Here is a 144,179-nt window from a genome sequence, read left to right as displayed (position 1 = left end):
TCTATTCTATTTAAATATATTAATATATATATATATATATATATATATATTAATTAAATTAAATAAAATCAATATAAATTTAATTAATATATATTATATCTCATATAACATAAAATTAATATAAATTTAATTACAAATATATTATATCTCATATAATATAAACTTTATATTATATCATATATAATATAACCAATGATTTAGATCTCTCATATAATCTATAGTTCTAATATGAATCGAATTCAATTTTAACCTATAGTTTATTTATGAATTTCATTCATATTATTATTATTATTTGAATCATATTCAAATATTAACTTCTCTCATAAAAAACTTTACATTATAATGTATCAAATAAATTATATTAATTGTATCATATACAATTTATTCCCTTTAATCAATTTGAACAATTCAAATTAAACCAAAATAAATTTGATTCTCATTTATCCTTATTGAGCTAACAAGGGGACCTTATGGACCTACAGATTGAAGCTCTAATGAAATGAGATTAATTAATTAAACTCTTTAATTAAATTTAATCTCTATTCATTAACTATTAGTCATTCCACTAAAGACTAATAGTTGCACTCTTCTAACTGTAGATATATTTTTGTGTCCATTAGATATAACCAATCAACAGTGCAATGACCCTTCACAAATTGCTCGTAAGTACAGCTAGGCCAAAAATTACCGTTTTGCCCCTGTAGTTACATCTAACTCCTTAAGTACCATTGATTCCTCTAATGAACAATAATTATAGTCCTACTATAACTGAACTCCTCTCAGGCCAAGAGAGGGTGTGGCGCCACATTGTTCAAGCCCTGAAATCAACCCTTAAGAGAGCAAATTCTCTACTTACTCCATCTATAGAGAAGGAGTGAATTCCTTCTTGTGTAGCTGCGTTCCCAGCTCCCCATTCAGACGAATCCCCAAAATGGTAGGCATATTGAGTCGGCTACATAGGCCACTCTCACCCATACAAATCAAAGGATCGCCTACATAGGCAGGAGTTCACAACTCACTCAAGATTCAGGTCAAGTCACCTATAGTCATCCTGGTGAAATGTAGTCTCAACTAGTAACGGTGTTAATAAGAGAGACTATTCATTTCATGGTCCGGTCTTATACAAACTCTTTGTATAGAATACCCCCGCTCTAATGTCTCGACATAAATGATTAGGATCAAATCATTTGTAGCACTTTAGAACAATTGTAACAACTACAAAGCAGACCGTATTCGTAGTGTCACCAGGATAAGGTATCCAGCCTTATCCATTTACTACAGACCATTTAGGTTATCACTTAAACATGATCCACTTGTATGTCTCTACATACATGTTTAGGTTACAGAAGATAACCTTGGATGTTAGTTTATTGGTTTTGTGAGTTAATGCAACTAAATATCAAATAAAATAAAACACTTTATTTTATTAGATAAATAAAAAGTTTGTATTATATATACAATTACAAACTACAAGACCACGAGATTTAGGGCATCAACCCCAACAGGGAAAACCTTTCCCGACGCCGAGTTGGTACGGCGTCGGGAAATCCTCTCGCGACGCATTTCTCCCGACGTTCTTCTCGACACCGTTTTGTACGTCGGGATATCCTTTCCCGACGTACTTTGCATTTTCGCCGACGTATTTGTGCGTCGGGAGTACACCCGTCTCTTGTAGTGTACTAAATTCGTTAAAGTTTCTCCTGTGATAATCCAATCGATCCTTATTGTGCAGATCTTTCTCAAGATCGAAAGAAGATTGAAAACGATTCTTCAAGGTTAAGTTACTCGGTAACCTCTCTTCATGAAAAGAATGCCTTTTTTATTTCTTTTTCTTTGTATTATGTGTTAAAAATTGAATATTAAAGACAGAGCGATTAAACAATCATGTTGGAATTCAATCACTATAAGGTTGAGGTTATGCGTAATATCAACAATGTTAGGGTGGGCGGCCCCAGGTTAAGCAAAGTATTAGTACTGAATTAGTTATTTCTTCTTTGGTTAAACTCTATAAACTCAGATGATCAACTCGAAACTCAAAGATATGAATTCACTACAAGAAATCGGAATTTTTCCGACGCTGAAAAATATCGGGGGAAGTGAAAAATATGTCGGGAAAGGATCTTCCAACACAGTCCTTGGCGTCAGGACAAACGTCGGGGGAAGTGAGTCGGGATAGGCTTTCTCGACCCTGTGTTGGTCACGCATCGGGAAAGCCTCCCCTGATAGGCTTTACCGTGCAGCTTTGTTAAGGAACCATTTTGCCGACACTATACTGAAAGCTCGAGAAAAGCACTTGAAAAGGTTCGTTAAACTTGAGATTTTTCTTGTTTGTCTAATGTTAGGCCAACCCTATGATGCACAGACGCACACATATTCATTCAATGAAAGTTGTTTCAATAAAAAAAAATCATTTAAGATATATTTGTTTTGAAAGTCATTGACTGACTTAGCTACAGGGTGACAAACGGGATCCTGAAAAAGTGAGAAAGGAGAGAGAAGAACTTGAAAAGATAGAAAAGAGAAGGTTGGCAGCGAGCTACGGACGGAGGAAGGTTGAAGCTGAAGTTACAGTCACGGCGACGGACGACAGCGACAGACGGCAACGAAGATGGAAGGGATGGCGGCGAGCTACGGACAGCGATGGTTTCTCTCTTCTCCGAACCCTTTCCCTTTCGTTTTCAGTTCTGTGTAAAACAGAAACGAAATAAATAAGCAGGGGATCTCCCGACGCCGTAAGTAGTGCATCGGGAAAACCTAGACCTTTTCCCGACGCACTGCTTACGACGTCGGAAAAACCTAAGCCTTTCCCGACGCACACTTACGGCGTTGGGAAAACCTAGGCCTTGGCAATACCCCTTATTTTCCACGTGAGGCTTTTCCCGACGCACTCCTTATGGTGTCGGGAAAACCTAGGCCTTTCCTGACGCCCTACTTGCCTTTCCCGACGCACACTTACGGCGTCGGAAAAACCTATGCCTTGGGAATACCCCTTATTTTCCACGTGAGGCTTGTCCCGACGCACTCCTTACGACGTCGAGAATACCCCTTATTTTTCGACGATCTTGTGCCCGACGCATGAATTGTGCGTCGGGAAAACCTCTTATTCCCGACGTCTTACTTTATGCGTCGAGAATAGCTTTTTCTCCCGACGTCTTACTTTATACGTCAGGAGAACCTCTTATTCCCAACGTCTTTTATGCCGACGTCTTTTTTTACGTCGGGAAAAGTCCGATTTCTTGTAGTGATTTTTTTTTTCGAAACAAGACGACCCCAAGCAATCCTCAACAATATTGTCAATGATATTTTTGAAGTTTTTATAATCTACTAAAATAAAACTGAAGATATAAAGACTTACCAACGATAAATGCCTTTTAAAATTTTTCTGCATTTTAGATTCTAACTTAAAATTTTAAGTATCAACGTAACCCTAAAATAGATTCTTCTTTCCACAGGTTTTTAGAAAGCCAAACAATTGAGCATCGAGTAAAACCTAACTACTATAGTAACATGATTTTTCTTTGCATAGTTTTATTTAGGATAATAAGAAATGAGTGTTGAGTATAGTACATTTAGTCTATTAAAACAAAGAAAAAGACATAATTGAGCATAGTTGAGAATCAATAATTGTGAGAAAACATTTGATGAGTGAAGAGATTTTATGGAATCTTTAAAATTAATTAGGTGAATCTTATGAGATAGAGAGATCAAATATTTGGTTTTTGGAGGCTTTACATTATTAGAGATCAAAACTTTTAAACTTTAGCCACTTTTAACTACTCATTTCCTATGCTCCCATGTGACTCTTTTTTCCCTTTATCCATATGCCTAAGGTTTTCACCTATATATATATATAAAGGCATTGTTAGTTAAACAAGTTTAATTAAGTCTAATAGAACAGTTTCAAAAGTGTCTTACTGCAATTTTAATTTTGTATTTTATAGGTTTATGAAAATTTTGATTTCACAACCTTGAAAAAGTGATTAAGAAACTTCAAAAATTACGAAAATTATCAAAAATAAAACATTTAACAAAATATTTATATGGAGGGTAAATAATTTGTACTTTTTCTATTTTTGAAAAAATCACTTAAAATAATTTATTTTATAATTTTCCAAAATCGATTTGTGATTTTAACTAATATATTAAAAACTAATAAATTCAGCTTTTAAACTAATACATATTTGATGATCATTTAGTTTTTTTTCTTATTACACATGTTTTTTTCTTCGATATCTTAATTACAATTTACATATTTTTTTAGGCAAACAATTGAATTGTTAGTTAAATTCTAAAAACTAAAACAAATTCTTAAAACTAATTTCTCGATCGATAATCGTTTGGTTTTTTGTGTTTTTGTTTTTGAAAATTAAGTCTATAATTAACCGTCCATTATACTCTCTAAAAATCTTGGTTTGTTATCTAATTTTTACCAAAGCTTGGAAAAGATTTTGATAACCAAAAGAAATTAGTTTCTGAAACCCTTATTTTTGTGTTTTCGAAATGGATTTCTTACCGATTTGGCAAAATAAGTTTTGAAAATTAAACCTACAACTTAGATTTATTGCTTTTGTAAAAATGGCAAAAAAAAAAAAATCTCAACCAATAAAATACTGAAAAAGTACAGATAACTCAATACAAAAAACACATTTTGTAAACTAATAATATACATTCGATATAATATTGATATACACTTAATATCAATACATTTTATATACTAAAAAGTATTATATTTCCAAAATAAAAAAAATGTATCACATATTTTAAATATCTTATTTTTAATTCGTAACCAATCAATTTTTTCTTTTTGAAATTTAGTTAAGAATTCAACCATCATACTTAAAAAAATAAATAAATTATCGTATGAAACTAGAGATAACATACTTAATTTTTAAAACTTAAGTTAAAATTTTAAAAACAACCCTAAAACGAGGACAAAAAGTAGTAAATAAATACGAGTTACATTTATAAGTTTAAATTTTAAAAATTAAATAGAAATTTAGTTAAAAATTAAATTTTGTATTTTCATTTTTTTATTTTTGATAAAATTTTAAAGGCTAAATTTATAATTTAAAATGTAACAAATATGTAATATTGTTTTAACATGAAAAGGACATTCCTATCCACCTAAAAATAAAATTAAAATTAAAAAGGGGTATTGTTGTGTAAAATAATATGGTTTAAAATCTAAAGATAAAAACAAAAAGTATGAAAATAAAGCAATATATAATAATAATAATAATAATAAATTAAAAAGTGTGGAGATCCCCTTTTTGAAAATTAGTTTTATATAATAACTTTTATTTTCTCTCTCTCTCTCTCTCTCTCTCTCTCTCCCTTCATATTAACCCACATGCATTTCAGATCTCTAAAACTAAAACTACAATCCCCACTCTAACCCTCTTTTTCTTTCTTTCTTTTTTTTTTTTTTTTTTTTATATTACAATCAAAATTAATTAATATATTTTTTTTAATTTTACCATTCAACTTTAAATTTTGTTTTATTTTAGTTTATATACTTGAAAGTTTATAATAACATAGTTCTCTAATTTTAAGGTTCGTTTGATAACGTTTTTATTCTTTTCATTTTCGATTCTTCATTTTTAATTTCTTGCTTTTTTTTCTTAAATTTTAAGAACTATGGAAATAAAGAAATATAAACTTGTTTGATAATTACTTTTCGTTTCTTTGTTTCTCTTGTATTATTTTTTTTAATATTATCTCTTTATTTTTTAGTTTAAATGTAATTTAATTACACAAATATAAAAAATATATGGCATTTATAAATAATAATTATAAAATATTGACATAATCAAATACATATAAGTTTTGATGTCAAATTAATCATTATAATACAGTTATTTTTATTATTTATATGTTGTTGAATTTTGATTTAAAATATTATTTCTGGTTGAATTCATTTGCTTTAATTGATGTTGATTTATTATTCAATTATATCTATTTCTTAAGAAATTAGAAAAATAAAATAAGGAAATAAGAAACATGAAAATTATGGAACGAACTCTTAATTAATAACAATTTATTCTTTTTTTAAGTACGACAATTAAGTTTTCGTACTCTACAATTTCTTATCGTGGAAAGTATTATTAAGATCCAATTACATATATTTCTTAACCATATAGATTAATAAATTGACTTAACATTATTCTTTTCTATGAACTATAATAACGACCAAGTCGTTGCACAATAAAACTTGACACACATAATTTTAAAGAGATTTAAAATATATAATGAGGACTAGATTCATACAAATTTCAAAATACATCGTCATATAGATAGACTAAATTATTACCGACTAAAGTTGAATGAATAAATTGTTGCTTACATTAAAATTTAGAAACTAAAAAGTATTTTTCTTGGACGAACCCAACCATACTACAACTAAAAAACATAAATTTTGCCACTTCATTATGGACACTTCTCTATCCAAATTGAGTATAGTTCAATTGACATATAAGTATTTCGATAACTATGATGTTGATTATTCAAATTGGTTAGATGGTTCGGTAGTCGAAGGGTATGGAGAGAAAAAAAAGAAAGAGAGTGAAAGGAGATGGAAAAAGGGAAGTGGGGCAGAGAGAAGAGTGGTGAAATTCCAATGTAATAATGGTTTAGGGTTTAGATGAAGGTGTGGAGCTTTGAAACCAGAAGCTCCCATGTTCTCTTAACTCACCCCTTCTCTTCTCTTCTCTCCTCTCCTCATCCCACACACTCCCTCCATTCATTTATATATTTATATATATGCTTTTGGTTGGTAACTTTTTATCACCAAATTTTTTTTATCTCCATTTTTTTATTAGAATTTGATTAAAAATTCAATCATTATAGGTAAGAAATATAGAGAAAATAGACTTAATTTTAAAAAAACAAGAAATAATTACTAAACACGATTGGTTATTCTTTTAAAATTACATTTTAACTTGGACATTTAACTTTGTAGGCCAAATATGGCCTTCCCCAGTGATAGCAATGCCTAAAGATTATAAAATCATCATTTCACCCAATCAATAAAAACCTAAAATGGAAAACTAATTAACAATTATGTCAGTGGAACATATATATATATAATAAATTTTTTAATTTACACATCCTCCCCATATGCTTGGCATAATATTTAATTCATGCCAAATATTTGATTGGATGAAGTAGATTTTTGGAATTCTAAATCAATGATGAAAGAGTGAATATTATATTGAATTTTCTATATAGATAAATAAATAAAATGATTCTGATTCCATTTTATAGGGTTTAGTAGTGAGTGTAGCTTTGGGGAGTGTCAGTTGTAATCTCCAACTTCTTAATCACATGCTATTGCTCACTTCCCTTTATTAAGTTATGTATCATTTCTCTCATCATCCCCCATTTTGCCCCTACACACTATAGACACAGAAGTTTATATATATATATATAGTTTTATTATCATCAGATGTTTAGCCTCTAAGTATTATTCCTATGTTTAGGGGTGTAACTAAAAATTGGTAATTTGTTGTTGATTGGAGAAAGAAAAAAAAAAAAAGAAAAGAAAAGAAAAAGAAAGGAAATATTCTTCCATTAGTTTGATAAGGTAGGAATTTTAGAATATATATATTGGCATCCTGTGGGGTTATGTCAGCTATGGAAACTATTTAAGGAATAAAATCTCATCAAAACTCAAAAACAACACCAACATAAGTCAAAGTATTACTAATTTTCAAAATATTTGTTTCTTTTTTATATTATTTTATTTTATGATAAATCACATGATATCTTATCCCTTTTTTTAATTTTTGTTTTTTTAATAAGAAAGAAATAAAGAAATGAAATTGTTTGAATAAAGAGAAAAAGAATGATTAGAAAAGAGAGGGAAAGAAGGAATGCACATGTTTTCCCCAACCTCTGCTTTCCTTACATCATCATCATCATCTCCTTCCTTTCCCCCCCCATCACTTCTCCATTCTTTCAATGCATCAATTTTAATCATTATCCTTTTTTATTTGACTATTGTAAAAAGTTGGAAGCATTCCATCCAATATTTACCATTTACCATAATAAATTTCGTCTTTTTTTTTTTTTTTAATTTTGTTCTAAAAAAATAATTATTATTTTATATTTTATTGCGATTTTTCAAATATAATAATAGTTATAATTGTAACAGTTTAATTAGTTTGTTAATTTAAAATTTATCATTTGGCAGTCTAATTTTTACGATTAGTGTAATTTGAGTGTCTAATTTTAACGCTCAGTCCAATTTTTACAAATGAAAAATTTTAAGGTGTATTTACGATTACCACCATAGTTTATGAGTGATTCTTGTAATTTCTCATTTTCTTTTTTCCATTAATTCATACGTATGATTTAATTCGGAAAACTACTGGTTTAATCTTTTACTTTTTACATTTTTTTTAATTTCTTATCATGATTTGCATTTTTATCGTGTTTTGCATATATCTTAAGTACAAAGGTTGAATTTGAAAATTACTTTTGATAAAAAAAAATAGTTATAAAGAAAGTTGGAGGTGAAAGTAGTGTTTATAGGCTTAATTTTAAAAAACAAAAACTCAAAAACCAAATCATTGTGAATCGAAGCCTATATAATTCTTTTTCTATAAATTATTCTTTTTCTATACATTATTCTTTTCTAACTTAAGAAAACTTTTAAAAAACAAAGAAGGTGTAGTTAACTGTGTACTTACAACTATGTCACCCACGATATCATATACTAATTAAGATAGTTGTTTTCAAACCTTTTTAAATCTAAAGGTATTTTTTGAAACTTTTCAATAGTTCAGAGGTCTTTTTTAAAGAAAAGAAAAACTTTATTAATCTCCATCTACAACTAAATGACAGGGTGCTTTGGAATTTCTTTAAAAGTTTGAGAGTATTTTTGAAACTTTTGAAAGTTTATGATGTTTTTGACACCAAATGCAAAATTAAGGGGTTTTTTTATAATTCATCCATAATAATATTATATTATTGTTGGGTTTTATGTCATAAAACTCGTGATTTGTAAATGTTCAACATTTTCTGTTATTCAATAAAGTTGTAATTGAAATATTATTTAGTAAAGAGTTGTTAAATATATGATTTACTCATTGTAACCATGAATCCAATAAAACCAAGGTTCCTTGGCTATAGTTTGAAAGCTTGAACTTTATATAGTGATCACATAAAAGTGGATCAAGTTCGAGTTAATAATCTAGATGGTCTATAGTATAGGAATAGTGTTGGGATCCTTATTTTGCTAAAGACTCTATGGATACGGCCCGTTTTGTATATAGTATAGACTATGTAATCCTAAATCATTCATGTAAAGACGTATGAGTGGGGGTGTCCTATGTAATGAGATTGTTTAAGATTTGACCATGAAATAGACACTTTTACTTTATAACATTATTATTATTTAGAACTAACTATTTCGAATTTAATGACCTAAATAACTCCATTTTAATCATAAGCTAACTGTGTACTCTTGTTTATTCAAGATTATCCTTAGATTTATCTAAGTGAAAGCAGCTCAACGGCGTTGGCTCAACAAGACTTCTATTTGAAGGATAATATCGAACAGATAATTGAAAATATAGGGTGTGAGACGAAATTCACTCATACCTGCTTCTAGAGATAATAAAGAGGTTGTTCCTTTAAGTGTTTATACTCTAGACTTGAACAAGGGACCTCACCCTTTTATTGGTCCGAAAGAGATTTAGTTTAGTGGTTGAAACATAAATCAATTATTAATTAGGGAATCAGCAAGACTTAAAGAATAAGATGTAACAGACGCAAAATGGAAGTTTAATATTAGATATTAAAACAATTAATTAAATTGATTATTTGATTATTGAATTTAAAATTAATTGTTAGAATTAATTTTAAATTCAAATAATCAAAGGAAAAGTATGTATTTTGGAAAAAGGTCAAAATTGTTGACCAAAGTCAAGATGCTGAGTTTGACCTATTTGAGTGGATTATATGAAGACACAATGGGATTACCACATTTATAATGCTTTGGTGATGTGTAATCTCCAAAATTTTAAACATAAATTCTACAAAATTTAACTGGATTTTGAGTGTGAATTAGCTATAAACATGTTTAAATTAATTTGATTAAACACTAAGGCAAGCAAGTAGAATTGATTGAATTCTATTGCTGTCTCCTCCATTTGCTCTCAAAATACATTATTTTCTCAAATTTACTGTTCAATCTATTTGGTATAATCTCGTTATAAGATCGAAAGACAGTCAGAAAGATTCTGGTTTTTATCTTGTTCAGGATTATAATCGACAATAAGCAGAAGAAAATTTTGAGCATTAAGAAATTCGTTTATAATCCTCTATTTTTCCTTTTTAAAGTGCATGTTTTAATCCATGGAATTAAGTGCACTTAGAGTTTTTTTAGTTCGATCTCCTTTTGCTACTTCTTTTTATACTTTTTCAATTCTTTCTTTTCAATATCCGTGTTCTTTTCGTTGTTGAAGTTTCGAAATATTTATTTTTATAATTATTTAAATTTGGATACATTTTAATTATACAAAATTTTCTTTTAGTACAACAATTAAGGATGAAAAGGTTTCTATTAATAACTAAGATTACCTTTAAAAGAAATTTCATTACATAAAGTTTACCGATAATTAACATATATTCGTAGCCTTAAAATTCATAATTTAAAAAGTCAAAATTACTAACTTATTTAATTAATTGTATCTATATAGGATAGAGATTTTAGAGTAAGGATTAAAAAACATCAACTCCAAAGCATTTATGTAAATGCCCTAACTTTCTATCATTAATCATATTCTTAATAAGTAAGCAAAACTATATTATTTTCTATACATAACTCTCCTTTAATGTTTTAAGTTTTATTGATCCAATCATAGAGTCTTTAGCTACTCCATAAATACCATACATTTTTAATTTAATATCACTTCAATTCCTTTAAATAATAGCAAGAAAGAGAAAAAGTTTGGAGAAATAAATAATTTAACACATGCAACACCATCTCTAAACCGTTTTCAGAGTCAATTTTGTACCGTTCATATTTCTCGTTCCTTGCTTTCAGTTGTTAAAAAATAGAAAACCAGAAACATGTAGTTATACACATTTCTTATTTTTCATTTTTTAAGAAACATTTTCAAAATTGCAACAAACTCAAGTTTGCTGTTACATATTTTTTGTAGTCACGATTTTCTAAAGATTTATATACAAACTATTGTTTTAACACCAATGAGTTATAAAACAAAATTTAAATAAATGTCAGTTGAGTCAAACGCTTTGTTACCATAATATGAAAAGGAACACTTTTGTCATTTATTGATCGTCATGAAAAGGTATTTCAGAACACTGTATAGTACTTAAAAATTAAAATAATATTTTTTTAGTGCAGATGAGATGGAAAAATTTGAACTACAAACCTTTTTGTTCTCAAGATACATCAGGGGTAGTTAATATAAGTTTTTATTGACAAATAGTATATAATCTATCGACGTGACAAAATATAAACAAAAGAAATACATATTGCAACGTTATAAACTTTCAAATAACCTTTTAATTAAATTATGTATTGAAAACTTTTGATTCGTTAATTTTTTTTTTTGTACCACTTGAGTCATAACCATTTTGTTTTTAAAAATTATGTCTATAAACCACACCGTTTGCCTCCAAATTTCTTCCTTTATATTCTTTATTATGGTTTTAAAACACAAGTCAAGTTTTGAAAACTAAGACCTCGATTGATAACCATTTCGTTGTTTGTTTTTTGTTTTTGAAGAGTCAGCTTATTTCCTACCTATGTCATACAATAATTTGCATCTTTTTTAAGTACAATGATTAAAAAATCTTAATCAAATTCCAAAAAAACAAAAACAAATTTTTAAAATCCACTTTTTTTAGTTAATAAAATTTAGCTTGATTCTTTAAACAATTGATAAAAAAGTAGTAAATGAAGAAAGTTGGTGGAAGTAGTATCTATAAACTTAATTTTCGAAAACAAAATAACTACCATACCCAACAAGGTCTAAAAAGTAGTTTTTACAAATTTATTTTTGTTCTTGAAAGTTGACTAAAAATTCAACTATTGTAGTCAAGAAAGACGCAAAACATTATTAAAAAAAAAGAAACAGACTCAATTAAAAAAAATAAATAAATAAACGAAATAGTTACCAAACATGCTTAAGTTACAAGTTGTGGGTGTTGTTAAAGTAATAGTGAAAAAGAAATTAGGATCGAAGAATAGAAGAGGTAGAAATGGATGAAAGAAGAGGAAAGATGAAAATAAGGTGTAGCCTAAGACACCAATACACACATTTTGGGATCATTTAGGTATGCAAAAAAAAAAAAAAAGAAAGAAAAAGGGTTGAAAGATTGCTTAAAAGATAGGGGAAAGTAGAAAAAAGAGAAAGTAGGAGAGGGAGTTGCCAATGCCAAGTTGGTAAATAGAAAAAGGAAAGGTTGCAATCTCCAAAGAAACAAAAACAATAAATACATAAATAAATAAAGAAATAATTGAATTGAGAAATGAAAGAGATTTTGGTATTTACAAAGAGATGCTTAACGGTCACTTTTTCTGCATCCCTTCAGGTACGGTTTTTGCATTCCCCATTCTTTCTCACTAGTTATTGCTATTCTTTATTATTATTTTTCTTTAACGAGTTAGATGGATCTCAAAATCTTAAGTCGAAGTACGAAGAATACGTCGTTATAGACAAAAATCCAACTAAAAAGAAAGGAAGACAAGCGCATTGGATGGACTCAAGTGAAAAGGTTACTATGTAAAGATATTGTTTGGATCGACACTAGAGAAATCTCAAACCACTTAAAACAATAAACAAGAACCTCGTATATATCGAATAACGAGATTAGTTGTTTAGGAATGACTTAAAGTAGCATTGTGGATGCTCTTATATTATTGTTTTATACGTCATTAAATTAAATTAATATCATATAAGACAATATTCTCTCTTTCTAGTTTGATCTTCAATCTCAAATTTGCCTTCGCTTTTTTCGTCGCTCTGGCCTCACTCGCTACGTGGGAGTCTTGTTGTCGGGACCAACTAATAAGGAAGAAGAGAAGACCCTATGGTCCCCTGGTCAATCTCGCTCTCTCCTTTTGAGTAGTCTTGTTTTGTCCAAGCTTTTTCAATGAAAGGTTTGAAGTGAAAGGAAGAAATTTCAGGATTACTAGTAAGCCTACAGGAAAGAAGTGAAGTGGGAGAGGTAGGATTCGAACCTACGTAGAAAATCTTCAACAGATTTACGGTTTGTCGCTTTTGACTCACTTATAAAACTTAGTTCCTAAGTATTAAAAATCAAGATTACACTAACTAATGCAATTTTTCAGAAGAAATATTATTTTAAACCAAATTTATTAAAAAAAATGAAATAATTTCCAAAATTACACTAAGTAAAAAAAAAGTATCAATATTACCGCACTAATTAATTTAAACTATAAAAACACTTACCTAGTAAATGTTCTGAAGTGATTTTGAAAGAATTAAAAACACTTCTATCATATTAAAAAGAATTAAAAATTTAAATTTAATTTTATACATCATCTTAATAGTGTAAAGGATTGAAATTGAAAAGAATATTTATATGAAAAATATAAAAAATAGCAAAATGAACAAAATACTTGCTCTTTATAAAAAAAATCAAATAATAATGAATTTTTCTTTTTAATAATTTTTTTTGAATGAATTGTAAATAGTTTATATTATCATTGTTTTTTTATATATATAAAAAAAAAACCCTTTCTATGTCTATATAATAATAATAATAATAATAACATAATAAATTTAGGGGGGGGGGGGGGGGGGGGGGAATGAGGGAGACAAAATATATAGAGCAATAAATAATTAATTGAGAAAAAAAGAAAAAGTTTGAGTGAGTGAGTGTTGTTGAAACTTGAAATGAAGGAAGAGAAGTGGAAGATGATAAGATTTGTAGTTCCAAAAATGGTGAAAACATTTGAGTGTGTTGTGGGCAATAATCACTATGAGCTGAGCTGAGCATGGAAAGCCCACACAAAAAACTACTTTTACAATCCCATCTCTCAATCTCTATATTTAAATAATTTCCATTTCCATTCTGCCTGCCTCACTATAAAAAGCAACTATTTAAGGCCACCCCTAAATCTATAATCCAAACTCTCTCTCTCTCTCTCTATATATATATATATTTTCTTTAAATATTAACTTATAAATATCACAAATCAATTTTCATATTTAACTTAAAAGTATTTTTATATATAATAAAATAAACTAAAATAATAAATTAACCCTAAAAGAGAAATAAAAAAGAAAAAGAAATGAATAGTGAATATTTGGGGTGTGAAGTAGTAGAGAAGAGATGAGCAGCCACTGATATTCCATACTTATTGTTTGTATTATTTATAATAAATACCCTAAAACGGTAAACAATGTTTCCTCTCTACCGCTACCCCATAGCCCACACCATTTATATTTTATACAATTACCTTCTTTTCAATAATCCCTTCATTATATATCTCTATAACTATATATATATATATATATATATACTTTTCTTTTCTATTTTGGAATATTGAATCATCTTATTAGGTTTATTAGGTTTTTGGTCTACTTTTTCCCTTCCCAATTTTCAAATCATTGTAATTTTAGTCTTTTGAAATTTGAGTTCAATTCGGAATCCAAAACTTTTGTTTCAATTAGACTTGATTTAGCAGAAATACTTTTTTTTTTTAGTTAAAAAGTGTAGATTGTAAAACATGGTACCAAATTGAAACAAAAACTCTAACCTCAAAAGTAAAGTTATAGTGTTTTGAATATTTAGAGATTAAATTGAAACTAAACTTAAAATTTAAGGACAATTTGTAATATTTTGAAATGCAGAGATCAAATAGAAATTAAATATTTGAATGTGAACTGATTTAATACAAGTTTAATTGAGGTACTAATTTTAGGCAGTTGATCATATTACAAGTAAATTGAAAGTTTGTATTTAATTGATTATAGGAAAAATATTTGTTTGCATAGAGTAATTTTCTTTTGTTTCTGGATTTCAAGATGTTATTATTTTTTACGTAAATTTTGAATTTAATTTTCATTTGGTGTCAGAATATTATATCTTTACTTTTGATTTCTTTTAGTACATTTTTATTTGTCTTTTGATTTTAATATTTTTCACTTTCACCTCAATAATGTTCACTTTGATATTTAATGATAACTTTGACAATTTTATTTATTAATTCTAGAAGTGATCGAAACTAATTTAATTATATTTAATTCAATTATTATGATGACAATTTTGTTTATTAATTCTAGTAGCCATTAAACAAATTTAATTATATCTATTTAAATTATTTTAAATCAATTAGTGATAGATATTAAAACCAAATTAAAATAAAATTCAAAATTGGATGAGAAAAATATATCATTTTAAAACAAACATAGGGAACAAAAATGTTCCCCTGTATTATTACAAATGTCCAATAAGTTTTTAGAGCCTCATTCAAGAGTTTTTTTTTTTTTTTTTTCTTGTTTCTTCCTAATATCTTTTCTAAGGGTTATTGACTTTTCTACGTAGACATCTAAATTCTTAGTCAAATTACACAAATAAAATTTTCTTTTTATTTGTTTAGTTTTCAAATTTTGATTATTTGAAAAGCGGTCGAATGTGAATAATGAAATAAAACAAAAAGTTAACAACAGAAATCTATTAGAGTATTAGGCACAAACATAAAAGTCCAAAAACTAAACTTTGTAATTTAACCAATATAATAGAAAATCATAAATAAATAAATAAAAATGATTTTCACTTCTATTCTAACATCATCTAAAGGAGGGACATTAATGTCCTAATTCCAATATGAATCTTAAAAAACGTACCTTTTCTCAAAGCAATAAGACACCCACATGGATCCTTGAATGTGATGCCTATGTGTCCATATCATCTGAGATAATAAAGAAACATTATGTTTGTTTCAGGGGAAAAAAACAAAAACAAAAACAAACAAGATAAGAACAACCAAGATGTTTTATGCAAGCTACTAGAAGTTAATTGTCAAATCTAGTTATGGGCCAAATCAGAGTTAACAAAATCAAGGCCCAAATAAGACAAGCCTAAACCATATATATGGGCCTGGGCTAGGATTGTCTTTGGCCCATTGGGTTACTTCCAGAATCCAACCTCAATGGAGCAAGAACAATTTCTGTCCCAAGCAGAGTGAAAAGATATTACACAAGTCATACTATCAAGAAAGGGTAATGATCAATTATCATGAAGCTAACTATTCTTCGTTATGTGGCATTGAGAAATCCAAGCCTTGGCATTTGAAGAGGTCGATTAGTTTGTTATAGATTGGGATCCTTCCAAAATTTAAAGGGAACAATTGTCAGTTGTTTAGAGAATCCAGCAGCTACATTCTGGTGAGCTTGGGGATCCTTCAAACCAACGATTCCATGATGGATTTACAACACCATTCAGCCTGTAGACAAATTAAGCTGATGAAAATTTGAGAATTTAGGTGGATGAGGGAGGATTGTGTAAAAAAAACTTACACGGGTAAAAGTGGGTCTGTTTTGGTTTCGATGCAGGGAAGCAAGCTGAGAGCATGAGAAAAAAATCATTTAAAAACTCGTATTCATTTTTTTTTTTAAATGTAGTGATGAAAAGTTGCCTTCTTCTTTCTTTTTCCTCATGGAAATCCAATTGTACAACACCAGATACGAAAGGGGAAAGTAATAAGAAGGATTACTCAACTTACTCTTTGCATATCGATGAGATGTTTCCCATTTTCTCAACTTCATCCAACTCTTCCTGGACAGAATTTACAGAAAGAAGAGGACATTTGTTAATCAGTAATCATCATAATACTGAAAGGTTATTTATCAAAGCAAAGGAAAGGAATCATAACTTGTTCACATCGTCCATTTCTTTTTAATATCTATAAGTCTGAGCCAGCTTACTTACATATCTGACGTTGCAACATTTGGATTAAACTCATTTTCTCTTGGCCTTCTTTCTAACACGTTTTTTATTTACCACTAACTCAGGATGGTTTCCAGCCTTTTGTTTTGTTATTCAATTTTTCTATACATAGGGATTGAAGTCTAATATATGGCACGGAGGAAGACTTTAAACTGTGAAAAACAAAAAACCTCAGCTAATTCTAGAGCTTCACCAAATATAATAAATTGCCTTAGCTCCAAGAGTTGCAGATACGCAAAACCTATGCAGCTACCTCAAATAGGCAGCTGTTTTCAGTATTCACAATCAACGACTATACAGGCACATAGAGAAGATTTCAAACGGTCTCTGTCTGACCCAGTAAATATATGAGAATCAAACTTAAGAGTACCATTCTGATGAAGCTATTAGCTCATCTTAGATCCATAGACAATAGATCCTACTTTTATAGGAATAATATCATCGAAGAAGTTAGAAATTATAAAACTTGGCATACCGAATAGAATCCGAGCTCAACAAATTCACCTTGTCGCCTTAAGACAATTTTACTCATTCTAGTACTTGAGTTTCATGAGTAAGTCTTCCAAGATAGAACATATTAACTTTCTCATTGAAGCAGCACCTTGTCTACAAGATCCAACAACCTATACTTTGTGGAAATTAACCGAACTTGAACAAATGGAGAAATGTTTTATCAAAGAAAATGCTTATGAAAAAGGTTCTACTAAGCAATTTGAGGAAGATGCATGTGTATTTATGACCATTCGAATAGTCGTGTCACTTCTTTAAGTTAGTTATTTTCTAAAGGGCATGTTCATTTATGAAACAATACAATCCTACTGAATGGTCGTATGCTATTTAGTCCAACAAGTATTACTAGAAAGAAAACGGGAAATTATGAGAAGCAAGAGTAACTTTGTCTAAGGAACTCACATGTTTTGTCACGACACTTGATAACAAACTCAACCATTACTTTAACAAGAAAAAGTTCGTATAATAGACTCCCATATTTTGTAACTTAAAATTTGATAACAAATTCAAACATTACTATTAAAAGAAAATTAGTTGCCTACAACACAATGTGACATGAATAGCTTTATATTTCATCCCCATGTTCCAAATGATATTGATAATTCCAACGACTCCTTTGATTTGTCCTAGAAGTTTCTCTATAGTAGACAACAAAAGGTCATAGTTGAGTTGATTCACTCCAATTGGAGAGCTCAAGTCTGCTTATATATTCTCTCGTGACTCATGAGACACAGTCAATTATAATTTCCAACGGACACAGTCAATTATAATTTCCAACGGTTTTTCTCTTAACTTAGAATCAAATGATCCAGAAAAGAATTACGGTCCTGCGATACTTGGTAGTCGAGAGTGTTGAGTCTTTTGGCTAAATATTAGAAGTACACGGGAGAGAGTGCTGTTGTCATTGAGATTAAATTCCCGTTTGTATTCTAGTTTGAGAGTGAAATTAAAGAGTTGTGAGTAGTATAAAAGTTTTAAGAGAGCACTTTTGTAATTGGAATAGAGATCGTAATAATTTTTCATACAGTGAAATGTTTTCTGGTCCATGGGGTTTTCTCCAATTTGGAGTTTGATTCTTATGTTTGTAATCGAAGGGGAACCACAGTAGCTTACCATTTATAAGTTATTCAATTATTGAACAATTTATGCTAAAAATTTCGAAACCTACAAACAGAATATCCATAGCTTTCCGTTAGTGAGCATCAAAGAGATAGCAAAGTAGACAATCCTAATTTCTCTTCGCGCCTTACTGTTTTTGTTGCAGAATTTCATAAAAAGATTAATAAAAGGCAAATGATTGAACTATCGGAGCAATGCTGGAAACAAACAGCAAATAAGCGGAAATTCAAAGGAATGAGATGAACAAAAACCTGCAAATATCTGAGTTCTTGTTCAAGACGCTTGAGTTCGGCGAGAATGCGGTGCTTTCCTCTGGAATCAACAACGGTTCCGACTCCAATTGAAGCGTTGGTGAGGAGGTGTTCATCCAGAGACGACGCCATTACAGTAAACCAAAATGGAGCTCCTCAACGGCGCAACCCACAGTGTAGACTACACACAGTCACTGTTTCACAAGTTCCATTAAAGGAAGCAAAATTGAATTGAAGAGCTCAAGGGATTTGAAGATGCGGAACCATTGTTGAACCTACAAATCTCATTCACGGAGGAGAAAGGAAGGAAGGAAGGAAGGAAGATCCAAGAAGAAATTGATGAGGAAATCAGCAAAGAAATGGAAATTTTGGTCCTTTTGTTTCCGTTTTAAGTTTCCAACACTTCGCATGCTTCAACTTCAAACAATATTTGTGTCATTATAATAATATGAAAAACTAAAAGTACTTTTTCTTTTTTCTTTTAGAAAAATGCTTTTCTAGTCGGTTTCAAAAGCGCTAAGTAAGAATCTATTTATTGATTGAGATCATATCTATTGGATCCAATTAAAATTGTTTTTGAATTATGTGATCTTAAATAGAAAATAATATTTTTATATATTATATCAAGAATTTGAATATTAGGTTTTAAATACGTAATTATATAGATAACATATAAAAACATTTAAAAATGAAATAAAATTTTATTTTGTTCTCTAAATTTTTTATTTCTAAACTTTCAAACGTATCTGTTTTGATCCGAACTTTTGAAAAATAGATTACTTTAGTTCATGTTTTAAAATTTCGTCACCTCTTTGACATGACTTTTATATTTGAATGATTAGACCTATTCATCTTATTAATTAAATTGATAAATAATCAAGAAATCTTACTAATTTATTCTCTAAATTTTTTATGTCAACACCGCACTTGAATCAAATAAAACTAAATTAAATATATTTTTTTCTCCAAAAATCCTTAAATCTCTCACATTCCGTTTCGTGCTCCCATCCTATATTACTTTTTTAAAGTTCAAATCTTAAAGCAAATCAGAAAAATGACATTAAGTAGAATAAAAAAATATATCTAGAATTGATATATTGGTGTTAATATCAATGATAAGATAAAATAAACTAGAAAAATAAAATATTTACAAAAAATATATAAAATAGATAAATATTCCTACAATGAATCACAAAATCAAAAAAGAAAGGAAGAAGAAAGAATTGAGAAGAATAGGAAAAAAAGAAAGCACCTGGACGAATCACAAAATATGTCAAACTTGAAGTATTATAAAACTTGTATGTGAAAGAATTGCATTTAGCACATGAGTTAAGAAAGTAAAGTAGAATGACAATGTATCAAAATGGTGATGATCAAAAATGACTTTTTGAGTTCTCAAGTAAAACAAAGGGAAAGTTGGGTTAAAAGAAACCCGAGCACCACAATCCATCTCCATCACCTCCATGTTAGTCCAATAACCGTAGAACATGAACACTTGCTCAATAAGGGCTTAATATGAAGGACCGCCACAAATTTCTTTTATTTACTCCAAGTCATATACCAAGAGAATCGATGGCCTAAGAATGCCTCTTGCGTACCAACCTCCAAAGTTTACAACAGTTCGATGGAAGGGGCAATTCAAAACAACACATTGCTCATTTGATTGAAATATGTAAAAATGCAGGAAGCAAAGGAGACTAATTGGTCAGGTAGTTTGTTCGAAGCTTGAAAGGAAATGCTTTCAAGTGATATATCAATTTGGAGTCAAAAGTGCTTTATACTTGTTCCCAGCTAGAAAGAGAGTTCCTTAACCACTTTTGTAACACTAGGCATGTCGCCAGCATGGCGGGACCTGACAAACACTAAATAATCGTAGGGAGAGCCAGTCATCAACTACATAAACTGATGAAGAGCTCTGAGTCTAGATTACAAAGACAAACTCACAGGACTGTGCAGTGGAGATGCTTAACCAAGACATTCACTAGGAGCTTCCTTACTATTCTGCAAGTAATAAAATCTCACATGTTTGAAGAGCTAGCGACTCGCGCCTATGATATGGAATTGAGCATTACCAACAAAGGAATAAAGGATTTTCTCGATTCATGATGTAAACAAAGATAAAAATGTTGAAAATATTTATCAAAGTCTCACAAAATAATCAATGGTTGTTAGTGCGACTCCGCTGAAATTTTCCTTAGAGGAAATGAGACCAAAGTTAAGAAGAAAGCTGATGGAGGCGACAAACGTCGCTTGACTTTGAAAGAAAAGTAGAAAAAGATTTATCTATATCCTTGCTATGATGTTGTAGACATGTTGAGCAATTGATAGAGAAACAACTTATTCAACAATTAGGATGTAAATGGTCAAAACAATCAAGAAAAGTGGATGATCCTAATTACTGCAAGTATCATCAAGTAGTTAATCATCCAGTTGAAAAGTGCTTTGTGTTGATGATTCTAAATTAAGCTCGTGAAAAGAAGATCGAGTTAAATATTGATGAAGTAGCTTAGATGAATCATGTTGCAGTCACGATGACTTCAAGTGTTCCACCATCAACACTATTTTATGATCAAAAGGAAAGTTGATCCTTCCTAAATTGAAATTTGTTTAAAATGTTGTTTTTAATTAGAATTATGCTCCAACTGTTTCTTTGTGTAAATAAAGTTTTTATTAAATATATTTGAAATTGTTTCTCATTTGCTTATGAATTAGAATATGTGTGTTTGCTTGCATTTTCAAACATTTTGTGTTAATGATTTCTACTTGAAAGTTTGTAAATAAAACGATGTTTATGAAATGATTTTCAACCCATTGGATTTGTACCCGCCATGACAAATTGAGGGTGTTGAGCTGTTGTCCACCTTAGTGACTAAGTGTGTTGAGTTGTTGTCTATATTCAATGCTTGGGTGCGTTGAGTTATATCCGCCAGGCCAAAAAAAGGGTTTGGGTATAGGTTTGATGAAAGTTTAATTTGTGAATGGAAAGCTAATTATTTGTTCATTATGTTAAGCTTAAAATGTTATTTATGAACTTGCGTAAAAGTGATTTGTAAAATGTCACTAATTGAGCTTTTGAATTGACGTTTTCGAAAAATTGTTTTGTTTTACCACCTCAGGTAACTAAGAGTTTCAGGTGCCCAATAGAAGCTATTGTTGCCATTGCCACGTAGAAGAATTGCATTCTCAATGCATAGCCTTTAAGATATTATGGAATTTCATAGCCAATTTGTAAATCGATATTTTGTACATTGAAGAAAATAGCGTGACACCCGTCGCTGTGAAAGTTGGTGCTAAGGATAAGGTGGAACGCATAGGAAGCTAGGCGTTTAAGTAGAGAGCAATGACACATGAAAAGATAAAGCATCCAAAAAGTTGTTAATAGTTTTGTTAAATAAGTAGAATATTGATATAAAGTATTTTGGGAGGCAGACAGTGAAGATGTGGGACGCAATGAAGACATAATGTGGCAAGAAGTTGAGGTTAGGCATCTAATTTGTAAGTAATTATGTTGAGAAAGGAAGTAGGCATTGGCGTTCGCGTTCTGGACGCATGCGACAAAAGTGTAAGTATGCAATGACAAGATGATGTACCGTGAAGTTAAAATCTAGTGACCAATTCATTAGGCATTCATCATGAAGTTGGTGAAATGCGATGATAGGACAATGTTAAGTTTGTTTCTTCATTTAGGTTTGAATATGTTGAATACGTGTTTATCCCAAAGATTTGAATGGGTCCAAGCTAATGGAAGTTTTGGTGTGAAATGCTTAGTGAGGACTCATTAACACATGAGACTTAAAGAATGAAAATGATTTCAAAACTAAGTTTCTGTGTATTATAAAATGTTTTCTAAAAACTTGTCATTCATTAAGCATTAGGCCTATACTTTTAAATGTTTTTCTCGATAAAAGAGTTCCAGGCATCCTAAAAAGTTGTTGCTCTTGTCGTATAGTGTCCTAGAGCTTGTTGCATTGCATTGCATTTCTTGTGTTTAAACTTTGTTAGTTTGTAAGAGATTTAAAGTTTAACGTGTTGTAAACTAAAACATGTGTTGTAAATATTTGTTAATAAATAAAGCTAAGTTTGCCTGCTAAGTTGTGTTATATCACATAGTATAATCTGAGATGCATGTTGAACATTTAATTTTGGATGCATAACAAAGTATCATGAAGTTAAGATTCATCTAGGCATTAGATGTCACCCCAACTTGGGATGTTAGCATTTTTCTCACCTAGTTGCATCTTCTCTTGGGTTTGTGAGTGCAAATTTGGGAGGGAGTTGACAAATAAGATGTAAAAGCTTTACTTCTTGTTACCTGCATGTTATTCATAACATATTTTGTTTGAGTTGCGATCAATTAAAGTTATAACATCCAAGAGTGAGTTAGGCGTTGAGAGGGAAGAGAGAACCTTGAATTGAGATGGATTGTCTTAGGCGTCGAGTGTCATCCCTCCTTGAGTTGTTGGCACTTCTCTTGCTCGTCACATCTCCTCTCAGTTTAAGTACATACATAGGGAGAGGGTGTGACACTTTTGACCCATCTGATTCTCTTTTTAACTTTGTTATTTCTAAATGTCAATTATATCATTTGATATAAAATCACTCATACATATGCATTTACCTTTATTCAAAATTTGACATCAACATTGATAAAAACAACAAAAAATAAACAATGAAATATTTCATAAGTATATGAATAAGAAAATTCTATTTGATATATCAATGATGTAGTTTAAAATTTTGTCTTCTCATTTTTTTTTCTTATAGTTTGATTCTGTTGTTTCTTCTAACATGATTGTTTAGTTCTTGTTGGTTTGTTTGTGTCCTAAAAAAATCTTTCTCAATTAGATCCTAAAATTCGTTAAACATATAGAAGGGATTAAAAGGTTAAAAATATAAAATAGTGAATTAAAAGATGGCAAACTTCGAGTATAATCGAAATAAAGAAATTTAAACAACAAAAATCGTAGATATTAATATATTGATTAGACATGTCAGGATCCGTTTGGTAACGTTTTATGTTTCTTGTTCCCTGTTTCCGGTTCCCTGTTTCTTCTTTTCTTAGAACAAAAAACATAAATGTGTTTGATAACTGTTTCTTGTTTCCTGATTTTCTTCGAGATTTATTTTTTATTTTTATTCACATCTAATTCAATTAAACATTAAACAAAAATATATGTCATCCATTAAACATAAAAAAATAAAATTATCAAAAGTTTATTCATTTAATACAAAGAAGTTCCGGAAATAAAAATAATAACATAGACATAAAATTGTACCTATCCTTCAAATGATGCCAAATTTGATTGGAAATATCATTTCTCACTCGAGTCATTTCTATTAGATAACTGTCTATTCACTTCTTAATCCATCAATTTCAGCAACCTCGATATTTTATGACATCTAAAATGTAATATTAATTTTAAAGTAAGTTATTATGTCCTCGATATTCTGAATTGAAAGAAACAAAATAAAATTTAACTTTTAACTCTAGTACCTACGATGATTTAGAGAAAAACTCACAACGAAAACCCAGATTCCTGCAAAGAGGAAGATGAAAACTATGGATCAGACGAAAAGGAAGAGTCAAGCGAAAACTATGGATTCGGTGAAGAGGAAGACGACGTGTAGAGGAAGACGATGAGAGAAAGAGGAAGATGATGGTTATTTGGGAAGATGATAGAGCTGAAAGGTCAAAGGAAACCAAATAAAAATAATTGAAAAAAAAGAAAAGGAAACAAATAAAAATAATTGAGAAAAAGAAAAATAAACCAATAAAAATAATTGAGAAAAAGGAAAAGAAAACCAATAAAAACAATTGTGAGAAGTAAAATGAAACAAATAAAAATAATTGAGAAAAAGAAAAAGGAAACAAATAAAAATAATTGAGAAAAAGGAAAAGAAAACCAATAAAAATAATTGATAAAAAGAAAAAGGAAACTAATAAAAACAATTGAGAAAATAGAAAAGGTAAGAAATTGGAAATGAAACCAATAAAAATAATTGAGAAAAAGAAAAATGAAACCAATAAAAATAATTGAGAAAAAAGAAAAAAGAAACAAATAGAAATAAATTTAGAAAAAAACAATAAAAATAATTGAAAAACGGAAGAAATTACTTTTTTTTTTATTTCCAATAATTCTTATAAAATAAGAAACATTTCTAAGTTCTTTTAGAAAAAAAAATAAAGAACGTAAACACTTCTGTTTCTTAAAAAAAATGAAAACAGGTAACGAGAATGTTATTAAACGGACCCTCAACTAACCTATGCTCGATATTGGTATTGGTTTGAAAATATTAGTTAGGGGTAGGGTTGCTAAATTTTCCAAAACTAAGTGTTATTGATAGGCTAATCTTCAAGAAGAAAGAAGAGATGTAAAGCAAGGAGAAAACAAAGAACCGATGGTTCTGTAATTGGAAATTTGTGCAAAGAGGGAATTAGCTCAGCGCCACACAATTTCCTCGGCTCACGAGTGGCATTAGCGTTAAAACTCTTTCTATTCCACTCATTTCATCCTCTCAACTGTCCTCTTCACTCTCCCTTCAGTTGTTGCCGTAGCGGTAAGCCCCTCCACTTTCCCCCTCCTTTCTCCATTGATATTATCAATTCCTTCACGCCTCTGCATGCATCTACACTCCCACTTCACTTCCTTAACCGATAAAAGAGTCGATTTTGGCAACTGGGTTTCTTGATAAGCTTTGAAATTGTCCACCCTTTTCTCAAATTTCGCTATCTTTGCTTACTGGGTTCTTTTTCCCCACCTTTAAATTATGGCTTCCGCAATGCTTAATGGAGCTGAATGCCTCAAGCTCACCAGAGGGTTGGGTTTCTCTGGTTCCAATCTCCATGGGAGGAATTTCCCTAAATTGGGTTTAGTTCCCAGTTTTGGGTGTTCTAAGGCTGGGACTGTGTCCATGGCGCCTAGGTGTAGTCTTTCTGCTTCTCGACCGGCTTCTCAACCTAGGTTTATTCAGCACAAGAAAGAAGCCTTTTGGTTTTATAGGTTTCTTTCCATTGTGTATGACCATATCATAAACCCTGGGCATTGGACTGAGGATATGAGGGATGAAGCTCTTGAGCCTGCGGATCTCAACAATAGAAATATGATTGTGGTGGATGTTGGTGGTGGCACGGGGTTTACTACTTTAGGAATAGTGAAGCATGTGGATGCTAAAAATGTGACCATTTTGGACCAATCGCCTCATCAGCTTGCTAAGGTTAAGAAGAAAGAGGCATTGAAAGACTGCAAAATTATTGAAGGGGATGCTGAGGATCTTCCATTTCGTACTGATTATGCGGATAGATATGTTTCTGCTGGAAGGTTTATTGTTGAAACCCTTCTCCTGTTTTCATTTGTGCATGCTCTTTTGTAATGTGTATTTTCCTTATGTTAATTTACTAGTTTGAATTGAAGTATGAGGGATCTTGTTTTAATTGAAAATTGTGAATCACCCTGAAAGAAGACCAAATTTAGAATATGTTTTTCTAGAAGCATTGCAATATCAAGACTTAAGAAGTGAGTCATTCCCATTTGATCAATAACTTAGAATATGTGGCTGCATGTGGTTTGGGGATCTTTAGGAATCTGTAATTAGCCTTTTGATATAAAGAGATTATAGCTGAAGGATGGAGGAGTGATTTTGCGGACAAAGGCACTGTGTGTTATACGTTTACTCTTTTCTTTAGTATGTAAAAGAACAAGAGAGGGAGAGAGGTTTAATGGTAGCACTGATCTTGTTTTATGATTTCTCTGCTCAGTATTGAATACTGGCCAGATCCACAGCGTGGCATCAAGGAAGCATATAGAGTCCTGAAACTTGGGGGAAAAGCATGCATAATTGGTCCAGTGTACCCAACATTTTGGTTGTCTCGCTTCTTTGCAGATGTGTGGATGCTTTTCCCAAAGGAAGAGGAGTATATTCAGTGGTTCAAAAATGCTGGATTTAAGGACGTCCAATTGAAAAGGATTGGTCCAAAATGGTACCGAGGAGTTCGTCGCCATGGTCTAATCATGGGATGTTCTGTGACTGGTGTGAAACCATATTCTGGTGACTCTCCTTTGCAGGTAATTCTTTTCATTTTCAAATTTCAACCTATAGTGTAGTTTGTTGTAATGCTCTTGATGCATCATATCTGATTGCTATTGTGATATTACTTGTTACCATTTGCCAGAAGGGGGAGGCCATTGGATAAATTGTGTTTTTTTTTTTTTCCACCTCTTTTTTTAGTTTTCAGTCGATAAACAACCCCCAATCCACACATACACACACAAAACATCAGCAGCCACAGAAAGGGTGAACTTCTTTTCCTGACTAGCCTTGGTTGGAAACCATGTGCTTGCACGTTTTGTTAATTTTTCGCATAGTAGTGTCAGGGTCCATTTAATATATAACTTTTTTCTTTGGTAACTGGAAGAATAGGTAGTAATAGAGCATGAACTTGTCTACTCTTCTGTTAAGACGTGCTCGTCTAATTAATGGTTTGCTCTGATGGAAAAACAACCAGTAGAAATGGTGGTTAATGGGTTCAGCTTCAGTTGTTGGAAATCAAGACTTTGAATATGAACACAAAGTCGAGCCACAAACAACTATGAACACAATCTACTGCATCAAGACTTTGAAATCATAAAACTTGAGTGATGATCTGTGAAATGAAATCTTTAACTATGTCGTAATATCAAATTATCATGGGCTGACATGCTGGTTGAACTAATCCATTCGTGAAACCTGTCAAATACGAATATACCTAAGATAAAATACCCCATGATTTTTCTTGAAACCCAAATGCCATAGGGTCGTGCAAGTTATTGAAATTATTCTAGGTGCGTGTAAATTAGCATGAATACTCACAGATAAGAGAAAAAAAAACTATCGTAATATCAAATCCAACATAACCAATACATGTTTTGTCTATGTAAGTTTGGTTTTATTTCAAGTGTTCAACTTCCTGAATGTTAAATGTATTTCTTTGCAGCTTGGTCCCAAGGAAGAGGACGTATCAAAACCTGTAAATCCGTTGGTATTTCTGTATCGCTTCATTCTGGGAGCCATGGCAGCTACATACTATGTGCTGGTTCCCATATACATGTGGATCAAAGATCAGATTGTTCCAAAAGGTCAACCAATCTGAGCTGGGAAAAAGGGATGAAGCTGATATTTTACTCTTGGAGATACAATTTTAGTTTGCTAGTTGTAGCACTGTTTGTTTCTTACTACTTGTCCTTTCTACTTTGAGAATGAATTATTGAATTACCCATCAGAAATGTCTATTATTTGGATTCAAACTCTTTTCAGGAATCAGAAACCTTCCAAATTAGAGCCCTTTACCTCATCTTGAGGTCAGAATGACTTCAGGAATTATTCAGATTCAAAGCAAGTCCACTATGATTTAAAATAATTGCAAAGAGAGAGGACCATTATATAATGAGGCATTTATAATAAAGGAGGTTGGATGTAGATTGAAAAAAAAAAAAACAAAAAACAAATCCTCACCTTTTTGTTTGATGATGTTCTTATTTGTTTTTCATTTTCATAAAGAAATAAACTAGCAAAAGTACACATGTATTTGACAACTCTTTCTCTAGCCATCGAAGCCACTTGAATGATAATCAAATGGTTTTTCAATAGCAAGAAAGGTTACTTAAACATGTTTATATCACATAACTACGAGATATACGTTTTTGAGGTATCTCTCTTTTATACATTGAATAGTGAAAAAGTATAAACTATATTTTTGAATAATGAAGTAGGATAGTGAAGAAGCAATTATAATTTAGAATGGTGAGGCTGCCAAAGGACTACGGCACTTGTGGTTATATGCATTGATGGCCACTCTTCCACCATACTCTATTTTCTTTCCAAATTTCTTAATTATTATTTTATTAACTTTTTGTTAAAGTCAATGGTCAGCATCTTGAATTCAGCTCTGAATCTTCCTCATCTTAACCACTAAGAACAAGTCATCAAACATGTTATTAGAGAAAAATACGTATGTGGTTCTCCGGTTTGAAACCTTCGCTTTTAGTTCTTAAGTGCCTTAAATTTGATTTTAGTTTAGTTCATAATGTCGTGATTTTATTTTGTAACTTAAACGTGGTTTAAATTTGTTCATTAGGTTTCAAAATTTAAGCTCTCGATCTTGTTTGATTTATTAAATAGGAAAATTATTATTAATATTTACAAATATAGCAAAATTTTAGAATTTATCGATTATAAAACTTAGATTATGAAAATTTGAAAACAAAAACTCTATTAAATACTAACTTTTCAATATTTAATGTTAAAGTCAGTTAATTAATTTCAAAAATTAAAAGCATTATAATGAATTGAATTTCACTATGTTTCATACTTATTGAAATTTCACTACTTTTTGAGATTTAAATTTCGTGGTTGAGTTTCAAAGTTTGTCTTTAATCTCCTATATCTCTTTTATTAAATACTCAAACTTTAGTGCTAACCTATCTTAATTAATTTAAAATATTAAAAGCATTATAATCTTATTTTCATCACTATCCAAATTAATTTTATAATTTCACTTTCGTTATAATATTAAATTGATTAAAAGACATTAACATCAAAAATTAAGAGTGAGTGTTAACGAAAAATTGAGGTCAAAAAAAATTAGTTTAAAACAAAACTTAAAATTTAATGGATTAAAAGTGTAACGTTTTGAAATTTAGGAACTAAACTAAAATCTAATTTAAAACTTAAAATTTAAAACTAAAGAAATAAAATGTATTTTTTTTTTTACCTAAGATATATTAAAAATATGTTTTTCAATCGCTTACATCTATTGTCTTCTCATTTAGTCTTCACCTCCACAGTTGAACAAAAGAGAACTTACTAAATACTAATACGAATATGATTTTGAGCATCCATATTCATTAACTTTCAAATTTTGCATCTAATAAGTTATTATATTTTAAAAAGTAATTAATAAATCTTTTAAAGTCTAATGAGCCTTCGAATTCCCGAGTTTTGTTTTTTGATAGGTCATTCTAAACAACATTATTAAAATCATGAACCAATTAGACATAAAATTGAAATCTTAGAGGCTATTTGGGACGAGAGTTATGCAATACTCTAATAACCATCTCTAACTACCGTAATACTATCTCAAATTTTTTTAATTAGATACAGTAAAATACTGTTTCAAAATCTCAATTTGTTATCATATTTATTATTTGCTATGGTTTTTACTATTGCTACAATACTTATTATTTTCTTCTCAAACTAAAATAATTCACACTATAAACACATAATATTATAATTCAAACTAAAATAATATCTACACCCTAAATACAAACTATTATAATCTAAGATTATAATAACTCACTCCTTATTACAAACGTCCCCACGATATCTTATCTGACACATAATTCAAATCTATATCTAATGCATTCAATTAAAAAATGTTGAATAAGTAGGGATCTATTAGAGGTAAAGTTGAAGATTTTAAAGACAAAATTGGAAATCCATTTACCAATTAAACACAGACAGGGATTTGTTTTGGTCTAAATCTTTTTAATCATTAAATTTAATCTTCCACACAATTTCAAGAAGTTTATTTTTGTCAATGTTAATTATTAATATACCAGAAATACCCTTCATTATTTTTCCATCAAAATCTTTTGCTAACCTGACCATCCAAGGTGTCAATATTAACCATAATTCATGTAGAGTTCCTGACTTTCACTTCTATTATCTTTGAATAATTAGTTCGTGGTCAGTTGCAAATATAGCTAAATATAGCAAAATCTATCAAAGTTCATCATTTATAAAACACGTTGTAAATATTGGTTTATCATCTATAGATCATAGCGATAGAAATCTATCGTCAATAGATTTTACTATATTTACAATTTTTTAAAAATGCTGCTATATAATTAATTATTAGGGATTTTTTAAAAAATATAACAAACCGGTAAAATATTTACACTCAATTGAATAATTTCGAAAATGAAAAAAGCCCACAGACCCACAATAAAAAATATAAAAATATCCCAGTCAATACGCGATTAATTAGGTACACGCACATGTGAGTAATCTTCTTCTAGACGATTGTGTACTACAATCCAAACAAATGATCTATGATTGTTTAGATCATGATACACAATCATGTAGTTCTTTTTAACGATGAAAAACAGGCTTTAATTTTAAATGATCGTGATAGTGTTGACCATGTTAAACGATTCTGTTGACTATGGTAAGTGATCGTTTAGATCATATCCACACGATCATGTAGCTCTTTTGAAATGATGGAAAAATGGATTTAAATCTAAACGATTGTGTTGACCATGCTAAACAATCGTGTTGACTATAGTAAGTAATTGTCTAGATCATGCGATTGTGTAGTTCTTTTTAAATTATAGAAAAAGTTATTCAAATTTAAACGATCATGTTGACCATGCTAAACGATCGTGTTGACAATGGCAAACGATCGTTTAAATCATGTAAAAATGATATTTAAACGATCTTGATATTCTTGAATATGAAAAAGATGAAGTAACTTCAAGGAATCTTACCGAAAACAATAAAAATAAAATATGATATTTAAACAGAAGAATAAATCATTTAAAAATAGAAGAAAGAAAATCTGGAATAGAAGATGAAAAAATCTGGGAAGAGAAGATGAATAAATTGCAAAGAAGAGAAGAAAAAAAAATGACGAATCATCCACAATATTCAAGGGCGAATCTGAAAATTATGAAAATATTATACCGGTTCCGATTTTGTGAGATTATGCTTTTTGTTACACAGGTCACAAATACTTTTTTGTTTTGTTACATTTATGAAAATTAACTTAATTATTATTCTTAAAATTACTATCCATTATAATTATCCAATTAATTTTTCTGTTTTTCTTCATCATGAAAATAATAATAATAAAGCCAAAATGGATTTAGGGGATTGAAATTTATGATTGATATTGAAATTATTTACTATTTATAGTAAAAAGAACTTAAATACTCTATAAAAAGTTGGATGAATTTTAGTATATTTTGTAAATAGTTTTAACATTTTGCTATTTTAGAAAAATTTTCATATATTATATTTACAATCAAACAATAAAATATGAAAACTCTCATTTCAATCATTGTCCAAAAGAGAGCTTTCATGGATTGACATTTTACAAGATCTTTTTACATATAAAAAATTTTATGAATTACTATCCATATTAAATGTTTGACGTAAATTTAATAATGATCCCATCAATTTTTGTGATCGATAAATTTATAAATCATATATATATATATATATATATATATATATATATATATATATATTCAACCAAGTTTGGTTGAAAATAAAGTCACAATATATTTTTTTCTTTTAGCAATGTTTGTCCAAACTTATGGATGGAAATTCATGGTAAGATGTTAAAGTCAACTCAAAGTTTTATTACAATTTTAGAAAAGTTAGATTATTTTGTTTATAACTATTTTGACTTTATATTACTTATTTAATTTATTGTGACTCTTACATGTATTAATTAGTCATGACAATTATATATATATTGATTCATTTTTTACATAAATTTATAGTTGAAAAGGAAGACTTTTCCTATCTTATTTTTAAAATATTTTTATATATAGAATTAAATGACAAAAAGGAAAATCTAATTTCTACATTAGTTCTCTTCAAGAAAAACGACATTTATTATTCGTCTTTATACATTCGAAGATGTGATGGTGTGAAATATATAAATTTTATACTTATTGAGTGTATAAGAAGACAAATGACAATGTTCTATCTAGAAGAGATTATCTTTTTTCGTAGATGGTATGTTCAATTCTTCAAGAGATGAACTTTTGTATCCGATAATATGATTTTGATTTTGAAGAAGTTGGTTTTACAATATTTTGCTAATTAAGTTTGTGATCATTCTAATTATATTTGTTGTTGTTGGAAACTCACATGCTTTTGACGTTGTAGACTTTTTGGCTTGGCTGCCTACTTGACGGCTGATTCTCTCTTGGTGTAGTCTTAATTTTCAAGTTGACCATGCGACAAAGTTTCTTGCATTGGTGTGTTGTCAAATCTACTACATATGTGTAAGTTAGTATATAAAGAGTGTATAATTAAGTTAAGCATACAAAAGTAAGGTTAATGCTATTCTCGAGAGATTACTTACTTTTATCTTGAACTGTCAAACGAGATACATTGTTTATAATTCCCTTCTTTGAACCTATACCCGTGGTTATTAGGTGCAACGACTCTAGCAACATCATCGTAGCTATGTGCTTAAGGTTGAGTAGCACCATACCAAGCACAATTTGATATTTTTTTAGTTACAAAGCTCTAGTTTAATTATTAGTGGATCCAAAACCTAAATCGATCTCTAACATTTCTTGTTTGAGATGCTCGTTTCTCGTGTTCTTTTTTTTCAATTTTCATAACCTTAGAGCATTGCATGGGACAACCTTATAAAATATATTTAATAAGTTATAAAACTTACCAACATTTAATATATATAATAATCCATCCTTTTCCTTTCAATTAAACTATATTATTATTGTTAATTATTGTTAATTCATGTGAATTATCTGTCTAATCCAAATTGGATATGAAGACTTGATTGCTAATATTATATTGATTGGTAAACTTTTTCAAAGGTTCAACGCAAATAAATATTTTTTTTTTTTTAAAAAAACCCTAAATAAATATGAAAATTAAAATATATCATTTACAAGTTTAATCTTCAAATTGACAGCTCTCCATTTACACTTTAAAACTTTTTGAAGATGTCAAATAAATTCTTTACAAATTAAAAAGTTTAAAAGACTAATTGCTTTATTACATTGCTTTGAATTTTATTTCTAATGCAACTCTAAATTTTGAATATTGAATGTTCAATACTATAATGGACACATTAAACCATAAAAGATTTAAAAGCTATACATTTATAATTTATCCAAATTAAATTGTCTACTGTTGAATTTAAATTTAAATTTGAGACACTTTATAATTTAGAGAGTATATGAATAAAATTGAGCATTTTAGTCTAAGGACACTATGGGTACAGTATTTCTTTATATTTAATATAAACGATGTGATCCCAAATCACTCATGTAGAGATATATAAGTGATCAGGGTATCCTATGTAAAAGAGTTGTGAAATAATCACTTTTGCATTATAACATTATTTAGTATTTAAAATTGACTATTTTGACATTGATAACTTAGGTTACCTTATGAAATTGATCACTAAATTGGTCTAACAGCCATGTTCCAAGTCTAGAGACTGGTAAAAAAGATCTTAATGTAATTTAAGATCTTCATGATTGTTCTTGAAGATTTCGTGATTATAATAATCAACCAAATTCAGTGATGAATTTGAGCTTCAAAGATTAGTATCTTCAAATTCTGCTTTGGGTGTTATGTTCAAGTATGTTTAACAACTTTTAAATTGGTGTAATTAAGATGTCATTTGATTCAATTGCTTATGTTGCATGATCATACCCTCTTTTATCATGGAAATTTAAGTTAAATTTATAAACACTACGCTTTCATCCACAAGTTTTACGTACGTTTATTCACTTTCTACCAATAATTTTAAAAACTAAGTCAAGTTTTGAAAACTAATACCTCACTTGGTAACTATTTGGTTTTTTGGTTTTTGAATATTAAGTCCATTTGTTTCTTAATTTATTACCATTATTTAAAATTTCTTCGGTAAAAGAGTTAAAATCTTAGCCAAATTCTAAAAACAAAAACAATTTTTAAAAACTACTCTTTTTTTTTTTTTTTTTTTTTCACTTTTCAAAACTTGAATTGGTTTTTCAAAACATTAGTATAAAGTAGTTATTAAACGGAGTCTGAAATTCGAGTATCTTTTTGAATTTAGAATCTGACTCAAAATCCAAGTGTTCGACAAGTGTGAAAAAATTGAAAATGTGAGGAGAGACAAACATAAATTTGAAAAATATAAAACAAAAAGTAGATCGTTATCGAAAGTGTGTTTATAAACTATTTGATAACGACTTAGTTTTTACTTATTTATAGTTCTTCGAATAAAAGAGTTGAATTTTTTTGTCAAATTTGCTCTTTAGAAATGTTTCTTTAGATTTCAAAACCTGACTTAATTTTTTAAAATAAAAAGATAAATAACAAAACAAAAAATATAGACAGAAAAAGACATTTATAATCTTATTCCTATAAATCAAAAAAAAAAAAAAGTTACAATTTACCGCAAGCCTTCAAGTTCTTTTCCTACTAGAAGTTCGGTTTCTTATATGGAAATTTGTATGGATGACTCATTTTTAGGGGTTCAAATGATATTAGGCTCAAGGTAAAAAAATGCTTGAAAAATGACCTACCTATATTAATCGCATGTGAAAGTACCAATTTGACCTTTAAACACGTTCATAAACAACTTTCTTGCTTTTATCTCTCACTTCTCACTCCTTCCTTTTGCATGCTCTTCATCGACACAATTGCAACATTTTTTCTGATTTTTTTCCATATTCAGACTTTTCCTCTCACTTCTCGCTTCTTGTTCTTATTTTTCGTTATTTTTTCTTGTTTTCTCATTAGGCACGATTGTATTTTTTAACTACAATTTTCTCTTTGCTCAAATTCTTCCTCTAGCTTCTCGCTTCTTGCTCCTTCTTGTTCCTATTCAGACACATCTAGAAAAAAAATGCATAACGAAGAAGATAAGAAAAGAAAATTATTGGAACACAAAGAAGAAGAAGAGTGCAGAAAAAGAAAAAAAGAACAACAACAATAATGTAGAAAAAAAAATGAAAGAATAAGACAACCAGGACAACAAAAGAAAAAACACGAAAAGGAGAAACAAAAACATGAAAAGAAAAAGAAACAAAACAAAACTGCAATAAGGATGAACAAATAAGAAACAAAGATTAAAGTGATAATTTCACATGATATGACGATGACATCAGCAAAAGAACCAAATACCCTTTGTTTTCAAATTTGAGGCTACTTAAAAACAAGTACTCTAAAATTGTAAATATAACAGAGTATATCGCCCACGGATTCTTACAAAATAAAAAATATTAGTACACATAAAAAAAAGATTGTTATGTTTGGAACATAAGAACCCAATTTGGTAGTCGTACTTTCAAGAAGTACAACACAACTGACGTCCAACGTGAGTAAGAAACAACTCCGTAGTCGCATATAATTCCAATCCAAATTTGTTTAAATAAAACTTGAGATTGTTTAATTATCTTAATTAGTCCCATTTGGTTGACCCCAAGAAATGGGGTGTGAAAATCGCCGATATCTCAATGACATCAACTTCATTCATTTCTTTTTATTGATTTCTCGTTTTGGGTCCAAATAAAAATTTCCAATCTAGAAATTTTCTCATTCAAACTGTAGAAAACACAAAAGAAGATTTCTGGGAAAATTATTATTTTTCTTTTAACGCGTTTGACTATTTCCAATTTTTCATTGAACAATCAACAATATCATTCTCTTTTTTTTCGCTCACCTACTGATTGCAACATGAATGTATCTATTATATATGTATGTATATATATATGTATATAAGAATATAAACTTTAGAGTTCCATTGCACCACAAACTCCTTTGTTTTCATTTTTCTTCTTTTCAATTTTTCTTTTTTCAATTATTATGGCTGCTGAAGCTCTTACAGAAGATCAAATCGCTGATTTTCGTGAAGCCTTTTGTTTAATCGACAAGGATGCGGATGGTGCGTTCATGTTTCTCTTCTTTTTTCGTTCTTGCCCACCAAGTGTTTGTAATTTTTCCCGAATGAAACATCAGGGTCAGATTTATAGTTTGTTCATACTTTTTGTTAGTGGGTATTGAGATTTGAACCTCGAGGCGAGGGAAGAAGTGTGGATGCTAATAATTGGTATTGGGTTATACTCGCTTTGGTATAATTTATAGTTTGCTCATGTTCAAGTTCACCTGATCAAACTGAACATAATCTGGAAATTCAGAGATCCTAACAGATTATATGAAAAAGTATGATTTGTTTTCTTCATTGGTGAGAAACTTGAGCGTGGATGTTCTGTTTTTAGTCATTAAGTTGTTCTTTCTCTTAGTTATGATAACCTTAACTTTTACAATTCAAAATTGGTCTAAGCCATGGATTTTTAATTCTTTGTGAGAACTGTTTTCTTTGCTAAGTGAAACTTGTGGGAATATTTGTAGGATTCATCACTGTGGAAGAGCTAGGGGCAGTAATTCAGTCGTTGGATGTACATCCCACCAAGAATGAAATTAGAGATATGATAAGTGAAGTTGATGTTGATAATAACGGGACGATAGATTTTGACGAGTTTCTAAATGTCATGGCTAGGAAAATGAAGGTAAGAGACCAAAACAATGAGTAGAGATGAATTGTCATGGCTATTTTATTTGTCCATGGTGGCTTAGAAAGGGTTGGGTTTTGCAGGACAATGTTACTGAGGAGCTAAAAGAAGCCTTCAAAGTGTTTGATAGAGACCAAGATGGTTATATCTCAGCTTTTGAGGTAAAATTTCAATCTCTCTCTTTAAATTTCTCTCTGTTTTGGGTACCAGAACACATAAATCTTTTTTTGCAAAAGGGTCTCCTAAAAAACTCTCTGTCTAGTTATGATTGTTGTTATTTTGCTTGCCCCTTGAACTCATTTGAAGGCCATTGCCATTGGTCAATGAAAACCAAAAAGCAGGCTACTTTGAAACATGAAAGTCAACAAACAATCCACAAAACCTACAGCATATTATTGTTCAATTGCTTAATTCATAAGCCAAATGTCTTACCGACAAAGTTATTTCCACCATTTGAATCTGCAGTTGAGAAATGTAATGATAAATTTGGGAGAGAGATTGACAGACGACGAGGCAGAACAAATGATTCGAGAAGCCGATTTGGATGGCGATGGGCGAGTGAGTTACGAAGAGTTTGCCAGGATAATGACAATCAGTTGAGATCTCATTTTAACATGTGATGTATATTAGATGAAACTTCAAAATTCTAAGAAGAATCTTTCATATATGTTTGGTGGTATCATTTGCCCTCACTGTATATTAGGATACTAAAGATAGATTAATAATAAAGAGCAAATAAATGTGATTTTTTAAACCCTTTTTACTCTTTATCTTCACTTGCATTTGGTAACGTTTGTTTTGTTGTATTCTTAGATGAAGATGTCCATCCTGTGATAGTCTAGATTCTCATATTTGACCGAGAAAGGCACAACAACGATAGCTGTAAATTTGTAATTTGAGAAAAAAAAAACCTAAAGAAAAGTAAGCGGGAAAATTAAAAAATTAAAATTCAACAAATGGGAGGAAAATAATAACTTTATTATAAATATTAATAATAGATATTAGACGTACATGCATATTGTAATTAAAAAAAAAATGATTTTTTAAGGTAACCCTTTTGGCCTAAAATATAAGAATATGACAACTTTTTAAACAATTCGCCAATATATAAAAAAGTAGAGGTTTTAACCTTTTGGCTTAAAATATTAAGAATATAGCAACTTCTTAAAACAATGTATGTAAATTTTTTTTCTTCTCTACGATCTTATCCTCCATCATCTTCTTCATTCTCTCAAAATTAAATAATTTTCTTTGTCTTTTCTGATTGTCCTCTATCTTTTCCTTTTGTGATTTTGTGTCTGCCTCCAAATAGTTGACTTTCTATTTCGTTCTTTCTCCGCCTTCAATTAGTTGTCATCGTCCTTCATAATAATTTTCAGCCTCCAACAATTTTTCAACGATTTTTCGTTTGCTTCTGCTTTGTTAGGTCAGTGTTATGGTTTTGGTATCAACTTTGTTGGTATGTAATCAAATTTTCTTTAAAAGTTTTAGATTTGTTTCTTAGTTTTTTTTATCCAATTTATGTGTTCATCATCTCAATTTGATTTTTATTTTTAGTTGTGATTTTTCCTTAAATTTTTCATTCAACTCCATCTAATTTTTACAATTTAATTTAATTTCATCTATGTGTTGATTTTCTTCAATTCAATTCGATGATTTTACTTGTACTTTTGTTTTAAATTGTGTTTTATTTTACATCCATTGAAGTTCATGGATTCGAGGCTTTGTAGCAATTGAGCACATGATCACCTTTCTATCAATTTTACGTCAACGGAAATTGAGTTTTTTTACCATTATAAATACTAGTCGTGATATTAGTAGGGATGTTAAAAAAGAATGGTAATCTAACCAACCTGGATTATCCAACCTAAATAGCAAGAGTTAGGTTGGGTTGACCCGACCCAACACAATTATCTATATATATATAATATAAACCTAAAACCAACCCGGATTTGTCTAAATTATGGAGAGATGAAAAAAAAAACCCAACCCGCTAACCCGAATTTTTTGGGTTGAGTTGACCCTTGCATAGTGAAGCGAAAGGGTTCATTTTTTACCAATATGTATACTTTGAGTTGGTCCATAATTTTTCTCCAATCCGATCCAATCGAGCTTATGTACATCCTAGATATTAGTCTATCAGTGATAGACTTTATCTTTTTGATATGTTATGAGTGTAACTCTAGGATGGTAATTGTATTTTTTTTCTATAGTAATTTGGAATTATGATTAATCAATGTTATGAGTGTAACACTACCTCTAGTTTTCAAGCGTCGAGCAAGAGGATCATGAAAACAAAAAATATTATCGACTGGTGAGAAGAAAAGTTACTCAAAATGCCGTCGTTCTTATCACGTTGGTCACAACGGTAGAAAGTACGAACTTCTAACACATCTTTACAATGATGTAACATTATATTGTTGATAAGAATCATCCTACTTGAAGATAAGAAACATTCGTTTTTCCGTTTTTGTTTATAGTAAATACTTCCTATTTGTTTGACTCAAACATTCAATAATAATAAGTCACATTTTTCTCAAAATATTTTCAAATCTATAAAAGTAACTTTATTATAAAGTATAATATGGAGTAATGTTATTATGGAATCTATAGTTGATAATTTATATCAGAAAGTCTTTCGTTGATAGAATGTAAAATCTATCTCTCGTACCTTCTATCACCGATAAATTTCAATCATGTATATTAGCCGAATTTTTTATCAATAATACGGTGGCATTGATACTAATTTGGAATGATTCAACCATTTGAAGATCAGTGGAGCAGTCGGGAGAATTTGAAAATTTGCATATTTATATATATTTTGTTATTTTATTTTATATATATATATATATATATATATATATATATATATTATGTTTATTTTAATAATATTATTATAATATTTCTCTTTTCGTTTTCACAACGTCGACGGTGACGATGAGCTTCGTGAACTCTCCGACGATGGAGCCCTCGCAACCTCATAATCCCCACGAATACTCAGCCTCTTCCACAATTATCACCTTCCAACGCCCAATTCCTCTTCTTCGCGGCCCCGTTCGAGCTAGTCAATCTGAAAATCCCTCTGCAGGTCCATACTTGCTTGCATTTAAGGATCGCCAAGCTTGGGAATCTGCTTTCAAAGCATGCGAGTCGAAGATTATCGAACAATGCGAGGCCGGGGCCAGAATCGGTTGCTCAATAACTGCTTCCAACAAGTGCAAGCCGCCCTGGTGGGGATTTTTGTTTCGGTCGAAGAAAGGGTTGGATTTGAAGGAGAGGGAGCAGTGCGAAGAGCTAGAAATGGAGGCTTGTTTGGCTGCCGCTAAGGAGAAGTGTGTTGGTTTTGCGAAGGAGAAGTGTTATAAACCATTTATGGAAGCTAGAATTGTGAGGGGGGGGGGGGGGGGGGGGGGGACGTTAACAGAGAAGTAAGCGGAGATGTGGGTTTGTTGGGCTTCAAATGCTAATAAAGATTTTGTTATCCCTTTAATTGACATTAGAAGAAATCTTTCTGGAGTTGGTCTTGGGGAGACGAATTACCTATCTACTGAATTATTCTAGACAACTAAGTTTTTTTTTCCTGGAATTGGTCTTGGTGATGGTGATTCGGAATTTTTCGAAGGGCCTGATCAGTGAACGAGTAAGTATTGGTTCAAAGTTACAAACGAAGATGGAGAATTTAGAGGTATATTGTCCAATTCTTTAGTTGATTAGTTCAAATAGAATAGCATTTAATGCAAACAAAGTTTCTTGATAAATCACATTGTGGTTTGACTCTAATTTCATGATAGTAGAACCACGTATTGAAGATTTTGATGCATCTGTCAACTGGTATAGTATTGATTATTGAAAACAATATAATTGAATGTTCTATGTGTTCATGTACAGGCAAGTTCCTTGCTTGTACTTTATAATTGGAAATATCTGTTCGGACGGCCATACTTGTTCCGGTACCACAAATCCGGGTCAGTTTCTTGGTAATTCCATGGTTCACAAACATTTACTTCTAGTTGGTTAAGTGTATATTTTGTAGGGAAAAATATTATAGTTCTGTTTAAATTGCAAATTTGCTTAGTTGATATACTATCTTATGTTTAGTCAAATTTATTTTGTATACTACTTTAATTAATTTGTTAAGTAAGTTTCCTTGGAATTCTACAGTTTTTTCTTCCCATTTATTTATAAGGCTATATAAAAAGCCAGTCTGTACTTGGAAAGAACATCTATTGAATACGATGGATTAGAAGTCTTCTTCTATTGGAATATTTTGTTTTCCTTAGTATGGGTTTCCCATTTCTTCGTGGCTTTTGATGTCCTCAACCTAATGTAGTTCATTGAGTAGGATCAAGATTAACTGATCAAAGCAGCCTATGCCCATCATGATTACATGTTAATTTGTTAAAATAAAAATATGAAAGATTGAGTTTACCTGGCCTAATAACTTGAATGTTTTCAGTAGTATTTATCACAGTAGGAATCATGAGTTTTCAGTTTCTGCCATACTATTTTCTTTCGAATTTATATTAAAATAACCGAGGTGTTGGATTGGATCGCGTGAATCAAAATTAATGTTCAAGCCTAACACCTTGAACTAGGCTTTTTTATCTTGTGCTGGCTCCGCGCTACTTGAAAACCAATCCTTCGAGCTGAAATCTTTATAAATAAGGTCCGATTTGGTAATGTGTGTGCACTTTTCCCCCTGAAAATTAAGCCCTGTTTCTCTCAATTTCTTTTCACGATTTTCATCTTTCTTAGGTGAGTTAAATTTTTAGGCAAATTTCAATAACAAAAACAAGTACTTAAGACCTTGTTTGGTAATCATTTTTTTCTTTTAATATTAAGCCTAAAAACACTGCTTTCACCTCTAACTTTCTTCCTTTTGTTATCTACTATCCAATAATTTAAAAACCAAGTTAAATTTTTAAAACTAAAAAATAGCTTTCAAAAACTTGTTTTTATTTTTGGAATTTGGCTAAGAATTCAATCATTGTATTTAAGAAAGATGCAAATCATCTTAAGACATGAAAACAAAATGGTTTTCGAACGGAATCTAAGTATTATGTTTTTTAGTTTTCAGAATTTGACTTGGTTTTTTAAAACATCGGTAAAAGTAGATATCAAAGCAAAAAACTGAGGGGGAAACGAGTGTTTAAGAAAAAAAAAAGAAAAAAACTAATGGTTACCAAATGGGCTTGGCTAAGCTGAGGTACACTGAACCCCTGTTTTTCGTCAATCGTCATTTCAAGAATGATGAACCAAGCAGCCCAATTAGAGCAGCTTCTCAATGCATAATTTGGTTCTGATCCTTTGTGGCAGCTGTGATTAAATCAGTGTGACTATAGTGCGAGTGATGAAAATGGTTTGCTTGAATAACCCAGTAAGTACCATAGTCGATTTAGGTAATTGTAGATTTTATTGCAGATTGGTTGAAATTCTGGGAAATAGAAATTCATTTCCATGATATATCTGAAGTTACCAGATATATGTATGAAGATGCTAAGTAAACGAGATATATTTGTAAAAAGACAATAGTCTAGGCACAATTTTGTGGGAAAAGAATGTGCTTGTTATCTAAATATGAAGTGGATTTTTTCCCTTCTTTTTCTCCTTTTAATGAAAGACCAAACTTTTGAGTTTAGAACGGAAATGTGCTGTATGAAAAGAAATGCCCAAAATCAAAGGCTCCTCGTGAACAATCATTGAGAAAGAAACATTACACTTAAGATTCAGAGAGACAAATCCTCCTATGAACACTCAAATACCATGAAACATTCTCCTAAGACTTGAGTCAATTCAGACCTCCCCATCTGGATTCTGTCGATTTTGATAGTTTCAAGGACTTTAGTCCCTATTAAACAAACCATTTGAACGCCACTATGAAAACCAACTCTGTCGTTGTTTGTGAGGTTTTTTTCTTCGACAAATGTGAGGATGAGAGGATTCAGATGTTTGTCTTGATTGAAGGTATATATTCTGATTTGTCAAGCTGTATTCAACCTGGTTAGTTAGTTGATTTGTTTGCTGAAAATTAATGGAAAAATTATAATAAAGTTTAAGAATTTGAATGGAATTTGTTGCATTAATTTGGAAGGTTGTCTCGTTACCACTTTGGATTTGGAACGATCTTCAAGGAAACTGAGACTGGGTTCAACCACTCCCACTAGGCATAGAAGCTTTGTTATTTTGAGTTTTACACTCAACTGAAGGACCATTCCTTTTACAGACGGAGTGCACATCACGACGAGTGGTGAAGGGAATTAGTTGACAATTAATTAGAATAATAGTTTGTCATTAGTTAGTTGATTTGGGTAGGTTTGTATCAGTAGTTTATTGATGTTTTTTTAATTAATTAGCACCGGTTTAATGAGCTTAAGACTATGAATTTTGAGATCAAGAAGAAACCTAGATTGGCACAATACATGTTTGGATTGTACCATAGATGAATTATTTGTCTTTCTTTTGGTTGTTACTCGATCTCTCTTTTGTTGTTGAGTTGGTCTTTGATGTTTTATGGAGGATGAGATTCCAAAAAAAGTTTTTTTTTTCTGGCAAGTTTTGCTTGGGCGTGTGAACACAACGGATGGGCTTTTGAGAAAGATGTCTCTGTTATTAGGCCCTTGGTGCTGTATTCTTTTAGGGAAAAAGCAGGGAAAATCTGGACCACCTTCTCTAGAAGTGTCAGTACGTAAGATATGTGTGGAATGACTTCTGTCAAGTTTCGTGATGTGGAGAGAGACCCTAGTGTGGTTTGGTCCTTGAGGTTTCATCTTTCTCTTTAACTTTGATTTCAAAGATTTTTTGTAATTATTCTCTAGACAATATTTTACTTAGTCGGAATCCTTTTCTCTAGGGTCTTAGGGGCCTTGTGGGCTTGATTTGTTTTGTACGTCCTTGTATTCTTTTGTGTTTTTTCTCGACAAAAGTAGTTGTTTGTATATATACAAAAAAAGAATTATAGAAAACTGGATTTATGCTGCATTATAGGTTCACACTTTGTAAAATTTAAATCCCAATACAATAAATAGGTTTCATTGGCCTAAGTTTACCGACCTGTGGAAGTAATAAATTCATACGCTGTTATCAAACATAAATTCAACTTTGAACTGCAAAGTTAACATGTAATTTTGGATTACTTTCCTTGTCTCTTAGGGGGATAGATTTCATCCCCTTTGAATTTATTTTTCTTTTTTGCAGATAATCAAACATGATTAAGACTAAAACTGAGAAGAAAAAAAAAATGGAGGAAATGGGATGAAAAGGTGAGTTGCCCTTATTAAAGCAAGACTGAAAATGCTATGGTAGGAGGCCAACCCAACAATTATAGCTGTATACTGTTCAAAAGTGGAACATAGGTTTTCTCGAGTCCTTCATTCAGACAAAGCCTAAAATTGCAAACATTCACAACTGTTCATGTTTGGGAATAATGGAATATAAAATCCCCCCAACAACATGGAAACAGTATTCATTTATATTTATCTAGTGCTTCCACCGAATAAAACAAAAATAACCCATTAGTATAAAGTATTCGAATCACCATCCCTCAGGGGCTTTCAACTTTTTAGATGATAGATAAAATGTGGAATAATAATGCCTCCAATTTCTTGAAAATAAATTAATGAACCGAATTCTTGATTCCAATTCGATTTAAAAATTTCGTATGTATGTATCATATTTTAGAAAAAAATAATAAATAAAAGGTGTGTAGAACTTCAAAGCAATAAGCATAGAGAACAAGATCTCAAAAGCACCAAAACCTCTTTGGATAAGAGAAATTCTGTCACTCAAAACCCTAACAGTAACATCAGTCGAGAGATTCCCATAGCAGAGAGCCAAGCATTTATTCCACTTGGATTTGCAAGTGCAGATTGCTTCCTACCCCCATTGCTAGTCAAACCTCAAGAATCTCCGTTGATCTCTCCCACAAACCCTTTCTAGATATATGTATATTACTGTCCATGACCCGATCAAATTAAGCTAACCTGCAAGACAAGAGGGAGAGAAAAAGTGTCTTTTTTCCTATATAGGAAGTAGTTAAGGTGATTTGGATGAAACACAACTAGAAGTAATTAAAAGAGAGCTTCAGTTTACTGAAGATTTAACATCATATCATGGTATCCAAATGTTGTATGGATCCTGTGAGATAAGTTGATAAAAAAATGAAAAAAAGAAGTGAAAAGTGTTTGCCCATAAATGGTTAATTAATGTAGAAGAATTTGCTAAAATAAATTGAACTCTGCAAGGAAGAAGTAATGAGGTAGTGGTTAAAACTAGTAAAATTGAAGCTTTGCAGCCAAGGAGTCATTTGGTAGGGTTGGAATGAGAAAATAAAATGTGGGTTAGGCTTCAATGATAGAAAGAAGAAGAGGAATATTGGAATGAGGGGTTTAGTTAAATTTTCTCGTGATACCATCAAAAGGTGAAGCTACCATATGATCTGATCTTTCCTTGGCTTGAGTGAAGAGCAAGAAGAAGTTTAGATCATGCTGGCAGCTTCAACTGCTGGTGATTCACGGCAAAATGAGAGGGAGAGAAAAAGAGAGAGAGAGTTTGTATTATAATTTGAAGGAAGATGAAGGGATATAAATAGAGGAAGAAAGTAAAGCATTGTCTCAATTTTTGTTGTTGAATTATGTTATTGTAAGGGTTTGGAAAAAAAGGTGATGAATATGATAAACTAAATAATGAACAAAAGAGAAGAACCAGATGGCAGATCGAGAGTGGTCCAAAGGCAAGACAAAATTGAATATTGTGAAGCCCCACGAGATTCACCAGCAGACAAGGTAGTGAGTAGCTCTAAAATTTTACTCGATGACTTTTTTTTTCTTTTTTTGTTTTTCACTTTATGCAGCTCTCTCTCTCTCTCTTTCTATGTCTATTATTGTAAAAGTCTTGCATATGAAACAGAAAAAGATCAAGAAAACAGAACACGAAGTGAGCAGTGTCTCTTGGGGACCATGTGCATGGCTTCTAACAAACTTTCGGAGAAAGAAAGACTCGGAGCATCTTAAACCAGCCAAATCATGCATGTGACTCCCTCTCTCTCTCTCTCTCTCTCTCTCTTACTTTGTTGGTTTCTGTTTTATATATTTCTTGTTGGGTATTTTCTTAGTAGTGAGTGAGATCTATACCCTTTTTTCTCATTTATGTCCGTGAGTGTTCGCCCTTAGTTGAAGGTGGGATGGACTATGTTTGAGGTTCCTAATCTAATGGTGGTGTTTACCACTATATATAACATACAATTAATTATAATAATACCATTTGAAATTTCTTTTTGTTAATAGTGTTTGCTATTTTCTATCTAGATTAAAATAATATGTACCCGAATACAAAATATTATAACCACTAACTATAATAAACTCAATGTCCTAAATACCCTCTTAAATATTAAATTGATTAATCTTATCAAACAACTTGGCTGACACTAAATATACAACCTTTGAGTGCTAAGTAACTTGTAGGCAAGAACATGTGAACTAAGGCCAGGAGATGATTGTGGATCAAAGGTATGGAATTGAGAACACAAGGCGAAGGCATATTAGGCTTAATGATGACTAAAGACCATTGAACAATTGGGAAATAATGCTTAAAGGTTCTTTTACTCAAAGTATAACGATATGTTGTGTTATGACAAGTAGATTAATGAGGAATGTTGGAAAGAAAAAAAAAAAACCACTCGGTTTTAGACTTGGTGCAGTCCAAGAGCATCAATCTCTTTGGTTTGCACACTCCAACAAATATACTTTGAAGGTTTACAAAAAGATCCTGAAAATTTGCTCTTCGATTTCTTTTAATAGAGATTGAAAAAAAAATTATCTGCATGATTCTTTTAACAATTTCATCTTAAAATGTACACTTTCCGTTCTGACCAACATTTGAAGTGGCCCAACTAATAAAAATCATAGGTGTCTTTAAACCATCATGTGGTTTGGCTTAGTAGCTATAGATTATGGATTCAATTCACGATGATCACCTGTCTAAGAATTAATTTTTTACAAGTTTTTTTGGTACCTAAATGTTGTGTCGTAGGGTCGGGAGGGTGCAATGTTCTTTCACTAATGCGAGTGACTATTTTCCCTCCATAAATAAATATATAAATAAATAAGAAAAACCTACTGTTTTGATTTTTGATTGTCTCTCCTATGCACAATTATAGGGCTTCGTGCCTATTGATGTTACATTATAATGTAGAAAAAAACTTTAAAATCCTATTGTTTCTTCTTCCTTCTCTCCTTCCTATTCTTTCTTCTTCCTCCTCCCTATCTTTTTCTCCTTGGCCGGAGGTTGCAAATGAATGGTGTAGCGTAAGATGAAGCTTCCAACGTGGGGCATGAGATGCAGATTCTTACGTCGTGCTTTTATTGGTCGTTCATGCAACCAAAATCATGAATTCTGTATAAGAGGAAGATGGGGAGATGGAGAGACGAAGTTGGAAAGTGTTCTGGGACACAAACAAATGAATAAATGTACATATATATACTTATTCGGTTGTTTATCTTATATAAATGATGTTTTTTGTGCTTATACTCCTTATTTTATGATATATGTACTTATATATAACATCGTTTGTGATTTATATACAATGGTAGATATTTTTCTTACATCTTTTACTACGTTGATGAAATTTATGATATTTATTGTGATTTTATATTTCATTGTCAAATGGATACAATTCTATTGAACTTCCGAATGATACATGAGTACATTTATATTTCATATATTGGTTAGAATATTTGCAAGAATATAATATAATAAAAACCAAGAAGCAATTGTATATGAGTGCATATACTTATCTTTATACTTTATATATTTGTTTGAACGTTTACAAATAAACAATGGAATAAACATGAAAAACAAAATGAGAAATAAAATCATATTAAGTGTCATTTTTTCTATCTAAATGAAAATGAATTTTTTTTTATATTAAAAAGGGGTATTTTTAAATATAGCATAATGAATTAAAATATTGACAAAATATAATAAAATTTTAGATTTTATCATCAATGAAACTGATATTTTGTTCTATTTTGTAAATTTTTTTAGTAGTTTTGTCATTTTCAATCATTTTCCTATTAATAAGTTTATTTTGATCTCCTCATCAAAGTAAAAAGGGTAAAATTGTCAATAATTATCCCTAAAATCATTTGTCGAAAATTTTAAAAATCTAAAAGACATTTGAAATAAATAAAGGAGTCAAAGAGATATTTTCACATAAAAAAGGAGGAGCGGCATTGTACTTAATCCTAGATGGATTCAAATCATTCTTTCTTAGTCTTCTTAAAGTACATTATTATATGATGCCTCTTATTTATAGCAAAGGGGGATGATCCCACTTTCTGTTCAGCCTCAATAATGGACTTTAAACTTAACTAATAATGTCAAAATGGTCAACTTGGACTCTTAATAATATATATAATCTTTTACTCAAAACAAGCTATCTGGTGGAGAGGCATTAGTTTATTGTATATTATATATGAGTGTTCTTGCTTTTTCCATGTACTGAATATGATCGGTAGGATGAAAAATGGGACTGATGAAACCATTCTTATGAAGAAGAAACACCACATGGATCAAATTGTTTTGCATTTATTGTTTTTGACATTGACACATTCTGTTTCTTTCTGTATTGTTTTTGGTTCGTTTGGTTGGTTGAGATTATGTGATGATGCTAAGATCCAATCCCCAAATCAATATTTCTATAGAAGTTATCAAAAGTATTCTGTTGGAAAAGTTCTTCATTCCTCATCTCCAAGTTGGGTTTTGATAAAGTATGATCCATCCAACCACAACCACAACCACTTCAGTACTGTTTATTAGTTGAAAACACTATTTCATTGATATTATTGCAAATTAGTCTTTTTCTTCCATCATGTTTGTGGTTTTTACCTTTTTACTGGTTTGGTTGCCAAATGTTTTCCTAATAATGACATTCATAAGTGTGTTTGTGTCTAGGAATGCTTTGATACAGTGATTCACTCCAAATATAATCATTCTCGTTTCATTATCGTAGTGTTAATTGTATTTTTAGTAACAGAGTTTGATTTTGTATTTTATTATATATATCTTCAGTATTAGTAAGCTTTCAATCGGTGGATCTACTATATAACTCAACGTATTAAAAATTCAAACCAAGGTATACTTTTTAGATGCCTTTTAGATATTCAAACCATAAGAGCTCATTTGACACTCATAAAAGTTTGAGGATAGATTGACATTTTCTATTCAACTTGTTAGGGGTGTAAACGGCTCGACTTAGCTCAATTTTTTAAAAAAATTGAAACGGAACCTCACTCAATCAAAGAAAGATTCACATGAACTGAAACGGCTAGACTCAACTTAAACCAAGTTGACCGAACAACCTAGACAATGAGTTTGGTCAGATTGGCTCTTTGGGCAAATATGTGGGTGCAACCAAAACAATATGACGGAGAGACATGTCAACATGTATAATCTGAACTAAAATAGAATTTAATGCACCTACTTAGCTTCGAAATCGTATACTAAGAATTGTCTAGTTACCAACTTAAGATTCCTATAATTTTCAATTTTTATCGTTTGTATATTATTTATCGGTTCTGTTTCCCAACCCTATTTTTCTACCTTAAACTAACCAATAATTCTCGGTTTCTAATTTTTCAACCCATGCTGCCAAACCGACTTGCTTTAGCCCGACCCCACAAGCGGTTTCCATAAGCTTAAGTGGTTTTTCCTTGTACTTTAGTACTAGCTAAGTATAGGAAAAGGTTCTTACCAAAGTTGCTGGGATATCAAATACCTACGCACCTCTACGTGATGAGTGCATTAGTCCTTACAAAGCACAAATTTGACAAACCTTATGGGATTTTTTAATCCTGTGATTTTCTTAAATGATGAATCTAATATATGGTTATACTCAGTTTGATAAAATATTAAAAGAGCAATTATTCACGTATGAAAGTGGTGCTTCAAGCACCATGAAAAGAATTTAGTGCTAAGGTTTCGAAGCTTTCCAATTTGAAACACTTAGTTTGTTATACTAATTTCAATCATGTAAATGGTACAACGTTGTAAGAGTGTTTTCAGCTTTAAAGTTGGGATAGGGGAGAGATCTTTGTGCAATAGATAGTAGCAATCTTAACATAGTGGAGTTTTTCTAGTTCATCATCTTTTTTTTTTCATAGTTGGGAGATTTTTCACTTTAACTTATATTGTTATCAATTTCGTATTTTTTTTAGTTAGGGTGTAATTGTTATTATTCTTTCCCGAAAAGCGAGAGTAATCGTTAGTACCATCCTACTTCAAACGTGGTTTTTCCACTTTTCCAAAGGCTTTTGTATCTTAACGTCGTTTGTACAAACTAAATGGTGTATGCATTAATTAATTAATATATGTCATAACTCCTTTTGGAAAAGTTTTGCTCCATGCTTAACACTAAATTATGATCTTAGGTTGGAAAAAACAAGCCATCAAGGAAAAGATGATTTGAACCCTTCTCTAAAAGACACATAAACTTTTACTTTTCCAATTTCCATTGTAGAAATTTTGGTGTGTGATTCCAAAATTGTACCTTTGAAGGCTAAAAACTATCAAATTCATTGAACATTCTTTTCTTCTTTTCTTTTTTCTTTCCTTTTGTAAGTTCATGATGTGATTTCCCATATTTTGTGTATTGGGAAACTATTTATTTATTGCCAATTGTTTATTACTCAACCTTTTTCTCCATTATTGTTTTAAGAGTTTGTCTTTAAAGTTTGTCTAAACTCATTCTTGTGGTGATATAAAAACATTGAATTAAAGTTTTTTTTTTTCTTTTACTCTCTTTCTTTAACATATTTGACGTCTTCTATTTCTCTATTATTTTTAAAAAGTAAAAATTTGTACGATCACTTTTGTAATTTCTTGTTTCAAAATTTGAAAGATATATGTTTCCAAAATTGATATTGAATTTCAAAAAGTAGTTTCTGTCTATTATGTTTTTATTGCTTTATATGTGTATATATACATACACATTTCTTTTTGAACAAATATGTTATCTCAATTTTGATTTTTTATTTTTATTTTTATGGGATATAAATAATATTTAAATTTAAATTTTAAATTTTTAATATGTATATTTCTCTATCATTTTAATTTTAATATTAAATTTTGCATTATAAATTCAATACACTTAAAACCTATTAGAATTTTGGAATGTATAAAGTTGGACAAAATATACTTTCGATCCTTAAAGTTTGGTGTTAGCATTAGGGGGGCTTTTAAATATAGAAAATAGACGCTAATAAAAACAAATAGAAGTTTATTGTTGATAGAGGTGGAAGTCTATCGGTATCTATATCCATGATAGAGACTAATAGAAGTCAGTATCTATCAGTGTTTTTTTATCCCTATTTTCGTAAATAGTTAAACATTTTTTCTACCGTGTAAACTTCTCTAGTATCTATTTGGTCCCCTAAATTTTAAAAGAAACAATTTAGTTTTTAAGGTTTGAAATGACTTTGAACTATTTAGCGATGTCCATCATAAAAGATGACAGCGTGCATTTTTTTAATGACTAGACTTAATTGACGTAACATTTTTTTGAATGAGTTGGCATTCATTTCTTCTCCATCTTTCAGTATCTCCCTTTCACCTTTTCATGTTAAAACAAAACACTTCGTTGCCGGCCCTACCGTATCAATGACACCATCTCTAATTAGGAGAGGTCTAAGTTTGTTCAATGAAGAAGAGTCTTAACGCCTCATGATCCACTTAGTACAATTTCTAAAGCTGTTATAAAAGAGAATGTAATGCATGGTGTGTTTACAAATTTCATCGACTCATCCACTTCATGATGCTTTCCTAGATAATTTTCTTACACCCTTGTAATTGCGCACCACATATGGAAAACATTCATTATGTTACTACAACATCTAAACTTGGATAAATTTTCGTTTATTGAAGTCAATTTAAGGCTTTTAAGTTTCTTTTAGTTTACATGCATGATTGGAATGAATACGAAAAAACGTAGGAAAACAAGCGACCATTTATAGAAAATTGAGTTGTATCGATGATGATATGGCCAAAACAAAATTACTAAACAAGAATTTAGCAATCATGTGTCAGCAATTACATATTCAACGATGTTAGCAATTGGGCAATTTTTCTACACAACAATGTCATATTTGTTGTGGCCAAATTTTATCCCACGTAAGTTAACTCATGGAAGAGCCTAAGTGAGCTTAGGGAGAGCTCGATGGACCCATGAGGAAAACCTATGGGAACGTCTAAGCAAGCTTAGAGAGAGCTGATGGACTCATGAGGTTACCTCATATAGGATTGTAGGAGAGAGCTTAAAAGCACTCTTGGGAGAACCCATGAGCTCATGGAAGCCTAGGAGAGGATCTCATAGGAGCCTAAGAGAGAGCTTAAGAGCACCCATGTGGGAGAGTTAGACAACTCAATGAGACCCGTGAGGTATAATCAAATAGGAGCTCAAAGGAGCCTAGAGAGAACTCAAGAGGAGCATATATAGGGAGAGAACCTAAAGAGCTCAATGAGACCCATAATACAAGCTCATAGGAGTCTAGGGAAAGCTCCATGAAGCCTAAGAGAGGAGCTCAATAAAACATAAGAGCCTAGTCTCCTAAGAGGAATTCATAAAAGGAGGAGGACCCACAATGGAGAGTCTAGCCTTCTAAGAGAAGCTCAGAAGAGGAGGACCCACCAGAGAAAGCCTAGCCTCCTAAAAGAAGCTTGCAAGAGGAGGAGGAACAACAAGTAGAATACTCTTACTCTTAGAGCAATACTCAGGAGAGCTTAAAGGGCCTATGGAAGAAGATCTTTAAGCTATTGAACGTGAAATTGTTCAGATTATGAACAAATGAGTGTCATAAAAGGAGTGTTGAGAACATTCATGGGTTTGTTATAATGATAATGTAACTACTCATTGATTATAAACTCAATGGCTCTAGAAATTTAAGGACAATCATGCATTTGTGCATCAATTAAGGCCATATATACTCTATAAACAACCAAGGTCATTGGTTCAAGATATGCCTGGATACTTTACTATTTCTCTCTATTGTCTAGACTCAGAAGCATAAGAGTGATCACTAGAGCCTTAGAGTGCGTATGGTTAGACTCCACACTCGTGATTACCTTCTTTTGTCTTACAAACACTCAGACAAATCTCCCCGTAAAAAAAATTTATGCCATTTTTTTATAGCAACAAAATTTTGTTCGATACAACTTCGTTTTAAGTAAAAGGTCACTTATTTTAAGAAGATTTTTCATACTCTTTCCAACCATGCTTATAAAGTGAGCAAACTGTTAAAAAAATCTATACTTTTAATAAATGAAATTGATTTTTCGTTTAATGGTTGTTGGAAGAGAAAAGCAAAAGAGATGTAAAAGATGTATATAAGAAGACAATAGTTAATATCGAGGGTAAAGTTGGGGTATTTCAAATGCCAAAAAGGTCAATAGCAAACAGGTTTTTGAAAAGAGGTTAGTCACAGAAAACTTTTTTTGTTTTTTTGGTCAACTTTTGTAGGGATGATAGGAAAAGAGGGAAGGAATGAACGTCACTAATCTTTTTTATAAAAAAATTATTATTTTGAATCAACTCATTAAAAAAATGACATATAAATTCAATTCTAGTCATTTAATTTTTGACACGTCATCTCTTAACGGTCCAACGAAAAGTCAATAAAGAACGGTCCAACGAAAAGTCAATAAAGAGATACAAACCCCAAACCTTAGAGGCCGAAAGTGTACTTTGCCTATAAATTTTGCATTTTAAAATCAAACACTCTTAGAAAATGCTCTCTTCCACATACTTTATCATCGTATATGCACATGTATATATTTAAATTTAAAAAAAAAATGTAGAGATAAACTTTATATATATTATGTATTATAGCCCACGTCACTTTATTGTGCGGTTTATTAATGATTGTCAAATTGAACTCTAGGAGACAATTAAACCATCTAGTTGACGACACCGGTGAGGTCAATGGTTGTCGTTCGATTTGGTAGATGAGGAAAACATTATTGTTGTTGGAGACTTGGCAGTGATCAAGATGTAGCGGAAGGATGGGGTTAAATGTCATTTGTTGATGAGTTTGGGAAAATTTTGACAATGATTGGTAGAGTGGGTATTGTCGAGAGAGATTAGAGAAAGAGGAAGATAAGAAAAAAGATAGAGTTCTTTTAGGGGGTGTTTGGCCCATGAGGTTCGAATTAAGGGAGTTTGGCATTTGAAGTCAAATTCATGTTCAAGCACTTGGAATAAAATTTTCGAGATTAAGAAATCAAACTTATGAGTTTGGTGTCTTTTAAGGACAAAATACACTTTTGATCCCCTAAGATTTGATACTATTGTCTAGTTGGGCCTTTAAATTTCAAAAAAGAACACTCTAGTCTCTAAGATTTAGAAACTGCCTCTGTACACTAGAAGAAACATGACCTATTATGTTGGTTGGAAAAAAAGAAAACGGATCTTTAAAGTCGGTTTTTAAAATGTAGACGTTTAATGTCGGTTCTAAATTGACATCAAAGATGAATGATTAATATCAGTTTAAAAGGAATGATTAATGTCGGTTTAAAACCAACATTAAAGTTGTCCTTAATTTTTTTTAATATTATTTTTGTAAAATTAATGTTCTCCTCACTTTACTCACTCTTTTGTTGAAATTGAATTAATCTAAACTTAATACATGAATTTGCATTATTAAATATGCATGAATAGTTGAGATACATGGAATAGTTAATCACTAAATACATTGATATATGAATAGTCACATGTATTGATATTTATTGTTAATGACTTTTAATATACTTTTCTACTAGTATAAATATGTGTAAGGTTTCTCATTTGTAAATAAGAAAGAAAGTAAGAAATTCAAGTTTAAGAAATATTATTCAAGTTCTTTCTTCTCAATTGTGTGAATAAGAGAACAATCTTCTTCTTTTGTTTCTTGATTTGTATTGTGAGGGCCTATTACGTTTCCAACAAGTGGTATCAGAGCTTCAGTTAGATATGGCTTCAAATGGTAACATGTTGCAACCCCAACTTCCAAGGTTCAGCAGGAAGAATTTTAATCAATGGAGTATTCAAATGAAAGTGTTATATGGCTCTCAAGAATTGTGGGATATTGTTGAAAGAGGATACACTGAAGTTGAGAATCAGAGTGAGCTCACAAATCAACAACTTGTTGAGTTAAGAGAAAATCGTAAGAAAGACAAAGGCTTTATTCTTCATTTATCAAGCTGTTGATGAATTTATTTTCGAGAGAATTTCAACAGCTACTTCTACAAAGGCGGCTTGGGATATTCTACAATCTACCTATCAAGGAAAAGATAAGGTAAAGATGATAAGGTTACAAGCTCTCATATCCGAATTTGATTGCATTAAAATGAAAGAAACTGAAACTATTGAAGAATTTTTCAATCGTATTCTTGTAATTGTCAATAGTTTAAGATCAAATGGTGAAGAAGTAGGCGATCAAAGAGTTGTTGAAAAGATTCTTAGAAGTATGCCAAGAAAATTTGAGCATATCGTCGTTGCAATTGAAGAATCGAAAGACTTATCTACGTTGTCTATAAATAGCTTGAAAATTCTGATTCTCACAAGAAACTATGATAATAGAAGCGGTGAAAATTCTGAAAATTCACAAGAAAGCTCTTCTTTATCTCGAGGAAGAGGAAGCGGAAGAGAAAGAGGCTTTGGCAGAAACCAAGGAGGTGATCGTGGTAATTTCTCTTAAATTCAATGCTTTAATTGCAGAGAGTATGGTCATTTTCAAGCAGATTGTTGGGCACTAAAAAATGGAGTTGGAAATACCACCATGAATATGCATAAAGAACAAAAGAAAAATGATGAAGGCATTCTATTCCTCGCATGTAGTGTTCAAGACAATGTTGTAGAGCCTACATGGTATCTTGATAGTGGTTGTAGTAACCACATGACAGGAAATAGAAGTATATTTGTTACTTTGGATGAATCTTTCCAAAGTGAAGTGAAGACTGGTGATAATACCAGACTACAAGTCAAAGGCCAAGGTGATATTCTTGTGAAGACAAAGAAAGGCACAAAACGAGTTACAAATGTGTTCTATGTTCCAGGTCTAAAGCATAATCTTTTGAGTATTGGCCAACTGCTTCAACGAGGTTTAAAAGTTTCATTTGAAGGTGACATATGTGCAATCAAAGATCAGGTCGGTGTTCTTATTTCCAAGGTAAAAATGACTGCTAATAAGATGTTTTCTCTTAACTTTACATATGGTCAAATATCTTGCTTCAGCAGCATATTGAAGGATCCATCCTGGCTTTGGCATTTTCAATATGGTCACTTAAACTTCAAATCACTATCTTATTTGTGCAAAAATCATATGGTGAGAGGTATACAAAATATCAACCATGAGACAAATATTTGTGAAATGTGTATTCTTGCAAAACATCATCGAGATTCATTTCCAACTGGGAAAGCTTGGAGAGCCTCTAAACCTCTCGAGTTGATTCATACAGATTTGTATGGTCCTATGCGAACAAGATCAAATGGAGGTAATCGATATTTCATAACCTTCATCGATGATTTCAGTAGAAAGTTGTGGATTTATTTTTTGAAAGAAAAGAGTGAAGCACTTGTATGTTTTAAATCCTTCAAAACTTTTACTGAAAATCAAAGTGGTTACAAGATAAAAACTTTGAGATCTGATCGTGATGGAGAATATATAGCTTTTGGTAATTTTTTCAAGGAGCAAGGAATTCATCATCAAATGACAGCTCGAATGACTCCACAGAAAAATGGAGTTGCAGAGAGAAAAAATAGAACAATCATGGAAATGGCAAGAAGTATGCTAAAAGCAAAAAATCTGCCAAACAAATTTTGGGGAGATGCTGTTGCATGTACTGTTTACATTCTAAATCGAGCTCCAACCAGGTATGACTCTTTATGAAGCATAGTGTGGTGAGAAACCATCTGTTAGTCATTTGAGAGTGTTTGGGAGTATAGTTTATTCTCATATTCCAAATCAACTAAGAGGCAAGCTTGATGATAAATCTGAAAAATGCATTATGGTAGGTTATAGTGAAAAGAATTTTCGATTGTATAATCCTGTGTCAAGAAAAATTATTATCAGCAGAGATGTGATTTTCAGTGAAGATGAATCATGGAACTGGAATGACGACGTTGATGAAGCTAAAAGTCCATTTAATGTTAATATAGATGAAAATAAAGTTGCTCAAGAATTAGAGCAAGCGAAAATTCAAGCGATGGAGTCATCTTCGTCCTCAACGTCATCTTCCACAAGTGATGATGAAATCTCACCAAGGAGAATGAGGAGTATTCAAGAAATTTATAATACCACTAATAGGATTAATGACGATCATTTTGCTAATTTTGCATTGTTTGCTGGTGTTGATCCTGTAACTTTTGATGAAGCCATCCAAGATGAGAAATGGAAGATTGCAGTGGATCAAGAGATTGATGCGATAAGAAGAAATGAAACATGGGAGTTGATGGAGCTTCCGACAAACAAACAAGCTCTTGGAGTAAAATGGGTGCACAGAACAAAGTTGAAGTCATATGGTAATGTTGAAAAATACAAGGCAAGACTTGTTGTAAAAGGCTACAAGCAGGAATATGGTGTGGATTATGAAGAAATATTTGCCCCTGTGACAAGAATTGAGACCATTCGATTGATTTTGTCATTAGCTGCTCCAAATGGATGGAAAGTTTATCAAATGGATGTAAAATCCACTTTTTTGAATGGACACTTGAAGGAAGAGATATTTGTTGCACAACCTTTGGGCTATGTGCAAAGGGGAGAAGAAGAAAAAGTGTACAAGTTGAAAAAAACCCTTGTATGGATTGAAGCAAGCTCCGCGAGCTTGGTACAGTCGTATCGACAGTTTTTTTCTAAAGACAGGATTTCAAAGGTGTCCATATAAGCATGCACTCTATGTCAAAGAAGACGAGTATGGAAAATTTCTCATCGTTTCTTTTTATGTTGATGATTTACTTTTTACTGGAAATGATAAATTTTTGTGTGATGATTTTAAGAATTCCATGAAAAAGGAATTCGAGATGAGTGATATGGGTCTCATCCACTACTTTCTCGGAATTGAAGTTAATCAAAATGAAGGAGAAATTGTCATTTCACAACAAAAGTATGCTCATGATTTACTAAAAAAATTTCGGATGGAAAATGCTTCGCCTTGCAACACTCCCATGGATGCAAATTTGGAATTGTGCAAGGATGATATTGGAGAAGCAGTCGATCCAAGTTTATATCGAAGCTTAGTTGGAAGCTTAATGTATTTGACAGCAACAAGACCTGATATTTTATTTGCTATAAGTATGTTAAGCAGATTTATGACAAACCCGAAAAGAAGTCATTGGGAAGCAGGAAAAAGAGTTCTTCGTTACATTCTTGGCACCATTAATTTTGGAATTTATTACAAGAAAGTTTCAGAATCAGTGTTGTTTGGTTCTTGTGATAGTGACTGGGGTGGTAATGTGGATGGTCATAAAAGTACATCTGGTTATGTTTTTAGTATGGGTTCAGGTGTTTTTTCATGGACTTCAAAGAAACAATCTGTTGTTGCCCTTTCTACAACCGAAGCAGAATATATCTCGTTAGCTGCAGCTGGATGTCAAGCTTTATGGCTTCGGTGGATGTTAAAAGAATTGAAGTGTACTAGAAAATGTGAAACTGTTTTATTTTGTGATAATGGATCTGCCATAGCATTATCAAAGAATCCAGTTTTCCATGGAAGAAGCAAGCATATTATAATCAAATATCATTTTATCAGAGACTTGGTTAAGGATGGAGAAGTGATAGTAAAATATTGTAAGACTCAAGATCAAGTGGTTGATATTTTTACAAAGGCGCTCAAGTTTGACTTATTTGTTAAATTCAGAGGAAAACTTGGAGTTGCTCAAGTCTAGATTAAGGGAGGATGTTGAAATTGAATTAATCTAAACTTAATACATGAATTTGCATTATTAAATATGCATGAATAGTTGAGATACATGGAATAGTTAATCACTAAATACATTGATATATGAATAGTCACATGTATTGATATTTATTGTTAATGACTTTTAATATACTTTTCTACCAGTATAAATATGTGTAAGGTTTCTCATTTGTAAATAAGAAAGAAAGTAGGAAATTCAAGTTTAAGAAATATTATTCAAGTTCTTTCTTCTCAATTGTGTGAGTAAGAGAACAATCTTCTTCTCTTGTTTCTTAATTTGTATTGTGAGGGCCTATTACGTTTCCAACATCTTCTTCCCTCTCATCTCATCTCTTACGCTAAACCTTCCACCCAAACCCTTTCTTCTCAACCACTCACTCTTCCACCATCGAACCACTACCGTCGAGCACATCCTGTCGTCCCACCGTCCTTCGTTTGGTAAACAAAGAACAACAAAACCCAAAAAAAAATGTTAAAAAAATGTCTCTGAAAACACACAAAAAAAATTCTTCACCTTTTGTTTACATCCATCACAATAAATGTTTAACTCTAAGATATGTTGTGTTTAAGCTTAAGAATATGAACTCTGAGCTAATCAAGGGAGTGTATGTATATTGTTGTTCTTTATGTTTTATTTTATCTTAAGTATTGTTCTTTGTTGTCTAACATTTTATCAATATTCTTAAAATCCAAGTCAAATTTTTAAAAAATAAATTAAAAAAAAAATTTATAAACTTGTTAGTTTTTGGAACATGGGTAAAAATTTAATTCTTTTTTTTTTTCATATGCGCTTCTTTAATAGTCTTGCTTTGTTCTTATTATTTGGGTGTATATAGGACATTTTATTGATTGGATTTAGTCTTTAACTTTTTATTTCAGTATTATTGTTGATTATAGTTAAACTCACAAGTTTAAGATTACTTAATTCCTTGTTTTTTTGACTTTTTTTTACATTAAGTTGCATCTTATATAATATGGATAAGTCATGGATTAAAAAAATAGAATGTCAATTGATTGTGCTTTCGGGGTTGAGATGTTTATTAAAAATGAAACATTCGAAAACGTCGAACGTCGTGACTTGTCCTTGTTTAAAGTGCGTAAATGCAAAGACTTTATATGTGAATACAATTAGAGATCACTTATTTTTTAACGGCATCGATCAAAGTTATCAAATATGGATTTTCATAATGAATCACTACCAATGAAGAGAAACAATGAAAATGTCTTTAGTAGTGCAAGAGAAGAAATTGATGAGAATGATGTTGACACAATTTGAACGTTTGAGGTTGCACACAATTATTTTAATGACAAGTCAGAAAACTTTGAGGAACTAGTAGATGACGCTAAGAAACCATTATATTCTAATTGTAAATACTTTACCAAAATATCTATATTGGTAAAATTATATAACTTGAAAGCTAAATTTAGATAGAGAGATACGAGTTTCACCGAGTTATTAGAATTAATTTGTGACTAATGAAATCCCTACTTCTACTTGTGAAGCAAAAAAGATTTTGTGTACTCTTGGAATGAAGTACGAGAAGATTCATGCATGTATGAATGATTGTTGCTTGTCTAAGAAAGAACTCTCTGATACAAATGTGTGCGCCTCTTGTGGTATGTCAAGATGGAAGATTCCTAAAAAAATCAAAGAATGACGTTAAGAATGTTCCAATGAAAGTCATGTGGTATTTCTCCCCAATTCCAAGATTTGAAAGAATGTTTCGAAGAAAAGAGACATCAAGATTATTGACATAGCATGCTAGAAAAAGAGAAGTGAATGATTTATTACAACATTCAAACGATGTATTATCATGGAAAAAAAGTAGACAATTTATGGTCAAAGTTTGAGTTAGAACTTAGAAATCTACGTCTTTCTCTTTCCATAGATGGGGTCAATTCGCATAGAGATCTTAGCCGTAGAAATAGTTGTTAATTGTCAATGATGTTAGTGACATACAACCTACATTAATGGTTGTGTATGAAGCGAAAAAAAATTATGTTGACTGCTCTTATACCTAGTCCCAAACAACTAGGAAATGAAATAGATATTCATTTAGCTCCATCAGTGGAAGATTTGAAAAAATTTTGGCATGATGGGATGGAATGTTACGATGCATATCAAGATCAATGTTTCACGTTCAAAGCTAGTTTAATGTGAACCATTAATGATTTTCCTATGTATGACAACTTGCGTGGTTGCACAGTCAAAGAATATCATGCATGTCCAATTTGTATGGAAAAACTTCATACATTTATTTGCCAAAAGAAAGAAAGATGGCATATATTGGACATCACAAGTTTCTACAACGTCATCATCCATATAAGAAACAGAAAAAGCTTTCAATACTGCACAAAAATTAGAATATGCTTAAGAACCATTGACTGCGGAAGAAATTCTTGAACAAACAAGTAAGTACGAACATTCATTTGGTAAGTGAACTGTCAAGGAAAAGAATAGTGAAGCGAGTTCTTCAAGGACTTATTGCTAGAAAAAATCCATTTTTTAGTTAAAATATTGGAAGTACCTTGATGTGTGATATTGTTTAGACACGATACACATTGAAAAAGAATGTGGTGCACATTTCATTGGCACATTGCTTGATATTCCTGATACAACGAAGGTTGAAATAAAAAATCGGTTAGATTTGGTAGAACTGAACATTAAATCAGAGTTGGCCCCTCAAGTAAGGGAGAAAAAGATCTTTTTACTCCAAACATGTTATACATTATCTCGAGCGGAGAAGTTAAGTTTTTGTAAGACACTAACAGAACTTAAAGTACTTGAAGACTATTCATCAAACATTCAAAATTTAATGTCACTCGCAGATTTAAAATTTTAAGGACTTAAGTCGCATGACCATCATGTTCTCATGCAAATATTATTACTTGTAGAAATTCATGGTATTTCACCCAAACATGTAAAACTTGTAATTATTCGGCTATGTTTCTTCTTTAACGTTATATATAACGGAATAATTGATTCATTTCACTTGAAAGGAATGCAAGAAGATGTAGTTGATACTTTATGCCTATTAGAGAAGTATTTTCCACCATCATTTTTTACTATAATGATACACCTTGTAGTGCATCTAATAAGAGAAATTGAGTTTTGTAAATACGTTCATCTAAGATGAATGTATCCTTTTGAACGATATATGAAAGTTTTGAAGACTTATGTGCGAAACCGAAATCGACCAGAAGGATGTATGGTTAAAAATTATATTGTTCGAGAGGCTATAAAGTTCTGCTCCAAATTATGTCTGGAGTTAATTCTATTGGACTTAACTCATCGATAATAAAAATGGATTCAAACATGGGGTAGAGCATTGTCAGCTTCTTCTTTTATCAGACCAAGTAAGGAGCAATTAGATCAAGCTCATCTTTATGTTATTCAAAATGTAAATGATGTACTACCATACGTCGAGTATGTGCTAAATCCTACATATTCTCATACTACATAAGTTGGTTGTATAATTACCTAATAACTTGTCGGTTATGACAGAGAACATATGGACAGCTTGCGTAAGCTTAACTCTAGTAAAGCTAGAAGTAAAAAATGGATGCAAGAATAGTAGAATCGCACATTCAGTTGGTGGTTGTCCACATGAGTAATCACTAGAATCATATTTTTTTCATATATGTTTAAAACTAACTAACCAGATCCAAAATATTTTGTAAGTTGCACTTGGTCTCGAAGTTTCCAAAAACACCATCACACCTTTTTTAGGATTGATAGCCACAAGGACCTTCTCCAGATGTGATCACTTATTGTAGTTACTTGATTAATGGTTATTACTATCACACAAAAAGGCGTGATGATATTAGAAAAGTTCAAAATAGTGGAGTTAGTATAACAGTCACCATGATGCAAGTCTCTAGTTCTAAAGACAAAAACTCTATCGTATCAGTTATGACCTTTTATGGCATAATACAGAAATATGGGAGATTGATTACCATAAGTTATCTTTTATTTTATAAGTGTGATTGGTTTGATAAAAGAAATGGAGTCTAAGTGGACGAGCTTAGGTTTACTATTATGGATCCCAAACATACTGGGCATAAATCAGACTCATTTATTTTAACCTCCTTAGCAAAACAAGTATTCTATGTCAAAGATTCTTTAAATCCTAAATGGTCGGTGGTTTTAACATCTCCACAAAGAACTATTGAAGAAGATTTCTATAAAGATGAAATAGGAGCGATGCCTCAAGAGTGTGGTTATGGAGTCATTCGAAGGATGCCCAATGTTGATACATCTAACGAGATTGATGATACAACTTCAACATATATTAGACATAATTGTGAAGGTAGATGGGTAGATAAGTAATTATTGTGATAAATGTTTGGTATGACATTAAAATGCTTAATAATGTATGTATGCTTAAAGTTTGTAATTACTATATGCTTATGGTATGTCATTGCTTTGCTTTGTAGATTCATAGATGGAGGATTCAAATACTGGCAGTGAAGAAGAAAGACAAATGCTTTTAAAAGAAGGAAAAAGATCATTTTGTTCCACGTGGCCCAACTATTATGTCTGAGTTGGCATCAATAAAAACTTCTGCTCATTCAATATAATGAACACAGACAACCTATTGGAGCCATTTCTAAGAAATTGCAAAGTTACCTTGGTGTGTTTGTTCGACAACAAATTCCTGTGAGATATAAATCTTGAAAAGAAGTTCCGAACAAGCTAAAAGAATATCTTTGATTGTGTATAGGTATGGATTCTATAATTACGTTTTTCATACATTGTAGTTAGGTTTACACCCTAAGTCCGAACATGCTTTTTTTATTGTATAGATGTCATTTGATTTACATCCCAATGCCAAACATTCTATCAAAGAAGCACATATGAAAATATATATATATATATTAAATTCATTACAAGGTAAAAAGGAAGCTTATATAGGCTTAATAGAATGTTTGGCATTAGGATATTAAATCAAACAACATCGATAGAATAAAAAAAAAAAAAAAAAAAAAAAAGCATGTCCGGACTTTGAGTGTAAATCAAACTACGATGTATGAAAAACGTAGTTATAGAATCCATACCGATATACAATAAAATATTTCTCTTTCACCTCATTCGAAACTTCTTTCCAAGATTTGTACGTCACAGGAATCTATTGTCGAACACACACACCAAGGTAACTTTCCAATTTTTTAGAAATGGCTCCAATAGGTTGTTTGTGTTTATTATATTGAATGGACAATTGTTATCCAGAAATTTTTACTGATGCCAATTCAAACATAGTAGTTAGACCACGTGGATCAAATTATCTTTTTCCTTTTCTTAAAGGATTTATCTTTCATCCCCATTGCTTAGTATTTGAATCATTCATCTACGAATATGCAAAAAAAAACATAAATACATCATAAAGCAAAGTAATGACATACCATAAGCATAGTAATTACAAACTCTATGCATATATATATTATTAAGCAAAATAACGACATACCAAGCATTTATCCCAATCATTACTTATCTACCCATCTAGCTTCACAATCAAGTCTGATATATGTTGAAGTTGTATTATCAATCTCGTTGGGTGTATCAATATTGGGCATCCTTCAAATGATTCCATAACCTAACCACATTATTGAAGCATATCTCCTATTTCATCTTCATAGAAATTTTCTTCATTAGTTCTTTGTGGAAATATTAAAACGATCAGTCATTCAGGATTTAAAGAATCTTTGACAAAGAACACTTGTTTTGCTTAGGAGGCTAAAATAAACAGGTCTGATTTATGCACAATATGTTTGAGTTCCACAATGGTAAACTAAAGCTCATCTACTTTGACTCCATTTCTATTATCAAACCAATCACACTCAAATAAAATGAAAGATAAATGAAGGTAATTAGTATCTCATATTTCTTGTATTACGTCATAAAAGGTCATATATGACATAACAGGATTTTTGTCTTTAAAACTAGAGACTTGCATCGTAATGATTGTTATACTCACTTCATTATTTTAAACTTTTCTAATATCATCACGCCTTTTTGTGAAATAGTAATAATCATTAATCATATAACCACAATAAGTGGTCACATCTAGAGAAGGTCCTTGTGGCTATCCATCCCAACAAAGGCGTGATGGAGTTTTTGGAAACTTCGAGAGCAAGTGCAACTTACAAAATATTTTGGATCTGGTTAGTTAGTTTTAAACATACATGATGATTCTAGTGATTATTCATGTGGACACCACCGACTAAATGTACGATTATGCTATTATTGAATTCATTTTTTACCTCTAGCTTTAACAGAATTAAGCTTACGCAAACTGTCTATATGTTGTCTGCCATAACAGACAAGTTATTAGGTAATTACACTTACGTGGTATGAGAATAGATAGGGTTTAGCGCATACTCGACGTATAGTAGTACATCATTTACATTTTGAATAACGTAAAGATAAGTTTGATCTAAATGGTCCTTACTCGATGGATAAAAGAAAAAGCTGACAATGTTCTATCCATGTTTGAATCCTTTTTAGTACTGATGAGTTAAGTCCAATAGAACTAACTCCAGCCATAAATTCAGAATAGAACTCTATAGCATCTTCAACAATATAATTTTCAACCATACATCCTTCTGGTCGATTTCTGTTTCGCACATAAATCTTCAACACTTTCATATATCGTTCAAAAGGATACATCCATCTTAGATGAACAAGTCCACAAAACTCAATTTCTCTTATTAGATGCACTATAAGGTGTATCATTACGGTGGAAAATGATGGTGGAAAATACTTCTCTAATGGGCATAAAGAGACAACTACATCTTCTTGCATTCATTTTAAGTGCGATGAATCAATTGTCTTGCTACATATAGCATTAAAGAAGAAGCATAGACGAATAATTACAAGTCTTACATGTTCGAGTAAAATACCATGAATTGCCACATGTAACAATTGTTGCATACGAACGTGATGGTCATGTGACTTAAGTCGTAAATTTTTAAATTTGTGAGTGACACTAAATTTTGTATGTTCGATTAATAGCCTTCAGTAGTTCTGATAGTGTCTTAAAAAACTCAACTTCTCCGCTCGAGATAATGTATGACATGTTAGGATAAAAAGATCATTTTCTCCCCATCTTGAGGGGCTAACTCTGATCTAATTTCAGATCACCAAATCTTATGACTTTTTTTCTAATGTTCGTTTTATCGGGAATATCAAGCAATGTGCCAATGAGATTTGCACACACATTCTTTTCAATATGCATCACGTTTAAACAATGTCACACAGATACTTCTAATATTCTAACTAAAAAAAGATATTTTTTCTGCCAATAAGTTCCTAAAGAACTCCATTCACTATTCTTTTCCTTAATAGCTCTCTTACCAAATGAATATTCATACTTATTTGTTTGTTTAAGAATTTCTTCCCCATTCAATGGTTCTGGAGTGTATTCTAATTTTTGTGCACCATTGAAAACTTTCTTCTAATTCCTATATGAATGATGATGTGGTAGAAACTTATGACGCACAATATATGTCATCTTTCTTCCTTTTGGCAAATAAATGGATGAAATTTTTTTCCCACAAATTGGACAAGTAAGATATCCTTTGACTGTACATCCACAAAGTTGTCATACACAGGAAAATCATTTATGGTCCATGATAAAATAGCTTTAAGCGTGAAACATTGATCTTGATATACATCATAATATTCCACCTCATCATGTCAAAGTTTTTTCATATCATCCGACGAAGCTAAATAAATATCTATTTCATTTTCTGATTGTTTGGGACGAAGTATTAAAACAGTCAATATCAAAAAATTTCACTTCATACATAACCATGGAGGTAGGTTGTATGTCACTAACATCACTGGCCAACAACTATATTTCTTGCTAAGATCTCCATGCGGATTAACCCCATATATGGAATGAGCAAAACATAAATTTTTAGGTTTTAACCCAAACTTTGATCATAAATGGTCTATTTTTCTCCATGATAATACATCTTTTGGATGTTGTAATAAACAATTAGCTTCTCTTTTTCTAGCATGTCACATCAATAATTTTGATGTTTCTTTGCTTCGAAACATTCTTTCAATTTTTGAAATTAGGGAGAAATATCACATAACTTTCACTGGAACATTCTTAATATCCTTCTCGAATTTTTTTAGGAATTTTCCATCTTGATATACCACAAAAGGGGCATATATTTGCATCAGAGAGTTTTTCCTAAACAAGCAACGATCGTTCCTACATGCAAAAATCTTCTTGTACTTTATTCCAAAAGCACACAAAATCTTTTTTTTCTTCATAGGTAGAAGTGGGGATTTCATTAGAAGTAGGTAAAATGTCACAAATTAATTCTAACTTAATAAAACTCCGATCTATTTATCCAAATTTAACTTTCAAATTATATAATTTTATCAATTAGATATTTTGAGAAAATTTTTACAATTAGAATATATTGGTTTCTTGACGTCATCCAGTAGTTCCTCAAAATTTTCTGACTTGTCATTAAAATAATTATGTGCAGCCTCAAACATTCTAATTATATCATTAACATCATCCTCATCAATTTCTTCTTTTACACTACTAAAGACACTTTCATTGTTTCTCTTTATTAGTAGTAATTTACCATGAAAAGTCCATACTTGATAACTCCAATCGATGCTGTTAAAAAATAAATGATCTCTACCTATGTTCACATCTAAAATTTTCACACTTACGCACTTTAAACAAGGGCAAGTCATGATATCAGACGTCTTCAAATATTTTAACCCATTTTTAATAGAAAGCATAATCAGTTGACATTCTATTCTTTTTCATCCAAACTTATCCATATTATATAAGATGCAACTTAATCTACAAAAAAAAAGTCATAAAAAAATAAAGAATAATTAAGTAATCTTAAACTTGTGAACTTAACTATAACAAAAAATAATATCTAAAAAGTTGAAGACTAAATATAATCGATAAAAAGTTCTATATACACCCAAACAACCAAACAATTAGAACAAAGCCAGACTATCAAAGAAGCACATATGAAAAAAAAACTCTTACCTACATTCCAAAAACTAACAAGTTTATAAATATTTATTTTTGTTTTAATTTTCAAAATTTGACTTGGATATTAAGAGCATCGATAAAATGCTAGACAACAAAGCACAATACTTAAGTTAAAAAGGGAAGCTTATATAGGCTAGAAACTAAAAACCAAATTTAATTAAATGGTATCAAAGTATCACTTGTATGGGAAATTTTCAAGAAATAAAGACTTTTTTTTTCCAAAGATTTTAACCCACCAACAAACAATAAAATCAAGAGCTAAAAGGTAAGGTTATATAAGCTTAATTTTCAAAAACTAAAAGCTAAATCTAGTTAAATGGTATTATAGGCTTACTTGTATGGAAAATTTTCAAGAAATAAGGACCTTTTACGTCTAAAGATTTCAACACTATAAACAAACAATAAAATCACAACAAAACTTCTTTGCTAGCATCAGATGGCTGCTGCCAATTCAACAATTTTCGATATCCAAGCCTTTAGCAAATAAGTAGATTACTACCAAAATAAATAAATAAAACACAAAGAACGAGAATATACAGACAAGCCCTTGATTAGCTCAAAGTTCACACTCTTAGACTCAAACACAACAATCTTAGAGTTAACATCATTGTGATGGATGTAAAGGTGAAGAAATCTTTTTGTGTGTTTTTGGAGACATATTTTACTGTTTTTGTTTTGGGGTTTTGTAGTTTTTGTTTACATTTTTGGAGCGATTTTTTAATGAACAAATCTTACCCGAACACAACAATCTGAGTACAACGTATCTACAACAAAACTGGGCACGAACACACACAAACAGATCAGGCATGAATGCAACGGATCTGGCCACGAGCACAACAAATCTAGGCACTAAATGAAACGCAACGACTAGGCACCAAAGAAACGATCTGGACAACACATTTAAGATCTAAGATGTCGAAGATCTAGGACGGCAAGACGATCTGAGACAACGCAACAATGGTGGCACGACTTGCACTACAAGAAATTACAAACCTCCCGATGTACAAAATCATCGAAAGATATACGAAAATGCGTCGGAATTGGATCTCCCGACGCACAAATGCGCGTCGGGACCGAGGTCAGACGAAGTGTGTCAGAAGAGGCATTACTGACACCAAAAAATGCAGCGTCGGGATATCCTAAGAACTATGCAGTAAACGGCATCATGTGTTGTCAGGATCTCCCGAAGCCAAATATTAGAGCGTCGAGTGTTCTATTATTTTAAAAAAAAAAAAATCTTCCTATTACTTTCCATCTAATCCCTTCCATAAAATCTAATTAATCTTACCATTCCTAATCTAAACTTTCAAAGAAATTAGACTGAAAAAATGCTAATGATCTAAAGGGAATTAGTTACAAACCAAAGTAAAATGATTTGATCCACAAGGGTATGAAGTTTGAAGCGTATTACGTTTTGGTTCTCATTTTGAGCATCCCATGAATGAGCACCCTGAAAGCACCAAAAGTTTTGATTAACTTAACTGCTAAAAGAAACATTCAAAAGCTGAGAAATTTTCAGAATTGTGTAGAGTATCATACATTTAAAAGAAAACCAAAGTAAAATTAATTAGAACGATGAGTGCGAGTATGGAGAATACCATAAGAAAGAACTAGATGGAAGAGCAAAAGCCAGATGTGATAAAAGCTCCATATTGCAGAAATAAACCGAGCAGATTCTGAAGCATTAAACTTTATACTCCTTAGACTCCAAAAAAAAATTAAAATAAAATAAAATAGTTGATGTCTCTGATTAATATACAATTGAAAGGAGAGCATAGAGTTCTGGTGAAGCAAGACAATGCCTACATCTCACTATTAGGTTTTACTTTAATCATAATACCGTTGGCTCCACCAAAAAGACTAAAATCAAAATGCCTCCTAAATTAAATTAATAAAGCATCTAGTACCTTCCCATTATGTTCTAAACTAATCAAACGATAAATCTGCTCAGTACACCATATGAACAACCATGACAACTATAGCACATACATACCATAAACCAATGTCTACAATAATATAACAAGTTTATAGACATGGTTTTTTATTCATCCATAGCACATACATACCCCTCTAATTAACAATTAGAAATAATGATGAAGCTATTTATCAATGAAATGGTTTCTTATCCAACAAAAGAAAAAAGAAACAATGATAATGCTGCAATGAGAAAAGTGAAAGGGAGATTGTCTCACTGCACTGTAACATTATTAAACAATTCTGTAGCCATTTTCAATCAGTTCCAATAATACTTATAGAAAACTAGTTATAGTTGACCATTATAATGTGAAATTAAAAAGAATGTACTCACGTAAAATCATAATCTTTAGAGATGCAATTCCAAATGCATTGAATTACAATCGGCCTATAGCCTATGGTTCCATTTTCACCTTCAGGAATCTTCACAAGTAAAAGCACACCCACTGCAGTTGCAGTTACAGGTAAACAGAAAGTTCTAATATATGCACAAGGTGACACGCACAACTACAAAAATACGCCAGCAGTTCTGGATGGTGGAACAGCCATATTAAACTAAAGCTCAATTCCTCATTCTTTCTTTTTTACTTTAGAAAAACCATAAAAAAAGAAGCATGAACCCAGGTCCTGTTAAGATGCATGAAAACAAAATGCTTCCAACCCAAGTTTGAATACCAAGTAAAATACATGCAGTTCCTATCATGGAGTGATGTAACAGCTGTTATAACAAAAGCTTGAATTAGTTTCTATGGTTGGAGGGAGTAACAACAAAAGGAATTGTGTAACTATCAAGTTTCCTTATCCAAACATCATTCAAAGTAGTAAAATTAAGGTAAAATTATAAAGCTCAGTCATTGTGCAACCCTTATAGTCAACCTATCACGTCGCCATTACAGTAACGAAGTTAACAATGTAAGCCTATAGGATAGAAAATTGAAAAGGAAGAGAGGCTTAAAAGATTTATCAACAACTTTCTCAAGAAACATTTATTATGAACTTTTCAAATAACGAGACTCAAGAGACACAATTCTAAAAGTTCATGTCTCAAACTTACAATCACCAAAAATTTAGGCAAACAAGAGTTACATTATTAAAAAAAATGATAAATTTCATGGAAAAAATAGAAAGCACCTAAGCATGGACAGTGATGCCAACGGTAGCAACAGAGCCTTCATGCTTCACCCACTCATGTGAAGAAGCATACTTCAGCCCATCCAAAACTACAAATCCAACCAATAAGCAAAATTAAAAATAAAAAATAAATAAATAACCTCTTTCATTATAGATAAGAAATATTGAGAATTAAACGACACAACAGCGCAAAAATCTCTCTGGAAGCAGCACAAAGTTTTTTTGATCTCATTCTCTGATAACTGAACCTGTTTCCCCTGGCGAGACGATCGGATCCTCTTCCCAAAAAGATTACAGAAAAACCCTAATAATCGAAGAACCCCAAAACCAGAAAGAACTCGATTAACACAATTGATATTTACCAAACACTTCAAACTTCAAATACCTTTAATCACTTGGCGGTGTAGGAAGGCAAAGAGCAGCGGCAACAACCGCAAGGAGCGGCGGCGTTGGACGGTGAGAAGCAGCGAAAAGAGAAAGAATCTAGGGTTTGGGCGTAGGAACGGTTTCGTGGATGGAGAGTCTGAACAGGTCTGGATATTTTAAGAGGGAACTAGTTTTTCGCGGATGTTTAATGTCGGTTTTAAACCGACATCAGAGAGGAAGAATTGATGTCGGTTTTAAACCGACATTAAAGCTATCTATAAATTTCTTTTTTTTTTTTTTTTGCTTACTTTTGTAAAATTAATTCTCCACTCACTTTCTTCCCTCATCTCATCTCACGCGAGACTCCCAAACTCAAACCATCTCTTCTCAATCACTCATTCTTCCCCTATCAAACCACCATCGCTGAGCATATCACGCCGTCTTTCGTGTTCAGTTGTCCTTCATGCCCACCATTGTCGAAGATCTGCCAAACCAACACTACAAGTAAGAGGATCTCCCGATAGGTAAAAAGGTTGTCGAAAGAGACACCAACTTCCAACGTCGTGTAAGAACGTTAGGAGTTATCTACTAACCTCTAACGCACAACCTATAGCATCAGGAGTTGTTCAGAACATCGTCTGACTCATTACTAATGGCATCGAAAGTTGTAAAAGAGAACACTCATGATAAGATGTGTTTGGGGGAAGAGTTATGGAGGAAGTGTTATCATAAAATGTGTTTGGGGGAAGGGTTACGAAGGAAGTGTTATGATAATGTTTTGATAAGATGTGTTTGGGAGAAGGGTTATGTGGGTAGGGTTATGATACATTAAGGAAAAGTTGAAGAATGGTTTGAGGAAGGGTTAAGGGGCTAAAACTAGGGTTTACATAACCCTTCCCCCAAACGAGAGTTGGATTACATAACCCTAACCCCCATAACCCAACCCTTCCCCCAAACCCCTCTAAGTGTTTAAAATATTTTAATTTGAGTATATCACAATAAATGGTAGGCTCTGATATGTCTCTCAACATTTCATATACCAACCCTTTTGAACCAAATTGCTTCAGACTTACAAATATGGTGTTATCCATAGACCAATGTTAAAGTCCATTTTATCAGTTATATAATTTTGTTTTATATTTTATCTTTAATTTGAGAAGTAAATTAAAAGATTTATATTATATCCTTGTCCTTTATCTTTAATTTGAGAAGTAAATATATTTCTATTATATCCTTGTCCTTATCCTTAATACATTAAACTGATCATAGAAAAAAAAAATTCATTTTAACTGATTTGCCAAATTCTAAATTTACACTATTAATTAACTTTAACGTCAATCTTTGAGTTATTGTTTTTAATTTATAAAGAAGGTATTCACACAAGTATTATCATTTTTTGTATTAATGTTAATTTTAATTTATTGTCATTTAACTTACATTTTTAAAAAATAAGGTAAGAAAAACTCTCGCATGTTGTTTATAATAAATAATCATTTTACCTTCTATTTGATTTGTAATAAATAATTATTAATTTTACAATGAATAAAAAAAAAAGAGAAAGTCACCACACATATAGTTAAGTAAACAATCATCACATGGGTGAATAATGTTTTTAGAAATCATTTAAAACATTTAACACTATTTGTAATAATTTTGTACATACAAAAAATAGTTTTGATTTCCAAATTCCATAACTTAAAAAATATAAGTTATTTATAATATAGGAAATAAATGCATATGATTATTATAATAAAAGAATTTTGCCTTTTTAAAATTCTATAACAAAAACAATGAATAATCCAATTTTAGTATAAACACATATGCGTGATCCAATTTTAGTATAAGCACATATGCGTCATTTGAGTTAAATTTGTTATCCAAAGTTTTTGTTGCTTTAAAATTTTATCTAATGCCAACTCAAAGAAAAATTGATCTAAGGTAATGTTAATATTTACATTTTATTACATTCTATTGTTTTGTGAGTTGGTTTTTATTTCCACTTTAGAATTGTAGACTTAACGGAGCATATGCTAAAACTAATAAGGAAGAAACGTACGAGGTATTGAAACTTATCGTATACTTTTGTTAAATTTAATTGTTTATCATTTCCTTATTAATTCTATTATAATCATTAATAATATTGTTTATAGAGATTTAAATATAGTTTACTTTTTAAGCTTATCACATTTATTACTTAAATTTATAGTTATACAACAACTTATGTAATATGTTTTCTTTTTCATGCAATAAAAAGTAAAATTAGTCTATACAACGTTTTGATCAAAAAGCTCAATGATGTTTTAGAAAAGGAAAATATTATAAAAATTCAAATGTTAGAAATGTAACAAAAAAAAAAAAAAAAAACAGTGTATGTAAAGATGTATTCATTTAAACTTTATTATATGCCTTTATTATTATTATTTTTTAAATTTACCACTATAATTTATTCATTTTAGCCACTCACGTTTTAAGTTATCTAATTATATTAAATTTATCTTCATATCTCAGCTTGAGGATCTATTTATAATAATTTAAACAAAATGTTTTTCAAAAATGCAATTTCAGTGTGACAACTTTTTTTTCAATATTTTTTAAATGTTTAATTCAAGTATGTGCAATTTCATTAAATCTTAAATTATGTAATTTCATTAAATCTTAAATTAACAATCAGTTTACTATTGTTTTTTTTTTTTTTAAGTTTTCTTCATTAACATTACAATTATTAATTATTAAAATTATGTACATAGTTCCTATGAAAGTGAGAAAATTTCACGTATAGAAAAATTGTCAAACTATTTTCGATCAACCTTTATAGATGATAGAGCTTTGTCAATTCCTATTAGAATGAATGACAATCTTCTAACAAACTCTATCACTAATAAACACAAAAAGATTTCTATCAATTTTTATAGATAGACATTGATAAACTAAATTTTGTAATTATAACTTGTAAATAGTTTGAACCATTTTTCTATATTTAAAAAGCCTTCCGTGAAAGTTATGATTATTATTAAACTAATTTTGATTAAAAATAAATTCAAAATTTATTGAAAATATGAAAACATTTAATTTATGACTCATTAAAAACATATAGATTAAAACAATGAAATGCAACCCAACATACACGGACCAAAATTGTATTTGGGTATTTATTTTTATCATTATATTAAAATCAATACCATGACATTTTTTTTATGGACTAAAATTTACTGATTGTTGAGCTTCCACTGTTCAACACGTGATCAAGGATCATAAGAGCATCATATATTATACTCATCTTTGTGCATCTATTCATTTATTCAATAATAATTGTTAAGTGACTTGCTTTTTGTTTTTCTTTTTTTCTTTCATTTTCTCTTGGAATAAAATTTTAGACAACAAGAAACACGTCAAATTTTAAACAAAAAAACTAATCTAAATCATAATTTACAAATCTCAAAATACCACTAAACAAACTCATGTTTAATGTACATCTGCATGTGAATTAAATACCCATTAACCCCCCAATAATACCCACAAAGCTCTTTCTTTTAATACATGAAACATCATAAGACAATGCAAAAGGAAAAGAAAAAAAAAAAGGTAATGGGATGACCCATGAATACCATTTGCATATGATAAGGTAGTGAAAGGTAATGGAGAAATATCTGGGATTTTTTTAAAGTGGGATGACAATGAAAACTCAAGCTCAACACCGACCATTCCAAAGCAACTCTCACAAATGGACAACACAAAAACAAACAAAGAATCAGACCGACCCACACTTTTTAACTACCAACTGCTTAAAGAGAAAAAAACCAACTTGGGTCCCCTTCCATTTTGGCTTCTTCTGCTGCAACTTTCCTCAATTTCTGGCCACAAATTACTCTTCTTTTTATTCCTACAAAAGTCACAAAAAAACATATCGCAGTAATGGGTTTTCAATGAGAAACACACCTTCATTTTACATTCATCTTGTGGCTACCACTGTCCTTCTCCACCTAAATTTGCCTGCAACTCAATAAAGCCAGGAGAAAAAATATTAAGGGGGGGTGATTTGTTGTGGGAAAATGAAAGTCAGAGAGAGAGAGAGAAAAGAGAGAGGAAAAGACAGTTTCCCTTTTAATACTGTGCTTGCCAAGATTTCCCATCCTGTTAATTCCAGACAAATCAGAAGAGAGTAATGGGTTTTGGAGGAATGTTTGATTTAATGTCATTAAGGCCCGTTTGATCATCATTTCGTTTTTTGTTTTTGAAAATTAAGCCTATTTCTTTTCTTACAAAATAACTTCGCCTTTGTCAAGTCCTTGAGTTGAATTCTTAGTAAAAATCTAAAAACAAAAACAAGTTTTCAAAAACTACTTAATTTTAGTTTTCAAATTTTGATTTTAGTTTTCGAAAACTTTTGGTAAAAAGTAGGTAACAAAAAGATAACAAAAAGTTGAATGGATGTTTATAGGCTTAATTTTTTAAACCAAAAATCAAATAGTTACCAAACGGGTCCTAAAAAAGTGGGATGTGAGAAACAAAAACTGTATTTTCTTACCTAGAAGAAATGGAGATCTGAAATGAACCAAAGTGCAAAAATGGCTATGTCAGATTTGTGTTTTCCAGCTACCTTACTTTAGGGGATTGAACCTAAATAGCCGAAGCGATCGCTTAAGGCTTCCACCATGTCGTCGTTTTCGTCTTCTTCTTCCATTCTTCCACTGAAAAACTCTTCCCAAAATCCCTCATCCAACTCTGTATCTCCACTCTCTGAAGCCTGTTGCATCTCTTCCTTTACTTCTGTTTCTTTCTTAACTGCCTTCCTTAATCCTTGCATTTCCAAAGCAAGTGCTTCAAGTTCAGATACTTCATATCCACAAAATTCTATAGGCTCAATCTTAATGTTTGAGATGCTTTCTTCTTCACTGCTTCTGGAGCTGCTTGGTACTTGGTCAATAGGCCTTCTTCTCTTCTTTGTTGCAGCTTCTTCAGTGTCCCTTTTCTTTTTCTGCTGGATTAATTGGTGAATGAAGTCTGGATTCTGCATTGCTCTTGCTAAGAATTTCATCATCTGTCGCTGTTTCATCTCTGTCCCTTGCAGCTTTTGTTCCATTGCTTGTATGTAAGCTCTTGTATTTTGCTGCTCACGCCTTAGCTTAACTAGTTCCATCATCACCACTTGCTTGTCCCGTTTCAGACGGTCGAGTTCGACATCGAGTCCAAAACGACCAATCTCGACACAAGCACTGGGTTCTTGTTCGGAAGGCAAAGAGTCGGTGGTTGGTGGTTTTCTTCTCTTAATAGTTCTAAGGAGATGCTTTTGGCCTCTCAAGAAACCTTCATTTGCGAACTCCCATCTCTCTGGATTAATCTTCCTAAAACCCTGGAATCATAATTCCTTTTCAAAACTCCCCACCCCAACTAAAGAAACTCTAAACCAGAATTCACAAAACTAGAGAAACCACACAAAATACTAAAAAGAAAAACTTATATAAGAACCTCTAACCATTCTATCTATAAATTAAATTTACTCGATCTTAGAAGTATTATTGAAGACATTTTGAAACTTACATAAGTGTTGAGCTGCCGGATGAAGCTTGAGAAGTTGTTATGCTTGAAGAACCGAGGAAGCAAATTAGCAGAGAAGGCCTTGGGATCCCATACAATAAAGCTGATTCCTCCCCTGCCCCAAGAGATAATGTGATCGGTAATCGGATCATCCACAATATCAAATGTCTTGATCAGAAATGGCGGTGGACCAACATCGTAAAGACCCTCCATCGGCTGCGGCGTCGGCGGTAAGCCATAACCGCCGCCTAACTCCGACGAGCTTGGCCCCCAAGCCTCCCCCTTCACTGGGTATTGAGGATTCATCGTTACAAGAATTACAAAACAAAAGAAGAAGAAAATGGGGGGTCCGATGGTTACAACATCCAATTCAAGAATCAAATGGTATGATTAATGAAGAACCCCAGAATGAGAAATTGGGGAGAAATTAGAAAATGGGTTTGGGTGAATTGAGTTGAAATAAGAGGAGGAGGAGGTGGAAGAAGAAAACTCAGGCGATTATGGGAAGTGGGTATGGAAATGGGAAGAGTGATGAGAGGAAAAAACTAAATGGCAGTGAAATTGAAAAGAATTAAATGGAGAAGAACGAGGATTAATTGTGAAGAAATGACAGAAAAGCCAAGGTGATGATTGCGAGAGGACAGACGCGGTTTCAATTCTTCATATCAAAAATTTAAAACGTCTGTTCGCATCACAAAATTAAAGGAAAAGAAAATAATAAAAATCTCTTTTTGAGGGGTGGTTGTTCTTTCGCGCTTTCTTTTCTTTCTTTCAAACGATTTTTTTTAGTAACCTCCTTTGTCTGCCTAAACTCTCAAATTAAGTGGTCTCCATTTCAAATCCTTAGCTTCAAAAAAATATCCTTTAAACGTTGAAAAGCTTTTTGAAAGTCCAAAAATAACATTTTTTCTTTTTGAAAAAAGTTCTAACTATTAATATATACGACTTAGTATATATGAATAGGTTTGTACCACTATTTGAATCTTTATTAATAATAATAGTTTTTTGGATTGTATTTTAAGTAAAGCAAAATGTTAATGTTTATCAATAATAAACTATAATAGATATTGATAAATCACTATCGTTTATTACTAATAAATATTAATAGATTATTGTTATCATCTATTACTGAGACATTTTGTAATATTTTTAACACTTTTCATTTAAAACAACTATTTTTTTTTATGGTTAAGAATATTAATGCAACTTTTGAAAGTATATGAATATTTTTTAATTGTAGTATCTACCCATTTTCATCTCTTGCTATATATATAATATATATATAAAGAAAATTGTTTAATTCTTAATATTTGTAAGTATCTTATATTGGAAATGACTTATTGGGCTTTGCCCAAATAGCAAAGCAACAAATCTTTGTCCCACATTGATAAATCTTGAAGTGGGAAGAGGATATATAAACTCAAGTGTTGAAAGGGAATTACAATCTAAGTAAATGGTGATAGTATAACCTTGTCCCACACGTGCATGTCCGACAACCTTCTCGTACTTTCAGGGCAGTGGTTCGTCACGGAACAGCAATTAATCTGATCGACCTTATTTTTCTAACATCTTAATGGCTTTTCCTTGCTGAGTCCATATCAATAATTTTACCTATGTAACAACCCTATGTGTTTTTTTTTTTTTTTTCAAATTTAAAGATATTAATAGAAAGTAGAAAGTCACAAATATTTCTTAAAATTTAGAGGAAAAAGAAAACCCAGATGAAGAAGAAGTCAATTGAAAAGGAGAGAGAGATTAAAGGACAAACAATGTCCCTTTTATGAAGATAAATAATTAGTTAATGCAGAAGTCTATGATTTTTGTAAAGAGAAGCGGACCAATATTATCTTCCAAATCCGAGTTCCACAAACGGCGTCTTGTTTATGTACGGACGAAAAGCAACTTTGTCTTCAAGTGCTTCAACATTAGTAAACACATGTGTTGTTTATTTAGATTATAACTATTTAGTTTTAAACTATTTGTTCTACTTACTTTAAATAATTATTTAATCTTTCATGCTTTCAAATTTTTCATAAATTTAATAGCTACTATATACCACAAAAAAATTCTTTATAATAGATAATTGGAATGACTTTTTATTAGTTAAATCTTTATAGTTTACGGAAAGAATTGATTTCCAACAAATTTATCCATTTATATATGTAAAGAGTTTCATTAAATTTTAATTATATTTTACCACCAAGATTATATTGTTAGTTATTAAAATTGATGGATTAAGTTTATAGGTTAAATTTGTTTTTTAACCCATGATTTATTAATTATTTAATACGATAAATATATGTACTAAATAAACAAATAGTTCAAAAGAAATTTCTAGGCCTTCCTTGAGACTTTATTCCTTTATTTTGTACCCTACTTTCTATAAATAGTAACTTCAACAAGAAGGTTCTGGAGATTCTTCCATAGTTTTTTTAGTTGTTTTTTATAATTATCTAAAAAATGTTTTTGAAGAGTAAAGTTTTATAAATATTATGATAATATGTGTTAAATAGATGGTGTTTATTGTCAAAAGTGGCAATTTATAACTACTCATTTGTTGTCTATATGTCTCAATATGTTCATACCATTAAGCTGTCACACGCAACTCTAAGGAGCCGTTTGGCTCAAGGATTATCAATGTGGGGTTGCCCAACCCTTGTTTAAGGGAAGGGTTATCATAACCCCTCTTCCCTCTCTCTCTCTCCTTCTTCTTAAACTTTTTTCAATTTCTCATAACTCAATCTCTTCAATTCCCCTATAAAACTACATCTTTAAATCCTTCCCCTATAAAACTACAACACTAACCCTCCATAACTCAACTCTTCCCCTAAACGGTACCTTAATGTTTGTTTTAACACCTTATCGCTTGGCAGCTTGTCTTAATCTTCACAACACAGCCTCAATGGCTAGCTTACTTGGGAAGAGAAAATTTAAAACGTAAACCTAATGCTTAGTGAATGACAATTTTAGGAAAATCTTTAAGGAATACCAAGATCACATGCATAAACTCATTTTACAAGAACGTTTCACAACGCCTCAACTCGCCAAAACATTAAGCACAAATTAGCCTCTCCTTATTCCTCTTCACCTAGATATTAAGCTTCATCAACGCGTAGACTAATAAGACGTCTCATTTCACCATCAGTATCACTGTGGACCCTTGTTCAACTCCAGTTGCTTAGGCAATCAGAATTGAACATGGACCACTCAACCATTCAGTCATGCTTCTGCCAAACAAGACCACTCAACGCAAGGCAACCTCTATTCTTATGTGCATAAAACAGTTAGCTTCATGATATGAATAAAGCTAATGGTTTACTTGCATACAAGCATCACAAGAAAAACATACTTTAATAACTCGTAAAAAAAACTTTCAACGGTCAAGTTTTTCATATTAAACATAAATCACATTACAACATGCATTATATTTTGCATAACATTAACATCAACATGACACGACTTTGAAAAGAAAGCTTTGTAAAACTTATAAGTTCTTTTCTTTAGTTCTTTAGAAAAGTCACACACAAAGTCTAGCTTTCTATACTCTTTCATTTTTCTTGACGCCTAACTCTTCTTTTCCCTTTAGTCTGGTCTTCCTTTTCTTCCTTATTCTTAACTCCTAATTTCAGGAACTTTTCTTCTCGCTTGATACACTTTAGGCAAAGCTTCAGTACATATAGCTTCCTTCATACTTCCTTCAAAACCTTAAGTCCTATTTATATTAATCCTAAAACTGGATTGTCATCGCTAAGCTCATCTTAGCTTGTCAACTCCTTCTTAGTGATTTATACATGTAGGTTTAACATCTTCTTTAACCCTACTTAACCTTAACCTAACACATAAGACGCTGACTAATCTGAATTAGTAGCTTTACTCAAATTTCCTAATTAACTTCCTCTCCCTGCCTAACCCAAAGCATAAACTCTCCTTGCATTTAGCTAACTAAATGTGTACTCTTTCTCGCATTGTTTAGCTAGGACCCATAGCTCTTCCTCACATCTCTTGGTCAAAAAGCATTCTTCCTATACTTAACCATTTTCACTCCTTTTACCATAGAACACAATATTCTTAACTTAGCTTCCTTCTCTTCAACCCTTCTATCAGAGCACGAGTTTCACAGCACCCATCACCCTGATTCTTCTTTTTTTTCCTCTAATACCCATCTATCTCACCCAATTTATTTTTCTTATCTTCTTCTTTCGCTCCACTATGTATGTCACCATGAACAACTTCTTCTTTCAATTCACTGCTTCTCATTTTTCTACTACTTCATCTTCTTATCCCGCTACTAGTATTTCTTCTCTTCTTTTTCATCTACCATCCAATCTTACTATCTTTATCATTGTTGCATGTTAATATCGTTGCAATCTATCACTTCCTACATCAAACAAGGTTAGAATCCTTCAATTTCTTTTTTCATTTCATGATCTACTCCTTTCATTCAATCATATTAAACCTAATTTTGTGTAAACAGATTGGTAAGCAAAAAACAAAAAGTCGAATCATCACCTAGCAAAGGAAGCAAAGAAAAATAAAATAATGAAAGTTGAATCATCATCAAGCAAAAAGGAAAGAGAAAACAAATAAAGCACGAAGAGAAAGGAAAATGTGTAAACCAAAAAGTAGTTGTGATAGATAGGGATAGTGTTTTATTACTATCTACATGAGTTGGAAACCATGGAATTAACTTTGACTATGAGAGAGAAATATTCTTCATATTGTTTCGATGAAGTTTATTATTAAACTGGTGTAGATAGACATAAATATTTGTCTATTTGAATCTATCTATTAATAGACAGTAATAATATAATGTTCTATCAAAATTTTGCTATAGATTTCAAATGAACTTTTATAATTCTAGTTGTTAAGGCTTTAGCTATACGTATTACATTCACACTAGCAACATCATACATGGTTGAAACGATAACTGCAATGTTGGTTTTTTAATCACATATATATAATTTTATAATAATTGATTTTTTTCTAAAATACTACTTGACCTTTCAATTTTAAAAATGATGATTTCATATCTTATACATTAATTTTCTATAATAACATATTAAAAAAATCAACAGTTTTTAGAAGAAAAAAAATATAGTTTATTTACAACATCATAATCATCAAAGATTTATGTGAAAATGTGTTGTGAAAAAAAAAAGACTTCATTAATTGTTTTTTTTTTAATAAATTGTTCTGTGTAGAAATGAAAAGAAGATTTATCCGATAGCAAAGCTTTACCAAAATGAAATAAAATTTATTAAAATGTATAATTAAAATAACAAAATGAAGTTGTATAGGAATCATACAATGATATATTTTTTGTTTGAATTTTTAAAATAAAAATATAATATTTAACTCTTAGTTTTATTATATAATTATTGTTATTTATTTATTAAATAACAAATAAGTTCTAAATTTGAGAATTGAGAATAAATATTTTTTTTAATATGAATGATTAAGAAAATGAATATTAATGTCTAATCATTTTCTTATAATTATTTTTTATGATAATGGTGTGATAATAAATTATTCAAGTTATTGGTCATTTAAGAAAATACATTTTGGGATGAAAATGATATCTCCTTAAAAATCTAGGGATTATATTCATAAAAAAACATGAGAGTAATTATGTTATTGTATTATTATTAATACCATAAAATAGAACTCTCCCTTAAGATTATGTTTTTGCTCGATCTTCTAAATGCTTTTTCCCAAAACTTCCATCATTTAGAATTGAACCATTAACTATGTAATATAAAAAAGTGTTGTGAGGAGGAAGAGATAATGTAGGTTGGGAGCGGAAGAGTTAATGAATAAGTGGTTACGAACAAAAATTATTATGTCTTTTGATGGTTGAATTCTCATTCTTATTAAAACCAATTTCTCCACCCTTCACTATAAATTATAAAATCTTTCAAATAATTTAACGTGAATTAATTTGTAACCTTTCAAATAATCAAATATTATAATGAGATTCATGAATAATAATTTATAACTTTTCCAATATTAAAAATTACTTAATATTTAATGACAACATAACCATCAAAATATAATAGGGATGTAAAATGACGTAAAACTTTTTCCATAACAAAAATCATTACTATGTCCAAAACACATACCTAATATCAATAACAATTATAACTATGTCCACAGCGTCAATGAACATATAAGAAAGAAACCAACAACTTTGGTTCATACTTGAACATTTATATCATCAAACCATGTAAAAAGTTCAAGCGTTTGAGCAATTGACCATTGATAAAAAAAAATCTTCTACATGAAATAATCATGCTAAGACAATAAGAGAGAAGAAATTTGTACTTTGAATAAAGAATGAAGAAAAAACGATAAACGTTACTTGGGTTAGGTCTAACTCTAGAAGTATCCATATTTATAGTCATAGGAGCAAATAAAAAGTATATTAGTTATAAATTTGAAGAAGATAAAAATTTTAGAGAATGAAAAGTAGTATATAATTATGAATTTGAAGAATATATCAAAGTTTGAGAAAAACATTATATTGAAGATATTTATGAGTGTGAAAGTTTAATGTTTTTTAATTGGGTTTAATATTTAGAAGTTGTGGCTTTTAATATGATATTTGAATTGAATTAATTTGAAGTGAATGGGTAAAATTGGACAAATGATTGAATTGTCCATTAAAGTAATAGTGAAAAGCCTTATAACAAAAGGGGCATAAATGGAAAAGAAAGTTTCTCCCCATCCATACTTTTATATATACTACCAATAAATAACGGGTGCGATGCACGTGAAAATCGACAAAAACTTATAGCTTTAATTTAACTTTATAAGTAAAATTGGAATGGTCATCTCAACATTTTCATTATATCATTTTCATATTCACGTGGTAACGAGGGTTTAATACCCAAATATTTATTAAAAATGGTAGATGATTACAAATAAAAAAAAAAATTGATTTTCATAAATGTAACAAACCACTAAACTATTTACGACATGTGTAACAAAACCTATGAAGTTCGTTTTTTAAATATTTCAGGTTTGCTCTCTCATCTTTCTTCTCCTCTTCACTGCGATTTCTTTTATCGTCTTTCTTCTTTTGCTCTTCTTCTTTTTTGCTGTAATTTTTTTCCATTGTCTTTCTTCTTTTACTGTTCTTTTTTTACGTCATTTAATCTTTTCATTGTCTTTCTTCTTTTTTTCGCTGCAATTTTTTTCCATTGTCTTTCTTTTTTTTTTTCTCTTCTTTTTTTTTTTCCGCTACGATTTCTTTCAATCCTCTTTATTATTTTCTTCTTCTTTTTTACGTCATTTAAATTTGGGTAACCAAATCTAAACCACCGTGTACAAAAAATAGCAAAATCTAGAAGATCGTGTACAAAGAATCTTGAAAAAAATTATTTAGATTAGAGTAGCCAAACGTAAACGATCGTGTAAAAAAATCATCAAGTAGACAAATCTGAGCGATTGTGTACTAAAAGTACAAAAGAATTAAAAAAAAATCGTTTAGTCAAATCTAAACGATCATGTACTAAAAAATCTTGAAAAACTAAACGATCGAAAAAAAATTGTTTAGATTTGGGTCTAAATCTAAACAATCAAATCTAAAAAAATTGTATAACCAAATTTAAACGTAACCAAATTAAACAATTATTATGTAACAAAATTAAACGATATAATTGAAAAAATAAATTGTAACCAAATCTAAATGACCAAATCTAAACGATCGTGTATCAAATAATAGTCAAATCTAAACGATCATTTACCAAATATAGCACGCGCGTTGTTGACGGCATGGTTGACTGGACTTTTTTTGTATTTTCCACGATGAGTTTGTGGGTTTTTTTCGTTTTCAAATTTGTTCTATATAGTGTAACTATTTAGCTGATTTGTTATATTTTTGAAAAAAAACCTTAAAAAAATGGATAATTACAACAATTACAATAATTAATTTCAAATTATTGTAAACTCTAAACCCTATATAAAAAATAGACAACAAAATAAAAAATGAAAAAAAAATTAGAAGAGAATATAAAAGTATAATTTGATTTCTTCTTCACCCTTAGCATTTTGTCGTGACTTGTGAACACAAATGAAAAAAATGAGATATTTATGCCAAAAAATTTGAAAATGAAGAATTTGAGAGGATGAAAGAGATACAAAAGAGTTAATATGAGAAAGGAATGTGAATAGTTTAGAATAAATGAGATAATAATTCCTATAGTTAATTTTAAATTGAAAAATAAAATTAAAAGGCAAGAGAAAGAATTTGAAAGGTTCAAATAGATAAAAAAAAAAAAGATAATATAAGAAAGAAATGTGAATAATTGAGAGAAATGAGACAATAATTACAATAATTAATTTCAATTTGAAAAATAAAGATAAAAGATAAATTACAATAAAACCAAGGTAGCATCAAGTAAATAAACTAAAAGAAATGATAAAATTGGAAACAAAAAGTTTCTCCACTTTCACCATTTTGTATATACTACACATAGATATAGATATATACACTATAGAATATATATTATTGATATAGATAAAGATATGAATAGTGGTATAAAGTAGTTTGTAAACCACCCCACTACTCTATCTTTACTATATTAAAATGAGGGATTTGGGAGAATAATTTTTTTGCCTTCTTTGTCCCTTCTACATATTGAAAATTCCAATCATACCCATAATCAAACATATCGACGTATGTTACCTATTGAAAGTGGAGGTTTCAATTAACATTGACACACTTTATGACTTAATAAAAAGCAATTGAAAATGTTAATTTATGCATTCTCACTAACTATTGAAGCCAATTGAAAAAACTTATTATTATTATATTATAATTATGTCTATAAGTAATGAATGAAATCTCTCCGCATTCTAAACCCTTTAAATTTTTCTCTTGGCTTTTCAAATTCTACAACAAATTGAATAGGACACATTTTTCTCTTCCATCCCTATAAATAGTTTCACATATTTCCAAGAGTTTTATTACTAAGCAAGAAAGAATTGTATCAAATGATTTGATTCAAAGTATATCTTAATCTTATATTCAATTTGTTTTAAATATATTTATGTATTAACTTAAAAGCATGTCATTGGTTCTTTTTTTTTTTTTTTTTTTTGTTAGTTTTATGATACGAAAGTGTTGTATAAAAAGGTTTTTATTTGTAAAAGGAAATTATTACAAAACACGTACATTTTTAATTAGTATTATTTTTTAACCAATTTATATTATCTATCTTATCTTATCTTACTACCTAATATGGAGAATCATTTTTAAACCATTTTGTCCAAATGATAATTTTCTAATTTCAACTATGTTCTTTACTTCATTCTTGCTTATGTTAATATTTTATATTCTTATTAATTGTTGTTATTGAATATTTTAGGGTAGGTTGGTAATTTTAAAAAAATCACCCACTTATACAATGCAACGAGTCTTTTATCTTAACAAATAAAAAAACATTACTTACGACATATTAAGGTTAAAATGATCTAATTATTATTAATTATTAAAAATAAAATAAAAACATTACTTGTGACATTAAAGTTAACATGATTTAAGTATTATTATTATTAAAAAATAAAATAAAAGATATTATTTATTATCTTTTAGTTACATTCTTGCAACCCTTCTTAATCTAGCCGTAAAGATTTTAAGAGATAAAAGAGGTTAAAATATGAAAAATCTATCTCTTTATTTCAATGATTAAATTTCTAGAATAATTCATATAAGTTCATAAGGTTTTGTAACTTCTATTTTTGTCAACAATATAAAGAACTTTGTACGACCATTTTTCTTGCAAACATTTGAATATTCACTTCTACTTAGGCTTTCTTTAATTTTCTTCTTATTACTCTCTCTTAGCCTTAATTTTATGTTGCAATATTGTTAATACTTTGTATGTTAGGGAAGACTCAAAGATATGCATGTAGTGGAGCAAAAAAAAAAAAAAAAATGATGCAATGCCAATTTGAAATCAAGTCCGATAATACTTTTAGTTATTTTTTTTGTAGTACATGATTACAACGATTGATTTTTGTATGTAAGAAAAAGATATACAATATATTGGCAATTGTGAAGTCAAGTCTAATAAAGTCTTGAATCTTGAAATTTTATATTTTAGTTTGTTCTACGTGATTATATTTATCCATTTCTCTGAAAAAAATTATCTTTCCCACTCACATACTCAATGAATTTTTTTAAGAAAAAAGTTTAATTAAGTTTCAAGGTTCTTACGTGTAACGCACGTTAAAAATTTATAGTATGGAAAAGATAAAGATAAATTTATTTGGAAAAATGATAATAAATTTGGGGAAGAGAAATAGTTGATGTGATTGGATTTTAGAAGGAAAGAGAAAAATATAATGTATTTAAAAATAAGATGTAGTCGTGCAAGTAAAAGATAAAGAAAGGGAAAACCGCTTCACGTGGCTAGACGATTGGCTGGGCACAGTTGGACGAGGAGGAAGAAGACAAGGTCGGGCTAGGCAAGGGAAAACAGCTCGGGCAGAAGAGGCATGCGGCTCACGACTTGGGCAAAAGGGGCAACGCTTACGACTCGCACAGAAGGGGCACGACTCACAGCTCAAGTGGAAGGGGCTCGACTCGCCTACGTCTTCTGTCTGCCCGTCTGCCCTGCCTCGCTAATCATCAGACGAAGCCCAGTTGTCGCATTGGTAGCCGTCTATTCTCGCAAGTTGTGCCCTCTGTCCAAGCCGTGGTGTCACTCCCCCTCCCAAATTACCTGCTAGCTTAGCCCAAAAGACGACGTGAAGCCGACCGATATTGCTCTCCTCTTAACAATATCTGACAACTCTGCCGAACTCTTGAACGTGTTAAACTTGCTAATCTAGTGTATAAACTATTATACATGCAACATAACACAGCGGAACCTAGAATAATCATATACATACATGAAGTGTAGCTCGGAAATAACTAATTTCGAAAGTAAACCTGATGGAGACACCTTAACTAAAACATAATCAACAAAGGTTTACACAACCGCAACTCCTATAGCTTACACAAACTGTAGAGTATCTATATCGTACAAAGACATATACACACCATAACACAACAAACTCGATGTACAACTTTAACCACGTACTGACAATCGATATTGAAGCTTCAGCAGACTAAGGCTGTCTATCAGGCACTGGAAACTCAATCTCTATCTGGAAAGTGGGTAAAACATTTTGGAAGGGTAAGCTATAAAGCTTAGTGAGTGACTTAGTTTAAAACTATGAATTTATGATAAAAGCACATGAAAGCTCTACACATATAAATCTGTTTATACAAGTCTTAAATATAAACATATAATAGTAAGGATGACTTTCTCAAATACTTCATATGTACGTCATTGAAATCTAGCAAGACATATCAAGTATATCAAAACATTTTAACTAACATGACAAATCTACGTTGTGTAAGGCACGCCTAGTACAACCAATGTTTACATGCTCTACGCTAGTGGGGCTCACCCAACACTCCCATCATCTTTGTCGTAGTAGGGCCCGCCCAACACTCACGACAACATCGTTGTTACGGAGTACATTTAACGTCAACAATAGAATCTAACCTGTGTGCACACGGTACCATATAGCTTTGGGCTCAACATCTTAGTCATGTAGTTAACGAAAACATCAGAAAATCATACAAAAACATTAAAACATGTCTGCTATCTTTATCTTTCATAAAGCTTGAGCTTACTTAGATTGTTTGTGATGGTTCAATTACTTTCCATACATTCGATATTCACGTGCTAGCATAAATTTTCATTAAGAAATCTATTCTCGAAACTCATACTTGAAAATAATCATGGAATTCAAATGATTTTCATAGCTTCGTAAATAAATGTGTAAAGCAGTCAATCGTAAATAACAATTATGGAAAATATTTTTAAAACTGATTTTGTCACTCACTGTCTTGAGCTAGATCCTTGGTCCGTAAGCTTGGTTTAATTCTTGTCGACTTGTCAACAACCAAACTGAGTATTAGAACCCTAAATATTCTAGTTTTCTAAAGATAGACTTAACAAGTCGTACTAAATATCTCTCACTCTCACAAAAATAAAGCTTAAAAAATAAAATCTTATTTGAACAACTATCTGCATTTTCCAGATTTCTAACACAAACTTCAAATGACCATAACTCCCTTTTATTCAAATGAATGTTCTTTATGTCAAAATCTTTATTTTGATGTCCTCTATAATTTACCTGAAGATATGTAACCCAAATTCCCAATCGAAAATCTCAGAAACACCACGAAACAAAACTACTTCAAAATCACACACTCTACAAACCTTCAACTTATCCCTGTAATTTAACACATTTCCAGTCATAATTGGCTCTCAGCATCTTCATAAAATTTATAGAAAATTGAATAAGCTCTTCAACCATATTAATTGGAGGTTTTAACTCAACATATACACACTGAAAAACTAAAAAAATTAGAGGATATCTGATTTCGCGTGGAAAATACTTGCTCTGCCTTCTCTATCAGATATCACCCAACTAACAACTTGACTCAAACATCCTTCACCAAAATTGTTCAAAAATTAATTAGCTTTCAGGAAATTCAAACTTCACCTCTTAGTTCTTCTTGAGAAGATCAAACCAAATAAAAAGCCAGAAGTATGCAGAGTGGGTCAAAATCTGCCATGATTAAAACTTCTTTTAAGTTTTTCCTTTTCTTCAACCTTAAAACTAAGAAATCTTCTCTCAAAAGAAAGCTGTGAAAGTTTGGATGAAAATGGTGAGAAATAATCAATTTGGCGGTAGAGAGAGCTTGACCGAAAGAGAAAGAAAATTTTATTTCCTTCTTTTCCTTTTTCTTTCCTTCTAATCTTTTTTTTAGCTCTCTTTTTTTAATAAAACCTTTAATTATATAAAAAAATATTATATAATTAATTTTTATTTTCTATTATTCCTTTTATATAAAAAAATCCAAAGAGAATCTCGATTTTACACGTGGCATCCATCGAGCCGTGAGTCAATTCGCTTTCGTCTTTGAGCCTTGAGTCAATTCGCTTTCGTCGAGCCATAAACTGCACCCTTCTGCCGGGCCGTGAGCCAAGACCCCTTTCACTCAGAGTCATTTCCCCTTGCCCAGGCCAGCTGCATCTTCTTCCTCTCAAGTCAAGCTGATTTTAATATTTTTTGAGTCATTTTTTTTGATAGGTTTTGGATATGTTATTTTTTTTCTTTATAACTAGTGTAACAAAGGGCATTTAAGTCCCTTCCATTATTAAAATATATTGCAAATTCTCCTAAATTTCTTGTAATAAGAACAACTTGATGCCACCCATACTTTTCCTTCCTCTCCACCAAAAGAAAAGGAAGAAATCCCTTCGACAAAATCATTGAAATATAAGAGATTCGAACAAATGAGAAGGGAAAATACAAAAAAAATGTGACTTCCACCTTAAAATGAAACATTATGAAAATATTTATTTCAGAAAAAAAAAGTTTAAGAAACTTCAACCCTAGTAAAAATAAAGAAAATTTAAGAAGCAAAACATGAGCTTTCAATTAAGAAGTCTCAATTCAAATCCATCCAATTGTATTTAAAAAGAACATGATTATTTTTATTTAGAAAAATATCAATTTATTTAAACTTAACAAACAAAACTTGTTTTAAAAAGAGTAAATAAAAATATGATATTTTAAAAATGAAAAAAAGAAAAGAAAATTTCAGTCACCACCGTACCGGCATTCACCCACTTGAAGCAATCCCGCCACCGCGCGCCCGCCCTTTCATACTTCTCATCCGTTTCTCTCCTTCCAATTTCCGTTGATTTTCACTCTCATGAGTTTCCATGGCTTTCCAGAAGATCGAAGCAACCAATTTCTATACGGTTCTTCTATGGTTTATGGTCTACGCAATAACTCACTGCTTTGCGGAATCGTCGACGTGCTTGATGGTGTACAAGGAAGGCGGCGCTCCGGCGGTATTTCAATCCCCGAAATGCCCTCTTTGGAAGCTCTCTGACTACACTTTTCAATCTCCCAATGCCCCTCATTGCCAAATTGCAATGCATCAGGGTCGAAGAAAGTATCAGGAGGATCGCGCTCTTTGTGCTCTCGACGTCCGAATTCCCTTCCTAAGTACTGCTCTCTCTTCCTTGTCTGATTTTGAATATTCTTTCAGATTTATGACTATGCATGTTCTTTAACGGAAGTAGGAGCTTTGTTGAGAAATCATGGAGTTAGGAGCTTATGCATGTCATTCACTTAGCATACCTGTCCAAGGGTGTGCGTTTTCTTCTTATTTGGAGGAGTCCATGGACTTAGGCGGCTAGTTTAATGAGGTTTTTTTCATAGAAATGTTTCTCGTTTAACCAATTTATGTCTTTTTTTTTTCTTTTCCAGATTGCGTGTTAATTTAATTGTAATTGAATCGTTGTGGAATGTTTTTTATTCTTGGTTGGAGCCTGAGAAACGGATATCTTTAATATTTGTAGGTAAAACAGGTCTTATGGAGGTGCCTGTGGGAATTATAGCAGTTTTTGATGGTCATAATGGTGCTGAAGCTAGTGAGATGGCTTCAAAGATTTTGTTGGAGTATTTTGTTGTGCATACTTATTTTCTTCTTGATGCCACTTATTCTGGAATTTTCAAGAGACCCTTTAAGACATTTTCGAATGAGAGGGAACATGGTGCCATCTTTAATCAACTTAATTGGAGGGAAAAAATTAGTAACCGTGATCTAGAACTTGGAAGGTGCTTGTGCTCATAGCTTTAAATGTTTTCTGTTATGATACTTTGGTAGCTATGGATTTAATAGCACTATTGTCATTATTATTATCTTTTAATTTAAAATTTTAGTTAGTTTTTGTCTGTTTGGATAGGAGACAGAATTTTCATTCCTAAAACTTCCATTGTCTACAAATCTTCCTTTTCACTTTCTTTGTCTGAAAAATCCCGTTGTGGTATTCTTGCCACAATTCCCAAATCCAAGCCTTCACCCGGTTCAATAATTGAATTCTACCCTCATTTGCTTACTATGAGGCCATCCCTTTCTATAATTGTTGGAATTTCTTTTTTAGTTCGACCATGTGTGAGAGATCCCATGGATACTCTAGATCCTTGAATTTCAAAGAATATTGGATTTGACTTGGAGTGTCCACAACCATTTTGTTACCATAGCCTAATCTCTTGTGTATTTTCAAATAGGAAATAAGACAAGAGGTTATACAATCAGCACGGGTGGGGGGGAGGATCAGCAGACGCACTTGGGCATCTCAACTAGGTTGACACCTCCTTAGCGCCCTCATCATATCCATAAAGCGGAAATAAAAAAAATCCTTACTCTAGGTTCATATTAGCCAATACATGGACAACATAGAAGCCACAATATACACAAGGGAAAAATCCCTCGTGTATTTTCTAATTTTATTTTGTAGCTTTCAGCAACATTGCAAGGTATTCTGGAGACTGGAAATATATAGCAATGAATTAAGTATTGTGGGAGTGAGGACTAGAGGAAGGAATTTGTTATGGGATGAATTGGGAGATCTTTTTGGTTATTATGGGTTGACATTAGTTTCGAAGCACTTTTGTAATTGTTAACATTTTACTTAGTTGGTCCCCCTTTTGTTAGTTGGGGTGTTTTGGTGGGCTGGTTTTTTTTGTATGCCTTGTATTCTTTCATTCTTTCTCGATAAAAGCTTTTTGATTCATAAAAAAAAAAAGGTAGACATATTGTGCTACCACTTTCAATCACATTTGGACAAATTTCTTTTCCACCTTGAAATTTCTTGCTCATTTTTGGGCATCCGTACTTCTATAACAGGCATAGGTAGTCAACTTCCTTGAAGCACGAGTTTGATTTCTTAATTTTGAAAAAAATATTGGAATAAATGATTGAGATTTTTTCAATGGTATGGATTGCTGTAAGTAATACAGTAATGAATGAGTAGTTTTATGTCTACTGGGACTTCTTAATTTACTAATGAGTAATAGTTATCAGATGCGTTAGAAGTTAGAACTGAGTTTATTTGATTGATCTTTTATGTAGCATCTACTATTTCCTGGCTCATGACCCGAGCTTCAGTGCCATACATACACATCTATATGCATGTGTATGCTGTATGTTCTGTGAATGAGGAGAATTGACAACTAAAATAGATAGGAAATTAACTTAACAGGGCTTATCTCATGTTTATATATCTCAGTATATAAGAGTATTTTAATCATTGTGTTCTAAGTTTTATCCTTTTCCAGGCTCAAATACTTACTTCCAGCCGATTTTGATGATGATTTTCATTTGGAAATTCTGAAAGAAGCACTGTTGAGAGCTATACAAGATGTTGATAAAACATTTTCCAAGGTAAGTTGTACTTGATGTCTCTATTATTCCTGTGAGAATTGTTGCACTGGATGCTGACAAAATCTGTTGAATTATGAAGGAAGCACATAAAAATAATCTCGTTTCCGGTTCTACTGCTACTGTTATATTATTAGCCGATGCACAAATTTTGGTTGCAAACATTGGTGACTCAAAGGCTTTCTTGTGCTCTGAAAAATTTCAGTCACCTGCAGAGGCTAAAGGTCAGCAGGAAAGCACTTGAAATAGGATCTTAATAAATGTTCTTCTTTGTGCATTGGGCTGGTCTTTTCTTCCTCTTCTTTTCTTTTCCCTTCTTATTTTGATTTTTTAGGGGTCTTCTTATCCGATTGAAGCATCAACTTGAATCGATCTGTTGATTAATCTAGTTACATCTTCTATTTTTCTTCTTCTTCGTTTTACCTTTCTTAAATCAGTTATGTCGAAACCAATAATTTGGTTTTTTTATTCATGGTTATTGCATGTTCCTTCCTTTTAGGATAAACTATTTTGGCTCTCGAAGAATGTATTTGTTTTTGGTTTCCAGAAGTAGAACCGCATATGGGTACTCTGGGCATATGGTTTCTTCGAGTCTTTTGTCGCTGTGATAGTCAAGTGCTTTCAGCCGGCAATATTTAAAATTTAATATCTTTTATTGAATATAGAATTGATACTCATAGTGTCTTTTGGTCACTTCAAGACCTAATCAAAATTGATCCGAACTAATTAACTTTAAGGGTAATTATAATGGGTAACAATTTTAGGGATAATAATAAAGTGTATAGCAACATTTTAAAAAAATTGTAAATATAGCAAAGTCTATCACTATTGCTGATAGACTCTTATGGTTTATCAATAATAGACCAATATTTGCACTATAGTCTATCAGGGGTAAACTTTGATTTTGCTATATTTACGATTTTATAAAAACGTTGCTATATATACTAATATTTTGAATCTAATTGCTATATTTGCAACTGTCTCTAACTTTAATTTGGTTTGGCCATGATGGTATTTTTGGGATGATCAATGGGTGGGGGATAGCCCTCTTTGCGCTACCTTTCCTCATCTCTATCATTTGTTTTCCTTAAAAAATCCCCCGGTCTCTGATTTCTCGGTTTGGAGACTGTCCTTTTCTTTTGGGTTTTGTCCAATAGGGAAATGACGGATGTTGTGTCTCTTCTTTCTTTATCGAGTACAATGTTAGGGTTGGGAGGAGGGATGCCCCTGTTAGGAGTCCTAATCTAGTGAAGGCTTTTCTTGTAAGTTTTTCTTCTGGTTGTTGTTGGATCCCTTCACTGTTAGGGTTTAGGGTTCAATGGTCGGGGAGTTCCTCCTCCATGCGCCTTTTAGAGAGAAGGCCATTTTTTTTTGTGGTTTGCTGTGGTTTGCTGGGTATGTGCAGTATTATGAGATATTTGGGGGGAGGGGAACAATAGAGTGTTTAAAGGTAGGGATAAGGACCCATGTGAGGTTTGGTCCACAGTGAGGCCTCATGTTTTGCTTTGGGCTTCAGTATCAAAGCTTTTCGTTTTGAAATTATTCCCTCGGTAAAGGTTTACTTAGTTGGAATCCCTCGTGTTTTGGTGGGCTTGTTTATCTTATGCTCTCATTTTTTTTTTAATTTTTTTTTCTCAATGAAAGTTGTTGATTTTATTAAGAAAAACTATGATCTGATATTGTCCCCCTTGGGGATAAGTCCCCATGATTTTGCTTTTGGTTCCACCCAAAATATGCCATAAATTTGTTGATTAACAAAACTTATTACCTTGGTTTAAGTTAGAAAAGAGCATTTTTTTCTGGAATGTTGGAAAAATTAGGTCGGGTTAAGCTAAGTTGTGAAAAATCTCAGTGGTATTCATTCATCAATGAAATATCTGTATTACCAAAAAACAAAAATTGCTAAAGTGACCTTAGCTTATCGTTAATTGACATGATCTTCCATTCTAGAGGTGGGAGGTATCTCCACAAGTGTTGTACTAAGAAACAATCACCAAAAATAAAAAGTTACGGAAGATCTAGTGGTACCCATTAGTTGAACATATATACTTTTTTATGGTTATCATATTTTTAATTTATCTGTTCTTTATCTTAACCATCGCTTTTCTCATGTCAGTAAAATCATAGTGAGTTTTCTATTAATTGTTTTTGTTGAATTGAAGCCACCTTTTTAAGGTTATACAAGCAAAAAAGATATAGCGGTGCCTCACGTGCAAGGGGTTATGGAAATTCTCGACCAGATTCATATGATGGGCTGAAGCATTTTTATGTCAAAGAATTGACAAGAGATCATCATCCAGATAGAGAGGATGAAAGATCTAGGGTGGAGATTGCTGGGGGTCATGTTGTTGATTGGGGTGGTGTACCAAGAGTAAATGGTCAGTTGGCAATAAGCAGAGCAATTGGTGATGTGTCTTTCAAAAGGTGAAATCTACAAAATAATTCTATTGATTTGAGGAAATGGTTCACTTTAGTTTATTATAGATCTCAAACTTGATGCAAACTAATTTAAAAATCTTGGCACATGATTAACAACTAATAAGCATTGAGAATTTATAATCATCAATATTTGTACCAAATAACTAATTTACTTTATTTAACTATCAGTTATGGGGTTATATCTGCACCGGAGGTAACTGACTGGCAACCTTTGTCTACTAACGATAGCTTTTTGGTGGCTTCATCTGATGGCATTTTTGAGAAACTGAGCTCACAAGATGTTTGTGATTTGTTGTGGGAAATACACAATGATGGCATGTCAAGTTTTGAACATTCTCCTTCATGCTCATACTCACTGGCGGATTGCATTGTTAGCACTGCATTTGAACGGGGAAGTATGGATAACATGGCTGCTATTGTGGTTCCTTTAAGACCTGGTAGTTCTTCTCGTAGATTTCAGGAGGGGAGCTTTGTTGCACAGAGAGACTCAAGTTTTCCCATATCTGGAATAGAAAATCTTATTAAAGAGCACTCAGGTAATTCTTTGAGTTGTTATAATTATAATGTCTACATGGATATGATTTACAGATGAAAGGGCTCAGCTCATAGAAGTACCATTTTTCTAACTCTGAGAATTTATATATTTACTTATATGTGAAAACTGAAAACTATGAATTATCAATATTCAATGATGAGATTTGGTGTAGAGAAATTCTGAAGTTAAAGTGGAGATGGGCAGACAATAAAATTTGTTAAGATATCTGGGTGGACGATTACAGTTGGTCAACTTTCAAAGATTCATAAGCGGGGAACCAACATTCCGGCTGCCAAGTGATGTATGGGACTTCTGGTGGAATAGTTGGAATATCATTATGAGAAGTTTGTTGAAGAAGAGGAATGTGAGTTGCTGACAGTTCCAAAATTGCTCAAATTAATAATTGAGAATGATGGGAGTATTTGGTCGTAGGAGAAGGAAAGAAGATTCTCTGTTAAATCTCTTTCTTGTAGTCTGGTTGGTAAAGGTTGTGTTGCGAGCTATAAGATTTTTGCTCCAATATTTTTCTTGAACAAGGAAAAAGCCTCTTCATTGAGAAAATGAATAGACAGAGTAATGTTTGAGTAAGAGATGAGATCAAAGCCTATGAGATCAGTAAGTACATCCGACATCTCAACTAGATTGATACCCCATTTCACTCTCATCACATCCCGATTTTGATCGAAAAGGAATCCAAAACTCATGGGAATACCATCCGAACAATACATCTAAAATCGAAATACACCAATATAACCAACTACGAAACCACAACACAATGATCTTAAAGAATCTGATAAAAACAACAAAAACCCCAAACAAAATATACAAACTAAAGAAGACTACTCGTGTAAAAATGTCTGCATCTTGAATCGAGCATGCTTCTAAAGCTTTAGCTAAGGAACACCACGAGGGTGCATTGATTCTAGCAATCTCCAGACGATTCATCCAAGTGGCTTCTTTGTTCCGAAATATTCTTTGATTTCGCTCAAACCAAATTTCTGACAGTAGGGCCTTTATAGGATTTATCCATATCAATCCTGATTTCTCTTTTAGATTGTGCCGATTAGGAGTTGCAGCACGTTCTTCTTAAAGTCAGAATCAAAGACCCAATTGATATTGAAGGATCCAAATAGGTCAAGCCAACATTTCTCTGCAAAGGGACAGCTAAAAGACAAGTGTAGTAAATCTTCAGAATCCTACAAACAAGAACAAACACTCGGAGATAGAATGTGAGATGGAAGTTTTGACTGCATGACCGAAGCACAATTCAATAGCCCATTCATCATTATCCAAATTGTGATGTTAACTCTTCTCGGACTTTTAGTCTTCCAAGGAGCCGAATATAGGTGCTTTCCGATGGGGGAAGCTAAAGGTAGATGTTTAACCAATGATTTAACCGAGAACTTCCCATTGGACTCTAACTTCTAAACTCTTCTACGTTCCAATATTTGGTGAGGATATCTTGACATTCCCATTTTTCCCTTAAATCTTTTTCTTTTTGGAAAAAAGACAAGCCTTTTTTTTTTTTAATAATAAGTGAGATTAACGCTCAAAATACATAAAATTAATCCAGACTTGGTTCTTATACAAGAAACCAAGAGAGCTTCCTTTAAGATTTAGCGTTGATTAAGGAGCTATGGAGTTCAAAGGATATCGTATGGGTTTTCGTGGAGGCTTTTGGAAAATCTGGAGGGTGGGACGAGAGTAGAATTGCAGCTACTGAGGTGTTGAAAGGAGGTTACTCTTTTCTATCAAATTTTGTACTTCTCGTAAGAAAATTTGTTGGATATCCAATGTCTATGGCCCTAATCATTACAAGGAAAGAAAGCATCTCTGGACAGAGCTGCAATCGATAGTCGACTACTATGAGGAGTCGTGGTGCATCAAAGGAGAATTTAATATCACTAGAAGAAGTCAAGAAAGATACCCAGTTGGGAGAGTCACAAGGGGCATGAGGAACAAAGGAAGTTCAATAGCTTCATTGCAGCAGCTAAATTTCTACTAAGATTCTACTAAGAAAGAACCCCCAATAAGTGTCTTCTGCCCTCGGTATGCCCCCTTTGTATTAAGAATAGTGAGGATTTGTTGCATCTCTTCTTTACATGCCTGTATTCAACAAACTGCTGGAGAGTATCTTTTCTCTTTTCGATGTAGCTTGGGTTTTTGATGGTTCTTTGGGCTCAAATGTCTTCTAATTATTGAAGGGGTCGGTTACGTCAAAGCGACCGCGTTTAATATTGAAAACATGGTCAAAGCACTGCCGGCAGAAATCTGGTTCGAGTGCAATCAGCGTATCTTCCATAAAGGCAAGGGTTTGTCAGAAGTTGTGGACACTGCAAAAAGAAATGAAGCAGCTTGGTGTTCTTTAGACAAGGAATTTAATGATTATTCCATTCAAGATTTATGTTTAAACTGGGCTGTTTTCCTCCAAGATTTATCATTCAACTGCTGCTGATGTCCCTGCACCTTCCAGAATCCCAAGTTATGCAATATTGCTGTTTTTTGAAGACCAGTGTATTCTGTATTGGTTCTCTTGTATTGTTTTTTTCTTCAAATTTGTATTTGCCAATTTTGGCTGTTTTGTACTGATTTAATTGGAGTTTATCTGGTCTTTGGATGTTCTTTGGGATATGATGATGGCGCTATGGGGTGTTAACCTAGTTGAGATGCCCAGGTGCACCTCCTGATCCCCCATGTTGGCTTCTCTGTTATTTTGTTTGTGTAATTCTCTTGTATTTTGAGTTTTTATATTAATAAAGAAGCTTGTCTCCTTTTAAAAAAAACTAAAACAAAGACTATATTCGGGCAACACAAATATGATGGCAACCCAAAAACAAACACAAACAGAAAAATAATGAGCTAACCAAAGCTGCGCAAATACAATACATTAGTAGAAAGTTAAATACAAAGAAAAACTTAAACGCTCTCCGAAAAAGAGCCCACTCAAATCTAAATTCTTGCCCACCCCATTCTTCAAGATGAAAGAAGAAAGAGAACACCTAGAAGAAGCAACCAGTTGCTTCAAGACTACCTTGCCAAATGCAATCGAATGCCCATAGGAACTCGAAGAAAACTTCCAACCCACATATTCCATGCAAAGAAAAATCATGGAAGACAAAAGTTGGTCCAACAGCGGGGGAAATTACATTCAGCGGTTGAAGATTCAAACTAGAATAAGTCCACAATCGGCGACTATTGACTTTAGATGATTTGGGATCTCACAAGACTGGGGATGAGAGTGAGTAGTAGAGGGCAGTTTTTCAACATTCGGTTTTTCCTCGCATTGAAACAAGGCACTAACATCTGTCTTTACTAGCTCAAAATGTCTCTATCTCTCAAGCTTGGTTCACTTATATGAAAAAGATGCAATTCCTCACTGCTTACGCGAAAGAAGAGTCGAATGAAGACTCGCCCTTCTTTTGGTTAAAAGATCCTGAAAAGCTCAGCTTACCTTCACCTCAAACAATCTGTACACTTTTGAGAACGTGCATTTTCTTAGGATGAACCAACATAGTATAGAGTATCCTTGCTGAGATGTTCTACTTGTTGCATGTCTGGAAGTAATGATGGAAATTCGTTTTAATTTTAGAGGCAAAATAATCTTTTTCTAGGTTTGTAATTTGTATATCAGGTAGTTACCTGGAAGTTTACAATCTAGTTATTTTATTGATTATTTATATGCTCAAATTCAATTTTGTTTATTGCACCGAACAGGCAAGGGTATCTCTTCCAGTGCCATGCAACTGGAGCATTCTCATCCAGTTATGTCTAAGTTCAACAGATTATTGGTAAGGCAATTTTGTGTTTATAAATGAAATTCTGTTGTGATGAAATGAGCTTTTCATTTCTTTACCCATGAAAAAGTTCGATTTTTTCAGGAGGACTGGTCTTTCCAGTTCTCTCTCTCAATTTTCTTTTTCTGCAGTAATTATAGCCTGCTCAATGAAATATCTTCTCTCTTTCAGCGTGTCAAGGTTATTGAATGCATTGTTCATAACTGCACTAAGTTCTTCCCATCGTTTCTAAAATCTGTTTTATGATTGGTGATGTGGTCTAGGTTGAAGGAAGACATAATAATCTGGGATGTTTTTATCTGTCTGAGAATCTGGATGAGTACAAGGATTACATATTGCGAACTCAAAATGAAGAAGAAGAATATGTATGTGATCTACCCCATGCTCTTCCAGATTCCTTCAATCAGCAATATGGTAAATGAAGTGCTTAGTGGTCTTTTTGTTGTGTGTGTGTGTGTGTGTTGTTTAATGGCTGACCACAAGGTTGTGGAACTTTTTAGTTTACAAGAAAATAGGAACTTGTAAGGGACCAAGTCAACTGCTGTAGATTTATGAACCATTTTCTTTCTTTGGCTTCAGTGGTAATATAGCTTATATTCTCTCATGTATTATTATTGGTCAACTACATATTTTAGCTAAAATGTATGAGCACCGTATAATATAGAGTGTTTTCATCCTAATGGTTATGAAACTGGATCATGATGGTTTGTCTGATGGTTTCAAAATAACACTTCGTTTTTTTGGTTGTAAAGGAATTGTCAAACTTTCAGAAATTGTTTATAATTTTTCTTTCTTTGGTATTTAAATAAATTGTTACTTTTTCAGTTCAACTCCTTTGGTTTGTTGTGGTATTTTTTTTCCTCTTTCTTGCATGTCTTTTCCCGTCTATCTTTTTTTTTTTTTTTGAAAAGGAAACCAGGCTCTTTATTGATAATAATGTAGCTCAAAGTACAAAAGGTTTATACAAAGAGCTAAAACAAAAAAGAGATCATTTAGGATCAACAGGCACACTCGGACATCTCAATTAGGTTGACACCCCCTTAGTGCCCTCATCATATCCAGGCATCTGAGTTTTCTCGTTTTTTAAGTGTTACTTTTTCTCATTCTTCTCCTTCGTCTTCTTGCATGTTGTTTTTCTTTTATCCAGGCACTCCATAATTTTTTTTTTCCTGTACTGTGGTTGACTGGTTTCTCCACTCTTCTTCATCTTATTTGTTTTGCATGTTTGCTTCTTCTAGTCATTTCTTTAAGCTTTCTCCAATGTATACTGTAGGTGGATCTGTAAATGTGTACACTGACCAAAGCTTGTGCTTTCATCTTGGGATGATTGGAGCTAAAGATCAGTGCTTTAATCCTGAAGGCTTCGCTAGTTTTATTGGTTTGCTTGAATCAATTCCTTTTCACGATCCTGGTCCAGATTATCAACTATTTGAGCATTCACCATCTGTATTGAGGTGTGTAAACTTTCTGGTGTTTTGTTTCTTTATTTATTTCTTTTTCCTGAAGAAAAATAATTATATTGGTAAGCACAACATGATTGTAATAAATAAAACAAGGATTCCTCAAAAGAAAAAAATTATAAAAACATTAGCCATATAGAATATATTGAGGCTATCAAAAACCTAAAATCTTGTGAAATTTAAACTTTTAAATCAACAATGAATGAAAAATTTTATGTTAACTCAAAGCACCATATTCTCTGATTTGTCTTCAAATATATGTGGTAGGTTAAAAGATGATTGTAAAAGATTCAAAAGGATAAGGATTCCTGAAAGGAAAGAAGGTATAAAAAGATCAGCCCATCTAGAATAATTGAAGTAATTAAAAATCCTACGTCTTGAATATTTTCACTTAAATAAGAAACGAAAGGAGACATTTATGTTAACTCAACGCTTCATAATCTCTGGTTTCTCCTTAGATCTTTGGTAAATAATGTATAGTAGAAAGTGCATTTTTAAGATCAGTTGTAGACCGCTCTCCCCCATTTCTGAAACTAGTCGTGGGTGGATTTTTGTACCCTCCATTCGGTATTTTGTTTATTCTTGTGGATTAATCCTTGATTGATATTGATGGAGAGGAAGAAAAGAACAGGAGTCTTTAGAGATCTTGGATTTTGCATGTAATTTCATTTTTCTTTTGAACGTTTGAATTTCGCGTGTAATTTCTCTTCACCCCTTTTGAGAATTTGTATCTTCAAACACTTCCAGTGAAAATTTTCTCCCGTAATCAATTTGAAATTGTGCCCCTTTACTCTTTTTTTTCTCCCCTTTTATACTTCCAAGTTCCATTTACATATCTATTTTCTTGGAGGGTAGCCAAATGGTGTGCCCCTGGGGTCTGGATCCTGTGTACTGCATGCATGTTGGACTTCCATGGAGCATTTTTGCTGCGACCACATTTTCCTCAAAGAACACAGACACAGACAGACAGACACACACATATATGTTTAACTGTAGATACTTAAGATTCCAGTCCTATTGATTGTATATATTTATGTACTGTACAGTGGATAAACTTTCCTTGTGGTCCTTAGGTATGTGTTGAAGAAAAGGTTTGCTCGTGGTTCCTATGGTGAAGTATGGCTGGCTTTTCATGGAAACTGTCAGGAAGCATTTAGTTCAGTAGGAGAGAATGATAATGTTTCGTGCAACTCATCTTTTGAAGACATCAATGCCAGAAATTATGGCTGCTCTTCAAATAGTTCTCAAGCCTATTCTCTGGAGAATAACTTGTTCATCATGAAACGTGTTATGGTAAATTTTTTTTAGATCCCGTAAATTTCACTTTTTCACTTAGATCCATAATGATTCTCTCCATTACACATTACTCTCTAAGACACGATCAATGGCTTGTCTTATACTTTAATCAAATACTTAAATCTTCATCATAAGCTTGGCAATTGGGACTACCTGGGTTGATCTTGGTTAAATGCTAAAAAAATAAGTTTCTCAAAGAATGGAACCCTTTAATTAAAACTCTCTTGATTGTCCACTAGAAGAAGCCGCTGAAGTTGTTGCAATCAACACAGAAGTTTGCAATGCATGATAAGTTAATGTTCATGAACAGGTCGAAAGAGGTGCCGGAATCTATTTGAGTGGCTTACGGGAGAAATATTTTGGTGAAATATTTTTTAATGCTTCTACATGCCTGGGAGATGTGTTATCAACTGGAACATCAAACTTTGTCTTTGAAGAATCACCATGGGGATCTAAAGACTTATTGACAAAGGATGAATCACTGTGTCATAAAGTAGGGGAAACTAGGCATTTTGAAAATATTTCTCCCAATCGTTTTCAGGCAAATAGAGTTATCTATGAAGAAGGTTTAAATCATATTGTGAGATATGTTGAATCTTTTGAATCTCGGTCTAATGAAATATGGCTTGTATTTCATTACGAAGGCACTTCCCTCTCAAAGCTCATGTATTCTATTGAAAATGCTGATGAAGAGAAAGTTGAGCAGAAAAACCACGTTCAAATTCTGCGACCTTCTAAGTGGTGGCATTGGTTGAAAACAACAGAAGCAGGACAAGAGGAGATGAAAAATTTAATACGTCAGTTGGTACGCTTTTGACAATTAGTATTTTTTTTACATATCTTTCTTTGTCGAACCAATTTTGTTCTCTTGAATTTTTAGTAGCAGTGGTATATACAATTAAATATACTTTTAATCTCTTGTTAACCACTTTGTGTTGGAAATTTGTTGGAAATAACGGTTAGTTGATTGTTTATAGCCTCAAGTGTATTTTTGTATTTTATTGTACTCTAGTTTTATTTCCTTATTTGTTAGGGCTTGTTGTAGCCTATATATATTCTTCTCCCTTGTATTCTTTGGATTAATAGGAAATAATAAGAGCGACTTCTATCGTAGTTTTTTCTCATTTACTAGGATTTTCCACATATACCTTGTGTTTGTCTTCTTTTTTCAATATGTTATCAGTGAGTGGAGACGAAACCCTAGCCTCCATTGGTGAAAACCAACCGGTGCAAGATAACCTTAGTTTTGTACCAGCCCTGCTTTAGCCACAGCTACTGCTGCCGACCACCGCCGCCAGAGTAGTTGTCGGAGCCGCCATTTTTCCCGCTACCGATACTGCCACTGCTGTCCAAGTTGTTGTTGATCGTTATCTTTGGTCCTTGCATATCCATCCAACTCTAGTGCCGTTGCAACCCTTTGATGGATCCCTAGCCAAAACATACATCGAGAAAACAAGAGATTAGCGAGTTGTTTGCCAACCATAGAGGTAAGTTCTCTGCTGCAGCAACAAGCTTCTCGTAGGAACCAGGTTTTCCTCATCATGTGTCACCTAGTTTTTTTTTTTTTAACAAGAAACAAGCCTCCTCGTTAAGATAATGGTATGAGACTAATGCTCAAAGTACAAAGGAAATGACAAACATAAAACTATGGATTGGGAGATGCACTCGGATATCTCAACTAGGGTAACGCCCCCTAGCCAAGAATACAATCTTAGCCATGAATATTAAAAAATAACTAACAAGACTAAGAAGTGTAGTAGAGGAAGAGAGCCATCTTTTCCACTGTTGCTGTCAACAATTTAATTCATGGAGATGAGAGCACACCAGATTAAACTAATATCTTGATTCGAATAATATGGGTTCAATCAAATAATATGGGTTCAATCAAGCTGCTTCAAATCTAGTAAACTAAGGAGTTTCCTTATCATGGAAGACTCTTGGTTTCTGGAAGACTCTTTGGTTTCTTTCAAACCACAAATCAGCCTACACAGCTTTCACCTCATTACTCCACAGGATTTGTTGATTCTTTTTAAGCTTTTTCCCTGCCAAAATCTGAAGAACATTGCTTGCTGCTGTTTTTCCAAAAACCCAGCTGATGCCAAAAAACTTAAATAATGCAAACCAACAATTTTGAGCATAACTGTACTCAAGGAGCATGTACTGAATGTCTTCCTCTTCTCGAAAGCTTCCTTCCTCTTGTTAGAAACCAGAAATCTGTCAACAAGAGATTTACAGATTACCTCTCCTTCACTTGACCAAGTGAATCGGACATTTGAAAGAGGAATTTCCATGAAGTTATTTTCCTCGATGAATATATTGAAAATTCTCGTCCTTTGAAGCTCTTCCCATTGGGAATCTTTCACTTCTTTGCCGAATACTATTGAAAGTACTCCAAGGTTCATTACATGTATCAGCAATAGACGTCAATTCAGCCCATAGTCTCCTTTCTCGATAACCAGTGGGACCATAAACATTAGATATCCAGCAGTGTTTTTTTAGCAAATTGTACAGCATTTAATTGTCAATGAGAACTCTCCCTTAATGATGTCGAGCAAGGAAGACTTTCCTTTGTCCCACAATGTAAGAATGCCTCCTGATCTCCCAACCACTTCCATGAAAGCCCAACAAATGTCTTTTGAACTCCAAATGCATTTTATGAAGGCTCTATCAAAACTGTCTCTTTTAGTTTCTTGGATTAAAATAACATCCGGATTAGTTATTTGCAGAAATCTTTTCAGAATCTCTTTGATTTTTCCCCAATTCCTCTAGTGTTCCATGAAATGATCCATTACTACAACCTTGAAAATTGGAATTCAAGTAATTTCAGGTTTCTTCTTGCTTTTTGTTAGACTAAGCTAGGGAGATGTCACAGGCTTCTAAGATGGTGTGCAGCTTTTGGGGGATATCTTGCTTTTTCAGAGGAGTAAAAGGAAAGTCCTTTTGGAAGGAATTATTTCTTTTTCAGGTTGGAATAAGAGGCCTAAAGCCTTGTTCATATCTTCATGAAACTCCTCAGAAGTTTTAATTTCATCATCCTCATCCCTTTCAAGGTCTTCGCTGCTTACACTAACCACTGATTCTTCTTCCGAATCTAGTGGAATACGAGTACATCGCACAAGAGAAACATGATGTGCTTGAGAACTTCCACTTGAATGATTGATGTGATTTAAAGAAGAGGATGATATGACTGACTTGTTTTGGACAATTCCAGGGACTTGAAGCTTTACACAACCCTCCTCTAACAAGTCTGGATTCGTGATCTTTGTCCAGGAATTATTGAAAGAAGTCCTTTTTCTGGAAAATTGCTTGCGAAATGGTTTGAACAAAGGATAATTTCTTTTTGGAACTTTTGAACTCTTGAGCTTCTTATCCTTTTTCAAGCCATGTCTCAATGATGCACCAATCGGTAACTTCTGATATGGCTCAAGTTTGTTTGCTTCTCTTGCAGCTTACTTAATAGCATTATTCAAACTTTATTCGAAGATTTAGAGTCAGAATTAGCCGTACTTAATGACTGGTTTGAAGAGGACAAAGAAGATGCTGATTCCGATGTAGGGAAATCTTTTAATTTGCGGCTTGGAGAGAGAATAAGGCTGAATAAATGCTACGTCCGAGTTGTCTTCTTGGAGGGATTCCAACAGACTTCCTAAATTTTATTTTCTTATTCATGCCTTTACTTTTGGAAGAAGAAAGGTTGCATTGCACAGAAAAAAACGTCTTATGCTTTCTCTTTCCTCTTTAATGTCGTATCTGTGTTCACATTAGATTGAGGATTAAATTCCGATGAACTGGCCACCGATTGAGACTGAACTGGAGGTTTTTCCGGCGAGCACAAAGCTGGAAACTTCCCTTGAGATTTTCTTGGTATGAAGACAAACAGGTTTCTATTGAAATTTGACAATTCTCCTGCATCCTTAATGAAACCCCTTTCTGGATCAATCTCAGGAGTTTCACCTTCTTCATCCTTCATAACTTGTGAAACTCTTATCTAATCAATAGGATTAAAAGAATCCATTTAAGAGTAAATCACCTTTGACTTTTGGAGGAGGACAAAGAACTTCAATATCACCATAATTTAGGAAAAAAGTTCCACATTTCTCATCTGCTATTTCTATCATTGATGGGATAAAACCACAGAGGTTCCGCTTGACTTGAATTATCGCTTCCGCTACATTGGTGTGATTTAAAGTTTCAACTGAAATAGCTTCTAAACCTCCGAAGTGATCACCAATGGGTTCAAGTCTTTCTGCACCAGTAGTCTAGAGGTAAATTACGTAGAGATAGCCATCCCCCATAACCACACACCACATTTGACGGCTATGCTTCATCTTATCCCATTTCTCAAGCTTTAGATGGAACTTACCCAATGCTTGCAATTTTCCAGGTAGTTCAACAAGTTCTTCCAATTTTCCATTACTCAGTTTGATTAAGGCAAATTCTGCTGAGAGGATTTAAAATTACATTTGAATTAAAGTATAACTTTAGCGTATTATAGATTTCCGGCCATTTGTTAAACTCAAAGGACCTTAAATCCTCCTTGAAAATTTCCAAGTTCTTGGTTAAAAAGTGTTGGGACGAAAATTTACCATCGGGCTTCTTAACAGGGGAGGAGCATCTTATTTGGTTGAAGGTCGAGGCAGTGCTCTGTTTCTTGGTTGGCAAAACAGAGCAACCCATGGAAGATTGACCAACACCTACATTAAGAAACTCTCTTCTTTCTAAGTGAAAGAAGAGAAAATACATTTTACACAGGACTTTCAATCCCTTTTCTCAATTTCTCTCCGAAGCCATTCCTTTTCTCCAAGAAATGCATGAAGAAAATCCTAATCTACTCAGGAAATGCATATTTAGTACATTGGTCTTTTTTCACTGGGCATGTTTGTCTCGTTAGCCATTTTTTCCCAGTTGTCAACTTGGCAATAATGAAAATATCTGAGATGTTTATTTGATTTTTCTCAGTTGATGGCACTCAAGTCTTGTCATGACCGCAATATCACTCACAGGGACATTAAACCTGGTAAGGGAGACCAGCCATTGTATCAATGATATAAAACAATATTGTTGCCTCTTTTTGGCTTTTTTTGTGTGCCTTTTCTCATTGCATTTATCAACTAAATTTCTGGTTTGTTCATACGGACACTCTTCACTTTATAATATTAATTTCAAATTGTAATTGTTGTTCCATCCTCTTTTAAAGGAAAATTCTCACCAGGGGGCATTGAAACACAAGCTAAATTGAACGAGCATGGCTTTAATTATTAATGTTCCAAAGTTGATATACCAAGCCCCCCATACGCAACACCGTCACTTTTGTTTAAAACTAGAAGAAAATAATTGAGTGTGCTAATGGTCTTTTCTTTTTCTAATTATTTTGTTTATTTTAATTTTAGTTTTTTTTACTTTTTCATTGCACTATGGGGAATCCTAATTCTATTTTCAAGAAAGTGAAGTTTTAAAGAAATCCTTTTAGCATTCTGTGCTGGTTTTGTGCATTTAATTAATTAATTAATTATTATTATTGTTATTTAAATTTGATAAGAACTCGTGGATAAAAATTATTCGGCTAACCCATTAACTTTTATATGATAGAGAACATGGTGATATGCTTTGAAGATCAGGCTACTGGAAAATGCTTGAATGAAAGTCGAATGGAAGATGAGAACGTCTCTACTAAAATGTATCTATTATTATCATTGTCATTGTCATTATTAGTAGGTTAAAGTACCATTTGAGTCCCTGTACTTTGAAATTTGTTAAATTTTAGTCCTTGTACTTTCAAGTGCTCAATTTTAGTCTTTTTACTTTTAGTAAATCTGAAGTGTAGTCCCTTGAAGTTAATTTTATTGAAACTGATTAAATAATTATAATAATTTTCATGCAAAGAAACATAAACTTAATCTAATGTCTAGCATTCCCCTCACTCCTGGACCTGAAATAAGAAGACTCAGTAAGTGGAAATCAATATTAAATGGGGAGGAAATAACATTGTAGAGATTTAAACACAAGACCTCCCTAGACCACCTGCTTTGATACCATCTTAAATCAACAATTGATCCAAAAGCTTAAGCTAGTAGGCCAAAGTAAATTTAATATGATATCTAACTATATTTTTAAAATTTACAGTGAAAATGCTAATAAATAATAAAAGTAATGAAAATATTTATAATATACTAGTAGTAGGGACTAATTTTAAGATTTATTGAAAGTCCAGGAACTAAAATTGGGCATTTGAAAGTATCGAGACAAAAATTGAACAAACTCTAAAGTATAGGGACCGAAAAGATATTTTAGCCCTATTATTATTATTTTGCTGTAAGTCTTATTTTATTGAAATTTCTTCTGCTTCATGATACTTCTGTGAGTGGGGTGAACGTTGACACTTCCAATGATCCCTCGTGATTACCTTGCTAGCTACCTCATATTTATCCAAATCTTTTTATCTTGCTTTCCATCTTTTATGATTTCTCTCGAGTCCAATTCCTTTTATTTGGATGTCTAATCGTTTAGCTGACATTGGCACAACCGATTTTTCAGGCGCATTATTGACTTTGGTAGTGCTATTGATGAATTCACAGTTAAGCATCTTTATGGGTCTATGGGGCCTTCTAGGTATCTCATTCTGCTTTGAAGGATTATTTTTATTTAAAATTTCTGTACCGTTCTACTTGTATCATTGTCGTCTTCTTCTTCTTCTTCAGTCATTTTTTTCCAAGTTTAGGTGTTTGTATCATTGATTGTTCACAAAAACTGCTTTGTAGAGCGGAACAGACTTATGATTACACACCTCCTGAAGCCTTGCTAAATTCAAGTTGGTATCAGGAAATGTCAGGTTCTACTTTAAAGTAAGTTGTGTTTTATTTAATTGCAATTACAGTTTTGTATAATCTTACTTTAATAGGACCTGTTCTCCAGGTTGGACGATTTTGTCATTGAGTTTTAAAAGAAAGTTACAAGTTTTCTATTCTTTGTTCATGTATTAATCAACTGTGAACATTACTTTTGAGATTATATTTTCCTCTTCTTGCTTTTTAGAAATTAGAACTATTTTGATGTCGTTATTCCAACTGTAGCAGAATATAGGGTTTGTAGGAACTTTGAAGCTTAGGCAAGTTTCAATCTATCGATCTGAAGTAGGTTTGTTATCTCTCCTTTCTTTCTCTTCTCTCTCCTCTCCTCTCCTGTCCCTCCACCTTTCTCCCAACATTCCTTTCTCGCCAGCAACTTCTTCTACTGATAGAGCAGTCCAACCTTCACCTTTCTTTTGTGATTCTCACCTCCTCGGTCAGACCAGGTGCCTTCTCCAGTACCTTCTTTGATATTCTCAGTTTCCCACATATTCAAATGGAAGTGGTAAGCAGCAAAGTGGTTAATTCCTACTATTGCTTCTGGTTAGAAAACGGGTTATTCAACATTGAGGATGTAGATTTCAAAAAAAAAAATTCCAGGCCATGAAGCCTCTGTTATGCTGGTTTATTTAGTTCAATGAACTGATTTGGGGTCCACAGAACATATACTTTCATAAAAATGGCAAGGATGAGAGTGGAGTCACGGGACTGACGAAATTCCGTGCATCATCAGGATGGGTTTAAGGTATGTGGACTGGTTACCAATTCTTCGTTCATGTTTTCTCAGGGAAGAGAAACAGGCTGACAAACGTTTTTGAAAATGGTAAAAAGCTTCCTTATGAAACACAATTACTTGTCTTGGGAATCTTTCTTTACCTCGGCAAGATGCATAGAATCTCATACCAATTTGCCAGGTCCAAGCTATGCATAGAAGGAGAAGAACTTTGGTAAAGCGGCTTATTTTGTTTCTCGAACAGCAAAAAGAGCATGACTTCAAAGGAAAAACACCAAGTGTTATCCCCTGTTTTTCCCTCCAGAAAGGGAAAACAAAAGGTGCAGAATTTTTGGGTCAAAAAATGCAGTGACATTCTAAAGGAAGATTTTAACCATTAATGGGTCTTATCCAGTCTTTTTGTCTTAGATGAATGGAACGACATAGCAGAATTCTTGGAGGACTTCATCTGGGTGGATCCTGCCGAGGAATTGTTTTAGGGCAATCCGTTTAGACAAGTTTTTTAATCCCCTTGTTATCCAAGACACTTTCTGGAATGAATGCTCTGCTGCAGAACACTAGTATCGTCTAAAGAAGAGGCAGATAAATCAAACCAAAATTATATACTACGAGTACAAACAAGGAGACCAAAGGATCAATGGATGCATCAGGCATGTCCTTAGGTCCCTCATCATATCCACAAGAATCGGACAAGAACAAAAATACAAGATAAAAAAGTGTCCTTTTATTTGTTTTTTGTATTTCTTTTCCAGTTTCTTTGAGTCTGTGCTAAGCTAATCTGTGGAGTCTTTGGTTTGAGAGAAGCAATATGATTTTTAGGGATTAGAAGATCATGGGAACTGTGGTCTAATGTGAGATTTAATGTTTCTCTTTATACTTGGATGCGTATAAACTCTTATAGTTATCCTTTATATTATTAGATTGAACCCTCTTTTGGTTTTAGTTTCCCTCCTTTTACAAGATTTGTCTTATTGTTTGTATTCTTTCATTTTACCTCATGTTTCAAATAAGAAGAGGGCAAATTTCAGGCCTCCTTTAAGGGCCTGAGTGACTAAGACTCGATTTAGGATTGATGTAGCTATTAAAATAATTGCTTCCAACTAAAAGCCTTCATAAATTGTAATGCAAAGTAAATCTGTGTTTGGTAAATTTCAGTTCTAAACCTTAAAGTACTCACAATGTTTGGTAATTTAATACTGAATTGTTGTCGTGATGTTTGGCACATGAACTCAAAATTTTTAAGAATAAAATTAAAATTTTAAAATTAGCTGGGAAGATGCTTGTTTATTTTATTAAACACAAAAGGTGGCTGAAATTCTTTCGTAATCAGCTTGGATGATGCTAAAATTAATCCCAAAAAAGGCTTAAATCTTTTATTGATTTTTCTTTGCCATCTTTTAGCAAGCAATTGGTGTCCTCATCTTTTGGTTGCTCCTTTCTTTGGTTTGTGGCCAATATTTGTGAATTACTTATGTTTTCTTGTGATTTCATTGCTCTTCATGGAAAAAAGTTAATTTATCTCCGTTTCATGTTAACAGGTATGATATGTGGAGCGTTGGTGTAGTAATGTTAGAATTGATCTTAGGATCACCCAATGTTTTTCAGGTAAGTGACTTAACCCGTGTTCTTTTGGACCAGCATCTTCAAGGCTGGAATGACGGCTTAAAGCAGCTAGCATACAAGTAAGTTCATTCCATAGGAAGGTCTGTGATCATGATGTCAGTTGTAACAGTCATGCTTTATCTGAATGAAAGCTCAGTTCTTACCAAAAAAGAAAAAAGGGAGTAGTAAGATTAACCTAATTCTTTTAAGGCAGAGGTCGTCGGAGGTGAATCTAGAGAATGTTTGGGGTGAATTGTGTAGTCTGCCGTTTGTAGACTGTACAAGATGCAATGTTATGTAGTGTTTTGAGTAGTCTGTGATTCTGAAAGTTGTTTATGTTATGCTGCTTTTTTTCTTTTGGATGAAATTGGTATGCTATTTTAGCGAAGCGTTCAATTAAAACATAAACTGCCTTTTTATAAAAGAATATTTGTTTCCTTCAATTATGGAATAAAATAGAGTTTTGGCTAAAGTTAGAATGTTCTTTATTTATTTAGTTTTGCATAATTTGAAATTTTAAAACAATTTAATGATTTATCTAATTGTTTTTTTCTTAAATGGAAATCAGCCTTTTTATTAATGATAATGAGACTAATGCTCCAAATACGAGAGTATTATACTAAGAGCAAAAAAAACTAATGGAAAATACAAGCTGAAACTTAAACAAAGACTATCTTCGGGCAACATAAATATGATGGAAACCTAAACACGATTCCAAACAGAAAATCAACAAGCCAATCAAAACCACTCAAAGACAATACATCAATAGAAAGCTAAAACTTTCTCAAAATTAGCCCACTCAAATTTAAAATCTTGCACACCCAAATCTTCAAGATGAAAGGAGAAAGAGAAAGCCAAGAAGATGCAAACAGCTGCCTCAAAATTATCTTGCCAATGCAATCCAATACCCAGAGGAACTCAAAGCAGTCTTCCAATCCACGAAGTCTTGCCAGTCCTGCCTTCAACGCATTACTCCAATTGTCAAAGAGAAATCTGCTTTAGCAATGTCAGTCTCTGAAAAAACCTCCATACCACCTTGTAAGAATGCCCCCGAAACTCCTTAAAGCTTCCAACTAAAGTCCAGCCAACATCTTTTGACCTCTAGATGCTTTTTTATGAATTCTTTATCAAAGCTGGCTCTTATTCTTGAATTAGTACAATGCCCGGATTAATTTCTTTAGAAAACTTTTAAGGATCAGCCGCATTGATTTTTGTCTTTCTTCACTAAAAGATCCTCTTTAGCTTGCTCTGTCTTGTTCCTCTCAAAACTAAGATTCTTAATCTCTCCTCCTCCTTAAAGGTGACTCTTCAAATCCCGTACACGTGTTCACACTAGTTTTCTTGGAGTCCAAATTTAAATTCATTGTCACTTCAATGAAGGTAATCGGCGTTGGCGAGGCAAAATTCTGGCAAGCACCTTGTTACAAAGTTTCAAAGGGGTTACTTGTACATGAAGGAATATTTTGGATTGATCTTAGATATTCCACCCTCTCCTGGAAGAATGAATCTTGAATGGTTCCTTCATCATTCAAAGCTTGGTTTGATCTCATCAGGTCAAGTGGGTTTGAAAAGTCCTCTAATGATAAACGGCCCTTGGTTAGTGGAGGAGGCTCGATCATTTCAAAATTACCCAAGTGTAAGAAAAAACGCCCCTAGTTGAAGTCTATTATTTCTAATGTTGCTGGTATGAAACCACATTTGTTTCTTTTTACTTGAATATTTGCTTTAGAAACATTTAGAAGATTAAGCGTTTCAGTAGTGATATTTTCCAAACCTCCAAAATGATCTCCTATAACTTTGAATGTCTGACTGCTCTGATTATCATTGCTTCGATTATCAAGAGGGAGGTTTTTATTTTAATCCATTCTCCGTAGCCTTCAATAACTGATGGTCTGCTATGTCTACTTTTGCTCTATTTCTCAAACTTTAAATGAAAAGTATCCATTACTTGCCATAACTCTTCTTTTCCAACGAACTCTTCTAGAGAACCTTCAACCAATTTAATCAAAGCATTTTTTTTTTGCAAAAAATGGATTAATAATTATTTTTTATTGAAAAAGATCGTCCAAGGTTTTTCTACTTTCCTTCCAATCATCGAACGAAAATAATCTTGAAATAATCCATAGATTATTGAAGTCTTCTTTAAAAACTTCCGAATTTTTTATCACCCCATGCTGAGTTGCACTCTGAAATTCTCATAGAACAGGGGAAGGAGTACTCTGTTTTACCAACTCCTAGATGGAGGATCCGTTAAACTTCACCATTTTAGCATAGCTTGCTCCTAGTGTCTCGGAGGGAAGCTGTGAGGAGGTCTAGAGATGTTTTTTGTACCAAATCAAATAATCTGCTTCATCAAGAACTTCCCAGAATTTTGTGAAAGGATTTCCAACCCTGTCGAGGACACTTGAACAAATATGGATGAAAGACTGTTCTCTGTTCCTCTTCCAAGCTTTACACCTCATAGCCGAACCTACTTTTGACAAATTTTAAGAGCCCTGTACTTCCAAACTCATCAAAACCTTTTCGAAGAAGAAAACCATTATGAGGGCCACGCAAGAATTTTGAAATCTCCTCCAAGAACCATCTAAGTTGAGTGTCTGACACGTCAAGATCTTTCGAGCTTCTACATCTTCAATATGAAAGTATTCCTTGTCGAACCAAATATAGTAAGGGGCATTCACTACTTTGCAGCTTTTTAGTTCCATTATCTCCAAAACCAAACTGCCACTTAATAGGGATGGACGAGAAAAACAGACTTAGGGTTCTCATCGAAGAAGGAGAGAATGCCGGAAGAGGAAAAGGGGCCAGAGTGTGGTTGGGGACTAAAGGAAGGAAGGGAGGGGAGAGGAGAGAGAAGAGAGAAAATTCACATTACAATATTTTCTCAAATTTCTCATCTTTGAAACCAATTGTGGGGCTTTTAAATAATTAAACCAATCTTATGATGACTTCAATTTTAGATAATTAAACCAATTGAATTAATTATTTAAAATTGGAGTCATCATAAGATTGGGATCATAGATATTCATTTGTGGGGCTTTTCCTTCGGGTTTCATTGTAATTTGTCCATTAAGGAAACAATGGGGGTTACTTCTCTGCTTTCTTTATTGGAGGCGTGCTCCTTTAGGGAGAGAGAAGGTATGTTCATCTTTGGAGTCCTATCTAGGGAGGGATTTTCTTGTAAATCCTTCTTCAGATTGCTTATGGATCCCTCTCCCATTGGGAAGTTTGTGTTTGATACCATTTGGAGGATTAAGAACCCTAAGAAAATCAAGTTTTTATCTGGCTAGTCTTGTTTGGTCGTGCGAACACTTTTGATAGACTTGCTAGGAGGAAAACTTCGCTTGTGGGCCTTTTTGCTGCATTCTTTGTCGAAGGCAGTGGAAAACCTGGATCATTTCTTTTGGGGTTGCCAATATGCGAGGTCTGTGTGGAGCTTGTTCTTGCAGCAGTTGGATGTTAGCATTGATGGTCAGAGAGATGTTTGTGCGACGATCGAGGTGCTCCTCTTCCATCTGCTTTTCAAAGAGAAAGGACATTTTCTATTGCTTGTTGGGATGTGCACGATTATGTGGAATATTTGGGGGCAGAGGAACGAAAAAGTTTTTTGAGGGAAGGATAGGGACCCTTGTGAGGTTTGGTCTTTGATGAGATTTCATGTATTCTTTTGCGTTTCAGTTTCGAAGCTTTTTTGTAACTATTCGCTAGGAGACATTAACCGTTGTTGGATCCTCTTCCCTTAGTGGGGCTCCTTTTGTTGGGGATGACCTTTGGTATGTCCTTGTATTCTTTCTTTTTTTCTCAATGAAAGTTGCTTCTACAAAAAGAAAGTTGAAAGTGAAAATATTGGAACCGGGAACTTCACATGGGGACCATCACCTTCTTGTTTTACAATTCTTGGTTATCTAACAAAGAATGCTGTGAGATTATTCGACAAACTTTGTCGGAGGATTCCTCTAGTGGTTGGACTGGTTTTGTTATTCACTCTAAGATCTGGAACCTCAAGCCAGTGCTTAAGAATTGGCTTCACAGCCAAGAATCTCAGCAGAAATCGGTGGAGCAGAATCTTTTAGTTTTAGTTGAAATTAAAACATTGATAATAAAGTTGAAGTGGATGTTCTTTCTTCTCAAGAGTTATAAGTTCTTTATTTGGCCTAAGGTGAATTTATGGTCTTTATTTTATTGAAGAGCGAAACTTAACAACAAAAATGCAAGCTTCAGTGGCTAAAAGAAGGGGATGTTAATTCTAGTTTTACCTGTCCTTTCTCTTACAATTTTTTGTGCAAGCTTCTGAATTTCTTTTGATTTTCTTGGGTTTTTGACTCAAGTGTCAAAACAATGTGCTTCAGCTGCTTGAGGGTCCTCTTTTAGTGAGACCACATCTTATTTAGATTACTCCCTAAAAGATATGCTATCAGGCTTGTAGATGGAAAGGAACCTAAGAAGTTTTGAAGAGAAGTGGTGTCTGTCTCAACTTGTCTCAACCCCTCGTTTTGCTGCTATCTTTCTATAACTTTTATTGGATACTCTTCTCAGGATGTCAGTCTCAATTGTCCAGCCTTTTCAGTTTTCCCTTACTAGTTCAACTTTTGTTCTCTTTATATCTATGTATTTTCTGTTTTTGGAGTTTACATATATTTTGATTGTTGAATGGTCCCTTATTTACTTTTTCCTCGTTTGTGGAGTTCTGGATCTATTGAGCATTAGTCTCTCTTTTCCATGTCATCCATTAAAAGTGGTCTTGTGTTAAAAAGAAAGAAAGAAGGTGAAAATGATCTGTAGTAGGCGGGGGGAATGGAAAATAGAAAAGGTTTAATATAATTTTCCTCAACAATTAGTTTATTTACCAGCTTTCTAATAAGAAATCAAAGACAAAAATGCATTTAAAGACGCATCAAATTGTTTGTTTATGTAGATTTTTGTTGCAGGCTTAGGTCGTTCATGGAGTTGTGCATTTTAATTCCTGGGAGCTCCTCAAGAAGTTATCAAAAAAGTGGTCATGTTAGTTATTTGACTTTACCTTCGTAAATTTCTATTGTATATCATGTGTTCCTTTTTCTCTTTCCCAACGTTTGCATAGTTTTTAGATAACTTTGTTGTCTGATGCAATCTCGTATTGTGGTTAGTTTTTGAAACAGAAATGAGCCTTTTATCAATATAACAAAAGAGACTAATGCTCAAAGTACAAGAGAGATTGATACTGTGGTTAGTTGGTTTAGGACTAGACTGGTTGAGATGATAGTTGGAGGGATTGAAAATGGAATGGTTAGTGCATGTGAATGTAAGGAAAGAGGGGCAATGTATGAGATAAGCTATTCTGCTTGGCATCCGGAATAGAAATATAGCATTCTATTTCTCAATGAGTGGCTTTGGAGGTTTGGGGAAAATTCAATTTTTTTTTGTGGTAGGGAGGGTTCCTTAGTAGTTGTGGACTCATGACTTTGGGAGATTCTCGATGGTTGCTGTTATATAAGTTCTTGAAGCAGTGGTCTTCCTTTCTCAAGTGTCTTTCTTTTTACCTCATTTCTCTGCCCTTTCTGGGTGCTTTTTACATTTTCAGTTATTTTTAACCAGTAACTTATTTTCTTACATTTTTCTTTTAATATGGGAGTTTGTACGGAAGAGGAGAGACTAAATAACCAATAATATTCTTCAAATGTAGTTGCTTTGCAATCTATTTGCATGAGGGATATGTTATTCACAGGCTTACACAGTAGATATCGTCCTTTTGATTTTTTTTTTGTTTGTTTGTGTTTGAGTTACAGTTGAGACATTTAAAACCAATATACATACATGCACTCAGACAGTCATACTTATGTTTTGTCTCATAATTTTCTCTTTAGACGAACGGTTTATACCCCATGCAAATAGTTTGATATGTACTGACATTGTTAAGACATCTATGCATTGATATCAATGTTACTTGCATATGTGCACATTTGAATTGTTACTCATTTTTCTTTGATGTACACAATGTTTCCGTATGTGGTTAGACATTTGGTTGACACTAATGGGATTGTCATCTATTATAATCCAGCAAGGAGATTCCCCAGCATCCTGGCAATGCTCTGAAGAAGTTTTTGCCCGCCAAATAAAGAGTAGAGATCCTCTTAAACTCGGGTCAGTCTATTATTATTATTATTATTATTTTATTTTATTCATTTTGCTTTTCTGAATGGTATTCTGATATAATGCAGTCTTTTACAAATCATTTGAAATGTGTCTTATACCAATGTGCATCTTATTATCTATATTTCCAAAAGTCGCCCTTACTTTATTATTTGTGTTCTCTGACAATCTGAAACTTTAACTTAGTACTTGTTAGGAGACGTCGTTTATATTGTGTGGAGTTATCACATGCTCCTTAGAAGGTAGGTAATGTGTGACAAAGGCTGTCAGTTATAGGTGAGTCCTCTCTCCCATCCCCTTCCGGCCTTTTTCCTGTCCGGCGTTTCTAGCTACCTGTTTTGGTGATCCACCAAGGTGCATTCACAATGGAAGTGGAAAGCTGCAAAGTTCTTTTGTCACATTATTGCATTTGGTCAGAAGATGATGGCTTTCGTGTTGAAGAAGTGGAAGCTCAAAGAATTTTGTCAGTATCAGGAGCACAGTTGAGCTGGTTCCATGAAGCAGTATGGAATTATTAAAAGCTGTCAAAGTTCAGGACAAAAGGGGGATGGGTGCTATGTTGTGACTTTTGGCCAATGTCAGATGGACACTCCGACATTCGGGTGTGCTCGAAGGAAGTCAAACAGGAGTGGATGGCCTCTCACATATTGCTGGAGAGTTTCCTTCCAAAAGCAGAATATATAAAATGGTACTTGCGTAAAAATGCCATGACTCAACATCCAACACAGGCTAAGAGTACAAGCTACACAGATAAGGTAAAATCAGAGGGTAACACAGCCTATGACAAAAAGAAAGAAAAACAGAGTGCTAATAAAGTCGACTTTCAAACTGTCACCAAAGATGGAGGAGAAAGTTCTCAGGCTTCCTCTGCTTTGAAGAGAACAAAACAGAGCCAATGGGTGATAAAAAAGTACGGATGTCATTCGAGCAAAGTTTGAACATCTTTGGATTGTCACAAGGCTCTTTGCCTTTGATGATTGGAGAGAAATCTAAAAAATGCTAGAAATCTTTGTCCGAACAAGAATTATCATCAACCCACTGTTCGATGAAAGCGCTCTTATCAGTCCAGACCAAGGCTCGATTGAAGACTTCATCAATGAACTAGGGAGATGGCACCGTTCCACCTTAAGTTCGAAGAATGGGATAGACTTAAACACAACCGGCCATCGGCAATGGAGGGTTTGGAGGTTGGTCGAGAATAAGAAACCTTTCTTTGGACTACTGGTCTAGAAAAACCTTCGAAGCCGTTGGAGAGTACTTCATGGGGTTGGAAAACGTTGCCACAAAAATGCTTAATCTGACAAATTGCAGTGAAGAGAATCCAAGCTAAACAGAATGCGTACAACGATTGAAATAAAGATTTTAATAGAGGTAATATTATTAAAATTATTATGATATCAGAGCTCTAGGGTTTTATCTTATTGAAACTTAGCTGCCACTGCCACTTCTGGCCTCTCTATCTCTATCAAAAGGAAGGTTTTCGACTGAGGCAGACCCACGTCTAAATCTGACCTCTCATTAGCCACTGCCAAATACAATCCACTCCTCGTTTCAGATCCGATTTGTGACAAGATTTGCTCAGACTCACATCGCTGCTTTCACCACACAACCCTGTATTGCTCCAGATCAGTCGCAGTCTCCCTTAGTCCTTGAGCTGCCGTCTGAATCCACAATCTGCCCAGATCAACGGCATCTTAGCCTTCCCAACGTCTCTCCAACTTAGCCCGCACCACTGCCTCAAATTTGCTTTGCTACCACAGATTCAATTCGTTGAGCTCGCACAAATCCAGATTCGATTCACCGCCCACCTACTGCTTTGTGCCGTCGTCCAGATCTGTCTATGATTGTTTGCAACTCTTTGTTCGTGGGTCTCAATTTTGCCGTGATTCTAGCTATATTTAATGTTCTGTTCAAGCTTGATTCAGTTCTCTCAGTCAAGTTTGGTTCAATCTGATTCAGTTAGACCTGTTTAGTTTACTTCGGCCAAACTGGTTTCAATTTGGTTTGATTTAATCTGATTGGTTTAGGTCACTTTGGTCCAATTTGGTTTAGTTTCAATTATAGGGCAATTCCACTTTTGAAAAAAGAAATTCTGGTCTTTGCTCTGTCTTCTTCATATCAGTCTTAGTCAAATCAGTCGTTTGAGTTTTGTTTATGAGCATCTTTATTTCGGGCATGAGTTTTTGTTTCGTTCTTTGTAGGTTTTGTCATAGATCTCTACATGAGAATCCATGTTTCTATCCCAGAAGTTTCTGGTCCCATTCTTTGCGGTTTAGAGTTTCTTAGAAGTTCTTATTTCGTTCTACGTAGGTTTTTGGTTCTATCCTAGATCTGCCGATTTGATTCGAAAGTTTTCTTCACAAACTCAAGTTGCTCGCTATTCTACCACCTTGAGTATGAGGGAAGGTGTTAAGAGGAAATTAGAGTTTATGGTTTATTATTATTTTCCATTATTATTTTTCTTTTCGGTGTTTTCCATTTATGTATTTATTTTTAGCGGTTTCTTTAAGGTCTATTTTTTCCCACCATAAGAAAAGATAGGGATTCTGGTGGAGCATATGAGACCCTATCCGCAGCACCCAAGTAATTCCGCTGCATGAGATACTGATTAAGATAGGGTCCCTTGGCTTTCTCTTTCTTCCTTGCCGTAGGTCTCCGGTCCTTGGCCCTACTTTCTAATAGTGAAAGATCCACTACCGCTCCTTGGGCTTCTATAATACCCTCCCTCGTCCCTCGTCAGACTAGCTATTCTCATTCTTATAGCTTGATGCTACTTCTAACCCCTAGGCTTTCTTCTTCTGGGATTGCTGTCTATTAAATTGAGATGATTGGATTTGCACCGACTGATCCGGATTCGCTTTCTTCCTCGTGCCTGGGGCCTTTGTCCCGAGCCTAATCCTGTACACCAGTCCTTTGACTGGATTTACGGATGTATGAATAAAAAAGTAGTAGTTCATCCTACTCCTTCGGCATAATCAATATATATAAATAATGGCTTTGAAAGAATAGCAACTTCCAAGGTCTAGCATTCACACCCCTACGAGTGTAAGAGGCTATTATGTACTTTGGAACTTTTTTGTTTATTCAATATATTATTAAAATTGTCGAAAAGATTGTTGAAGAAGTTAATGGCACCAGACCTTGACCCCTAAGTTGGCCAAGTGTCAATGTCTGACACGTTTCCGACCCTAACACGCCAATTATTTTATTATTGTTTTTATTTCCGAACGAATTTGACACTCCAAAGACACGGGTGAGACATGGCTTAAATCTGATTAGAAAAAGCCTAATTAGGTTCGACCTCACCATTTTTAGGGTTCTTTTTTTCTTGAGTCTATTTTTTGTTTTCAACCCTTCAACATTTCACACCATTTCTCCACCTTTTTTCTTGCTGCCCAAACTCTCTCCGCCCTAACCTGCTTGTTGGCTGCTGCCTAACTCTTCTCACTGTCCAACACTCTCGCCACCGGCGAGAACATTCATTGGCAGTACTCCTTCAAGCTCCCCATGATCTCTCGGTGTTAATCTCCCAGACACCCCCCCAAAAAAAAAAGCTCTTACAAATTCTCTCCACCACCATTACAATGTCTCCGACTCTTTTTTCTTAGCATTCATCTTCTTAATTCTCATCTTTTTCTTCTTCCTTATTTTTCCAAAATTAATCTGTCCAAGGCTGTTTGAGAAAACCCAATATATAGAATCTCATTCTAACCTGAGATAACACTGAGATTCTCTATTTCCCAAATCTTGATTTTTTTTCATTTGCAAAGTTTGATTTTAAAATATTTAAGGTTTGGTGTAAATTTTAGAAATATTACATATATTTGAAAAAATGGGTTGAATCTTGATGTTAATACTACCCTAGATTTCGCTGAGAATTCCAATAATTATCGATAAAATAGAAAAAGTTAGCAAAGTTATATTTTTTAGTAAATCTCAGTGCTCAAGTGAGATGTAGCGAGAAATACTAGCGTAACAAATTTTTAAATAGGGCGCTAGTTTTGTAAGTTGAAAACTTAACTGTGAACTGTGTTATTCCTGACAATTTTAGAAATGTATGGGCCCTTGTTGTTAGGTTCTATATCTCCCTTTTGACATCGGTCAATTGAAGTATTTTTTTAGTTACTCAAGTTTCATGTTGCTTGATTGGATCCTGTTTCCTTTTAATTTGGGGGGGGGGGGGGGGGGGGTTGATTTGTGCACTTTTGAAGTATGATCTTAAACCCTACGTGAAACACTTTATATGAGCTGCGTATGTTACTTTTACATCAACACTCAACAGAGCTCAAACTGGAGACAATGTGGGATTTTTTCTTTTTCAACTTGGTATAGCAGAGGTTGGCTTTCAGCCATCAAGGAACGTGAATAGTTTAACAAAGGGAATGTGACATACTTTCATCATTCTAGATTTAATACTAATTTGTTACTCATCATAATTTTACTGTGGTATCAGGTTTCCAAATGTTTGGTCTCTACGATTGGTCCGCAATCTACTACAATGGAATCCAGTAAGTTTTTGTTGTGGAAGTAGGAAGGTTTAGTTTTTATTAAATATTTGCTATTGGAAGCACTCATCTTGAACAATGTTTTAAAAGGCTCAAGCCTTTTTCTCTTGAAGAGGTGAGGTATAAGCCTCAAGCCTAAAATATTAATCATAATAGTCATATAGAAGTATAAAAAGGGAGTAAAAAAATCAATGTTCAATGGTCACTACTCAATCTTTTTATATTTTAAAAGAATGGTGCAGATAAATTCTATTATTCTAATCATTACATGAGTGGGGACGTTAAACCTTGGTTTGTTTTCATAATGTCATAAGCCTTATAAGCCTCTTATTGTTCAAAGGATTAAAATATTGCATCAATAACCTTTTGAAACAGATCTCGCATGTGGTGGTGGTGGTGTGGTATAAATTGGATCGAGGAAAAAAGTTCTCCTGGAAGTTGTTTATACTTTCAGAATCTTCCTCTCTAAATTACCTGTGAAAAAAAATCCAGATAATGTTTTTTATGTTGAAAATTTTGTCTGGAATAATTATTTTATTGGTGTGTGCTATCATGAGACTAGCATTTTTATCCTTGGGCTTATCCAAAGGCATTTAAGAAGACATGCATATGCAAATCTAGAATTTTATGTTCAAACCAAAGAAATTGGGTTGTCAACGACAGGAAGTTACAGTTCCTGTATATTTGTGTACCGAACTTTTTCAGCTTTTTCTATATTTATTCCCCCAGCAATGTCATTGGTGTTGTTTTCCAAGGCATAAGTAGCGCATTTTGAAAGAATTCTGGGCCAGATAGTGTTCTTAGTGAATAGTTTTTTTTTTCTTTTTTCTTTTTGCTTCCTGGTGCCCTATCATATCGTGTAGTGTGCTGAGGCATTTTGAAAGAATCATGGGCCGGATTGTGTTCTTCGTAAATAGTTTCTTTTTATCTTTTTACTTTATGGTGTCCTATCATATTTCTGGAGTAATTCGTTAACTCGAATGTTTTGAAATGCATGAATTGTAGGAGGACCGTTTAAATGTCAATGATGCTTTGCAACATCCTTATTTCCGCCCCTCTCCTAAAGGAGGATGAGTTTGCTGTTTGAGATTTGTTATACATAGACTAGTTATTCTTCCACCAAAGGTACCCCTTTTTCGACTGTCCCATATAATAGTGAACGTTGGTTTACAATATGTCTAATTCTCTCTTACATGTTAGCAGGTTTTAATGCTGACAGTCAGAAGCTCAATTGATGCATTATTTTTCATCTATTGAGAATACGACATTCTTGTGAATAAGAGTACCGGAAGCATGCTGGATGGAGCTTATTTAGAGGCCCATATAGCGCCGATTATTGGCTCTTCTTGAGTAATCCAACAATACTGCAAACTGATGATGCTTACTTGACCAAGAATCGAGATGTTCTTTTGGTGTTGTACTAATATCTTATTTATGTAAAGGTTGTAATTTGTAATTTAACGGTAATTACAAATGAGATGACTTTGAGTTCTGAAGTTATTTGTGTGAGGCCTTTGACATGTTTGTATTCTTATGTTAGAAAGTTCTCGTGAATTTTTTTTAGTACAACAATTATGGAGATTGATCAAACTTTCCGCTCTAAGATGGAAGGTCATGTAAATTACTACCTTTCAAGGTCTGTTCTAATTAACAATTAGGATCTAAGTGTTTCTTTAATGATTGGATTGGAATTCCTTGTTATAGTTTGGTGGTGCTTCTTTTGTGGGGATGTTTTTTTTTTGTTTGCATATCCTTGATGTATAAAATTTTGGTTTCTTAAAATAAATAAAGAACTTGACTGAGTTTTGGATTTGTGAAAATTGAATGTTGCCAATAATTCTTATTAGAGAAACTTTATTGTTGATAGATTTTTACTTGCAACAGGGTCTATCATTGGTAGATTCTAAGACTTGGATCTAAATTTTGGTATATTTTTACTCTTGCATTGTGTATTAGCTAATGATTTAAATTTGATTGCTATATTTATATCTTATTTATAACTTCATTCCTTTTGTCCTCAACAGCTTGAGTTCATAGAACGAGTTGGTCACATGGTATAGGTATAGAAAAACTGGCGGAAGCTTTAACTGTAGGAGTTCTGGAAGGGATTGAGTTCTGGCGGAGGTTTTTCTTGCCAATGCATGCAATACTTATCACTTTTTGTTGATGCCAATTCAATTAACTTGATAATCTATAAACAAATTAGGGTTTAAAGATCGTAGTAGTTGGGAAGGAGGGGGAAAAAACAAACCCAAATTTTCTTCTTTTTAAGAGTTGGAAATAATTAGATTTCATCCCCACTGTTTTGAGCCGCTTTACATTGATTCATCACAATACATTAAGAACATAGAAAAGGAAACAGATGATTTTACATTAATTGATTATAATTACCAAAAATCTTACAAATATAAACTTACAAAACCTGAAATATGGGGGAAAAAATCTATGAAATGGTCGTTACATACACATCCTCTAGTATACATTGTGCTGATGATATTGCAACTTTGGCATTTTGTTTTAATCACCCATTCTACACACTCATGGTTCATGGCTGTTTACCCGGCTATGAAGCTCCAGCATTTCTTGATGGTTTGGGTCAACCGAAAGAGCAGCTCGACAATCCCGAAGAGCCCCCAATACATCATTAGTATGCTCGTGGAATGCTGCTCGTAGGTGTAGAAGGTGAAGGTCTGCTTTGAATGCTATTGCCCTTGATAGTTCGGCAATTGCTTCGTCTACCTTGTGGCTATCCATCAACACTATTCCCATAGAAAAAAATCATTTAGTTTACAAACATGAAACAGTGAATAAATTCAACATAAAATTATTGGCTTGTTCAAACTGAAAGCGCAACCGACTCTAATACAATCCATCTAAAAAAAGTCAAAATCCAAATTAATTATTAGTGACATGTCCTCGTCCACGTTTATGCCATATTGTGTCAACTTCTCTTGTTGGGCCGGCTGTTCCTCAATTAATTATTATCAATTATTATCATGGTGATCTAACACCGTTAAGTGATTAGATTGGTTAAAAACATGAAGTGTTTTGTTCGGAGTTGAGTAATAGAAAGTCTGTTTACTCCTTATTTGATCCAAAAAAATTCTACGTCTTATTAATCTTTAATACGTGAGACCAAAACTTCACATCTCCCAAAACTTCGCAACTCCAACTTATGAGCCATATTATTGTTAAGCATTATTCTCACAACAAATAGTTTGTGCTTAATGTGGCTTGAAATATAAGGCAAATAATGATCTCCTAATTCCAGGAGAAAAAGGAAAAAGGTCGAGATCAGAAATTGAAGGATATGAGTACCTGCGGCACGGTATCTGTATGGGTACACCCGAAGAGGGTCCAATTGAGTAACCATATCTAGATCTGCTTTGGTCAAGTCACGGTCACCGTACTCAGATCTCTTCTCGTATGCAGATGCATTATTGCGTGCTTTCTCAATTAGTTTGGTCATCTCCTCATATGCAGCAGCCTTATCATTTCTTAGATAATGAACCCGAGCAAGCCCTTGATGCGCTCGAGTGTGACGAATTTTGAGGGCATTAATGTAGCAGTCAGCCGCCAAGTCTAGCTTCCCACAATCAACATAAACACTTCCAAGATTGTTTAGTGCCTGAAAAAAAAAGGCCAGTTCCATGACTTAAGACAAATTTTCAATATAAGTCAGAACCGAATGGCAAGCTGGCCAAAGCACAATAAATAACAAATATTAAACTTTTATGCTAATGCTCCATATATATCTTTAGTCCTTCAGACTTATCATCAATATAAGCATTTACTGAATGACAGCCACAACGGAGAAGCTAGAAATCTAAATAGGCAAAAACTTAGAAGGCTGGAGTTCTAGAAAAAGGTCCCCATCCAATTAGCAATATGATAAATGGAAAGGGGTAACTACAAAGTATCAAACTGTAAATAATTAGAATAGAGCAAGTCTCTCTCACAACAATGCCAAGGCTTTTAAGGATAACTAGTTAATTTTATCAGACATGTTACAGATTCATCTCAAATCAAGATATTCATTCTATCGATGATCATACCAGTTGGAGTAGTTCCATTCTGAAGGCCAAGGTGATTGAGAAAACCATACCTGACCTTTGCGCAACCTATCCGAAGGGCACTTCAAAGCATCTTCTAGGAGAGAAATAACTGTAGAAGAACAAGACGGATCTTGGCTTGAGTCAGCCAGTGCATAGGCCTTCAAAAAGAAGGCTTCAAAGGATCTCTTAATTTTAATTGATTCCTCAGCCTTTTGGAGCCCTTCCTCACAATGGCCTGTATCATACAGGATCCAACCCTCATAAACCAGCCTCTCGTGTTCGCTGGATGCATGTTGACGAGCTAATTGCAAACTTCGCATGGCAGCTTCAGGACAGTTCAACCTGATAAGTCAACAAAAGAAATCTTGAACACTTAAAAAAGAAAAAAACCGCCAGTTGGAAGAGATCAACTTTGCCACTTCTATTGCACATAACTGAGATGAGAGCAAGCCCAGGAAGGGATATGCAATGACATGGAAAAGTTGTAAAATAAGGGAGTCTATTGTTAATTCTTTTATATTTATTCAGTTGAAGTAGATAGGATATACTATGCAGACACACTAAAGAATTTAAGCAATTAGAAGTGGCTAAGAATCCAGACTAAAACTCCAGTTCGTTTAGTGTTGATCCAGATCTCTCATTTCAAAATGACATTTCCAGAATAAATAATGTTCTCGCAATTTACAGTTATGATGTTAAAGCCTTTTATCAAAGCTGATCATATGCTGAATGTGCCAAGAAAGCATATTCTCACGTTAATTTGAGATGAGTAGCATGTATAAGTTTGAAATCAACAGCCCGAGTCCAGAGCTTACCTGTCTTGCCGTTGGTTATGCATTCAGAATGAATAGATTTTGTAATGAAGTTTACATGTTAGATGCTACTCATTTAGCAAATGCCCTTGTCTAAAATAATTAGCATATTCCCAACAATCTACCAAAATCTATTTTGACTGAGTAAACAGTGATAGAAAAAACAATCTAAAGCTTCGTGTCCAAATAAAACAAATAAGTAATTACTTAATTAACTAAAAAAATAACAATCATAATAAATGAAGAAAATATGTCATCTAAAGCCTAGACACAAAACACACGCAAATAACAAAAAGAAAAAGAAGTTACAAGCTGAAGTTAATGGCATACCGTAGAAGAAGCAAGGACTGCCTGAAGTACAGAACACCTTTTGCCGCATCAGACTCGAGCATCTGGTAGATTACAGACAGAGACCCGATATCATCAACTGAAGACCATCTATCATACAATTGAATCCAGCAATCTGCTGTTGTCCAATTACTAACATGCTCACGCACAAGGGTTCTGAGTTGCGATGCGGCTGCTTTCCCCTCAAACATCCGGTAATCAGGGGAGAGAGTAAGAATGGCTTGAATGTCACAGATTGCTGCTTGATAATCTTCAAGAGCAAGGTAGAAGCAAAATCGGAGTTCCAAACATTCAAGTGCAAGTTTAAATCCAAGAATACGGTTGATTTCCGCAAGAGCTGCATGAACATCCTGTTTCCTCATTAAGGAAGCAGCTCGATACATATAGGGGTAAGTCAGAGTCGGATCCAAGTCAGTTGCTTTCTCAAGATCTGCCAATTTTTTATTGGCATCACAATATAATGATCTCTCCTGATACATCCACCCAAGTGGGACACCAGTAGAGATAACAGACGTCAGCTTGTCATAGGACCATTGCTTGTTACCATTTATTTGGCTTAACCGAGCCAACCCAACAACAGAATAAATATGGCCTGCATTAAAAGCAGCCTCAAATAGACGTTTGGCTTCATCATACTCTTTCCTTAAGAGCCTTACACATCCCAATTGATGACAAGCAAAGAGTCTCTGCCTATCAGTTTCGGCGAATTCCACCAACCTTTCTAGGAAACAAGCCGTATTCTCTGATCGAGGATCGAGGTTAATGAAAACTTCACTTAATAAACAATAAAGGGAAAACGAGGCATGACCCACCATAATTGATCGTTGTTCTCTATTGGCATGCATAAATATATCCACCACGCGATGATCACTCAAGCAATCAGGAAGATCATTAAGAAAAGTTTGCAGACATGATGCAGCAAGAATATGGCAACTTTCTTCAAGGGCATAGTCCATGAGCTCCACAGCATCTTCTCTAGTGGATGCAAGAGATGCAAGTTTTCTATCACAATCATCTTTGAGCCTTTCACAACAGAACTTATTTGCAAAAATCAAAATTTCCAACAAAAGGTCTGGAGAAACTTCACCCAAGTTCCCTGTGTTACTGAACTCCCTTATAGCCCTCATTCCTGATGGGGAAAGATTGTTTTCAGACAGATCAATTACCTCACGGTTTGATTCAGTGAAGCATCCATTAAGCATAGCATGAAAAGGAGCTGAGAGACCTGAAATTTTCTCCCTATCACAAATAATATCCTCATCATTAATTTTAAAAGTGACATGTTTTGATATTGGTTTCCCATCAGCTGCACAATTGTCGTAGGGATTTCCAGCATCTACCCCAGTATCTAGAGGGAATTGGGTAGCAATTTCGACAGGTCCATACTCTTGTGCACATTTTTCACAAGTTGCAAGTAAGTCAGTAATAATCTCTTCCCCTTGCTTTTCATATTTTAACCATGCTCCAAATATAAGCTTTTCGTGAACAATGCTAGCTTTCTGCCAAGCAGAGCGAAGACTTCTTCGCATAAGTTTAACCTCGCCAAGCCCCCTAAAGACCTGAAACTGAAGCAAATAGAGGTTCGATCTCTCATGGGCAGGACATGACTCAAGTTCTTCATGAATTTGAGCTAAAACTTCTACATAATCAACAGGTTTGAAGTACGGCAGAATTGGTGGCTCAGGGACCTTGATAAGAGATTCTCTACAACAATTTAATCAACCCTAAGAAATTAAATTGCGGTAAAAAAAAACAATACTACAAAATATTAATAAAAGAGAGAAAAGAAACACATAAATATATATCTTACATGGACGAGGAAGAGGAGTGTAAGGAGAGTTTAGAAAGCTTCCCTCTTTCAACCTGGAGCCAAGCTTGTGGATAGAAAGCATTAAGCTGCGTTTCTTTACAGGACTCGGAAGGGAAGAAAGTCCTCATCGTACACAAGAGATCAACACGACTTCCAGATCTCTAAAATTGCCAGATGGCTATCTTTCCCCAATCGAACTAACCTAACGAACACCAAAAAGAAAAAAAAAAAAAAAACACAGAAACATTAAAAAAAAATTACAAACTAACAAAATCATCAGATCGCAGAAACCTAATCTGATCAAAAATTCCATTCCCAAGTATACAACACAGATTCTAAAACAACAGAAAAGCAACTCAAAATCTCTTCTTAAAAAAAAAAAAAGAAAAAAAACAGAAAATTGCAACTCAATAAAATAAAATAAAATAAAATCAATCAATCAATAAAAATCCAAGCAATTAAAAGAAGAAGAAGAATGAAAAGGAATACATAATGAATCAGAGAAACGAGGAGAAGGGAGATTAAGAATGTATATGAAGAAATGAAGAAAACAAACCAGAGATAAGGTAAGATCTGAGAAGGAGAAGCTGGTTGAAGAAACCGAGAAAAGGATCCATCCAACTCCTTCATAGATGGTAGGGGGGGAGGGGGGAAAGAATTAGAAGTTGAGGTCTGGAATCGTGAAGATCAAATTGAAATTATTGTAATTATTATTATTATTATTATTACTACTACGAGAGGAGGAGGAGAAGAAGAAGAAGAAGAGAAGAAGAAGAAGAGAAAAATGGAGTTTTAAACATTTCTTTCTTTTTCTTCTTTTCTCTGTTTTTTTTTTTTCTTCTTTTTTTTTTTTTTTTTTTTGTGTGTTTGGTAAAAAGGAAAGTTGTCTTCTTTTTGTTTTCCTTTCTCACGTTCTTTCCGTTGGAGTCTCCAGAAAAGAAGATTGCATCCACCCAACCACTGTTTTCGTTGAGCCAATTTTTTTTTTTTTTTTTTTTTTATATGTATTTTCAATGCTGGATTGGAATGGAAATTTTCAACCCGCCAAAGGCCCCAAGGGCTTGGTGAAACGCTGTCGTTTCATTTCGTATTCTGTTTCTTTTCCAATTTGGTCCTCCTCCTATGATTGTTTTTTTTTATATATATATATAAAATCCTATAATATATTTGGGTACGAAAGATATCCCATTTTCACTCTCAACTTATCGTTTTCTTTTCATTTAATTTACAAACTCTACATTCTCATTTTATATCCACTTTTACTCTAAATGTATATGGATGTCTGCAAATATATTAAAAAAATGTATGATAATTACTCCATTTTGGATACCCCTTTAATTGATAATCGTAGTCGATATATTTAATTATTTTTCATATTTTTAATATGTAAAAAAGAAGTGTTTTGGACTTTTTTTTTTTTAAATCATGATACAATTGACTAATTATTATTTACAAAATATAACAAAATTTTAGATTTATCCTCAATAAAATTTAAAAATTTTACTATATTTTATAAATAATTTTATTCATTATAGTATATTTGAAAATGTCTTATATAAATATTAAAAATCTTAGGACATATTTAGCACAAGATATTTATTAGACCACAATTAAAAAAGTCAATTTTATGATAAATAATTACTTTATATCCTGTGCTATTTTGAATAGTACTGATTTTTATTGATATAGATGTCCATATTTTCCATAAGATCGGGTCATACTCCTACTCGAGATAGAGAATGCCTGATTAAATAAGAAGTGAGAGTGGGAGAGGGAAGATTTTCTCTTTGTTGGCCAAACAAGGACGAAGACGAGAATACATTCTTTGTCCCTGGCCTCATCCAACTCCTCATCCAAGTAGCATCATGAATATAATTCACGATAAATTTACTACTAAAAAACTATATATAATTGATAATTTTTACAATTTAACATTTCTTGAAGAGATGTTCTTAAATACAACAAAACGAGCTAACTTATTTATAAATATAAAAAGTTCTACATTTTATCTTGCAATAAGACTCAAATAGATATTTATAAGCGTCTCCTATGAACATTTAGCGATAGACACTTATAAATGTGTATTTGAGTTTATTGTGATTGTTATTTTGTAAATTTTTTAAATAACTTTTAGATTTAAAATAATATTGTTTTTCCTAATCCTCTGTCATAATTACTTTGGCATAATTTAATGCATTTTTAGGATAGAGATACTAAACTTTTTACTTTTAAAACATGTATACTGCAATGAGTTCATGGCTAACAATTAATATATAAAATTTAACTTTTAGAAACCATCGAGTTGAAAATATTTTTTAAGAGAAATTTCGATAGATAGAAAACAAATAGAAAAAAAAAACTTAAATAGATTATTCCGATAAATTTTCTTATATATTTTAAATAATTTTATATTTTTTTATATTCCAAGATGCTTTATATTGTAATAGTATTTTTGTTTTTAATAAGAGAATTTTGTTATGTTTTATTTAAATAGAAATGTATTGGATATGGTCAATTAAATATAGAAAATTCTATATTGTTTACATAGTTGAGAATAAGTTATAAAAAAAAAACTTGTTAAACAATAAATAAACTAAGAGAAAGTTTTTTCAAGTAAAAAACTTAACCGCAGTGAGTTCTTCGTGAAGAATCCCAGTGCCTTATTTTTTCTAAAAAAAGCCTTACACTATGATCTTCATGAGTAAATGATTTCTCTCCATATTATCTAAACATTCCTTTACAATGAAATAAAAATCTTATTCAATGTTTAAATTGTTCTTTAGTTAAACTTATGTTTGTGGAAAAATTTATTTTCCTGATGTTATAGGTGAATTTGGATCTTACAAAAAAAAAAATGTCAAATATATATATAGAAAAATAAAAAATAAAGTAAGATAAAATAAGATTAATTCTAACCTATATAAAATGAAAGACAAATTTATCCTTATTACTTCAACTTGAGTAGAAATCAGACATCATATAATCATTTTTCTTTATTTTGGAAGTTCTCCACTCCAAAGTACAAAATTACTATGGGAGCTCATATCTCAATTATTATTAATATATATATTTGTTTAAGAAGAAAGAGAAAAGAAAATGAATGAAGGGGAATGTGTGTGTGTGTGAGTGTGTGTTAATAACATTGGGGAAGATTTTGAGAGAGAGCCCCAAATAAATGTGTCAAAGTGATGCGCAATGGGGAATAAATGAATGGAGAGCAATGTTGGGATGTTGCGCTCGTACCCTTACTCTTCGGTACGAAACGGATTATTTGATGGAATGTTGGGGTCCTCAATCCATGTTAATTCTGGGACCCACTCCCCCTCCATAGGATAAAATTTTTATGCCTCACTCTCTCCTCTTCTCATCCTTAACTTAACTTCACTTAACTTCTTCCTTACACACAAATCAATTCAATCCAATTATTCTCACAAATATTTTATTTTCTTCCTTCTATATCATTATATATATATATATATGTGTGTGTGTTAATTTGCAGGTTTTTTTCAAAAGTAATAAAAAATAAAAATTGTTTATACTCTATAGCTAAAAACAACTACTAAACAACAAAAACTTATTACACTTGATTTTGGCATAAAGTGTAAATAATTTGTCCATTTTGATAATGAATAAAAAAATTAAAACTATTTACAAAATATAGTAAAAGAAAAAAGAAAAAGAAAAAAGGAAAACTAAGAATCTGTTTGGTAACGTTCTTGTTCTCTGTTTCCTATTTCTCGTTTTTTGTTTCATGTTTCTTCTTTTTTTAGAACAAGAAAGAGGAATGTGTTTGATACTGTTTCTTCTTTTTTAAGAACAAAAAACAAGAAACAAGAAACATATTTGATAAATGGATGAAATAGAATTTAGTAGATGTTATATATTTTGTAAATAGTTTTCATTTTTTTTTACTTTCTACTACTGTAAATATAATTCCATCCTCTCAAGAACTCACTTTTTTAAAATAAATTTTCCTATCAATATCAATTAAAATTTAGTAATAATTATAAAAAAAGAATAAATTTCACTAAATTAATATTTTATTTAGGTATTTTGAGGTATTTTTCTTTTTATAGATTTTGAATTTTCTTAGTATTTCACTGATCTTCCATTATATATTTTTTTTTGAATCATGAACACAAGATCCCTCACTTCTTTAACCACCTCTCTTAAATGTCAAGCTAAGACAAAATCAATCATAGACTTTAATTTAATTTAAATCTAATATTTCAATTAAAAATTAATCGAGTACAAATTATCCAACCCAAACCCACCCTTTGATAGGGTTTTACAAAGCTTATTTATTTAAACGAAATCGTAAAAAATAATAATTTTGACAAAACATTTACAACATATTAAAAAATTTCAGATTATATCAATAACAAATATTGATAGATACTGATATTCTTCTATCAGAGATATTGAATAGATAGTGATAGAAGTTTATCAATTTCTATTATCGATAAAATCCAAAATTTTACAATAGTTTATAAATAATTTAATTTATTTTACTGTATTTGTAAATGTATCCTTGTAAATAAATTAACCAAATAATGAAAAAGAAAATGATATAAAAGAAGTTTTATTCATTTTTTTTCTTCCAATAATGAAGGGCAAAATGAGAAATTTGGTTTGGTGGAAAAGCATGATAGGAAATGGTATGAGTGAGGAGAGGGAAACAATTAGAGTGGGGTCAGAAGAGTAATTAACAACTCACAACCATAGGCATTAGGCCACCCAATCAAACCACCCAAGTGCCAATGTTTTCGCATCAAAGTACTAAATTAACCCTCACCCTCTTCTTCTTCTTCGTACTTATCCTCCAATGTGATTGGAACTTCCCACATTATTCATTTATCCCTAAATTATATTTCTTTCTCCTCCTTCTATTTTTGTATATTCTTAGTTCAATCCTAAAATAGGTTAAAACTACACGTTTCGTCCTCAACAACACTGTATTTAGTAAAGGTATAGGATAGTTCGAGCATCTCTCAATTTTATGTTTAAACAATACAAGTACAACTAGCTAGTCAGTAATTGAGGTGTTTTTCTTAATTCTTTTTAGATTAATTTTACTGAATTACAAAGCCACCCCAACAAAATTTTCGAATCTGTTACCGGTTACAACTATTATTTTTTTTTTTATATTTGTTAAGTGTCTAATTGATTTATAAATTTTCAATTCTCTTCGATAGGTCTATAATTTTTAATTTTGTATCTCATAAGTCTTTTGTCTTACTCACGATTTAAAATTTTTTTACGGTTTTGTTAAAATTAAAATTTGGTTTTATTCATATTAGGTCAATTAATTCTTAAAAATATTGAATAATTTTTAAACATTTTTAAATTTCAATTACTATTAATTAAACTTTTAACTTTTCAAAGTTGTAGACTTGGTCAATACATTTTAAAATTTAGAAATAAAAAAGATACAAAATTTGAGGGAATTAAGTTTGTAAATTAAGTTCTACCATGTTGACGTTTAACACGTTTTCATTTGGATTTCTTTTTTAAATTCTTGAAACTTTAGCCGTTAAGTAGGTGTTTTGTTGGTTAACAAATCAAATTTGTTTTAACTTTTTTTTTTTAGGAAGACTTGCTATGACCGCTAGGATTTTCTAACAAAATTTTAGATTATATCATTAATATATAGTAACTGTTTTAACATTTTTTTTGGAAAGACATACTATGACCATTGAGACTTTCTAACAAAATTTTAGATTATATTATCAATATATATATTAATAGACGTTGATATATATACTGTAGGTACTTTAAGAGTACATCACAAATATTATATGAATTTATAGTTTGCTATTAATGGACTGTGCTTCAACATTCAGCTTAGGACTGGCATCTCTATCTCAAATCGATTTTTCACATGTTTGATCTTGGAACTTACTTTTAGAATCAAAAATACTAGTTATAGTAACAATGAACTACATATTTTTGTGAATGATATATTTTGAAACTTGCTTTTAGACTTGTAAACTCTGTTTATGCTACATTCTTGTATGTGAATTCTGAAAATATAATGAATGTTGATTTTACATATTACACAAATGTGTTATGAGTTGATGTATTATGTTGAATGAAATTCTATTAGGGAAATCAACAATGAACCACTACATACTAACATTCTTTCTTAATCTTTCTTATTTAGGTTTCTAAAGATGAAGTAAAAGGAAAAGGACAAAAAAAAAAAAAAACAACAACAACAACAAAAGTCCCTAAAAAAAGATGCAAACAAAGAATAACTCTAAGACTGCTTCCCAACATCTTGGAACTTGCTTTTAGAATAGTAAATCCTAGTACATCCTTGTAAGTTTTGTAACAATGAACTACCTATTTTGTAATTAAATGTTATATTTTGAATATCATTGTAACAATTAACAACCTATTTTATAAATGTTATATCTTGAAAATAGGTTTTAGACTTGTATTATATACATGCAATTTATTTTTGGTTTTCTACGAGGTATTTAGTATTATTTGATATCTTTCTATCAGTGATAGAAATCGGTATCAATGTGTATCAAAGTTTATATATCACATGAGGCGAAGCTTGACTTGACTTGAAAAGAGGGTCAAAGCTTGACTTAACATGAAAAGATCAGAGAGGTCAAGTGAGAGGGATACGAAGCTTGACTTGAAAACAAACAGTTGTGCCCCTTATCACAACAAGGGAGAATGGGGACTTTTTGCCTTCCTTGAGTCTAAGATATAAAAACAATTCCTCCTCGTTAAAAAGAGTTATTAAGAATGAATTCTTGGCTTTTTGGTTTTTTGGTTCAATAGGGTTGAAAAGGTAATTAACCCCCTTTCCATGCACGAGTAATTAAAAATAAAAGAATTGATAGTGTGTAATTGATACATGGAGTTTCTTTCTATTGGTTTCTATTAGTGATAGACATTGATAGAAAGATATCAGTGTATATCAATTAGATACTGATATCTTTTCATCAGTGATAGAAATTGGTATCAATGTGTATCACAGTGTATATATAAGATTATATTATATATCACATGATTCAATTCTTTAGGATTTAATCTAAAGAAATATACATGGATAGTTTCAATTTGATAACTTTGATAGACACTGATATAAAGGTGCCAATGTGTATCATTGTATAAATTTATACACCACATGTTTCAATTCAAAAATGAATATGAACAAAGACACTTAAAATTTTTATTGATATAAAGAATTTGGAAAAATAACACTCATAAATTCCAATATAAATCCATTTGGCAATACACCAGTAAAATGTAACTATAATGATTACATCACTGATTAATTTGACTAATTTGATGAAGTTTGCAAGTCCTAGAATTATAATCTCATGACAACTATACTATGTCTTATTGAACTACTATTGACTTCACCAATTGATGGGATTCTTAATTTTTTTAGATCGTTTGGTTGGACGTTTAAAAATAGGAGGTAAAGCTCTACCCTATCATTACAAACCTCCAATTTGAATGAACTCCATCGAGTCAAAGACAACCTATATATATTAAGAACAATGTGTATGAATGATAATAACCAGACACATAAGAATAAGTATATAGGTTAAGCATTCAAAGAACATCAAGCACATGAGAACAAGGAATCTAATAGAAATCCCATATTCGACAACTACAAGATCCCAAGTTCAACTTCACTATGAATTGTTTATCACCGATCATTACATTGTATTCAATGGTTGATAGGATGAACCTAATAAATGAAAATTGAAAAAGAAATCAACATTTATAAATAAACATTAACAGTCCTATAACAGTCTATCATTGATAGACAATGTTAAACTTCTATCACTGCATATTAGTGATAGCCATTGTTAGACTTTTATTACTGCCTATCTTTCTTCCACCAATTTAATATATCTAAATAAAAAGAATGAAAAAAGAAAAAGAACTCTTACCAAGAAACTTCTTGATTCTTCACGTTGCTTGCGTAATATATTTTTAGCCCAAGGAATTAAAATTGTTTTCTTTGACAAAATTAGCTTTTCTTCGATCATGAAACCAATTTTGCAAAAACCTCTGATTTTTTGTTCAGCAGTATGCATCTCTGGTGATGTTGCACAAATAACGTCGATAGAGAGTGAGGATTCCACGACGCTGCACAAGGAGACATCGTGAAAGTGTTTAACTTAAATAACAATATAGACTTTCACGTTGCCATTCATGTTCGCATCGCCGTTGCCCAAATTATTTTCGAAATTGCATGCAAGGCATCGTGACAGATCGACCTTTTTCTGATGTTTCTTTGACCGCGTTGGCAAAGGTTGAACATTTAAAAAATTATGACAACCATATCACGACGCCAAATTGCATGATGTCGTGAGAGGTCGAACCTTTACCGAGTGGGGTAGGTAACATCGCGAGATGTGTGATGTTTTTACTGCTTTTGACAGGGTTCTCATGATGCCATAAATGACCGTGTTGCGAGTTGTGGATCTTATACTGACATGGGGTAGGTAACATCGCGAGATGTGTGATGTTTTGACAGGGTTCTTATGACGCCATAAGTGACTACATCGCGAGTTGGGGATCCTATGTCGACGTCATAAGTGAATCGTCGGGAGTTCCTCTATAAAAAACCAACTTCACATTCTATAATTCACAAAACTGAGAAAGGAAGGCCGAGAGAGATCAGTTGAGAAGCTGAGAGAGATAAGTTGAGAAGGGAAGGCTAAGAGAGAAGTCGAGAGAGAGTTGAGAGAGTCCAAGAAGAAGAGCAATCGCCGCCACCCACTCCATTCTGATCGTCATCATCTGTCGTTACCGATATTCATTTTGGTAAGTGGTTTACTTTGTTTTAGTTAATTAATTTTAGTATTTAGATTTCAAATTAGTTTTAGGTTTTAGAATTTAAATTAGTTTTAGGTTTTAGATTTTATTTAGTTGTAAGTTTTAGTATTGCATTCGAATTTAGTGTTGTTAGGATGTAAGATTGAAGTTGAGATTGAAGTTGCCAATACCAGGACCATGTATTTAGTTTTTGATTAAAGTGATAGCCACATACATAATACTAATATGATTGCATGCTTAGGTGAACAACGGTAAAGTTACTGAATGTAAAGAAGAAAAAATTACCTTTGCAATGGGATGCCTTTTACTGATGGATGAATGTATATTGTATATATTTTTTATATCAAACTTGTTGTGTATTTCCGAATTACAATATGCTATATTGAAGAAGCGAGGAAAGAATAGGAATAGTATGAGAAGTCTATAGAGGAGCTTATGTTAATGGAGGAGCTTATGTTAATGGAGGAGCTTAAAGAAAGTCAAATATTAGCAGTCAAGAGTTCAACATGGCTTGTAGCTAGTATGATCTTAGAGACATGGGCAGAATGTATAAAGAGGAAAATTGAACATTATTATAAGTTGCATCGAGAAAAATATAAGTTTGCTTCAAACAAAAAAAACCCTTACTCATAAAGTTGATTTGAAAGAAAAGAGTAGAAAATGACAAGATTGAGAACCGAACAAGTAAGCCATAGAAAGTTCCTCACTTGCATATTAGGTAAATATGATTGATTGTTAAAAAAGCTATCAATCACATTTACTTAATATGCAAGTGGAAAACTTTCTATGGTTTACTGTTCTGTTATCAATCTTGTCATTTATTGCTTCTCTCTTCCCAATCAATTTTCTGGAAGCACCAGAATAAGAGTTGTTTCTGTTTGAAGCAACCTTGTATTTCTCTCGACGCACCTCGTAATAATGTTTAATTTTCCTCTTTTCACATTTTGTCCATGTCTCTTTGATCATACTAGCTACAATCATGCTGAGACAATGTGCAGAAGTTGAGAAACTGACGTCGGCACTTAGAACTATGTTTTAAGTTTTCATTTTTACTTTTTTTATCCATGTAATTTCAGAACCTACGAACTTGTACTTTTTTAATATTTGAATTAATATTAATATAAATTTTATTGGTATTTTAATAATTTCTTTTTAATTTTACGTTAATTGTAATTTAGTTTGAAATTTTAATAATTTCTTATTAATTTTACGTTAATTAATAAAAAATTAAATCAGATAACACTGCCGACATCGCGTACTAGACGATGTCGATGTACTTAATGATGTTGACAGTAAGGTATTTGTAACATCGTTAACAAACATCCGTAGTTCCCCACTGCCGATGTGTTGACCATGTCGGTGAAGAGTGTGTCAGTAGTAACATTTTGCCGACGCCGTCTTGTTCGTGCATCGGAAGTGCCTTTCATGACGCTTTTCTCACGACGTTCTTGTCGATGTCTATTTCTGCGTCGACGTAGCCTTTCCTGACGTTGATCTGATATCTGCCGACGCACAGCAAAACCCCTTCTTTTGGTAGTGTGAACACTTTTCGAAGGATTTATTGTCATCATTTCGTACATTCTTCTTCGTGAATATGCTTGAGACCACCTGTCAAATCCTACATTACTAAGATAACTTCATATATTTAGATAAATGGACTCCATAGATTTCATGTTAAACTCAAAGTCATCAAAAGTATAAGCTTTAGTACAACTAAAGAAAAATTGATCAATCAAAGAATCCCTGAAAAAAACTTCTTCAAAATTTTAAAAACATATTGTATGCATATACAGTACTCAACATCCTTAAACACACTTAAAACACCCTTTGGAATGCTCAGATACCTATCGGAGATAATGATTACTTTGTATATTTTCAAAAAACCATTTCCAGAATGCATCATTTTCTGAGTCAATAATAGCAAATGCAAGAAGAAAGATATATATTGTTGTTACCATCTACTCTTGAGGCTTCTGATAGAGTACCACCAAACTTACATTTCAGAAATGTGCCATCAACAAATATGGTAGTTCTACAGTACCTCCAACCCTTAATAGATGAACAAATAACCATGAAGAAAAAAAGTTAAAATTTCCATTTTCATTCATCTCAAAAGCAATGTATGTTCCTCTACAAAAAAAAAAAAAAAGAAAAAAAGAAAAAAAAAACAATTATATCATTGGTACCGAAAAATTTATCATTATCTGTCATTAGTAGATAGACAATAATAGTTGTCTATCACTTTCTATTAGTGATAGATAGTGACTATCAGTGATAGACTGTGATAGATGGGTTATGTGATAATGATAGAAAATTTATATAAAAATAATTCATTTGTAGTAATACTTGGATTAATTTCCTTCAACTTCTTCAAAAACTTTGGTATCAAACTATAAGACTCAGCAACATCAACATATAATGATTTTAGTATGTGTTCTTTGGCTCTCCAAGTTTTTTGATAACTAATATTAACACCAGGTTTAGTATTAGCCTTGTAAATAATATCTCTAGGAAGAGAGTGATTAGTAGACCTAAACCTAAAGTCCTCTTTCAAACAATCCCTAATTACAGATGAAGAAGCTTGCCTATGAGAACTTTGCATTGAATTCATATAACAATCATGGTAAAAAATATACTTTCTAAGCATTCACAAATCACTCTTCTTATTTATATCAAGATGCATGAACATACCATTGACAACCTTGCAAACATTTCAACTAAAGCGAATTTGAATTTAATAATCATGTAGTCCCCAATTGAACTTTTTTTTATTGCTAGTACCTAAAAATATTTTGACAAAATTTTTTTACTTTACAAATAATCTTGTATAATTTCATCTTTGAAGAAGAACTAGAAGAATCTAAACATAGCCATTTATCATTAGTTTCACTACTGCCACTAATACCATTGGCGAAGATGCTTTTATATTAACATGAGCAACAAGAGAATGATTCCTAACATGAGCAACTAAAGGATGCCTACCTACTTGAATCTTTAATCAAAGACAGAAACCAAAGAACATTCTTATCTTGTTTTAAATGAACCACAACTTTGAATATTGGTTTATGACCAAAATCCAATAACATCCACAAATCAATAGAAGCATCCTATTGAATTCCGTTCAAGATCAAACTAACTAAACCACCCAAATCCATCATCATATCATTAACAAATACTCTAGCAACACTATGATTCTCATAAGAATTGTACTGTGTCCATTGTCCACCATAACTACTATGGGAATATTAACAATGATATCAAATTACTGCAAAAAAAAAAAATGTAGGAAAAAAAACATTATATAAGAAGCTAATTGGAAAGATATGAATATAACTATATCAATAATAAAGATTTATCATTTTAACTCACTACATTTTCATACAATAAACAACTAAGAAAGTGATAGAGTTCTCTTCCTATCTATCAATAATAGAAAGTGATAAAGTTATATTGCAAACTAATTGTAAATGAGTGATAGAGTCCTATATATTGCAAACTACTTTTAACTTACTACATTTTCACACGATACAATTAATAGAAAGTGATAGAGTACTATTACAAGCTAATTTTGATCACTACATTTTCACACAATATATAAGTGATAGATAGATTCTTAATGCCTACATCTTCACATACAAAAATATAAATTTCAAATTATATGTACATCAATACACGAATAAATTAAAGCCAAAGATGAATTAATTATACTTATGAATTCACACAAACAAATAAAAAAGAACATCCTTAAAACTTAAACAATTTATAGAAAATAATCCACAAATTCAAATTAATTGAACGGTTGAGTTTGATTAAAAATTAATGAAAAACAGAACATTAATTAATTAAGACCTAAAACATAAAAAAAAAAAAAATATCACAAAACAAAAAGAAAAAAACAAGAAAGAAGAAGTAGATGGAAATAAAGAAAAAAGGAATACTTGGAAAGAAAATCATCGTCGTTGATGGATGTTGAAACAACGACGGTGTAAATATTTGTTGCTGGTGATGGATGTGAAAACCCACTTGGAGATATCGCTGCTGTGATCAATACTTCAATGATCACACAGATCAAGTAGTTGAAAAAAATAAACAAAAAAGTCAAGGAATTACGTCCATATTTGAATTTGCTGAAGGGTATTTTTGGAATAATATAAAAGTAATATATACCCAGATGAAATTTTCGTTTTTTTTTATCTTTGCTGTAGAAGGTAAATATTTTTTATTTTTGTAAATTTTTCTTTATTAAAACCAAATTTTCTTTAAAAAATTAAAATAAAAAATTATTAAAGTTAATTAAAAATGTTCGTCAAATATGATATTATTTTAGGGTTTGAAATGGGTTTAGGGTTACTCAGCTCAGCTTTCAAAAAGTATGTTTGATTGACCATTGGGTCCTTTTCTTTTTAAAATTTGGCCTCGGTTATTGTATAGGCTTACTTTAAAATGCACACACCACAATGTATGGGAAAGTTTTCATGGAGGGATTTTGGGATTTTCTTTTTATCATTTCTCTTAAAATACAAATTGGAATTTTGTACAATAATCTAAAATTTGCACAACACAAAGACTTGAATTTAAAAATGGCCAAAATAGATTTGACATCAAAATTTTCTGTTCTGGTTCTCAAGTGGGAGAGTAGAACCAAAGGAATCTCAAAAGCCCAATTATTGAAGTGGTTGTTGGTAAAAAACTTATTTTAAGAAAATTATAGAGAAATTAAAATAGAGGAATAAAACTAGGAAGATTTGGTATTAACGTTAAAAAACTCTAATTCGTAGAAAAAACCATAGTCTAGAAAGGTTTTATTATGTGGAAAAAATTTTACGGTCATACAAAAATCTTTCTCTAATCCCAATTACAAAAACGTTACAAAACTTTTGATTACTCACATTTTTTTTTTTCTCTTAAACTAGAGAGTACAAAAGACAAACTAGAGTTGTTAGCCAATTCAATTTTAAAGTGTTTCTAAGTGGGACAATTTGAAACTAAAGTTATGTGCTCCTTTGAATAATGTTTGAAGTGCATCTCACTTCCTTGAGTTTTTTCTATGTGAGACGACCACTCTTCTAATATTTTGTCAAAATTTAACAAATATTACCTTGGCAAAATCTTTGAATAATCCACTACTTTGCTGTATTCATTGTCTGCATCTATAGTTATAATTCTCAACTTAAAAGATTATAACTCACTCCACCATAAAAAGTACTAAACCACTTAGAATACCACCTTCGAAGATTTTTCCTTTTTGTCACCTGTAGTAATCCTTCTTGAACTTTTTTTTTTTAATTGAAATTTTGTGATACTGAAACTGAGGATAGAAATATTGTAAACCCTATACTATGTTACAACATAATTTATGTATCTTATTGATGTTGTTGTCATGTCCGTTGTTAGGTGAAGTAAGTCAAGAATTGTGAAGGAAAAGGTTAAATGTTGATGGGCGAGAGTGTTGGTTGTAGCTTACGAGATGATTTGTGTTGTTGTGCTAGGTAGGCGGCCAAGGAGCATCAGAAAAGAGTTCGCGGCCCAGAGTCAGGCGGAAGACCTTGTAAGGAAGCTTGGCGGCTTACTT

General features: G+C 32.2%; 7 protein-coding genes, 2 long non-coding RNA genes and 1 other non-coding gene across 29 annotated transcripts; 5 read left to right on the top strand and 5 right to left on the bottom strand.

Moving 5' to 3' along the window:
- Positions 1-15,981: 15,981 nt before the first annotated feature.
- LOC103491264 (guanine nucleotide-binding protein subunit gamma 2) lies at positions 15,982-19,250 on the bottom strand. Of its 2 annotated transcripts, XM_008451141.3 has the most exons (4): positions 18,834-19,247; positions 16,730-16,782; positions 16,524-16,568; positions 15,982-16,450 (listed from the first exon to the last, which is right to left on the bottom strand). In XM_008451141.3, exons 1-4 carry the CDS (start codon positions 18,963-18,965, stop codon positions 16,366-16,368), a joined length of 315 nt encoding a protein of 104 aa, XP_008449363.1. In that variant the 5' UTR covers positions 18,966-19,247; the 3' UTR covers positions 15,982-16,365. The 2 variants fall into 2 exon arrangements, with proteins under 2 accessions (XP_008449363.1, XP_008449364.1); XM_008451142.3 differs by lacking the exon at positions 16,524-16,568 and having other exon boundaries at positions 18,834-19,250.
- A 5,859-nt stretch (positions 19,251-25,109) lies between these two features.
- On the top strand, positions 25,110-28,151 carry LOC103491265 (2-methyl-6-phytyl-1,4-hydroquinone methyltransferase, chloroplastic). Its single transcript, XM_008451143.3, has 3 exons — positions 25,110-26,152; positions 26,590-26,896; positions 27,805-28,151. The coding sequence occupies exons 1-3, from the start codon at positions 25,602-25,604 to the stop codon at positions 27,958-27,960; spliced, it is 1,014 nt and encodes a 337-aa protein (XP_008449365.2). The 5' UTR covers positions 25,110-25,601; the 3' UTR covers positions 27,961-28,151.
- A 7,883-nt stretch (positions 28,152-36,034) lies between these two features.
- On the top strand, positions 36,035-37,892 carry LOC103491266 (calmodulin-like). The gene is made up of 4 exons (XM_008451145.3): positions 36,035-36,510; positions 36,978-37,135; positions 37,222-37,299; positions 37,604-37,892. Exons 1-4 carry the CDS (start codon positions 36,432-36,434, stop codon positions 37,736-37,738), a joined length of 450 nt encoding a protein of 149 aa, XP_008449367.1. The 5' UTR covers positions 36,035-36,431; the 3' UTR covers positions 37,739-37,892.
- A 2,144-nt stretch (positions 37,893-40,036) lies between these two features.
- On the top strand, positions 40,037-41,401 carry LOC103504242 (uncharacterized). Its single transcript, XM_051085236.1, has 2 exons — positions 40,037-40,823; positions 41,027-41,401. The coding sequence occupies exon 1, from the start codon at positions 40,076-40,078 to the stop codon at positions 40,568-40,570; it is 495 nt and encodes a 164-aa protein (XP_050941193.1). The 5' UTR covers positions 40,037-40,075; the 3' UTR covers positions 40,571-40,823; positions 41,027-41,401.
- Positions 41,402-42,013: 612 nt separating this feature from the next.
- Positions 42,014-46,416, top strand: LOC127149498 (uncharacterized). Its single transcript, XR_007821167.1, has 2 exons — positions 42,014-45,918; positions 46,043-46,416. It is a non-coding gene; the product is annotated as an uncharacterized LOC127149498 (long non-coding RNA).
- MIR167B (microRNA MIR167b) lies at positions 45,546-45,643 on the bottom strand. The gene has a single exon (NR_120731.1). It is a non-coding gene; the product is annotated as a microRNA MIR167b (primary transcript).
- Positions 46,417-47,508: 1,092 nt separating the features above from the next.
- LOC103491268 (uncharacterized) lies at positions 47,509-71,962 on the bottom strand. 8 transcript variants are annotated; one of them, XR_538035.3, is made up of 6 exons: positions 71,583-71,823; positions 71,221-71,309; positions 69,714-69,791; positions 69,477-69,565; positions 61,606-61,687; positions 60,701-60,715 (listed from the first exon to the last, which is right to left on the bottom strand). It is a non-coding gene; the product is annotated as an uncharacterized LOC103491268 (long non-coding RNA). The 8 variants fall into 8 exon arrangements; XR_007821166.1 differs by lacking the exons at positions 60,701-60,715; positions 61,606-61,687 and adding an exon at positions 47,509-47,527; XR_007821165.1 differs by lacking the exons at positions 60,701-60,715; positions 61,606-61,687 and adding an exon at positions 58,360-58,707.
- Positions 71,963-75,155: 3,193 nt separating this feature from the next.
- Positions 75,156-77,859, bottom strand: LOC103491269 (heat stress transcription factor A-7a-like). Of its 5 annotated transcripts, none has more exons than XR_007821164.1 (4): positions 77,125-77,859; positions 76,112-76,936; positions 75,523-75,576; positions 75,156-75,437 (listed from the first exon to the last, which is right to left on the bottom strand). XR_007821164.1 is itself a non-coding variant. In XM_051085235.1 (2 exons), the coding sequence occupies exons 1-2, from the start codon at positions 77,425-77,427 to the stop codon at positions 76,190-76,192; spliced, it is 1,050 nt and encodes a 349-aa protein (XP_050941192.1). In that variant the 5' UTR covers positions 77,428-77,859; the 3' UTR covers positions 75,156-76,189. The 5 variants fall into 5 exon arrangements, 1 of the variants encoding a protein (XP_050941192.1); XR_007821162.1 differs by having other exon boundaries at positions 75,523-75,717; positions 77,125-77,855; XR_007821163.1 differs by having other exon boundaries at positions 75,156-75,576.
- Positions 77,860-90,739: 12,880 nt separating this feature from the next.
- Positions 90,740-124,442, top strand: LOC103491659 (probable protein phosphatase 2C 51). 8 transcript variants are annotated; one of them, XM_051085232.1, is made up of 23 exons: positions 91,058-91,206; positions 91,284-91,409; positions 91,563-91,821; positions 93,325-93,430; positions 93,510-93,651; positions 95,590-95,851; positions 96,035-96,402; positions 100,116-100,189; positions 100,459-100,609; positions 101,469-101,649; positions 102,729-102,948; positions 103,262-103,756; positions 107,911-107,968; positions 108,541-108,628; positions 109,486-109,560; positions 109,710-109,793; positions 112,068-112,211; positions 117,060-117,132; positions 118,169-118,251; positions 122,714-122,768; positions 123,141-123,209; positions 123,771-123,890; positions 123,969-124,442. In XM_051085232.1, exons 3-22 carry the CDS (start codon positions 91,577-91,579, stop codon positions 123,837-123,839), a joined length of 3,042 nt encoding a protein of 1,013 aa, XP_050941189.1. In that variant the 5' UTR covers positions 91,058-91,206; positions 91,284-91,409; positions 91,563-91,576; the 3' UTR covers positions 123,840-123,890; positions 123,969-124,442. The 8 variants fall into 8 exon arrangements, with proteins under 8 accessions (XP_050941191.1, XP_050941186.1, XP_050941185.1 ...); XM_051085229.1 differs by lacking the exon at positions 91,284-91,409 and having other exon boundaries at positions 90,743-91,206; positions 123,141-123,205; XM_051085228.1 differs by lacking the exon at positions 91,284-91,409 and having other exon boundaries at positions 90,743-91,206.
- Positions 124,443-125,112: 670 nt separating this feature from the next.
- Positions 125,113-130,762, bottom strand: LOC103491270 (ETO1-like protein 1). The gene is made up of 6 exons (XM_008451147.3): positions 130,347-130,762; positions 129,791-129,992; positions 127,963-129,684; positions 126,871-127,162; positions 126,084-126,393; positions 125,113-125,524 (listed from the first exon to the last, which is right to left on the bottom strand). Exons 2-6 carry the CDS (start codon positions 129,916-129,918, stop codon positions 125,304-125,306), a joined length of 2,673 nt encoding a protein of 890 aa, XP_008449369.1. The 5' UTR covers positions 129,919-129,992; positions 130,347-130,762; the 3' UTR covers positions 125,113-125,303.
- Positions 130,763-144,179: the final 13,417 nt, after the last annotated feature.

This window comes from Cucumis melo, chromosome 5 (assembly GCF_025177605.1).
Source record: "Cucumis melo cultivar AY chromosome 5, USDA_Cmelo_AY_1.0, whole genome shotgun sequence".
Classification (NCBI taxonomy): Eukaryota; Viridiplantae; Streptophyta; class Magnoliopsida; order Cucurbitales; family Cucurbitaceae; genus Cucumis; species Cucumis melo.
Note: the sequence above shows the minus strand (reverse complement) of the source record. Positions and strands in the feature narration are given on the sequence as shown.

Bases quoted from the DNA above. Each gene is read 5' to 3' on its own strand.
- LOC103491264 (XM_008451141.3), bottom strand. From the start codon at position 18,965: ATGGCGTCGTCTCTGGATGAACACCTCCTCACCAACGCTTCAATTGGA. The intron at 16,783-18,833 runs GTTTTTGTTCAT...AATTCTGTCCAG, and splicing joins AAGAACTCAGATATTTGCAG to GAAGAGTTGGATGAAGTTGA. The intron at 16,451-16,523 runs GTAAGTTTTTTT...ATTTGTCTACAG, and splicing joins ACAGACCCACTTTTACCCGT to GCTGAATGGTGTTGTAAATC.
- LOC103491265 (XM_008451143.3), top strand. From the start codon at position 25,602: ATGGCTTCCGCAATGCTTAATGGAGCTGAATGCCTCAAGCTCACCAGA. The intron at 26,153-26,589 runs GTTTATTGTTGA...TTCTCTGCTCAG, and splicing joins AGATATGTTTCTGCTGGAAG to TATTGAATACTGGCCAGATC. The intron at 26,897-27,804 runs GTAATTCTTTTC...ATTTCTTTGCAG, and splicing joins CTGGTGACTCTCCTTTGCAG to CTTGGTCCCAAGGAAGAGGA.
- LOC103491266 (XM_008451145.3), top strand. From the start codon at position 36,432: ATGGCTGCTGAAGCTCTTACAGAAGATCAAATCGCTGATTTTCGTGAA. The intron at 37,136-37,221 runs GTAAGAGACCAA...TGGGTTTTGCAG, and splicing joins TCATGGCTAGGAAAATGAAG to GACAATGTTACTGAGGAGCT. The intron at 37,300-37,603 runs GTAAAATTTCAA...TTGAATCTGCAG, and splicing joins GTTATATCTCAGCTTTTGAG to TTGAGAAATGTAATGATAAA.
- LOC103504242 (XM_051085236.1), top strand. From the start codon at position 40,076: ATGAGCTTCGTGAACTCTCCGACGATGGAGCCCTCGCAACCTCATAAT.
- LOC103491269 (XM_051085235.1), bottom strand. From the start codon at position 77,427: ATGAATCCTCAATACCCAGTGAAGGGGGAGGCTTGGGGGCCAAGCTCG. The intron at 76,937-77,124 runs GTAAGTTTCAAA...TTATGATTCCAG, and splicing joins TCCGGCAGCTCAACACTTAT to GGTTTTAGGAAGATTAATCC.
- LOC103491659 (XM_051085228.1), top strand. From the start codon at position 90,918: ATGGCTTTCCAGAAGATCGAAGCAACCAATTTCTATACGGTTCTTCTA. The intron at 96,403-100,115 runs GTAATTCTTTGA...TGCACCGAACAG, and splicing joins TCTTATTAAAGAGCACTCAG to GCAAGGGTATCTCTTCCAGT. The intron at 102,949-103,261 runs GTAAATTTTTTT...GTTCATGAACAG, and splicing joins TCATCATGAAACGTGTTATG to GTCGAAAGAGGTGCCGGAAT.
- LOC103491270 (XM_008451147.3), bottom strand. From the start codon at position 129,918: ATGAGGACTTTCTTCCCTTCCGAGTCCTGTAAAGAAACGCAGCTTAAT. The intron at 129,685-129,790 runs GTAAGATATATA...AAATTGTTGTAG, and splicing joins CACTCCTCTTCCTCGTCCAT to AGAATCTCTTATCAAGGTCC. The intron at 126,394-126,870 runs GTATGGTTTTCT...TTTTTTTTTCAG, and splicing joins ATAGGTTGCGCAAAGGTCAG to GCACTAAACAATCTTGGAAG.